At 38.2% G+C, this 140,786-nt stretch overlaps 16 protein-coding genes, 1 long non-coding RNA gene, 2 other non-coding genes and 1 pseudogene across 24 annotated transcripts in view; 12 read left to right on the top strand and 8 right to left on the bottom strand.

Moving 5' to 3' along the window:
* Positions 1–12,724: 12,724 nt before the first annotated feature.
* LOC103400968 (dimethylnonatriene synthase-like) lies at positions 12,725–14,606 on the top strand. The gene is made up of 2 exons (XM_008339665.4): positions 12,725–13,629; positions 13,775–14,606. The coding sequence occupies exons 1-2, from the start codon at positions 12,925–12,927 to the stop codon at positions 14,396–14,398; spliced, it is 1,329 nt and encodes a 442-aa protein (XP_008337887.2). The 5' UTR covers positions 12,725–12,924; the 3' UTR covers positions 14,399–14,606.
* An 11,805-nt stretch (positions 14,607–26,411) lies between these two features.
* On the bottom strand, positions 26,412–28,073 carry LOC103400939 (uncharacterized). Its single transcript, XR_011576384.1, has 3 exons — positions 27,943–28,073; positions 26,765–27,004; positions 26,412–26,676 (listed from the first exon to the last, which is right to left on the bottom strand). It is a non-coding gene; the product is annotated as an uncharacterized lncRNA (long non-coding RNA).
* Positions 28,074–28,129: 56 nt separating this feature from the next.
* TRNAS-AGA (transfer RNA serine (anticodon AGA)) lies at positions 28,130–28,211 on the top strand. Its single transcript has one exon. It is a non-coding gene; the product is annotated as a tRNA-Ser (tRNA).
* A 2,369-nt stretch (positions 28,212–30,580) lies between these two features.
* Positions 30,581–37,098, top strand: LOC103400971 (dimethylnonatriene synthase-like; annotated as a pseudogene).
* Positions 37,099–38,301: 1,203 nt separating this feature from the next.
* On the top strand, positions 38,302–38,383 carry TRNAS-AGA (transfer RNA serine (anticodon AGA)). The gene has a single exon. It is a non-coding gene; the product is annotated as a tRNA-Ser (tRNA).
* A 4,721-nt stretch (positions 38,384–43,104) lies between these two features.
* Positions 43,105–45,490, bottom strand: LOC103400938 (serine/threonine-protein kinase RIPK). Its single transcript, XM_008339633.4, has 5 exons — positions 44,750–45,490; positions 44,509–44,644; positions 44,162–44,298; positions 43,934–44,057; positions 43,105–43,843 (listed from the first exon to the last, which is right to left on the bottom strand). The coding sequence occupies exons 1-5, from the start codon at positions 45,134–45,136 to the stop codon at positions 43,188–43,190; spliced, it is 1,440 nt and encodes a 479-aa protein (XP_008337855.3). The 5' UTR covers positions 45,137–45,490; the 3' UTR covers positions 43,105–43,187.
* A 13,852-nt stretch (positions 45,491–59,342) lies between these two features.
* LOC103400937 (thiol protease aleurain-like) lies at positions 59,343–62,291 on the top strand. The gene is made up of 8 exons (XM_008339632.4): positions 59,343–59,900; positions 60,002–60,123; positions 60,667–60,782; positions 60,991–61,064; positions 61,177–61,441; positions 61,550–61,681; positions 61,769–61,904; positions 62,003–62,291. Exons 1-8 carry the CDS (start codon positions 59,707–59,709, stop codon positions 62,038–62,040), a joined length of 1,077 nt encoding a protein of 358 aa, XP_008337854.1. The 5' UTR covers positions 59,343–59,706; the 3' UTR covers positions 62,041–62,291.
* A 1,058-nt stretch (positions 62,292–63,349) lies between these two features.
* LOC103400936 (pentatricopeptide repeat-containing protein At2g06000) lies at positions 63,350–65,859 on the bottom strand. Its single transcript, XM_008339630.4, has 2 exons — positions 63,702–65,859; positions 63,350–63,605 (listed from the first exon to the last, which is right to left on the bottom strand). The coding sequence occupies exon 1, from the start codon at positions 65,624–65,626 to the stop codon at positions 63,833–63,835; it is 1,794 nt and encodes a 597-aa protein (XP_008337852.1). The 5' UTR covers positions 65,627–65,859; the 3' UTR covers positions 63,350–63,605; positions 63,702–63,832.
* Positions 65,860–66,556: 697 nt separating this feature from the next.
* On the top strand, positions 66,557–70,393 carry LOC103400935 (protein FIP1). 2 transcript variants are annotated; one of them, XM_008339628.4, is made up of 14 exons: positions 66,557–66,741; positions 66,855–67,051; positions 67,140–67,189; positions 67,516–67,582; positions 67,775–67,847; positions 68,090–68,145; positions 68,274–68,370; positions 68,554–68,638; positions 68,808–68,882; positions 69,048–69,107; positions 69,281–69,373; positions 69,523–69,585; positions 69,681–69,777; positions 69,862–70,393. In XM_008339628.4, exons 1-14 carry the CDS (start codon positions 66,680–66,682, stop codon positions 69,975–69,977), a joined length of 1,191 nt encoding a protein of 396 aa, XP_008337850.2. In that variant the 5' UTR covers positions 66,557–66,679; the 3' UTR covers positions 69,978–70,393. The 2 variants fall into 2 exon arrangements, with proteins under 2 accessions (XP_008337850.2, XP_008337851.2); XM_008339629.4 differs by having other exon boundaries at positions 66,558–66,741; positions 68,820–68,882.
* On the bottom strand, positions 69,993–74,886 carry LOC103400934 (uncharacterized). The gene is made up of 15 exons (XM_008339627.4): positions 74,522–74,886; positions 74,184–74,414; positions 73,969–74,093; positions 73,655–73,877; positions 73,350–73,475; positions 73,002–73,258; positions 72,637–72,744; positions 72,167–72,308; positions 71,898–72,063; positions 71,622–71,779; positions 71,085–71,408; positions 70,856–70,930; positions 70,676–70,745; positions 70,395–70,552; positions 69,993–70,264 (listed from the first exon to the last, which is right to left on the bottom strand). The coding sequence occupies exons 1-15, from the start codon at positions 74,786–74,788 to the stop codon at positions 70,115–70,117; spliced, it is 2,580 nt and encodes an 859-aa protein (XP_008337849.1). The 5' UTR covers positions 74,789–74,886; the 3' UTR covers positions 69,993–70,114.
* Positions 74,887–81,197: 6,311 nt separating this feature from the next.
* LOC103400932 (protein OXIDATIVE STRESS 3 LIKE 2-like) lies at positions 81,198–84,545 on the top strand. The gene is made up of 2 exons (XM_008339625.4): positions 81,198–82,024; positions 83,788–84,545. Exons 1-2 carry the CDS (start codon positions 81,732–81,734, stop codon positions 84,251–84,253), a joined length of 759 nt encoding a protein of 252 aa, XP_008337847.1. The 5' UTR covers positions 81,198–81,731; the 3' UTR covers positions 84,254–84,545.
* Positions 84,546–87,346: 2,801 nt separating this feature from the next.
* On the top strand, positions 87,347–88,249 carry LOC103400970 (uncharacterized). Its single transcript, XM_008339668.2, has one exon. The coding sequence runs from the start codon at positions 87,347–87,349 to the stop codon at positions 88,247–88,249; it is 903 nt and encodes a 300-aa protein (XP_008337890.2).
* Positions 88,250–92,861: 4,612 nt separating this feature from the next.
* On the top strand, positions 92,862–95,007 carry LOC103400940 (uncharacterized). Of its 2 annotated transcripts, none has more exons than XM_017322727.3 (5): positions 92,862–93,117; positions 93,698–93,850; positions 94,075–94,250; positions 94,387–94,510; positions 94,732–95,007. In XM_017322727.3, the coding sequence occupies exons 1-5, from the start codon at positions 92,986–92,988 to the stop codon at positions 94,870–94,872; spliced, it is 726 nt and encodes a 241-aa protein (XP_017178216.1). In that variant the 5' UTR covers positions 92,862–92,985; the 3' UTR covers positions 94,873–95,007. The 2 variants fall into 2 exon arrangements, with proteins under 2 accessions (XP_017178216.1, XP_008337857.1); XM_008339635.4 differs by having other exon boundaries at positions 92,870–93,117; positions 94,729–95,007.
* Positions 95,008–95,147: 140 nt separating this feature from the next.
* LOC103400941 (uncharacterized) lies at positions 95,148–96,422 on the top strand. Its single transcript, XM_008339637.4, has one exon. It carries the CDS (start codon positions 95,636–95,638, stop codon positions 96,269–96,271), a length of 636 nt encoding a protein of 211 aa, XP_008337859.1. The 5' UTR covers positions 95,148–95,635; the 3' UTR covers positions 96,272–96,422.
* Positions 96,423–96,757: 335 nt separating this feature from the next.
* LOC103400943 (GCN5-related N-acetyltransferase 6, chloroplastic) lies at positions 96,758–101,081 on the top strand. 3 transcript variants are annotated; one of them, XM_008339640.4, is made up of 10 exons: positions 96,758–97,188; positions 98,439–98,651; positions 98,944–99,154; positions 99,264–99,316; positions 99,764–99,800; positions 99,894–99,959; positions 100,113–100,217; positions 100,317–100,470; positions 100,599–100,678; positions 100,782–101,081. In XM_008339640.4, exons 2-10 carry the CDS (start codon positions 98,557–98,559, stop codon positions 100,845–100,847), a joined length of 867 nt encoding a protein of 288 aa, XP_008337862.1. In that variant the 5' UTR covers positions 96,758–97,188; positions 98,439–98,556; the 3' UTR covers positions 100,848–101,081. The 3 variants fall into 3 exon arrangements, with proteins under 3 accessions (XP_008337862.1, XP_008337863.1, XP_008337864.1); XM_008339641.4 differs by having other exon boundaries at positions 96,956–97,188; positions 98,422–98,651; XM_008339642.4 differs by having other exon boundaries at positions 96,976–97,188; positions 98,436–98,651.
* Positions 101,082–101,431: 350 nt separating this feature from the next.
* LOC103400944 (ankyrin repeat-containing protein NPR4-like) lies at positions 101,432–104,342 on the bottom strand. Its single transcript, XM_008339644.4, has 6 exons — positions 103,847–104,342; positions 103,602–103,751; positions 103,377–103,487; positions 102,938–102,985; positions 102,403–102,848; positions 101,432–102,321 (listed from the first exon to the last, which is right to left on the bottom strand). Exons 1-6 carry the CDS (start codon positions 104,043–104,045, stop codon positions 101,713–101,715), a joined length of 1,563 nt encoding a protein of 520 aa, XP_008337866.2. The 5' UTR covers positions 104,046–104,342; the 3' UTR covers positions 101,432–101,712.
* Positions 104,343–115,781: 11,439 nt separating this feature from the next.
* Positions 115,782–120,360, bottom strand: LOC103400946 (uncharacterized). Its single transcript, XM_008339645.4, has 6 exons — positions 118,420–120,360; positions 117,334–117,767; positions 117,085–117,246; positions 116,666–116,741; positions 116,203–116,358; positions 115,782–116,111 (listed from the first exon to the last, which is right to left on the bottom strand). The coding sequence occupies exons 1-6, from the start codon at positions 120,157–120,159 to the stop codon at positions 115,977–115,979; spliced, it is 2,703 nt and encodes a 900-aa protein (XP_008337867.2). The 5' UTR covers positions 120,160–120,360; the 3' UTR covers positions 115,782–115,976.
* A 6,761-nt stretch (positions 120,361–127,121) lies between these two features.
* Positions 127,122–131,335, top strand: LOC103400947 (O-fucosyltransferase 35). The gene is given in 10 exon segments (XM_017323284.3): positions 127,122–127,913; positions 128,346–128,492; positions 128,592–128,664; positions 128,789–128,859; positions 128,950–129,038; positions 129,171–129,303; positions 129,574–129,806; positions 130,047–130,142; positions 130,144–130,509; positions 130,614–131,335. Coding segments are annotated over 10 exon segments (1,893 nt in total). The 5' UTR covers positions 127,122–127,433; the 3' UTR covers positions 130,819–131,335.
* A 236-nt stretch (positions 131,336–131,571) lies between these two features.
* On the bottom strand, positions 131,572–134,956 carry LOC103400948 (MOB kinase activator-like 1A). Of its 2 annotated transcripts, none has more exons than XM_008339648.4 (7): positions 134,623–134,956; positions 134,152–134,200; positions 132,715–132,823; positions 132,488–132,581; positions 132,211–132,344; positions 131,961–132,124; positions 131,572–131,849 (listed from the first exon to the last, which is right to left on the bottom strand). In XM_008339648.4, the coding sequence occupies exons 1-7, from the start codon at positions 134,646–134,648 to the stop codon at positions 131,775–131,777; spliced, it is 651 nt and encodes a 216-aa protein (XP_008337870.1). In that variant the 5' UTR covers positions 134,649–134,956; the 3' UTR covers positions 131,572–131,774. The 2 variants fall into 2 exon arrangements, with proteins under 2 accessions (XP_008337870.1, XP_008337869.1); XM_008339647.4 differs by having other exon boundaries at positions 134,152–134,203; positions 134,623–134,827.
* Positions 134,957–140,719: 5,763 nt separating this feature from the next.
* Positions 140,720–140,786, bottom strand: part of LOC103400949 (auxin-binding protein ABP20) — a 1,137-nt gene continuing 1,070 nt past the window's right edge. Inside the window, exon 1 of the mRNA XM_008339649.4 lies at positions 140,720–140,786. This exon is cut by the window's right edge and continues 1,070 nt beyond it. The gene's annotated coding sequence lies outside the window, so the exon portion shown is untranslated.

Raw genomic sequence — 140,786 nt, 5'->3', positions numbered from 1 at the left:
TCAGGTTGGGTGAACACAAGGTATTGTAAGGCGCCAACCACACTCCGATAAAGAGCAGGGTTATTGAAAGGCTGACCATCATCTTTGGGGAGTCTATGATAAGGCAAACATGGTGTGACTGCAGGTTTGGCATCTGTCATGTCAGTCTTCTTCAATAAGTCAACAATACAATTTTCTTAAGACAAAAACAGTCCTTGAGCAGTTTTGGAAATTTGAATTCCTAAGAAGAAATGTAAAGGACCAAGATCCTTAAGCTCAAACTTGTTGGTTAACGTTGCAACAACCTGTTGAATAGCAAAGGATGCACTTCCAGTAATGATGATATCGTCTACATATGAGAGAAGAACCACAATAGCACCATTAACAAGTTTAACAAATAATGAAGAATCTGAAGTAGTGGTTTTGAACCCCAATTGTGGTAAGAACTGAGTAAACCTATCATTCCAAGCCTTTGGTGCTTGTTTAAGACCATATAGGGATTTATGTAACTTGCAAACCAGATAAGGAAATTGAGGATCCTCAAAACCTGGAGGTTGAGACATATAGACCTCCTCATTTAAAATGCCACGAAGAAAGGCATTCTTCACATCTAGTTGTCATAATGGCCAATTATAATGAGCAGCAAGAGCAAGGATGAGTCTCACAGTTGTTGGTTTAACAACCGGACTAAATGTCTCACCATAATCCAAACCTTTTTCCTGACTAAACCCTTTAGCGACCAAGCGAGCCTTGTGTCTTGCAATACTCCCATCAGCGTTTCTCTTCACTTTAAAAATCCATTTACACCCAACTAAATTCTTGTTGGGTGGAAGATCAACCAAGCTCCATGTTTTCTGGGAATAAAGAGCATTAAGTTCTTCCTTCATTGCATTGAGCCATACTGGAACCTTCAGTGCAGACTTATATGTTACAGGTTCAATGGTAGTCAAATCAACCACTGTGGAGGTGTGTGCAGTAGTAAAAAACACCTTTTTCTTCACAATTCCACTCTTGGAACGAGTTTGCATTGGATGTAAATTCACTGGTGGTATATCAAGGACCACTTGTAAACTTTCTGGATTATAATCAGGAACCACAGGAGTTGGAGAATCTTGTGCAGCAATGAACTGGGGTAAAGATGATGACTGAGAAGAGTGAGAAGGTTCATGGGTTAGAGAAGGAGTTGATGATGGAGAAACAAGGATATTTTGCAAGTTTGGCATCACAATAGGCAGGGTTGATGTATTACTATAAGCTTTTACACTTTGGGACCCTGAACAATGTGACTTAGGACTCAAAGCACTGTATGGAAAGTCAATTTCATTGAAAATGGCATGTCTTGAGATATATATCTTGCCAAGGGTAAGTTCAAAGCATATATAACCTTTATAGTTGGAGGCATATCCCAAAAAGAGACATTTTGCAGACTTAGGTTGTAATTTGTTGTTGTTATAAGGTTGTAAAAGTGGAAAGCAAGCACAACCAAAGACCCTTAGATGCTGGATTTCAGGAATTGCAGAATATAAGAGTTCAAAAGGTGATTGATTTTGAAGAATGGAAGATGGCATTCGATTAATCAAGTAGATGGCAGTTTGGCATGCAAAAGACCAAAACTTAGAAGGTAAATGTGCATTTTGTAACAAAGTAAGTGCTGTTTGGACTACATGTTTATGTTTTCTTTCAACCAAGCCATTATGTTCAGGTGTATAGGGACATGATTTATGATGAGAAATGCCATGTTGAGCAAGAAAGGACTGCATAGGTTTACTAATATATTCACCCCCCATCACTCTGTAATATCTTAACTCTTGCTGAGAATTGAGTAAAGATAAAATGGTAGAATTTAACAAACACTGAACAAAGATCAGATTTATTGATTAAGGGAAAAAACCAACAGAATCGGGTACACTCATCAACAAAGATGACATGATACTTGAAACCATCCACAGATACACTAGGTGCAGGTCCCCAAAGATCACTATGTACAATTTCAAATGGTGTTACAGATTTTGTAAAAGTATGAGAGAAAGGAAGTTTACTAAATTTTCCTTCTAAACAAGTAGGTGACACATCTGTTTTAACAGCAACGTTTGACTTTCGAAGGATAAGAGAAACTATGGGATTAGAAGGGTGACCTAGTCTGCAATGCCATAAGGTTGAATTCACAGTATGTCCAAGAAGAGCAACATGTGGATTAGCTTGTAGATGAGATGATGAACTTGATGGTAAATGAGGAAAGGAAGGAATTGGATACAGTCCATTGTTGCAGAGTCCTTTATACAAGATTCTCCCTGTGGGTTTTTCCTAAATCCAAAAACAATAAGCATCGAATATTAGCCAACAATTGTTGTCAAGACATAATCTATGAACTGACAACAAATTATGAGACAATTTAGGAATGTAAAGAACAGAATTCAATCTGAGAGACTGTGATGATGGCCGAATAAGAGAGTTCCCAATATGAGAAACTTGTAAACCTTCCACATTTGCTGTTTGAACAGTCTCATTAGTTGGATATGGAGATGCTAGAGACAAATTGCTGAAATCGTTTGTCATGTGATTAGTGGCACCAGAATATGTCAGCCAAACTTGTGGAGATGCAGAATTGGATAGGGCAGGAGCATTAGAAGTGGAGGCATGCATATAGGCAAGGGCATATGCACTAGAAGTGGCCATATGTGCAGAAGGTTGAAGATTTGATGTACAATTGGAAGACATCATATTCATCATAGAGGACATGTTAGGAGAGACCACAGACATCATAGGAGACATATATTGAGTCTGCATATAACCAGGAAACATAGCTTGGATAGCAGTCATTTATGAGGGTTGAGATCGATTCTTATTCCTATAAAAGCAGGTTTTGGCAGTATGATTACTTCGATCACAGATTTGGCAATTCTCAGAAGTCTCAGATGTGTCAATGTTTCTATACACACATGTAGCAGCACTGTGTCCTTGTTGAGAACATAACTGACATATGACACTGGACAAAGATGAACCATTATGAAGCTAAGAAGGATTACCAAGAATTATATGAGTAAAATCATGAACCACAGGTTTCAGATTGAAATACGTTTGTCCCTGATTGTTAAAATAATTCTGACCCTAAAAGTTCCCATCTTTGCCTTTACCCTTGTACTTAGACTTGTGACCACTATTAAAGAAATGAGATGAGCCATAGTTCCCATGAAAACCATTTGAAGCCTGTAATCCAGAATTAAAGACTCCTTGAGATTCAGAAAATGCGACCCCAGAATTAGAACCTTGATTCTTAGCGAACAATGCAGTAGAAAATTGTAAACTTTGACTGTTCTCAATAATTGCTTCTTCTGCATGCAATTGAGCCCTGAATTCTTTAAGAGAAATCACATTCTCTCTACCAAGAATTACACACTGAAATGTGTTATACTCCGCAGATAAACCATTCAAAGCCAAAATAACAATGTCCTCATCGTCAAAGTTAACCCCTGCAGTTGCAAGATAGTCTCTTGCCTCTTTAATTCTTTGAAGATACTGAGTCACAGAATCTGCCCCTTTCTTGATAGTCTGAAGATCAGACTTGAGTTGAAATATTGAAGTCTTGCTAATCGTGGAAAACTTTTCTTGGAGACGAACTCACAAATCTCTAGCACAGACACTTCCAATCGCACAAGAAATAGCAACAGACGATAGCGTTACAGTGATAAGCTGCATAAGAGCCCTATCATGCATCTTCCATACTTTGTAATCATCTGTCTCGATTCTTGGACCAACACCACCAGATAAAACTTCAAAATCACTCAAGTATTGAGGTGGACAGCAAGTAGAGCCATCAACAAAACCCATTATCCCATATCTTTCAAGCATCAACTGCATTTGAAAATGCCATTGAAGATAGTTGGAATCATCCAACTTAACCGACACAGATGATGATACAGAAGAAATCAACCCAGTAATTGGAGACTGCAAGATTTGTAGTTGAGAAACTGTAACCATTTTGAAGAATTGTCTTTGAGGAATAAAAACAAACACTTGGTAGGCAAGAAAAACCCAACTGAGTCAAAGACCTTAGGAGTGAAGAGAGATGCCCAGAAAATCACAAAGAATTCACACAGAGATAAGAGATGAAGCGGAAGCACAATAAATCAAAAACGAAGAAGCTGTCTAAGCAATTCGGGCGATTGATACCATGTTAACCATAGTACAATAATCTCTACTAATGCATCGAAAGATTAGAAACACTCAGAAGGAAGAGGAAGAAGAAGAAGAAGATCTTAGAAGAGAGAAGAGATAGAGAGAGAGAGAGATAGAAATCTTTCTGTATATTTTCTTGTTATGTTTCTCATCTTTACATTCACTATATATCTTGTACAAGATTTAGTTACATTTATCCTTACCCATACAACTTGGACTAACTAACTAACCAATTCTTGTAATCTATCCTTTTACACTTTGACAAATGTCACAATCCTGATTACTTGATTATATACTCTAACAGGAAGAGCGTGGGTTTTGACTAAACGCTTGAGGAAAAGTTCAATCTTTCTCCTTTTTGTCTATATTAAGTATACTTTGTTCTGCATTTTTCTTTATAACTTGCAGTATTTTGTTGTAACTGTTAGTTTGTGATTGAATCCAGAAGAAAGCTTCAATCTTTCTTCTTATTTTCTCTGCATTTCTGCTGTTTTTTTTTTTTGGATTAAAACTCCAGGATTTTGATTTGCTTTTGTGTTTGTATCAAAACCCAGAACCCAGATCCGAAATGGTTATCTGGGTTTGATTCGTTTGTGTTGTCCGATCCATATCCGGATCCTTTGTTTGGAAGCTTGATTGTATTTGGATCGGAATTCATTAGGATTGTACAACAATGGAGGGTGAGAAGAAGTACATTACTGTCGAGCATGGAAGAGGGAGGGATGGAATTTTGGGGGAAGGGAAGGGGTTGGGATTTTGGGGAATGAGAGACTAACAGATGTATGAGACTGTCCCAAATTAACACTTGAGGTATGACTCTGGGATGAAAAAAACTTCATGTACCAAATGTTGAAAACCACAAAACTTGAGGGTAGTAAACTGAGATTTACCCTAGTTTTTTATTTTATTTTAATTTTACAAATCTTAAAATAAAAGGATAAATGGGTACCCGTTTGTAACCGTTGGTAATACCCATAATCACCCATTTATATTTCACAGATAAACGATTATACCATAACCGTTTATTTGTTAAAACGATTACCCATAATCGTAATTATAAAGTTTAAATAAGCGGGTAACTGCGGACATTCATACCCATAAGTATTTTGCTCATCATATCCCTATCTCTACGTTTGATAAATTGGACCTATTTCAAATTTTCCCTTGATTTTCTATTGTTGGAAGGTAATAATGCAAATCCTATAAGAAAAAAATGATAGTTTGACTTTTGTTTTACCTATTCAAAGGGATAACCACTGGTTCTTGTTTTATCAGTACTATTGCTCATAGAATCGACTAGATTTCAGACTAGATTTTTCTCCCCTTCTCTTTCAATCTCCTTTCATCCCCTCATCTTACATTCTATATTTTGTCTTTCTCTTTCTATAAAAAATTAATATAAGATGCTGATGTGGTTTAACCGTGACCGTTCAAATAAGAAGGAAGGGAATGAGATAAAAAAAAAGATGGCAGAGAATCAAATTCCATAGATTTCAAAGGTATTCTGTTATGTGTCAGGGAATGGACAATTTTTTATTCTCAATCAGGAATGTTTTATATAAGTTTTTTTTTTTTTTAACAAACGATTTATTTAATTGAAAATTTGAAAAGTAGCTAAAAAATAATAGAAGAAGAGATACAGAGATTTGGAGAAGAGAGAAGAATAAAGGATGGAGTTGACGCTTCATTTCGCGTGAAATAATTGATTCATGGCTGCTTGATCTAATACGAACAGCCAAAATTAGTTGATCTCGAGGATCCAAAGAGTATCCAATTCCGTTGTCACACGCAGGGAAAGGTTGCTGGGCATTTTTCAATATTTTCTAAGAAAGGTTTTTGGATATTTTTCAAATTTTTTTTCAGTTTTCAGAGAGAGTTAGAGCCAGTGGGGTAGAGAAATGGGATTTGGATCATTTCTGAGGCAAAGTCTCAGGATCCTCCTGACCTACTAACACTGGTCGTTGGATTTTGATCCAACGGTTACAATTATTATAACTTTAGAGGAGCTCCTTGTTTGTAGCCGTTGAATCAAAATCCAATGGTCCATATTACTGAGTCAGGAGAATTCTGAAGATTTGCCTCAGGAGAGGATCCAATTCTAGAGAAATGGGGTGAGTGCAGGAGAAAGGTTGCAGGGCTTTTTTAATTGGACTCTATTACAAAAATTATGCCATTTCTTTTACCTTATTTATATTTACTAGTAATATTTTACTCATGAGTCGTTTGTAAATGCTTTTCAAAATAATTGAAAACATTTTTAGAAAAAATACATTATTTAAAGGGTAATGTTATGTAGATTAAATTTGTAATACAAAATTTTAGAAACTAAAGAACATAAAAATTGATGATTGGTTTCATACTTAACCGTTAATAAACGTATTCATTCTTATTAGTGACATATCATTTAGTTTACAAATTTTATCTATAAATTTAGCTGCCCTAACGTTACTTTTATTTTAGTTCAAAATTGATACTGAGATTTGAAGAAGATGGAAAAAGATGATAAAAGGATGGAGTTGACGTTTCGTTTCGCATGACAAAAAACAAAAAGGGAAATAAATTGATTCATGGATTCTCGATCTAATACGAACAGCCAAGATCGGTTGATCTCGAGTATCCCGTTCCCGTTGTTATAGGCAGGGAAAGTATTGAAGGAAGGACCTCCAGTTACTTATGACTACTCTTCATTAGGGTTTTATCTAGTTAATAGCCGTCTATTTTCTTCTTGATCTTATCATCTTGTGTAAGGGTCTTATCTCCTCATTTCAAGGAAGATTAGTGTGGCCCTATGCCGGCTGCTTTGCATGATTTAAGGAGATTAGTGTGGCTGATTAGTGTGGCTCTCTATGTCTCAATTAGCTGTCTTGCATGATTTAAGGAGATTAGTGTGGCATCCTATGCTGGCTGTCGTGAGTGTTGAGTGCAGTTTGCAACTCACTCAAACTCTTCTATATATTTTGTGTAACCTTTGGATGCTCATCAATATAATTAAAAACCACAAACTTCAACATGGTATCAGAGCGGGCATCATTCTGAGCATGTTCTGTATATCGAAACTGATGTGTTTATTTTTTCAAAAACAATGGCAGATGGAAGTCCAGATGATGTAAGCATCATTGCTTCTTCATCTATAAGCACGTCTGAAATGGATATCAATCCAAACCAACGTCTCAGTTCAGTGTTATTGAATGAGTTTAATTATTTTCCATGGGCAAGGGCTGTCAGTCTTGCCCTCGATGGAAGATCCAAACTTGGTTTCATCAATGGCAGTCAACCTGCACCAGATGCTTCTTCTCCAGAATTTGGAGGGTGGCTATGTAAAGATCAATTGGTCATGTCATGGTTGTTAAATTCTATGGAAATGAAGGTTGCTGAAATCTTCAGCTATTCTGAGTCGTCTCTCACTCTTTGGACCACCATGAAGAAGATGTATGGCAATCAAAACAATGCAGCTCGCATCTTTCAACTCAAGAAGGATATCTCCAATATACAGCAAGAAGGTAAAAGCTTTGTTCAACATCTTGGTTCCTTGAGAAGCATGTGGAATGAGTTAGATGTGTACAGACCTCACACAACTGATTCCTCAGTGCTCCTTAAAAGAACTGAAGAAGATAAAAAATTTCAATTATTGTCTAGCTTAAGCTCAGAATATGAGGATTTGAGAAGTCACATTCTCATGAACCCGGAGCTACCATCCTTCACTAGTGTTTGTGCAACTATCCAACGTGAGGAAGTAAGGAGAAAAGTCATGAACAATGGTATAAAAACCAACGTGACAGAAGCTAGGGCTTACCTGACAAATGAAAAAAGGTATAAAGGGAAAAACCCTCATTTGAAGTGTCTACATTGTGACAACATCGGGCATGTGAGAGACAAGTGTTGGATCCTACATCCAGAACTCAAACCTGACTTCATGAAGGATAAATCTGCACCAAAGACAAGTCGAGCATACCCTCATGCCAACACTGCAACATCTTCATCTATCAACAGTTTTGATATTTATCAACAGTTTACTGCAAATCCTGCCACCCTGTTAAATGAGTTCGCAGCATATCTCCAACAAAAGAAGGGAAGAGATGAGGGATCTGTTGATCATGAAGATGGAAGTACTACTGTATTGATGGGCAAATTTGCAAGTTTTTTAGCTGATGCTGATTGTGTACCTCAGACAGACTTGAAAGGTATTATAATTGCTTTCCAAACTGCTCTTAAAATAAATGAGTTACATGATTTTTGGGTTGTAGATTCTAGTGCCACAGACCATATGACAAATCAAATGTCAAAGTTACATAAATTTGAGAAACTACATAATCCTTCACATGTATCTGTTGCTAATGGTGAAGGTGCTAGGATTGTAGGAAAGGGAAAAATTCACCTGATATCAGATCAAATAGAGTCTATGGCCCTATATGTCCCATCTTTTCCATTTCAACTTCTCTTAGTGGGAAGAATCACAAATTCCTTAAATTGTTTGGCCATTTTTTCACAAAAAACTGTCATTTTTCAGGATTGTATAACCAAGAGGACGATTAGTGAGGGGTTTTACAGTGATGGTCTCTATTACATATCGAAAAACTCTTCTTGTGGGTTTCATGCCAAGTCAAAGTCCATCTATACCTCCATTCAAGAGGCCTCATTGTGGCACCAGCCACTAGCCCATCCATCTCAACCTATCTTGTCCACCTAATTTCTTGATTTAGGCAAAGAATCAACCCACTGTGAAACTTGCCATTTGTCAAAGGCAACAAGACTACCTCTAGGGTCTTCGATGTCTAGAGTTTTTCACCTTTTTGAGATTGTACACTCTGATATATGGGGACCAACAAGTGAATCTTTTGATGGTTATAAATATTTCATAACTTTTGTTGATGATTATTCAAGAACCACCTGGTTATATTTGTTAAAATCAAAAAGTGAGGTGATGGAAGTGTTTAAGGACTTCCACAACCTTGTTAAAAATCATTTTTCTTCTCAAATCAAAACCCTAAGGTCTGATAATGGCACCGAATACATGTCCCAAGTCATGACTCAATATTTGAGTAACAATGGCATCATACATCAAACTAGTTGTGTTGGCACACCCCAACAAAATGGTGTTGCCGAGAGGAAAAACCGTGATCTCCTTGAAAAAACTAGGGCATTGATGTTACAAATGAATGTACCAAAATGTTTTTGGTCTCAAAGCGTCATGACAGCAGCTTACCTGATCAACAGGTTACCTAGTAGGGTTTTGGGGTTCAAATCTCCAATAGAGATAGTCAAGAACAGAAAGGTGGACTTGTCTCACCTTAAAGTCTTTAGATGCATCTGTTTTGTTCATGTTCAGCCCTTACATCGAGACAAACTTGATCCTAAGGCAACTAAATGCATTTTCCTTGGCTACTCGTCCACACAAAAAGGGTATAAGTGTTACAATCCACAACTTAAGAGATTAATTGTTTCAAATGATGTTCAATTTCATGAAACTAATTCTTATTACAGTAAGTCTCTGGATAGTACAAGTCAGGGGGAGATTAGCTTGGACATGTTTCCACTGCCAAGGACTGAGATACCCAACAATGTGGGTGATCAACCTCACACGATGGATCTTGTGGCCCTAAATCCACCGGCTCCATATGACGACAACAACATGCCTGTGGAAGATGAAACTCTACGCAGTATTCATCCTGAAGAATCCTCAGATGAGTCTCTTCCTATCATACCTCGACGAAATCCAACTCGTGAGAGGCACCCACCAGCAAGACTGCAAGATTTTGTTACGTACAAGCCCAAGCACCCCTTATCCAACTACTGTTCTTACCAAAAGTTTTCACCTAATTATACTGCCTATTTGAGTAATATATCTGCACATGAAGAGCCTCAATCATTTCAAGAAGCTAACTAATCACAGGTGTGGCAGCAAGCCATGCAGGATGAATTGCATGCACTCGATCAACATAAAACCTGGAGCATTGTGCCACTACCCAAAGGAAAGAAAATAGTAGGCTGCAGGTGGATATACAAGATTAAATTCAACTCGGATGGGTCTATAGAAAGACACAAGGCACGATTAGTGGCCCGAGGCTTCACTCAAACATTTGATGTGGATTACAAGGAAACCTTTGCCCCGGTTGCAAAGATGAACACAGTGCGCGTACTCTTGTCCGTGGCTGTCAACAAAGGATGGCCTATGTATCAAATGGATGTAAAAAACGCCTTCTTACATGGTGAGCTTGAAGAAGACGTCTACATGAGATTACCACCAGGTCACTCTCAAAGTCATAAACAAGATGTTGTGTGTAAACTGCACAAATCAATTTATGGCCTTAAACAATCACCGAGAGCCTGGTATGCTAAGCTTAGTTCAGTCCTTATCAGTGTTGGTTTTGGAAGAAGCAATGCAGACTCTTCTTTATTTGTACGCTCAGGCACCGCTGGTACATTGGTTGTTCTTGTGTATGTTGATGACTTGATCATCATCGGAGATAACCCTGAAGAAATCAAAGAACTCAAGCATTCTCTTCAGCAACGCTTTGCAATAAAAGATCTTGGTGTACTGAGATACTTCCTTGGCATCGAAATGGCTACCTCTCACAAGGGCTTATTCCTTAACCAGCGCAAATATGTTCTTGATCTCCTTAAGGAAGCAAACATGAGTGATGCTAAACCGGTCCCTACACCTCTCGACATTAAACTTAAGCTCAGCTTAGAGGGTCAACCTCTTCCGAACATAAGCTATTATCAGCGGTTGGTTGGTAAGTTGATATATTTGACCATCACAAGGCCTGACATTACCTATGCTGTCAGTATTGTTAGCCAATTTATGCACTCTCCCACGATGGAACACTTTAACCTAGTCAAAAGGATACTTCGGTATCTAAAAGGTTCTGTGGGACTTGGTATAATCATGAAGAACAATGCAAGCACTCAGATTACAGGTTATTGTGATGCAGATTGGGCTGGCAATTCCATTGATCGTAAGTTTACAACGGGATATTGCATGTTTGTGGGAGGCAACCTTGTCTCATGGAAAAGCAAAAAACAGACTGTCGTTGCAAGATCCAGTGCTGAGGCAGAATATCAGGCCATGACATCTACTGCGTGTGAACTAATTTGGCTCAAAGGTTTACTGTGTGACTTAGGTGTTTTCAATCATCAATCTATGTCTCTTTTATGTGACAATCAGGCTGCAATGCACATTGCTTCCAACCCAGTTTTTCACGAGAGAACCAAGCACATTGAAGTCAATTGTCACTATGTTCGTACACAAGTTCAATCTCAGGTTATCCAAACGCATTTTGTAAGGAGCTCGGATCAACTTGCGAACCTATTCACCAAATCCTTGGCCTCTCATCAATTTCAGCTTCTCCTTGGCAAGCTTGGATCCATCAACCTTTTGGATCCAGCTTGAGGGGGAATATTGAAGGAAGGACCTCTGGTTACTTATGACTACTCTTCATTAGGGTTTTATCTAGTTAATAGCTGTCTATTTTCTTCTTGATCTTATCATCTTGTGTAAGGGTCTTATCTCCTCATTTCAAGGAAGATTAGTGTGGCCCTATGCCGGCTGCTTTGCATGATTTAAGGAGATTAGTGTGGCTGATTAGTGTGGCTCCTTATGTCTCAATTAGCTGTCTTGCATGATTTAAGGAGATTAGTGTGGCATCCTATGCTGGCTGTCGTGAGTGTTGAGTGCAGTTTGCAACTCACTCAAACTCTTCTATATATTTTGTGTAACCTTTGGATGCTCGTCAATATAATTAAAAACCACAAACTTCAACAGAAAGGTTGCTGGGCAGTTTTCAGTATTTTCTGTGAAAGGTTGTTGGGAAATTTTCAATTTTTTTTCAGTTTTCAGAGAGGCGATGGGGAGAGAGATATGGGGTGAGGCAAGGAGAAAGGTTGCTGGGCTTTTTCAGTTTTTATTTGTTTTTTATAGCTAAAAGAAATATCATAATGAATTATAAATAGAGGTGAAAAAGTCTTTTTCTTAAAAGGATAAATATGTTATTAACATTTTTATTAAAATGTGGATGGAGAATTAGGATAATGAGGTGGGTTTAGCAGGACTGTATTAGAAAAATTATGTCATTACTTGTCCCTCAATTATAGGAACCAATAATATTTTACTCATGGCTTGTTTGTAAGTATTTTAAAAATGACTAAAAGAGCATTTAGAAAAAAATGTTTTGAAGCTCCAAAAGCACTTGAATTGCTTCCTGTAATAAGTACACTTCAAATGCTTTTTCACAATTCACTTGTATTTAACAAAGCATTTATTCTAAAAACAATTTAATCAAACTCAAATATTTGAATAAAAAATCAAAGTGGAAGGTGAAGTACTCAGGCACATGATTAAGACTTCTTGTCGGATTGCAATCTAATTGGAATATTAAGATTAAAAAATCAAACTCAAATATTCATTATCTTCTAATGCAAGTCCTGTACACACTAACCAAAATTAGAATATTAAGATTAAAAATTGGTTAAGAAATATCATGGTGCCTTCATGTTTTAAGTACTCGTCAACTATATAAGTACCTCCAAGAGGAAAAACTCTCACCAATTTAGTTTCCCATATTCCCCACAATGGAAGCTCTTTCCTGTGCTATTTTAACCCTAGCATTGGTAGCTGCTCTATCCCTTCTCTCGAAAGGATTCTTTCCCCAACCCCAAAAGCTAAAACTTCCACCAGGTCCCAAACCATGGCCTGTAATTGGCAACCTCAACCTCATTGGCCCTCTGCCTCATCAATCCCTTCACAAATTGTCCCAAACATATGGACCTATAATGAAGCTTATGTTTGGTTCCTACCCTGTTGTAATTGCCTCATCTGCAGAAATGGCAAGACAATTCTTAAAGACGCATGATCACATCTTTGCCTCTAGACCCGAAACGGCAGCTGGTAAGTACACAACTTACAACTACAAAAATCTCACCTGGGCACCTCACGGTCCATATTGGCGCCAAGGCCGGAAAATTTACCTTTCCCATTTGTTTAGCTCGAAAGTACTAGACTCTGTTGAGTACATCCGCGTTGAGGAAAACCGCGCTTTTCTATCACGATTATGTGCAGTGTCAGGCAAGCCAACTATGCTCAAAGAGCATCTGTCACGCCTAACCCTTAGCATTATAAGTAGAATTGTGTTGGGTAAGAAGTATTTTAGCGTGTCCGAATCTGAGACTTCGATAGTGTCCCTAGAAGAGTTTCAAGAGATGTTAGATGAGTTGTTCTTACTTAATGGGGTACTAAATATAGGGGATTGGATACCGTGGGCTCAGTGTTTGGACTTGCAAGGGTACGTAAAGCGAATGAAAGCGTTGAAGAAAAAATTCGACCGGTTCCATGATCATGTGTTGGATGAACACAAGGCAAACATGAAAGAAGTGAAGGATTTTGTGTCGAAGGACATGGTGGACTTACTGATGCAGCTGGCTGAAGATCCTGATATTGAAGTTAAGCTCAACTATGACAGTGTCAAGGGATTCACCCAGGTACGGATGCGTTATTTGTTTACAAATTTTTGTTCACCAAATCCGCATGTACTTTGAACCTCTGTTATTTAATCTAACAAGTAAGATACTGATGGACATATATTACTGCATAAACTTGTCTAAAGTTTGTCTTATTGTAAATCAGGATTTAATAGCAGGAGGCACAGATACCTCAGCAACCACCGTGGAGTGGGCAATGTCTGAACTCATGAAACAACCACACCTCATCGAAAAGGCAACCGAAGAGCTTGACATAGTGATTGGGAGAGAGAGATGGGTAGAAGAGAAAGACATTGCACAGCTTCATTATATAGATGCAATCATGAAAGAGACAATGAGGATGCACCCAGTGGCAGTCATGCTAGCACCACATTTAGCCCTTGAAGATTGCAATGTGGCAGGTTATGATATTTGCAAAGGAACTAGGGTTTTCATAAACACATGGAGTATGGGGAGAGACCCTTCACAGTGGAATGCTGCAGAAGAGTTTAACCCAGATAGGTTCCTAGGGAAGGCAATTGATGTGAAGGGACAGAATTTTGAGCTGCTGCCTTTTGGGTCAGGAAGGAGGATGTGCCCTGGTTTTAGCCTTGGACTTAAAATGATTAGGTCTAGCTTGGCTAACTTGTTGCATGGATTCAACTGGAAGTTACCTGACAATGCGACAACAGAAGATTTGGTCATGGAGGAAGTTTTCGGATTGGCAACGCCTCGGAAGTTCCCGCTTGTTGCAGTTCTGGAACCTCGGCTCCCACTCCATCTTTATTAGTTAACGGCTACTCGCGACTGACCTTATCACTGCTCTTAAGCGACTGATGGTGCTCCACCACCGCCTCGGGGACCCATCATGATTTTTCTATTTTGTAACCAGATTCAAGTTTGAAATTTCATTTAGTTTACACCTCAAGGAAACCTTTGTACCGTTTTTTATTTCACCAGCATAAAAAAATTAAATAAGAAAATGATTGTCTTTGCAATTGGGGACTTTCCAAAAGAAGATGGATAAAAGGATCAATAATTATCTTTCACCTTAGTTCTTCCCGAACTGGCAGCATTTAGGGTATGATGGCACCTATTTTTAATTTTCATGGACTTCTGGCTTGGAGCTTCAGTGGGAGGGATGGAGGGTAGGGTACGGCAAAGGTTTGGAATGGAAGGATCAAAACAATTGCAACTTAAGAAGAAGGGAACAATTGCTGAAATAAACAGAAATTATACATAAGTTGCACACCTCAACTGACACTCAGTATTATGGTCTGGTGGTATTCCTCCACTTGGAAGTGAAAGGTCTTAGGTTCGAATCTCGTGAATGATGAATTCGATACCAAATTAGGTTGCTCATTGTTTAGTTTAACCAAATTCCTCATTCTTTTAATGCGAAAATATCGATGTATTTAAAATTAAAAAAAAATAAGAATAGCAGTACTCACGTAACAGTCTCCATTTGCTTTCTTTTATCAGAATTATGGTGCATCATCCCTGTTAAATTTTTGTAGTGCAAAAATAAAACTCAAAATAATTTTTCGACATTAAAATATTTTATATTATCCTATATTTTCACCTACCCCATGTCTTCCATTTAGAACGAGATAAGTGTGTGAATAAAATAATAGGAAACGTGATCTCTGCAAATATTCTGGCAATCTATGGAGAGCATCATTTTTCAATATTGAGGGCAGGCATGTACATCTCCACTACCTCAAGTAGTCGATTTTGCGGACAACTTGACTATAGTATAGATCTGTCAAACAAAAATAACGCACAACGGGTTGTCCTCTCCTAGTCACTAAATAGTGCTATTCTGTCCTCCGAAGGACTCTACCAAGAGTTTCTTTCTCTCATGTAATTTTGCCTGCCCATTCCACTTTCGTGCCGGATTCAAACCCATGATACAATGATCTTGAGTTTGTGTCATCCACGCCTAACCTTCACAATAGAAGGAAAAATCAGTACGTACATATTTTGGATCAAATGTCAATTCCCCCTGCTTCATCCCCGTTTTAAATTCTGCTTCGATCAAGGTTCATCTTTTCGATTGAATAAGTTGACTTCGGCTTCGCTTCCTATTAGGTCTTTTCCTTCCCGTGAACATTTCTTGAAACTTTTATCTATTTATCCGTAAATCTTCTACATTCATTTAACATAAAGTTTTTAAATTTAATATCAACTAACCACCTACAACTCCAAACCTTTCACCATTACAGCCACAATTCACACAATGTAGGTTTTTTCTTGGGATGTTTTAGCCTAGGCATGTCTAGCTATGCTAGCCCTTGTCTCAAAAAATTTCTTTCTACTAGGGGTGGCGGAATGGCCTCAAACATGTGGGTCAGGGCGGATTCAAATTTTCTAAATCCAAAATGAGGTGGGGTGGGTCCAAATAGCTGAGGAAATGAGCCCTGACCCGGATTGTATCTACCGTTAAAAATTTGAGATTAAATCTCTACATATAACAAGATTCACAGACCTCGATGTCTCTCTGAGACCTTAATTTCGAATTCACAGACTCTCATAACTTCTCTCCTCTCGACTCTCAAACTTAGTTTCTTGGTCGAGCTCCCAACTTCGTCTGTTCATACCTTTTTTTTTTTTGTTGAAAAGATCTCAAATGTATGACGGAAATTTTATTGATAATGAAAAAAAAATTAGACCTAGTCAATAAGGAGGCATCATGCGGTTGTAGTGCTGGCCACTGTTCTAAAAATCTCTGCCTAGCGCCACTGGTCACCGCCCCAATTAATGCCTAGGCGTTTGAAAATTAAGAAATTGTGCCTAGACCTGCTGAGGCGCCCACCTAGACCACCTAGGCTCTCGCCTAGCCCACCTAAGTTGCAACTTACTTAGACAGAAAATAGATAAATGGGATACCCCATCCTAAATTTGTCGTATTTTTATATTATCGAACGTATGAAATTACCAAATTGCCCTTGAGGCATGAACGTTGACTTTCGTTGACCATTTCAACGTAATGCATATGACTAATTTTCTTAATTTATTCTTTTTATATTCATTGCCATGAACGCGTGGGTGCAAACGGATTCGAATTTAAAGTTATAACAAAGATTTTACGTTACAAAACGTCGAACGTTTTTCGAATATTTCGTGTTTTGTCCTTAATGACCTTAATGTGTGAGCCACTACGGCCAATATGTCCCCTTGATCCCAAACCCCTACTCGTGTGACCGCTCTCCCTTCCCCATTTATGTGAACTCTCTCTCTCTCTCTCTAAACTCCTTATCTCTCTACACTCTCTCCCTTTCTACATCTCAGGTCTCTGTCAAACTAACCATCCCCAAGGGTTCCCTCAAATAAATCACACACTAGAGACAACAACAACTTCACCATCGTCCCTATGAACTCAGAAACGATGAAAAACCCACCAAAACCTTCATTTTCCACTGTATAGTGCATTCATTGTTCGTAGAAGCTCTCCATCGAGTTTCCACCTTCTCCGGCAAAGGTAAGCCTCAAACCTTATCCAAAAGTTGTAGCTTGTGCTTTGATGTATTTTTTGGAGTAGTTTTGAGAAGTTTTGGTGATGTTTGGATGTAGGAAACCCACGAGGAAAGCCTCCTCAGGTTTCCGATGAGGACCGCATCTTTGCAGCCATTTTCCAGCCAACTTCGGCCACCACTTGATCCTAACTTGGTATGAATCTTTTCTCCTCATGTCAAGCTTCATTTTGGCTTTTGAAACAAAAAAAATGGTTGAGAAACGAGCTCGAATGGAGCTCGGGGAGTTGAGCCCAGAAACCGGCTAGTTTCAAGCCTCGCGAGGAAGGCGAGTAGCCTTTACTCGCAGGCGAATGAGGCTGCGCATGGTGCAACCATGGCCGGCGTGCGGAGCATACGCGCCTCCGCCGGAGGTACTGTGATCTGCCGTTGTCCAAGGTGGCGCTGGCGAATTTTCTGGCAACCCATCTTGGCGCGTGCGGCGATGCTCGGGGGAACCCTAGGTCCCCTTAGGTTTTTCGACGTCTTGAATCCGTTTACGACGTCCGTTTTTCAAATTCAATCGTTTTAGTAGAGTTTTATTAATCGGTCCTTTTATGTGCTTAGGTATGTTTGTTAGTGGTGTTTATATCCTCCCTAGTTCGAACGGCCCTTCGGTGATAGAGTATCTGTGAGTAGAACCCTTCCAAAATGCAAGATTTAATTACTAGAAATGCATACATGAAAAACATGATTTTATGACTGATGAGTCAATATTATATTTTATATTTTACCCTATTCTTAGTATAATTTGGTAATTATTTTGGTAGAATTTAGATACTTTGATTTATATTCTTATTGTAGGATAATCGACTTCCTCTAGAGTAAAACACATAACCAAACCGACGATTTTTTGAATGATTCAAATTTGAGGACGTTTGTGTGTCTCTTGGCTTATTCATGTCAAAATTTGGGATTTATCTACCAAGCGGTTATTTTCTGACGATTAAATAAAGAAGCAGTGTGCGTTGCTGTAAAGTGATGTTTCTGGGCTTAAACTGCGTTTCTGGAACCCAAGATAACCTCAGATATGGTTCATGGCCTTCTGGAGAAGTGTTCATAATAGTCCAAGCTTTAAATCAAGCTATTTTGGGCCCATTTTGGAGCTGATTTGGGTCCAAAACACGGTTGTGCAGATTTTTGGACGAATTTACCAAGTTAATTTAGGATTATGTTTCCTATTTTATTTCAATTTATTAGGTTTCCTAATTTTTTTCTAAGAACTTTTACTAGGAGGATTTTAATTAGATTATTATAAATAAGCCTTTTTGGCTAGCCCTAAGAGAGGGGGAGAACGCACACATTTTGGCTTTAGAGAGCTTTTGACGATTCAAGTTTATTTTCAAGGTGTTTTCTATCTATGTTTTTAGTAATATTTTGTTTTATGGTTGTTAGTAACTAGTTTCGTTTGCTAGGGCGAGGCCACGAGCCTTAGTAAGAATATGTAGTTTCTTTTCAATTTGCTTATGATATTATGCATGCGGGTTTTGAATTATTAATGATCAGTTTAAATTATCTAATTGTCTTGATGATTGGCCACCATTATGATACTTATAAAGTAATTTGATGCAATTTTGGCGCTGGCTTCTTGTGGTTAATATGTGTAACTTCTTAAGATGGACGACATGTCTTAAGGATTATATGGTTTTTCAAAAGGTTTTTATAAAACTTAATGAGTCTTGCATGTTCACATTCGATCTAGACACCACAAACAGGTTGCATATTAGAAATACGTTCTATGTTGGAGGTTCCAAGTAGGATATACTTTAGGAAAACCTAACCTTCAAATATGCATGTGTAAGTCATAAGTAATTGGAAGAACTACGTAGGATTGTTAAGGTGACAGCGGAACCCTAGTGCTCAAATTTATTTTCAAAACTATTTTCTTTTGTTTTCTTTACTTTCTCATTAAATTCGTTTTTAATATTTTAGATCATAAAATCAACCTCTTCCAAACTTTGTTTTCAAATAATTAATTAAGATTTGGTTTTAACATAAATTATTCATTCAATCCCTGTGGAGAACGACCTTACTTGAGTTATTATACTACGACAACCTTGTACTCTTGCAAGTATTTTTAAGTGTTTTTATACCTACTTTTGCAGGTGGTAAAAATTCCTATCAATGACTACGTTTTATGAAACGTTTATGAGTAAATCGGATTTGCGCTTTATGAATTATCATACTTTATCGAATTTATGTTTACTGAGATATTTATGAACATGGATTTATGATATGATGTTTAAGTTATTGAGCTTTGATGAGATATATTTTGGAAAGATTATGTTCATGATTTTCTGTACTTACTTAGTGGATATTCATACATTGCCTTCAGGCGGGAGATATTTATATATGCCTTCGGGTGGAAGATATTTATATATGCCTTCGGGCGGGCGATGTAGTGTCTTCGGGTGGAAGATATCTATATATGCCTTCAGGCGGGCAATGTAGTGCCTTCGGGCGATTGTGATACCATTATTAAGCACACTATATATGATATATGTTTTATAAAGGTTTTATGGCATGCTAGGGTTTTTGGAAAGCGTATTACTTATATATAAACTTGGTCCACTCATATTTTGTTTTGTGCCCACTCAGGACCTAGGGACAAGGCATACGACCCAAGCTACGAGGCATTCCCATATCAATGAATTTGTGTCCTCCTCTCCGCGTAGGACATCTCTTGTAATCACACTTTCTAATATTCATTCCGCTTGTATTTCGAATTAGTAGTATGCTCTGAACATGTCATGCATCGTCACTTTTAAATTATTATTTTATTTTATTAAGGTTTGTACTTGAATACTATATTGCGTAGTTACGCGCGAAATTATTATGCATGTTTCACATGTTCTTGGCATATGCATTCATGAAATGGCTTGAAGTCACCCTTGGGTGGCGATCAACACGTGGTCATCCCATTGTCATTCGGACACCAGGATCAGGGCGTGTTAATAACTTTCATTTTGCATTTTATTTTTTTCAATAAATTACAAGCGACTTGTTGAATACTTAAATGAACACACATTATATGCTTGTTCCCCATGTTTTCATTATGTTCCAATACTACATAATATATATGTCATTCTATTTTGTAGTTTATGATGATATTGTATATATTTTTAAGTATAAACAGATATTTATTTACACGAAATATAATAGATTTACTTAAATCTGCCTAGTCCGCCTAAGTGTCCATCTAGCCGCCTAAGCATTATGCCCCAGCCTGCCGCCTGACTAGTGCCTATCGTCTTTCAGAACCTAGTGTTGGCACCACATCTAGCCGCTGAAAACTACAATGTGGTAGGTTACGATGTTTGTAAAGGAACCCTAGTTTTTGTGAACAAGTGGAGCATGGGGAGAGATCCTAAACTGTGGGAAGAACTAGAAAAGTTTAGGCCACAGAGGTTGTTAGGGAATACTGGCATTGATTCGAAAGGTCAGAGAGTTTTGAGATTCTGCTGTTTGGGTCGGGAAGGAGGATGTGCCCAGGTTATAACCTAGGGCTGAAGATGATGAAGACATGTTTGGCTAACATGTGAAAGTGGAAGACTTTTGGTATGGATGAGGCTTATGGATTTAGTCACACCTTGGAATTTCCCACTTGTTGTTGTTATGGAACCTCGGCTACCAATTCATCTTTGTTAGTTATATTTGCATATATTTGGCAAGGGTACTTGTATCTTTGTTGGTTAAGCGCATTTATTGTAGCATATTTGAGGACCGAACCTTGATTCGGGTTTGCGTAACTCTGTTGGTTAAGAGCGTTAACCCATGCATAAGGGTGGACATCAAACCGACTGAATTGACCAAATTGCTTATCTGAACCTGTTTGGACATAAATTTACACCATCGGCCCGCGCAATCAAGGCCGTTGAATGAGCATAGCTTTCAATTGTTGGATGGAAAAGTGGAGATAATTTTTGTCATTATTAAAGGATAATATTATGATTTTTATCATAATAATTATCTTTTAATATACATTATACTAGCATCTTTTTCGACCAGATAAATATAATGTGAATTATATCCCAAGCGAGCAGTACAGTTCGAGTTGATTTGGGATATCTAACGGTACATGGAAGCTAAAAATGAATTTGAAATGCATTCAGATAGGGTCAAGATGCATGCCACAATAAAGGTGATGGCTTCGGGTGATGATGAGACAAGCCTAGAAAAGCTAGGTTTGTAATGATGACATAGGAAACCTAGGTAGGCTATGGTGATACAAGTGATCAAATGGTTTTAAAAGGCTTTTGATGGAGGTTTTTTTTTTTTTTATGAGATCAGAAGCCTAGGTGGGCTAGGTTTCTGATGTGATGTGGAATCCTAGATAGGCTTTATTTCAGAAGTCACAAACTACAATATGAGGATATGCTTGGCTTTTGACGCAGATTAATTTCAGGAATTAGAGTTGCAATTAAACTCTGCAACATTATCTGACCATGCAAAGGAAGTACTTCAGTCCTATAAATACGAATGCAATGGCAATGGAAAACCCCCTTCAATTCAACACACAAACTGCCATGCCCAAATTCTCGCACTACGGGAAACCTCTCAACAACCTTGAGATTTTTATTTTCTTTTTCGCCGACACATCTTTAGTTTGGATAAACAGAACTGTGAAGGCAACCGGCGAACACCTTCAGTTTGGATAAACAACACTGTTGTCGTAGAATTAGCCGACCGCAAAGCACATTCAGTTTGGATAAACAACACTACGACGAAGCCGACTGGTTATCTATCCAAGTCTCAGTCGAGAAGGATTTTCAAATCCTTATTGGCAGAGGTCATCTCATCAACTTTTTCGGCGAAGTGAGGTGTTACCAGGTTAATACATTCGACACCCTAAGAGCCGAATTTGATATTGAACTTCACAAAACTAGCAACCTCGTCTTCAGGCTCTATAACCCAAAGGCCAAGACGTGTTCCTTCCTCGATCGCAATCGCAAGATCAAGAAGTCAACAGCGCACCCAACATAACATCAACACATTTTACTCCATGGCCGAGCTCGGCCGACGAGTTGGCACACCCCACATCAACCGAATGACGTAGTTAACTCACTAGTTACTCAGCCTGCGCGCCACGTAGGCTTGGTAGTTTTTAGGGTCAACATTTTGGCACGCCCAGTGAGACCCAGTGCTAAAACTACGAAGTTCACATGATAGATCAAGATTTCAATTAGGTTCCGTTGGAGATTTGGCGCCAAGTAAAGCATTCCTACAAGAAGAAAGCAAAACTTCTTGAAAAGTTGTCTAGAAGATAGGGGCAATTTTCCGCTCCAACAACAATCAAAATTCGGCCTAGGAAAATTGTCAAGACAGCCGAAGAAGAACCTAAACGAATGTGTTGACTCAGAAAATGATTCGTCAGAGAAGTGTTCCAATGACGAACAAGACCAATACACGGCTTCAAACCATAAAATCACATTGATTGATATGGTAATTGAAGACATAGACCTAGCCGCCAAAACCACGCCAATCGATATGATTATTAGTGATAAAGTCGATATGGAGAAATACCGTTCGGCCAAGTTGTTTGCATTAAAAGCTGAAATTGACGAAATTATTATGCCTGGGGGGCATAATAATTGTTCAACACATTCGGCGGTCGATGATAAAAATATTTCATCAACTCAGAAACATTTGGAAAAAATTCTTTATTCAGCCTACTGCAGACTCAAATTGAGAATTTTGATATAAAAAGATCTTGGCTAGGAATATAGCATTGTTGGCCTCCACCTTATTATGGTTCAGCCATTCTTCTTTTCTTTTGCTAAAATAAAAAATGAATGAATAAATTATTTTCTTAATCATTCGACCGTGCAGGCCGAGACTTAATAAAATAAGGGGGCAACGAGCGGTACGAACGGTTAAGCATATAAGCAGCATATATTTGTATTGCAAGTCAGCATGCAGCTGCATTCGTTGTTCATTGCTTGATGCAGAAAAGTAGGAAAATCGAAGACCAAGAATTGATGGTAGACCGAGTTGCCATTTTTCTCGGTCCCGTTTTCTTTAGTTGATTCGACCAAATGAATGGGAAGTCTAAAGGTGCTGCAGCAAGTTTTTGTCTCGGTCGAGGACCTTTTTTTCATCAGCAAGTGGTTCCACTCAGTGGAATTTGTCAGGAGAAGAAATCGGCCACTACATCAGGCTACTTATATATATAAATATATAAACCTGATGTGATGCTGCTGTACATGCAGTTGGCTTATATATTGTTTCAGGTTGCCACTACCGAGAAGAAAAGAATGCCGTATATATATATATAGGCTGGCCTAGCTTTAGGAACGATTTTTATTGACCTTGGCCCCGCTTTACGACATTGGCAGAACATAGGTGACTTTAATGCCGAGGAACAAAATTTGTTTCGGCAATACGACAAAATGTTGTTGGCTACAAATGGTTAACTTCCTTAAACATTTGGCTTACGATCCGAAGTTCAAGGAAACTAGGGATACTTGAGAAAATAAGGGGGCCAACAAGATGGTGTGCTTGGCAAAATTTTGTCTGAACTATGGCGTGCTTGGTTTAAACAGTTGTTCCTTAGCCGAGCTGAGACAATTTTGGTCAAATGACAAAAGAGGTATTAGGCTTCAGCTACTCTCCTTCATTTAAAAAAAAATTAAAAAAAAAAAGGGTGTGATGTTCAATTTGCTACTTGGCCACTAATTCAACACTGATTTGACTTGAATTAATGCGCATTTGATGATAAGGTTCATTCGGTGAACTCAGTGGAATTTATTCAAATTAGCCATTAAATTCAATGGCCGGAGTAAATGTCTGCCACCGAAGGAATAGCTAAGGAAGACTACAACGTTGGTAGAGCAGAGGTTATCCTCGAAGAAGAGTTTTCAGCGATACAACGGGATTTTGTGGTCTACGAACAATTAATTTCCTTAACCATTCGGCTTATGAGCCGAAGTTCAAGGAAATTGGGGGGCAATGTTTGGACCTAAATTTACACCATCGGCCCGTGCAATCAAGACCGTTGAGTGAGCATAGTTTTCAATCGTTGGATGGAAAAGTGGAGATAATTTTTGTCATTATTAAAGGATAATATTATGATTTTTATCATAATAATTATCTTTTAATATGCATTATCCTAGCATCTACTTCAACCAGATAAATATGATGTGAATTATATCCCAAGCGAGCAGCACAGTTCAAGTTGATTTAGGATATCTGACGGTACATGGAAGCTAAAAATGAATTTGAAATGCATTCAGATAGGGTCAGGATGCATGCCACAATAAAGGTGATGGCTTTGGGTGATGATGAGACAAGCCTAGAAAAGCTAGGTTTGTAATGATGACATAGGAAACCTAGGTAGGCTATGGTGATGGAAATGATCGAATGGTTTTAAAAGGCTTCTGATGAAGGTTTTTTTTTTATTAGATCAGAAGCCTAGGTGGGCTAGGTTTCTGATGTGATGTGGAATCCTAGATAGGCTTTATTTTAGAAGTCACAAACTACAATCTGAGGATATGCTTGGCTTTTGATGCGGATTAATTTCAGGAATTAGAGTTGCAATTAAACTCTGCAACATTATCTGACTGTGCAAAGCAAGTACTTCAGTCCTATAAATACAGATGCAATGGCAACGGAAAGCCCCTCCAATTCAACACACAAATTGCCCTACGCAAATTCTCGCTCTACGGGAAACCTTTCAACAACCTTGAGATTTTTATTTTCTTTTTGGCCGACACATCTTCAATTTGGATAAACAGCACTGTGAAGGCAACCGGCGAACACATTCAGTTTGGATAAATAGCACTGTTACCGTAGAATCAGCCGACCACGAAGCATCTTCAGTTTGGATAAACAGCACTGCGACGAGGCCGATTGGTTATCTATCGAATTCTCGGTCGAGATGGATTTTCAAATCCTTATTGGCAGAGGTCATCTCATCAGCCTTTTCAATGAAGTGAGGTGTTACCAGGTTACTACATTTGGCACCCTGAGAGCTGAATTTGATATTGAACTTCGCAGAATTAGCAACCTTGTCTTCAGGCTCTAGAACCCGAATGCCGAGATGTGTTCCTTCCTCGGCCGCAATCTCAAGATCGAGAAGTCAACAGCGCACCCAACACAACATCAACAGATTTTACTACTCAGCCGAGCTCGACCGACGAGTTGGCACACCCCGCATCAACCGAAAGACATAGTTAGCTCACTAGTTACTCGGCATGCGCGCCACGTACGCTTGGTAATTTTTACGGTCAACAGAACCATATTGGTCGGGTTGGTTTGGTGTTGACCAAGAAAAAATTCAAACAATTTAAAGACCAAACTGCATCGCTTACTTTTGGTTTGGTTCGGTTTTGATACTTTTGAAATTGACCAAATGAAACCAAACTGACCATGTACCTCTCTATTATTAATTAATTCAAACTTAATTTTATTTGACTTGATGACTTTTTATGCTCCGAAAAACTTAATCATTCAATCAAATTGGAATGCGTGAGATGTGCGATGTTTAGTAGATTAAAATTCTTGAAATGATTAATGTTTTTTTATTTATGTGTTAAATAGGTTTAAACTTTAAACCGACCGAACCAAACTAATTGACAATGGTTTGATCAAAGGGTTTTGTAGTAGTGTGAATTGATTTAATTTCAATGTTTGTATTGGTCAAAATCTAATCAAACCGAACTGTTGAATACTAGTTGGTTGAGTTATATTTTTTATGTCAAACCAAATCAAATAGATCCGTGCCCAATTACCCGTGCACTAGAGATCTCAAGTTTAATAATTATCCGCTCTCCTGTGCAGACAACACTTCTTATCCTCACACGTCCCATAAATCGTTTGTATCAACAAAATTTATATTTCATTCTCAAGACATCCCTCTTTACTTATTTACTTGTGTGGCGTTTTTTTTTTTCTTTTCATTCTTATGAGTATTTGTGTAGTGGGTTTATGATAAGATCTTACAATCCTTCTCAATGAAATTGTGTACCAATGTCTGTTAGAATGTTGTACTGAAACGAAAAGGTTTGTTATAACAAATATATATAGGCCTCGTTTGGCAGCTCGGATTGTATTGACTATTTCTGTCATATAGGATAAATAGCCACCGGATAGTACTGCTTAAATTAGTCGAGCGTTTGATGCAGTATCGGACTAATGACCGTAGTATTTATAATGTGTTTGGTACTGAACTGGATAAGAAAAGGGAAGAATAAAAATAGACAAATCTTTATTTTTTTGTTGAACTTTTATCATATTTGTACCTATTCAAAACCACACATATTTTCAAATAACAAAGAAAAATAGTAAATTCCATACATCAAATTCAAAATATTTTCCAATAACACAAAAGAAGGTTCACAAAATACAATTACAGCCATTACGTTATATAGATTAATCCAACCACATATCCAAGTTCACATAATATACAACTGCAAGTTGGTTTCAATAAGAAAAAGTTTGTCCAAATAGCCAACAAGGCAAGTTGCCTCTTCAAGTATGGACAATAATGCATCTTCATCATGTTGTTTCCAAACCCCTCTACTTCCTTTTGGTTGACTGCTTTGTTCACTTTCCATTCCTATAATTACATACACAATAATATGCATATAATCAATTGTGCATATAATTAATAGTACGTGATAAAAACCATAAGCAAGGGCCTTTACTTTTGGCATTTTTCAAAGGCAAAGGCAATTGGTTTTCTCGGGTATGGAACCATTCTTTGGGGAAAACAAAAGGAGTAGCGTGACTGTGTGTTTTTAGAGAGAAGAAAGGAGAGCACCATTTGTTTTGAGCAGCCCATTTTGAGAGATATCAGAGCAGAGAGCAGCAGAGAAAGAGTGCCGCAGCTCCTCTTTGAAGAGAAGAAGAAAGTGCTAAACAGACAATCAAACTAGAAACAATGCCTGCACTCCAGAATAGCCAAAAACCGTAAAGCTAAACAGACAATCAGTCAAGTACTAATTTAAATTATGAACAAAACTGATTGTTGTTTCCCTTTGTTTTTCCCCGATGTGTACAACAGTTTTATAATCTCAGCAACTGTAGAGGAATATGCTATTCTTATGGTAAAGATCTATATTCTAAGCCATTCTAATCTTCGGGAAGAGGATTCGAACTTCGATTTAAGAAAGAGATTGACATCTGCATTGCCCCTACAAATATCCCAGAAATAAAGAATCTTTATTGCAGGTCAGGTTGCTCAGTTGACAAAAAAGAAAAGGAAAAATCTGAGGTCCCTTGGAAAATCATGAATGTTATCAAAGCTAGAATCGTCTGTCTTAAGAGCCCCTTGAAATAGGATATGTTAACAGCAAACAGATAAGTCCTTTAATCTCTCCCCCCTCTCTCTAGCAACTGTGTTCAATAATCCTCCAAGCTTGAATGGAGGTACACTAGGGGCCGGCATGGTTCCAGATATGATCTGGCAAACCGCCTGTGTTTGAGGCCTCTCACTGGCAATCGGATGTGAACATGCCAACCCGAGAAGTAGAAGCAACATCCACACCCAACTGACCAGCGAATACTGCTGGTGTTCATGAAGAATCTTAATCCCAAGTACTAAACAATATACTGATATGGATGAAAGTTCAACACCAACAACAAATCCAAAATTCGACCCCAACAACAAATCCTAGAATTCGAAAATTCCAATTAAAACACAAAATTACATAATCAATTGCATAATTAAAGAGAAAACAATAACTAGATTCAATCAATTGAAAGAAAATTGCAAGAAAAATAGGAGGGGAAGGGGAGGGGCGGAACATGGGAAGACGAAGAAAAATAAGAAGATGAACTGGGATTCAAATGAAGAAGAAGAAGGGCATTTGAGAAGATGAACCTGGTTTTGGAGCGTTTGCAGAGAGACCGTTTGCAGAGGAATGAGAGCGACTAAATTATTCCATGGTTTTGGAGAGTATAAAGAAGCCGTATAAAATAGATGGGCCGGATTATTTAATTCAGTGACTATTTAATACAAACGGACATCAAATATTGTTATATACTAGTGTGTCATGTTCCACCATCAAGTGGTCGTGCCGGAGTGGTTATCGGGCATGACTAGAAATCATGTGGGCTCTGCCCGCGCAGGTTCGAATCCTGCCGACCACGTTTTTTTAAACTTATTTTACATACAATATCTCGTCTAATTTCATTCCAACGTAGATGATTATGAATAGGGTTATACATGAAAAAATAAAAAATTCCCATTTAAACTTTTATTTAAGCATTCATCAATTGCTAACATGTATGAATCATAGACATGTAATTTTGTATAAATTATAACTAGTTTGAAATTTTGGATGATTAAATTAGGAGAATGGTCAACCTGTATGAATTATAAACACTTAATTTTGTGTTTCTTGCCCATTCCTGGTTGGCTTAATGTTATAGTTCTTGTGTGGTTAATTACCTTTATGTTGAATTAATATTTCAGCTAAAATTATGGGGAGCACTGTCGACATATATGACGTTTGTTAGATAATTATCTTATAGTGTATAAAGGGTAATTCTCATTGACCAAAAAAAAAAGAGTAATTCTCAATTTACTATTCTGAAGAATTATGATTTTCAAACTGTCATACATCAATTTTTTTTCATCCCAATGTCATACCTAACAACGAATTTTAAAAATTTTCTCTTGAGTTTAAGATGAAACTCGCACATCACTTTCTATAATCTTTCGTAGTTTCCTTCTGTGTCTAAGACTCTTTGGTGCATATTTTCAAGGATCTTGCACCGTGACATCCATGCTCATTGAGAAAATCAAAGAAACACTGGAGAATTTTATATGTAGCTGTCGCGGGGGTGGGACAATTTTTAGAGAACAAAACGGAAACTCACTGTGAGTACGATCATAAAGCTACTCAAGCTAGCTAGCATTGCTCACTGGAAGTAGAAAATAAGTTATAAGATCATTTTCGAAGGAGTAGTCAAATAGGCCAACCAAGGCTAAAAAACATCAAGGTGTTTTTGAAGAAAGATGTTATACATGACGTGACAGCCAAGTCATTTGATTCCTTACTTTCTAGCTGTCTTTTTTACAACAAACAAAGGAGATGCCAAATGGCTTTAATTTAATTTTTAAAGCAAGCCCAGCAGTAACAGTGTGTTTTTTTTCCTTGCTGCCTGGAATTGCAGCCTATTGTGCTGTGCCGTGTGGATCTTGTACAATTGCTGTATTTTTTGCAATTGTGCCGTGAGTTCAAAATTCTTCATGGCTGTGAGGTTCTGTAATCAGTGCGCTGCTGCATGCTTTGCTGCTGTCTGCCGGAAGTGTGATTTCTACATCACAAGTTGGAACTAGTATTGCTAAATCAAAGGAGATCCTAGAATTGCAGCTGCTTGCAGTCTTGGTACATCGTGTGCTATAGTTGTACCGTGTTATAGTTCTTTTTATATACTTGGGCTACAGTTTACTGATCGCTAGTTGTCATCGTTGCCGTGTTGCTGTGTGAAACGGCACTTTTTTTGTTGTGTACAATTACAACTGCAGTTCCGTGTGCAATTGTTGTGCGTAAGCAATTGCAGTGTCGTATAAGGAGTATTTTGCTGCAAGTAGGTCTGCGTGCAGCCCTTATTGTGCAGTCGTGTGGTATTACAATAGTGAATAAAGGTTGAGTTTTGGATTCCCGTGCAACGGATCATATGTCATATGATAAAACTTTGTTTCAATCTATGAGACATCCTCATAGAAAGTGTGTGACAACTGTCAATGGTACTAATGCTCCTGTTGTTAGAGCCGAACAGTTTGTCTTACACCCCCTCTTCCCTTACATAATTGTTTATTGGTTCTGTCATTATCCCATCACCTTTTGTCTGAACCACAAGTCAATGAACAGTTAGATTGTGTTGTATTAATTTATCATTTACTTTGTTTGCTTCAGGATATTCAGACAAAAGAGATCATTGGACATGACACTAAGAGAGAAGGGCTATATTATGTGGATGACGTGGTTCCTAGAAAAGCTAATTTGGTTCCTACGTCACATAATAGTAATCTACATAAGGTATTGTTGTTTAATCGTTTGGGACATGCATCATTTGGTTATTTAAAACATATGTTACCTAATCTGTTCAATGGTATTGAAGACTTAGAATGAAGTGTAAAGTATGTATTTAGCCAAAAGTCATCATGCTTCTTTCCCTTCAAGTATGAATAGAAGGTCTTCTCCGTTTGCGCTAATACACTCTGATGTGTGGGGGGCCTTCCCCTGTCAGTACTATTTCGAGAATTAAGTGTTCTGTTACTTTCGCAAATGATTGCACCCATATGACATGGTTGTATGTGTGGAAAAATAAAAGTGAGGTTTGTAATGTGTTTCGTCTGTTTCATCAGATGGTTAAAACTCAGCTTTCCTCTGATATTAAAATTTTGCGTTTTGACAATGGTGGAGAGTATATAAATTTTGAGTTATCCCAGTTTCTACACGATCGTGGGTTTGTTTGTGAAACTACATGTCCGCCTACCTCACAACAAAATGAGGTGGCGAAAAAAGAAGAATCATCATATCCCAGAGACAGCTCACGCTTTGCTTATTTGTGCATATGCTCCTAAACGCTTATGGGGTCTCCAACCCCAAAATATAAAACTTCCACCAGCTCCCAAACCATGGGCTATAATTGGCAACCTCAACCTCATTGGCCCTCTGCCTCAACAATCCCTTCACAAATTGTCCCAAACACATAGACCTATAATGAAACTTAAGTTCGGCTCGTACCCAGTTGTAATTGCCTCATCTCCAGAAATGGCAAGACAATTCTTAAGGACACATGATCACATCTTTGCTCTAGACCTGAAATGGTAGCTGGTAAGTATACAACTTACGACTACAAAAATCTCACCTGGGCACCTCACAGTCTATATTGGCGCCAAGGCCTGAAAATTTACCTTTCCCATTTGTTTAGCTTAAAAGTACTAGACTCTATTGAGTATATTCGTTTTCAAGAAAACCGCGCTTTTCTATCATGATTATGTGCAGTGCCAGGCAAGCCAACTATGCTCAAAGAGCACCTGTCGCGACTAACTCTTAGCATTGTAAATAGAATTGTGTTGGGTAAGAAGTATTTTAGCATGTCCAAATCTGAGACTTCGATAGCGTCACTAGAAGTGTTTCAAGAGATGTTAGAAGAGTTGTTCTTCATTAATGGGGTACTTAATATAGGGGATTGGATACCAAGGGCTCAGTGTTTGGACTTGCAAGGGTACATAGAGCATATGAAAGCATTGAAGAAGAAATTCAACCGGTTCCATGATCATGTGTTGGATGAACAAAAGGCAAACATGAAATGAGTGAAGGATTTTGTGTCGAAGGACATGGTGGCCTTACTGATGCAGCTGGCTGAAGATCCTGATATTGAAGTTAAGCTCAACTTTGACAGTGTCAAGGGATTCACCCAGGTACGTATGCTTTATTTGTTTACAAATTTTTGTTATTTAAATCCTCGTTTACTCTAAACCCCTATTATTTATTCTAATAAGTAAGATACTGACGTGTTCTCGATGGACCTATATAACTGCATAAACATGTCTAAAGTTTATCATCTCCTAAATTAGGATTTAATAGCATGAGGCACAGATAGCTCAGCAACCACCGTGGAGTAGGCAATGTCTGAACTCATGAAACAACCACACCTCATCGAAAAGGCAACCGAAGAGCTAGACATAATGATTGGGAGAGAGGGATGGGTAGAAGAGAAGGACATTGCACAGCTTCCTTATATAGATGCAATCATGAAAGAGACAACGAGGATTCTGTTGGAATATAAGTGTTTGTGCTAGAGAAATATTAGCTTAAGTCTTAGTTTTCAGTTTTAAATGTGAGCCATTGGAACACAGTCCAATTGGACAACTGAGATGTAATCTTAGAGTTAGTGATTTGTGTTGACACATGTAATTATCTTATAGGGTAGATTACATGAATTGTTGGATTTGATTTTGTAATATAGAGAGAGAATCTCTCTCTCTCTCTCTAACGGTAATATACTCGCACACAGGTGTGAGGTGTGATTGAATGAATGCAAGCATTTTCTGTGAGAACATTCTCTCTGCAATTTCTGAGATTTTTCCAGAAACCTTCATCACCATTTTCGTTTCATTCCTTAAAATTGAGACCATAGTCTCTGAGATTCTAACATGGCCTCAGAGCCAGGTTTGATCGCTTAACACTGGGCGTTTGAATCTATGAAGAAAACGGTCTGAAATTTGAAGAAATTGCTTGTGGGATCTATGTCTAACATGGCAGGATCTGGAGATGGTGAGCTGAGAGCGCTGATCTTCAATGGTGAAAATTATGAATTCTAGAGCATAAGGATGAAGACTATCTTCAAGTCTCATAGATTATGGGAGTTTGTTGAAAAAGGGTTAGAGTGCTCAAATTCGAAGGGAGCTGATGAATCTGATGCAAAGAAGAAGGAGAAAGAAGAATCGAGTGATGTTGTGACTCTCACGGAGAAGCTTATGAAAATGCCAAGGCATTGGGGCTGATTCAGGAAGCAGTTTCCAATGAGATATTTCCTTGAATCTCTCACAAAGAAACTTCAAAGGGAGCATGGGACGTTTTGATGCAAGAATTCCATAGCGACAAACAATTTAGAAGTGTTAAATTACAAGGCTTTCGTAGAGAATTCGAATATACCAGAATGAGAGATGATGAGTCTTTGTCTGTCTATCTTACAAAATTGTTTAATGAGATTAATCAAATGAGAAGTTATGGAGAGAATTGTCTAGAGAGAGAATTAGTTTGCCCTCTGCATATGATTCTATATGCTCTGTGATTGAACACTCAAAGGATATAGATGTGATTGAGGTTCAAGAAGTAGTTGCTTCATTGAAGAGCTTTGCACAGAGACCAGAGAGACATAATGAGAACAAAACTAAAAGAGCATTTGCGAGTCTCAGTGTGAACCCCAAACCTGCCAATTCTTTTGGAAATCAAGGCAATCAATATCAGAAGAATTGGAAACCAAAATTTAAAAAGTGGAATCAAACGCCTACTTACCAATCTGGGAAGTAAATTGTAGCTACATAAGGTGGTAGAAATCCTTGCAGGCATTGTGATAAGTATCACTATGGTGAATGCTTTCTTAAAGGTAAACCCAAATGTTATGGGAAAATTGGTCACATTGCAAGAGACTGCAATAACAAGAAAAATGTTCAGCGGCTGAATTATGCAACTCAGGTTCTTCCTACACCAACCATGTTTTATGCCAATAATGCAGTTGATAAGAAACTCATTGAAGATGTATGGTAGGTGGACAGTTCTTGTAGTAACCACATGATTGGCACAGAAGATGTGTTGGTTGATATTGACAAAAGTATAACTGCAAAAGTAAAAATGGCATAAAGGAGAATTTGCTAAGTGTAAGGCAGATGATGGAGCATGGTTATTTTCTAATTTTTTGAGATAATAAGGCTGAGATTTATAATGAATGTTCTCTCTAATCTGGTTGCTAAGGTACCAATGAAAGGAAACATAAGTTTTCCCTTGAAACTTTAAACAGGCTTACACATTGCATTGAGGGCAAATGTGAGTAAGTCAACCTTGATCTGGCATAAGAGAATGTGTCACCTGAATGTAAATAGTTTGAAGTCACTTCAGGAACAAGAAATAGTGCTTGGATTGCCAGAAATTAAGAACACCAATGAAGTGTGTGAGCGATGCATACTTGGGAAGCATTGCTGAGATTCTTTTCCAAGAGAGATAACAAGTAGAGCCACCATTCCACTAGAGTTGGTACACACTGATGTGTATGAACCTATGCAAACAATTACAAAAGTTGGAAATATGTATTTTCTCACCTTTATAGATGATTGTACTCGGATGTGTTGGGTTTATTTTCTGAGATACAAATCTGAAGTGTTCAATGTGTTTAAGAAGTTTAAAGCTACTGTTGAATTGCAAAGTGGCTATAAATTGAAGAAATTAAGAAGTGATAAAGGGGGAGAGTACATATCGATTGAGTTTAACAGGTTTTATGAAGAAATTGGAATAGAAAGACAACTCATAGTGGCATACTCACTACAACATAATGGTGTGGTTGAAAGAAAGAATAGAACCATTGTGGAGATGGCTAAGTGTATGATGTTTGAGAAGAAGATACCACTGGAATTTTGGGCTGAGCCAATTAACACTGCAGTATATGTTTTAAACAGATGCCCAACTAAGGCTTTGGACAAGAAAACCCCTTTTGAAGCCTATAGTGGAAGAAAGCCAGGGATTAAGCATTTGAGGGTGTTTGATTCTCTGTGCTATGCACATGTTCCAAAACAACATAGATAGATGCTTGATTTGTCTAACACAAGATGCATATTTTTTAGGTATGGAAGATGTGAGAAATGGTACAAATTGTATAACATTGAATCTGGAAAAGTTATCATTTCCAAAGATGTAGTGTTCAATGAAGAAGCAAGTTGGGATTGAAGTGCACAAAAGGAATGTAGTATTTCAGTTTACTGAGAAAGAAAATGAGACTGGTGAATCAAGCTTAACTCGAGCTGAGATATCAGAAGTAAATGGTGAGACACCAAGGAGTATTGAAGAAACACAAGTTAGGATTGGAACTACAGAACAAAGTGGAAGTTCAGGTCCACAGGATTTTGATCACACTCTACTCAAATACAATAGTATTGCAGACGCATATGAAAAATGCAACCTGTGCATCATTGAGCCTAAAACTTTTGAAGAAGCTGCCAAGGATGAAACATGGCAAAAAGCAATGAAGAATGAAATTGCAATGAAATAGAAGAACAATACTTGGGAGTTAGTTAGTAGACCATCTGATAAACCAGTAGTTGGTGTCAAATGGGTTTGCAAAACCAAGTTGAACCTTGATGGCTCAGTGCAGAAAAACAAAGCAAGATTGGTTGCAAAGGGCTACTCCCAAAAGCATGGAATAAATTTCAATGAAACCTTTGCACTAGTTGTTAGACTTGATACAATTAGAACATTAGTTGCACTAGCTGCACAGAAAATGTGGAAACTGTTTCGATTAGATGTGAAGTCAGCATTTTTGAATAGAGTATTGCATGAAGAGGTGTGTGGATCAACCCCCTAGATTTATGGTTAAGAACAAGGAAGATGGAGTTTACAGACTCAAAAATGCATTATATGGTCTTAAGCAAGCTCCCAGAGCTTGGTACGAAGAGATCAATTCTAATTTCACTAAAACTGGTTTTCGCATAAGTTCTAGCGAAGCTACATTATGTGTGAGGACTGCCGAAAGTGGAATACTCATTGTCTTATTGTATGTGGATGATATCATCTACACAGGGAGTTCACAAGAGTTGATGATGAAGTTCAAAACTGAGATGATGAGACAGTATGAAATGACTGATCTCGGGCTGTTACATCACTTTCTGGGATTAGGTGTGATACAAACTGATTCTTGCATTTTCTTGCACCAGAAGAAATATGCAAAGACACTACTGGATAAGTTTGGTTTCAAAGACTATAAATATGTTGTTACTCTTATTACAGTGAATGAAAAGCTATCTAAGATAGATGGAAGTGAACAAGCTGAAGAAAACTTATATAGACAGATAGTTAGAAGTCTGTTATATTTGATTGCTACAAGGCCGGACATCATGTTTGCAGCAAGTTTGTTACCTAGATTTATGCATAATCCTACTAGAAAACATATGGGAACTGCTAAAAGAGTACTTAGGTACATTCAAGGCACACTTGATTATGGGATAACATATGAGAAAGGAAAAGAAGCAATGCTCACTGGCTACTGTGATAGTGATTAGTTCAGGAGTAAGGATGATATGAAAAAGCACATCTGGATAGGCATTTAATCTTGGCTCGATGTATTTTCGTGGGCATCAATCAAGCAAAGTAGTGTTGCATTGTCAACGGTTGAAGCTGAATATGTTAGTATAGCAGAAGCCACTGCACAAGCAATCTGGTTGATATTTGTTCTCTCAGATTTTGGTGAAGAACAGGTTAAGCCTACACCAATTCTATGTGATAATACCTCAGTTATAGCCATAGCCAATAATCTTGTGCATCATCATAAGACAAGGCATATAAACAGAAAATTTCACTTCATTCGAGATGCATAGCAAGATGGGGAGATCGATTTGTTATATTGCAAGACTGAGGAGCAAGTTGCAGACATTTTTACCAAGGCATTGGCCAGAGATCGATTTGAATATCGGAGAAAAGAGCTTGGACACAACACTTAGAAGGGAGTGTTGGAATATAAGTGTTTGTGTTAGAGAAATATTAGCTTAAGTCTTAGTTTTCAGTTTTAATTGTGAGCCATTGGATCACAGTCCAATTGGACAGCTGAGATGTAATCTTAGAGTTAGTTATTTGTGTTGACACATGTAACTATCTTATAGGGTAGATTACAAGAATGGTTGGATTTGATTGTGTAATATAGAGAGAGAATCGCTCTCTCTAACGGTAATTTATTCGCACGCATGTTTGGTGTGATTGAATGAATGCAAGCATTTTCTGTGAGAACATTCTCTCTACAATTTCTGAGATTTTTCCAGAAACCTTCATCACCATTTTCGTTTTATTCCTTACAATTGAGATCATAGTCTCTAAAATTTTAATAGATGGACCCAGTGGCAGTCATGTTAGTACCACATCTAGCCCTTGAAGATTGCAATGTCACAGGTTATGATATTTGCAAAGGAACTACGGTTTTAATAAACACATGGAGTATGGGGAGAGACCCTGCACAGTGGAATGCACCAGAAGAGTTTAAACCAGATAGGTTCCTAGGGAAGGCAATTGATGTGAAGGGACATAATTTTGAGCTGCTGCCTTTTGGTTCGGGAAGGAGGAGGTGCCCTGGTTATAGCCTTGGACTTAAAATGATTAGGTCTAGCTTGGCTAACTTGTTGCATGGATTCAACTGGAAGTTACCTGACAATATTACAACAAAAGATTTGAGCATGGAGGAAGTTTTTGGATTGGCTACGCCTCGGAAGTTCCCGCTTGTTGCAATTTTGGAACCTCAGCTCCCACTCCATCTTTATTAGTTAACGGCTACTCACGACTGATCTTATCACTACTCTTAAGCGACTGGTGGTGCTCCACCACCGCCTCGGTGACCCATGATGATTTTCTAGTAATTTATGCCTCAAGGAAAACTTTGTATCGTTTTTTATTTCACCATCATAAAAAATAAGGATAATATTAGGGAAATTAAATTTGTACACAAAATTTTATAAATTAAAAGACATTGAAGTTGATGATTGGATTATTACTTAAGCATTGATTAACGTGCTCATTCATATTTGTGGCACATCATTTAGTTCGCAAATTTTATCTACAAATTTAGTCTCCCTAACATTACCCAAAAAATAAATAAGAAATAGTTGTCTTTACAATTGGGGATTTTCCAAAAAAAAAAAAAAAGATAAAAGTATCGATAATTTTCTTTCACCTTAGTTCTTTCCAAACTGGCAGCTTTTAGAATGTGACATCTTTTTTAATTTTCATGGACTTTTGGCTTGGAGCTTTCACTGAATTTTCACCTATTTTGAATTACAATGCCAGATCAACGGGTGGGATGGAACGTAGGGTACGGCAAAGGTTTGGAATGGAAGGATAAAAATTAAATGCAATTTCAGAAGAATAAAATTACTAAATAAACAGAAATTACACCAAAGTCACACAACTCAATCGCCACATAAAATGATATTAAATTATTGTATGTATAGATAGTAAGAATAGCATTCTTTGATTTATTTTATTTTATTAGAATTATGATGCCTCAATCATGTTAATTTTTTGTAGCGAAAAAATAAAATGCAAAATACTTATTTTGACATTAAAATTTAATATATTCACAAACTCAAAATACATGTAAATGGTCATTTACCACAATAGTGAAAAGTGTTGAGCCCTTACATGACGGCATAAGTTCAAATTCCGCTGGTAGCTAATCTGATCATATCTATTCTTTTTTTTTTTAATTTAAAAAAATCAAAATACAATGATTTACTGTTCAACAAAACAGTGTACTTCCAGTTTTGTCCCCAATTAGTTTCTCTTTTTTCATGTTTTCCACTGACCAAAATACCCCCCTTTTTGACATCTGGGATCGCAATCAGACTCACAGTCGCTGCCAGTTCTCTTCGTTTCTTCCCCTTTTCCCTGAACCAGAAAAGGTCTGTTAGAATGTTGTGCTGAAATTAAAAGGTTGTTAGAATTACCATTGTCACATCTCGTGTCATCAAGTGGTCGTGCCGGAGTGGTTATCGGGCATGACTAGAAATCATGTGGGCTCTGCCCGCGCAGGTTCGAATCCTGCCGACCACGTTTTTTTTCAAGCTTATTTTATATATAATATCTCGTCTAATTTCAAGAAAAACTTTAGTTTTAATTAAAAAATGACAAATAAAGGTGTGGTAAATAGTATCTCGTTAAAGCTTAGATTATGAATATTACAGAGAGTGTTTTGTTGAAATTCCCCTAATTTCCAACGTTTGGAGAAGAAGATTAGATTATGAATAGTTTAAGCTTTTCTTTAAGCATTAATCAATTGTTGTATGAATCATAAATACATATTTTTTTACGGATCACAACTAGTTTGAAAATTTGGGTGATTAAATTGAGAGAATTGTTGACATGTATGAATCATAAATACTTAATCTTGTGTTGCTTGCCCATTGCTTGTTGGCTCAATGTCGTAGTTTTCGTGGGGTTAATTACCTTTCTGACGAATTACAATTTCAGCTAAAAACATGGGTAGCAATGTTGACATGTATGATGTTTGTTAGTGTTAGGTCGTACGACATTATTTTCCTTATAATCTAAATGATGGACAATGCAATGTTTTTTGTCCACTTAATTTAACATAATTATTCAAGTTGTGTAAATCATGCAGGTTATTTCATGAGTTAGGTTTGCCCCCTTCAATTATTTCTCTGGTAAAATTGTGTTTCATGTTGCAAATTAGGCCATGATGTCAACTATATATGCACATTTTTGGATCGTTCATGATTAAAGCCACACATATCGCCGGAGGCACGGAGACTTGACAGTGACTATTCACTGAACAAGCGAAACAAACACTGCTCATCAATGACTAAGAGCACCCTACAAAGGTTGGGGGAGAAGTGTGGAAACAAAAAGACTTGCAAGCTAGGGTTCAGAAGCAAAGCATGAATAACGAACTAGGTTCAGAAGAAATTACAAGCAAGCTAGGGTTTAGGCAGCTTTTACAAATTACAAAGTTTCTGGTAAACAGGTGTTAGCTAGGCATCGATGATTAGGTTTAAATTTCATCACCTAGTTCTGCATCTTCTTGAAAACCATTATCTTATCCTTCAATAACAATCCAATGGCTACTATTTGTATCATACTTCACTAATCCCGAAACTATTGAGTAATGGTCAACTTTATACCTTCAGGAACCTACTAAAACATTCATGTTGAGGCACATGAGTTTCTTTCCAACTAGAATACCAATCACAACGCGATCCGTGTCTAACATAGAACAAAGCTCCTAAAACCCACATCGACCGCAAACGAAAATATGAGACTCTTCAACTATAAAAGAAGATCATTCTCCCACAAATAAACTTCTTTTGATCTAGGATTCACTAGTCCATTCCATTAATAGAACTCACTAATAATGATTATGCTTAAATTTTTGTATCATGTAAACTCTACATTATTAATGAGAACTCCTCTATCTTCGTAGATGTAGCCCAACTTAGAGTGAATAGCGTATATTTTGTGTTTGTTTCCCTATCTCTTATCTTTTTATATATTATCTTCACTTGGTGGCCGAAGCAACCTGGCGAAGGTTACACCTTGATACTTTACGTTGTTCCAAAATCAATCCAATTTTGCACATCAACAACTACAATTTTATGATGCATTTAGATTAGATGATGGGTTCTGCTCCCACCTGAATGTCTGCAGCTTCCAACAACAAAGGACTCAAAGTTGACATTCCAGATTCCCTGCTTTTTATTTCATGATATTTTAAATTTCTAGCAAAAGGCTTGCCCTTGTCTACATTCATGAAGCAAATCATGAAGATTCGAATATGTTGGGTTGGCGAGGAAGTTGCAGAGCTGTTATTTGGTGACTCATATTATTTATATATAATTGTTGTTTTCTTTCACATAACCACGTATTTGTGTTTGCTATTGTGTTTTGTTTGTTAAACACACAAATAAAACAATGTTCATAGGCATTAACTAACAATTAGTAGACCTGTTATGGAAAAAGAACGTTAAACGCGTGTTCCAGTCTCCCTTTTCCGTTCATCCAAAAGAGAATCTATTATATTGCTTAATTTCTTATTAATTAGTGTTATCCGTGTCGATCATTTGGTACAGGAATAATATATAATCAATTTTGAAAATGTGGATGACATGGTGGTAGTTAACTGCAAGATTAAAGAAATGAACAACAACAACAACAACACAATAGGTCAGTGCGATTTCCTGCTTTAATTTATTTATTTGGGTTTTTTTCACAACAACAACAACAAAAGGTCAATGCGAGTTCCTATTTGGGTTTTTATCACAAATAGTTTTTGAAATTGACCCGAACTATTAAGATAATCTCTGAAATTGAAAATCGATTAATATAATCTTTGAAAATAAGTGTCGCAAATCAATGTGGTCATTCCGTCACAATTCTGTGAAAATTTATGTTACATGCTAATGTGCCGCATAAATGGATCCCACAAGATTTACGAGTTTTTATCACAAATAGTCCTTAAAATTGACCTACATCATCAAGATGGTCCATGAAATTGAAAATCAATCAATGTAAGTCTTGAAAATAGGTGATGCTAATCAATATGGTACATTCATCACAATTCTGCAAAAATAAAAGAAAAAATGTTATGTGCTTATTTGCGTTTAATAATTTAACAATTAATTAAGAAAGTTGTCAAAATACCTTCTACACAATGAGATTATCTCAAGGCAGAGCTCGCTGTTTCACCAAGATCATCGGGGGAGCACTCAACAAGCTCTCTAAGATTAAGTTTGTGAGGATGTCGATCATCCAAATATTAACGGTGATGTCACAGAAGTCGTCACCAACCCAAGCCGTCACCAAAGATGGTCTTGCTCCTGGTCCAATTCGGTGAAAGGTGTTGAAGGGTGTAAAGATGGTTGTTTTGAGAATTTTTTTTTTTTAAGAGAATAGACAGCAAAAGCTACCATAGATGGAGGCAAACGAGTGTGGGTTGGGATCTGAGGTGATTGCGGGGACTGAGTTTTTGGGTTGACAACTTTTTTAATTAATTATTAAATCTATTTCTTATTTATTTTTAATTTAATTAGACTTGTTGAATCCATTTATATGCCACATCAGCACATAAGAGAATTTTTGACACAATTATGACAGAAGGACCACATGGATTTGCGACACCTATTTTCAGAGATTACATAAATCAATTTTTAATTTCATAAACCATTTGTGATAAAAACCTAGTTATTTGGACTATGTGGGAGAGATAGACATGCCTTGTTTCTTAATTAATTAACTGACATTAGAAGATGTGACAACTCTAGAGTTAATATATAGGTACAATTTTTCACAACTATTCACTTTGGAGAAAGATCGTAGTTGATGACCATTTGATCACAAGGGTTGCTATTTTTTTTTTTTTTTTTTTTTTTTTGGTTTGAAAGAACGGTTCATAAAGCCAGCAAGGCACAAGGCCAAACAACAAGCAGAAGGTTACTATTTATACACCTCTTTTTATTTTTCACACTCTTGTTTCATTTATATCATTTGATCTTCTTCAATTCATTCGATATAATAGCTGAAAATTAAGAAAAATTTGTGGGAAGTAAAAAAATGTGTATGAATAGTAAATCCTTTTATCAAATAGCATTGAATCTATATTCTATCAAAGGAGAATCCGAGTTGAAGCCATCCTTGCCATCGCCGGAGATTGCCGAAAAATGGTGGAAGAAGGGAACTTCTCGGCGTCATTCCACAGACAGTTATTCAACCTGGTCACTAATAATGGAGATTGAGTTTAGCTTGGCATACACTATTATTAGTCTAGCTGAGGGCAGGCCGGTGGTTGTGAATGAGGGCACGCCTGCCCATTTGATTTCTATATTTTGACCAAATAAAATTCCAGTCCCAATCACCTATATAATCATCATCTTTTATTTTATTATTTATATAATTGTACACGGGGGTTTGGTGTTGCATACATGATGCAAGCAAATGAGGATTTGAAGATCTGTGAATTATGTCCGTTCATCGTATATTGTGCAATCAGAAATTATTTTAAATAATTTTATTTAAAAATAAACATAAATAGTACTTTGCAAAAACTGACCGCACAATATACGATAAACGGACACTATTCACCAATTATCAGAATCATCACCAAAAAGATACAGAGCGGATCCTGTTGGCAAGCAAATGATGCCATATAAGTTGAAATGCCAGTAGACAAGGAAAACCAGTTGCCGTGTTTCTACATCAAATAATTGGATTCCGATCTTGATTCACATATAGCCACCTTCTTTTGTTGTTTTTAGCTAAACAACCTGTAGTGCTTGGAATGATCACATATTTTTAGAAAATGAATGTGACAAATGCTAATGACAAATGCTAATCAATGTCGCCAACAAATCTGACTCAAACTGCGCATTTGTATTTAATCGTTTTGAAATTAGTATATTGTACATGTAGGTGTGCTAAATCAATCGGGCGCACGTGCGAGTAAGTTGATTGTGGCCGTTCCTAGTTTATGGGTTCCACAATCATGAATGATTAGAATTGGTCCTTAATTGTGTCATTTCCCTTCCCTCTGCATATATATGATGGTGATTTCCCACTTATTTATATGAGTTTTTATAATTAATCGAAAGCATATGAAAAGCTAGGATCAGAATCTAACTGTACCATTTTCCTTCCCTCAACATGTATATGATAGTCCATTGCCCTCTTTTTGATGGGTTTTTTGGTTCATTAAAAAAAGAAACTCTACTTTTTGAATTTGAAAAAATTAACTCAAGAACAACTAAAATGATTGGACCAAAAAATTAAGAAAGAGTTGTCAAAGGCAACTTTGTCAAATCTGTATTTACATTTTAAAGTGTGATTGTACAGGTATTTTAGTACGACTCTATGCTCCCTTGAATCTTTGGTGGACAGGAGATTTGAAGCCATTATTTCTATGGTTTTGTTGCAGCAGATTCTCTGAGAAGTAACGTGGAGACCTTGGTGATCTTATTTGATGATGCTTGTGGTGATTGTGGTTCTTCTTCTTCCTCCTCAATTCTTTCTGTGCATCACCTTCTTTTACGTCTTTAATTGAATTATCGGATTCAGTTGGTGATCTTAGCTGATGATGCTTGTAGTTATGGTGGTTGTTCTTTTTCTTCAATTCCTTCTGTGCATCACCGTCTTTTACGTCTTTAATCGAATTATCAGATTCAGATGGAACTGTGTACACGAATGCAAAGGGGATGTCATCAAAATCCTTGAGTGGCTCCAAGGTCTTGACCACTTCACTTATTTTTGGTCTTTGCTTTGGCCGGTGGCTGAGGCATTGGAAAGCCAATGCCGCGGCCTTTCTGGCCCCAAGTTCGGAGTACTGGCCCTCGAGTCTTGGGTCCATGATCCGGCTGAGTTTCCGGGGTTCGTTTAACATAGGCCTTGCCCACTCAACTAGGTTTTGCTCTCTTTGAGGTCTGTTTTTGTCCACAGATCTCCTCCCTGTTAGAAGCTCCAATAGTACAACTCCAAAGCTATACACATCACTCATTGCTGTCAAGTGACCTGAAATTTAACACAAGTATTAGAAACTAATCCACAATTATCTTCACTAAGCCTTTAAGTTGAATTGGGTTGGATTGGATTAATTAGTACCTGTCATGATGTATTCAGGAGCAGCATAGCCTTGTGTTCCCATAACTCTAGTGGAAACATGTGTCTCATCTCCTTCTGGACCATCTTTTGCCAATCCAAAATCTGAGAGCTTGGGAGTATAGTCCTGTAAACAAAAACGAATAAGAATATAAGCATTTTATGAATTAGTTTTAAAAAAAATGGACAGGAGTATTTAGTCCTAGAAGAAAAATACAGAGCAATACTTACAGAGTCCAACAAGATGTTTGAAGCTTTAAAGTCACGATATATGACTGGTTTCTCTGCTTCATGGAGGAAGGCAAGGCCTTTTGCAGCTCCAAGCGCAATTTTCATTCTTGTGGACCATGGAAGCGACACCGAATACCCTGCACGACAAGAAAAAGGACATTAGAAATTGAAGGATGAATTTGTTTATGGCTGAGGCAATATTTTAAACTATTTTAATCTAGGGGGTGGGGGATTGGTATGCAAGCGGCACACAGACTGTCATGGTCAACTAGCCTAATGCACATATGGTGAAGAACAAAATTTAAAGCTTTAAAAAATGCAAATTTTGTTGGGAAAATTAGACATACTTCTGAATAGCTGGTTCTCTAAGCTGCCTCTTGGCATGTACTCGTAAACCAGAAGCCTGTGTTCATCTTCACAGCAATAGCCTATGAGCTTCACAAGGTGTGGATGTCTCAGTTGCCCAAGAAAAACCACCTCAGTCTGCAGAAAACCAATAAAATATCATTAAAAACAAAGTCAATGAAAACCTCAATTGATTAAAATGAGAAAATTGTGGAATATTTCAAAATAAAAAAAGTTGCTCACCAGCCACTCCCTATGGCCCTGTGTGCCATCCAAGTCCAAGAGCTTCACCGCCACTGGCTGAGCCGCCAAACCAGGCCTCAGCTTGTCATCAATGAACCCCTTGTGCACGGGCCCGAACCCGCCTTCCCCGAGAAAGTTGCTGGATGAGAAGCTCTGCGTGATCACCTTCAGCTCCCCAAGTGTGAAGATGTGAAGATTAGAGCCAGCAAGAGATATCGAGAGATCTTCCGAAAATGTTGTGCTTGGATTGCTCAGATCAGTTAGGGAAAGTCTTTGGAATGAGGTTTGTTTCGACGCCACTTTCTTGCTGCTCTTTTTTGGTGGAACCCCAGATTTGTAGCAGTCTGGGAGAATAGACCTCCATGTGAAGACCTTCTTGACCGCCATTTTTTTACAAAAATGTTTCCAAAAACTAGAGTTCGAAACACCTTCGCTTCCAAATGGTTCCCGATCAATCCCAGATTTCTTGTTGTTTTGGTGAAGTTTTTTTAGGATTTTGGGAACAGTGAAAGAATTGAGTAGGAAAATATGAGAGGGGAGAGATGTGATGAAATGAGCAAATGATATGGGAGACTTTAAAGGAGAAGACAAGGCCTAATATTGAAAAAAAAAAAATCACCAACTGCCCTCCAAACCAAACAAAAGATTAAGAGAAAGAGGTCTGCAACTTCTTTCTATCGACCTCTTTTGAATTTTTCTATATTTTCTGTTACGTTCTTTGCATCACTCTATGGAATTTCCCCACCTTACATATATATATATATATATTTATAGATTTGAAGATTTAGGGTATTACTTTAGAATTATTTTTATCAAATGGGGTGATGAGTCCTTAGTCAACATGGTGGGTTCTTAGATGCAAAATTGACAAGGGTTACCCTCTTGACCTTGACATTTTAGCATGAGGGTGAAAAGAACAGAAAAAAAATGTGAAACTGGTTCTATGTGCTTTGGAAATTTGGATCGAAAAGCACAATTAAGAATTTTTCTCAATGCTTTTACTTAACAAGTATGTCAGGTATGTTTTCTGCCATTTGGCTGGATCATCAAGTTTGAAGTATCAGCACCAAATTACCTTTTATTTCTTTATAAATATATAATAAAGCGGCTGATCAAAGAAAGGTCCAAACAGAACAACAGCAATCCAGCTAACATATTGAAAAAATCGCCAAGAGAAACAAAGAAAATCCAGCTATTTCACACTAAGTTATGGAAAAATGACATGGAATTTCCAACTGGTTCAGAGGTTTAGGGAAAAAAAAAGGTTGGTCTACTTGCAATAGGTTTTAGCTTCTAGAACAATGGCCCTAAGACAATGCCTTATCCCCAAAATACCAGATTCACCAACTCTCACCAACGCGTTATCATGGAGAGCATGCTCGAATTGGGTTGGTTAGCGGACAGTGTGTCCGGCCTTCATGCACTCAAGTTCGAATATCTTTTAAGTGTGAAATTTTTCAATGTAATTATAACATCATCAAGTCAAGTGGTGTTATAATCAACATGTATTATAACAAGTGTTTTGTTTACAAATAATATTGGTGAACATAAATGCTTTTTCTGCTCATGTTATAACAAGTTAATTAATACGTAATAGTATTGTGATCACATTAGATAGATCAGAGTTTTTTTTCAGTATATCAGATGGTTAAGATTGTTTATTTTCTTTAGTTGACTTTATCGAAATCAAAGTAGGTCCCCATGTAGGGTAGTTGAGGTGTCATGGTAACCTGATGCTAAATTGCTAATGACAATGTTTAATCTTTGTTTTAAAATGAGTATTTCAAACAGTTTAGCTTCGGCAGATGAATGTGGTATTAGAATATATCCATCAGAGAGATGTCAGAAATGGGTGTGGGGACTTCGTTTCTTTCGTCACTTCATGAATGTCAGTGGGCATTCTTGTCATTTGGGACCAGAAAGAAACTTGCAAAGCAAGAATGTTAGATGTTCAAATGACGACTTGATTACTTCAAGGGAGTTAGTAAATAAAAAAAGATCAATTTCTTAGACTTTATATCAGTAAAGTGGAAAAAGAATCGCGTAGACAGATGTTTTAAATTGAAGTTAATATATATTAAAAAAATAAAACAAAACGTTACTTCATGAAAAACACGAAGAACACAATTTTCGTACAAATTTTAATTTCCAATAAGTCATTAATTTCATATATTTTTCCTCTTTTGAAAACGTTTTGAATTGATGTCAACATATAAAAGGCTATTCAACTAAAATGATTTTTAAAATTGACATAACTCTTCAGTTTAGTCTTTGACAATGAAAATCGATAAAATTAGTCCCTCAGTTTGTCATTGTAAATCATTTTGGTTATTTCGTAAAATTTGTGAAATATCCTAGTTAAATTGTGAAGTAAACGACCATGTGATCACATTTTTAAGGATATTTTTGTCAAACCAACATCTCCACTTAACGAGTATATTGACATATTTTTCACGGAATTACCAAAATAATTTACAACAGACAAACTCAATGACCATTTCTATCAATTTTCATTTTAAATACCAAAGTAAAACGCTATGTCAATCTCAGACTAGTTTGATTAAAAGCCTACATAAAAGTATGTTTTTATTTTTTTACTTTGTTTAATATTGCATGATAAACACGATGGTTAGGGGTTAGAATCTTCAGAGAAGCTCTATATAAGACGTCAGGGGCTGCTAGCTAATGAGGAGATTAACCTAATTTAATTATTTTCCTTAACCCTCCTAGTCCTAGCTAGGCAATGATCAAACCCTGTCCCACTCAGTAAGCTCATCTTAAATTAATATCCACTTGATCCCTTATTGCCCTACTTTAAACCCTTGTTATCCTTGGCTGATTAATACCTTGAATTTTTACTAAGCCTTCATCTTGCATCTAGTCTCCATCTGTTTTTATTTTGTTTTTAAGGGGAGTGATTTTGACGCGTCTGTTTTCATAGTCTTTACGCTTTTGTTTGTTCAATTCGATAGTTATACAAGAGGGCGTGCAACAGGTGAAAACGATGTGCATTAATAATTTTCCTTTGTAATCTCATACTCAGACGAAATTTGTTAAAATTTGCTTTGATAAATTGATCAAACCAACGAAAACGATAGTAAGAAGTGCTCATTCATATTATTTTGGTAAGAGTATATTGTTTTAGTAATCGACATACGCATGACATAAAACAATGTACTAAGATCACGTGAGTAAATGAAAAACTATTGTTCTATAGTGATCTTTCAAATAGGTCAAGAATTAGAAGGGATCAGTATTCAATCAAACTACAACTGCCCCTACCTTCCTCTGTGGAAATGGAATTTTACCAAACAACCAAACACAAATCAAACTTCTTGAAATCCTACGCAGTTATGTATTACATCTTGACTTTAGATCAACTTTCTTCTAACATATTACATCATCTAGATAAATAAACGGGCCGTGTATGATCTTAGAAAAATTAGAAAAGAAAATACTCAATTTGGTTTATAAATAATATATATGAGTTGCATATATGTTAATGAATCCATTTCATGGAATAATATGGACTCCGTGTCGGTACATATATAATAAATCTTTAGTGAACGTCATGAAAGTACTCATCATTGTTATTCACTTTTAAGCTCATTTTATGTATGTTTCAGTGTTATAACATATGATATTGTCATTCAACGTCAAAAAAATGTAAGATCGCACTATATTTGTCAAAGTTTACAGTCCAAAGTTACAAATATGATCTATCTATAATATAGTTAACCGCAACAAATTTTTGCACAACCGGTCGCCCAACATGCACTAGATGATCGGCAATGCACAAAATCGATTAACCGGAAATTCTCTATTTATACATATATACATATATATTTGATATCATCACAACGGCTCTGCGGAGTTAATGATAATCGTAAGCATGATGCAGTTTAAATTGTGCTCGATCAGTTCAACCACCAGAGACTTTGGCTAATATTTAAAACTAAGACTGTTTCAACCAAACCGAGTATACTATAGGGCTAGCTTATATGCATACGTGTGGTGCAAACCTTGATTTTGTTAGGCCACACGATCTTAGAGTACGTATTTAAGTACGTAACAATAACAGATATAGTATGACTGCAAACATAACAGGAACTATATTATTAAACACGGAGTGAAACGGTTCCTCTTTCTTGTTTTGAATGGTTTGTAATTAGGTAAGTCAACTATCAAGTGGCCTATATTTTTCGAAGAAATATACAAAGCTTTGATTTGGTCTGTGTAAATGTATGATCTGTTCTTCTGAATCGTGTGAGGGCTGAGCTGAGGAGTCAGCATATAAATATTGGGGGAGCAATGTAATGTGTACGTAGGTTTTGGTATATAACTAACTTTGTGTGCAAGAACGGTCCACTGGATGCCTTTTTGTCCAAGCATATTACTGTATGAAAAGGAAGAGATATTATGTTAAATTAGAGTGCTGCGAGAGTGATGTGACCTTGACCCTAATTATGGCTTGTTTATGCACAACATCATCAATTGTTTAATAGGAAAATTAATGAAAATGATTTGAAATTTTTGAGTTTTAACGATAAGGACAAAATAAAGAGTAAGGTGAATAGTACCAGGATTATTTTTTAGTGTAAAAATGTGGTTTTTCGTTAAAATGAACAGTACCGGAAGCTTTTCGTTAAAGTTCCCTTATTTTATTTCCATGAATTTGTTAGGTTAGGAGATGAAGAGGGAGCGGAGGATAGCAGAGAGGAAGGGAGGGGAGGGGATGTGTTTTATGTGACCGTCCTCCTACAACAATGAATTAATAAGTTTGAGGGTTGTAAAATGGATGCAAGGGTCAGTCGTCCACACAAGTGCAGGTGATTTTGAGTAAATCTATAATTGATTGTGGAATTAACATTTTTTAACACCTCACAATTACTAACGTATGTATGCACGGTTGGAGAAATTTTTCATTGTGACGGGAATATGGGTGGTACACCATGTGTTTTTATGTAAGTGGTAGTAAATTTTATTTTTTAAGTTATTAACTTTTTAACACACAAATCCTACAATTTGTATAATAACACGTGATGTACCATTTCGTGTACCGATCACACTGAAAAATATCTCGCACGGTTGAGCATAAGTAATTCACTGATTACCACAGAAATATCTGAACAAGGATTGTCTGCCCTCCACTTCCGGTGCCCTCCTATTTTGTGTGGTCACGGTTAAGCCACGTCAACATTTTATATATTTTTTTTTATAAATATAATAAGACAAAAATAAATAGTAATATAAAATATTAACGTGGCTTAACTGTGACCACACAAACAGGAGGATACGGGAAAGGCACCCGAAGTGGAGGGAAGACAATCCTTATCCGAAATATCCCCATGCAAGGCGAGCCAGAGGGGCAACAACTACCTCGGGGCTCGAGATATAAACCCTACTAAGAAAGTCACACGTATGCTATGAACATATAAAACTATATATTATCAGTTGTATGTAAGATTCTCTCTGTATTTGTAATTGACATGGACAAGTGCTTGGATTCGTGGAAGGTAGAATTATGAGGGCCCGAAGCATGGTTGGGCTTCTTGGAAAGTTCGTAATGAAAGTAAAGGATGGGCTTCGTTTTCCTTGGATAAAAATTTGGGTGGAGTATAAGCACTCTGAATCGTCACATGGGCTAAGGCCTGATATTATAATCCCACGTAACAACGTTACGACAGTATCAAACACTAAAAATACGGTTTATTGATATTCTCTCATTCCTCTAGGTGGTTCAGGAAAAAAAATAAAAAACCTTTATCATCCCATGCCATCTCTTCTCCTTTTTAAAAATAAATAATATCATTAACAAGAGAAATGGGAAGAATTTGAAACTATATATAATTTAGGGAAAGAGAGTTTCGAATTTAAGAATTCATGACATCTCTTCTCTTGATAAAGATAAAGATTTTGTATTTGATCCCTCCTCCTATGAAGTACATAACAGGGTGACTTTTGAATGATATTTTTAAAGAAAAATCATCGATAATTAGAAAGAGAAAAACAAAATCTCCTCCACTCTACAAGGATAATCAATATTAAAAAGGATTAGGAGGATTTTGAATATTCTTGTGGTGCCAAAATTTCAACTTGTACTGCACCCATAAATTGATTAATGAAGATTCTCCTGTCACTATACCATATGTTAATTTCAAACCAACATTAGACAAAAGCTTGGCGAACCAAACGAATCTTAGACTGAAGAACTACATAAATTAATTCATGTACCAAAAGAAAAAGAAACGGATCAATATTTCAAGTGATTCCCAATTTTTTGGCTACTTGAAAATTATTTGTTTACAAGATTTGTATATATATATAAACACCCCGACCCGGAATGTCCACTAGGACTCAGAATCAAGCTGTGCTGGTTGACACCTGGAAGGTGACGAAGCCGTAAAGTGTAATAATGTGGAAAAATGTGAATAAATTTAAACCTAAGAGTGTCTAGATACCAGAGTGCACCGGTGAGCAGGAATGAACCCACTTCACACGTGACGTCAGAGCATAAGCAAGTACAGAAAAGTGAATTAAGAATCGTACCCTCGAAATAATCTCCCATACTAAGAATCGCCTCGAATCTTCGACGATAAAAAAGCTCAGCTAATAAGACCTGGAGGATGAAGACAAGATAAATGTGAGTGACCCTGTAAATAAAATTTTAATATAACCCCTATAAAACATTATAACCCCTCGCTACAACACCTGTATAATTTCCATAAAAATATCATAAATATACCACAATACAGCATCTCGTCAGCAATATCAAATAATCGTGTGATTAATAACTCATACTAGTACGCAATTCGGAGTCACCTATGGTGACATGTACGACTTACCCATATCTCATCACATATATTAGTTCATCACATATTTCATCACGTATACTAGCTCATCACATATTCATCTCATATGCTAGCTCATCACATATTCATCACATATGCTAACATATCGCATATTCATCACAAATGCTAGTTTATCGCATATTCATCACATATGTTAGTTTATCGCATATTCATCACATATGCTAGCTTATAAGTCGGAGTCACCTCTAGTGACCTATACGACTTATCCATAGCTCCTCATAAATATATGCTAGCATTTCATCACATATCTCATCATAAATATATGCTAGCATCTCATCATATATCATCACATATATGCTAGCATCTCATCACATATCTCATCATAAATATATGCTAGCATTTCATCATATATCATCACATATATGCTAGCATTTCATCATATATCATCACATATATGCTAGCATCTCATTACATATCTCATCATAAATATATGCTAGCATCTCATCACATATCTCATCATAAATATATGCTAGCATTTCATCATATATCATCACGTATATGCTAGCATCTCATCACATATCTAATCATAAATATATGCTAGCATTTCATCACATCTCTTGTCATAAGTATATGCTAGCATCTCATCACATATATACTAGCATCTCATTACATATCTCATCATAAATATATGCAAGCATCTTATCACATATATACTAGCATCTCATTACATATCTCATCATAAATATATGCTAGCATCTCATCATATATCATCACATATATGCTAACTCATAAGTCGGAGTCACCTATGGTGACCTGTACGACTTATTCGTATCTCATCAATCATGGTTAACATATAAGTCGGAGTCACCTATAGTGACCTGTATGACTTATCCATATCTCATCACATATCTCATCAATATATTAGCCGGAGTCACTTCACGTGACCTGTACGGCTGAATCAATATCTCATCAACATACTCACTACCATCACTATCATCAACATGTACTCACCTGAAGCTTACCTGGGCGTCCGCAACATCATTTGGCACTTCGAAGCATTCACAATAATTAGGTACAGGTAATACACATATGAATATATCATGATGCAATCTAAAACTCAACTATAACATAGTATTTTCAATATATATATATATATATATATATATATATATAACATGGCGTGAAATGCATAATCTGTAACGTTCCATTTCCAAACTATTTATTTTCGGAAATAATTATCGGTGATAAGCCCAATTAGACACTAGTTTAATTAACTAACATTACTTACGTTTCCTTACTTCAATTCCTTGATTCTTCACACATTGATTTATGAACAACAATTAACTACCAAATCATAAGGTTAATTCTCACATTTTCCACCAATGTCCTTCACATTGTTCAATTCCCCAAACAAGGCTATTGTCCCAATTATTTAGTCTCATTTATTATATGGTTGCATCTAATGTCTTGTTAGACTACCTACGTACCCTAAACAGGGATCAAGTCATTCGTAGTTCGCATTAGTTCAAAGCATTGACAGTAATTATATGAAATATTCAATTTATAAATGTTTGAGGAGATATCAATCTTATATATATACGATAGCAGAGAAAAGACCTACTCACCCTAGGTCCGCGCTACGACTCCCTCGCACGAATGTCGAGACATCACGAACTATCGTCGCCTGTGGCCAAGTATCAAATCACGTCTCAAAGTTCTTACCGATAGAATACCTAATTTACATAAAACATATCCTCATGGACCTTCAAGAATAATTTGAGACCCATTGATCAAGAGTCAACTATCGATCAAAGATCGACGGTTGGGTCTACAACCCTGTAAACTCACTCCGGAAGATCCGCATATCAGATATCCAATCTGAAACTTCCAAAGATTCATATTATGCTTCTAGAATAACATACTAAAATTTCATTACGATCCAACGGTCGGATTTCTGTCAATTGCCCAAAACTAAGTGACGGTTAACATTTATTTTATAAACTTACAAATCCAATTCAGGAAGATCCGTATGTAGGATTTCTGATCCAAAGGTTCCTATGATCCTTAAATATTATGCACTATAAATAAATGTCTTAATAATTTTTTATCTGTCTCATTATATTAGACAAACTTAAATCTACAATAATCTTGACTTATTACTCTACCCTCTTCTGTATCTCACTTCCCCACAATTCATTTGAGTTCGAAAGAATTAAATTTGTGCAAATAGTTCTCTTCCAAATTATATTTAAAATTTTTCTTGTCTGGCCGAAATATTGCTATTGCTAGGGAGACTACAAGCGTAGACTAAATTTTGTAAATTAAATAACATAAAAGTTGATGATTAAATTATTAATTAAGTGTTGATTAACTTGTTTATTTCTTATTGATGACACATCATTTAGTTTATAAATTTTGTAGCATTACCCTACTTGTGTTGTCTTGAGAATAGTGTTGTATTGACAATAGTGAGAGGATCGAATACGTCTTGTTAAAGGTAGTGTATAGTCATAATCCATTCACTGGTCCTTTCCCAACCAATATTGGAATTTTCCCAGTTAATTGCTTAAAATATCATATAAGATTGATATTGATGTTTAATTGAGATACATCATGCATGACCAAGATGTTATTTCATTTTATAAATGACTTAAGTACCTAAAACTCTTTAATTTTTTAGTGTCATTTTAAATTAGTTTCACTATTTTTAAACATTCTAAACAAGTACTCAATCTATTGAAAATGTCGCATCCATTAAACTTCAGTTAATTTTTCAAAAATAGATTATATTTAAAATCCACCAAATGTGACACACCCCGATCGGAGTCGAGACATATTGGCCGTTACGTGAGAGTGACGTAGCCATGAGCACAACGCGGAAACGATAAAGAGTAAGAGAAATACTAACAATTTAAAACCTATTAACTAACAATCCCAATTAAGAAAGGATGTCAGTGAGAGTTTAAGTGTATAAATACACTTTCAAAGCAATAAGAGCGTCTAGTTGCAGTCGAGTAGGATGATTACTAAAATACAACATCCAAAGATGAATCCTACTTTTTCTGATTCTGTCAGAACACCGTTGGAGTCCTCGTGGCCACCAAACTCTGCTATCTAAGACTTGGAGGGGTGAAAAACAAAGTTGCGTGGGTCAGTAAAACATATTTATACGAAAACATTATTTTCCTTTGAATATACTAACATCTCGCTGTAAAACAAGTATATGGTTACTTTCCCAGAAAATATATATAAGCATATACATAAATATATATGAACACGTATCAAATCATTTCATGCTTCACATAATCATAAACTTATGCATGCCATGCCAAGATATAACAAAGTAAACAATTCAGGTAATAATGATTTCATAGAAATATAATACGTTAGCCAGAACCCTTGTGGTAGTCTATATGGCTGAATTCATAGCTCAAACTCAATCTAGCCGGAGTCACTACTATGATCTATACGGCAATATACTGCACATAAGTCGGAACCACTGAAAAGGGTCTGTACGACAAGGTTGGGTGAGATACGGTTATGCTCAATTCTACTTTCTCAATACTAGCTGTGTGATAATACGTTAGTCACCTACGAGTCGGAACCACTTATAGTGGTCTGTACGACAAGACTGTGCATCTAATTGGATCCAATGTGAGCATATGGTGCGGGAGGTAACATAATATACAGGCATGTGCCAGCTCTCTCTGGCTAAATCGCAATCACCCTGGGTGTAAGTTTATGAGCTATCGCTTCTCAATCACATATCGCATCATCGATGATTTACATAACCAAACACAACTTACCTGAACTTACATGTGCCTCCACAGCACCATATTTATATATATAAGGTATCACATCTCAAATTCATGCACGAAACATAATTGTATATGCATGGCATTTATGGCATGGCATTTAAATTGCATTTCCTTTAAATACGTTTTCTGGGAAAAACGTCAAGTATATATATATACTAAAAATAACTGCTCACTCACCTGGGGTCCGCGCTACGACTCCGTAACATCAGAACCAAGGCGTCCCGAACACTCGGTGCCTAAAACAGTTATCAAACCACATCTCAGAACTCTTATCCATAGAATATGTAATTCACATAACACATATCTTCAAGGGCATTCAAGAATAATGTGAGACCCGTTAATCAAAGGTCAACCGTTGACTAAGTTCGACGGTAGGGTCATAACCCCAAATAACTCAATCTGGAAGATCCACAACTCATATTTCTAATCCGTCACATCCCAAGATACACATTAAGCTTCTAGAACAACATACTAAAATTTTATTACGATCCGACGGTTGGACTCCGCCAATTTCCAAAACTAAGTGGCGGTTAACATTTTATTTTATGAACTTACAAATCCAATTCGGGAAGATCCGTCCATCAAATTCCTGATCCGTAAGTTCCTACATTCTTCAAATATTACGTACTACTATGTATCAAAGTTTGGTGACGATCCGATGGTTGGATCATCGATTCATATAATGGCCTATTAACGTATCTTATAGAAGTTTGGCTCTAACAATCAATCTACGACATTCACTTCTCAAAACTGAATTCAAGACATCACATATAGTCTAAAAATAGCATTGGCGGCCCTCAAGCCACGCACCGCCGCACCAGCCGTCGCGGGTGGTGGTCGGCCGCCCCTGCTCGCCGGAAAATTCAACTATTTCTAAAAATTACCAAAATTTGTATATTTGAAGATCTCAATGAGTAGAACAACTTTCATACCTGTGACTAAGGCCAATTTGGCTTGGAAACACTTCAATTTCACCAAAATCCGTGCGGATCCTAGAATTTGGTGTGCTTCGATTCGACCTCCAAACTTGTTCCAACGCCTCCACCACTGCTTGGGCTTTGTTCTAGACCTTAAGAGGATGTTATGGGTGGTGACAATTGGAAGGAATTGCTTCGGGATTGGATGATTAGAAGCCAAAGCCGCCGCACCCCTTTCTTGTGGTTTTCTGCATTTTCAAAGCCAAAACTCTCCAAATTTGAGATGGAATGGATAGAGGAAGGGTCCTAGAGTGTTTCCCATGAGGTTTCTTGAAGAAATTTGCAGGAAAAATGGGTGAAAATCATCGAAAATAGGTATGGGTGCCGACCAGGTCAAGAACGGGCCAAGGGGATCCAGCCGATCGCCCGCGCCACTCTCTCCCTCCTTACCCTCCTTCCCCTTTTCTGGTTGGCCATCCTCTACTTCTCTCTTCTCCTGATTTGCCAGCTCTCTCTCCTTTCTCTCCCGGAGCTCCTGCTCTCTTCTTCTGGTTGGGCAGCTTTGCCCAACCTCTTCTTAAGCTGCCCAACCTCTTCTTCTTCTTTTTCTTCTACCAGCCACGCACACACACACACACACACATGTGACCTCCCTTCTTCTTTTTATTTTCTTTCCTTTCCATCCATTTCAACACTTACCTAAATAACACACCACAACGCTCATAACTGGGGGTAAAATAGTAAATTCATGTCATTGATAATAAAATAATACATATCTTCGAGACAGGCTGTCCCAAAATGGGTATATCACAGTCAACATTAATATTAGTTGCCTTAAAATATAAATTTCAAACATAGATTATATAATATGGAATTCAATAACGGGTATTGAATTGAATCGAAAATGGATCCAAATTGAAATTACATAGAAAAGGCAACCTCCTAACAAAAGAACAATAATTGGCTACTTAAAGATAAGTAGGAACTCCCCTACTCAAGATTTCTCAAAATTGTTCGTTGTCTATTTATAGAACTTCGTGTTTATAATCAGAACCATTCATATTATAAATCACCCTATAAAGATTGCCTCTGCAAGAAATCTATTAATACTAAGGTCGTTTAGTTATCAAACTGTTTAAAAACAAATTAATGGTAATGGTAAAAGCATTACAAATCGTCTATGTATTTGCTACAATAGATTAACTAAAGGACCTTAGTTTTAATTTTTTTTTTCAGAGATGATATTTACAGTGTGATTCATAGTATGAACGGTTATAATCATAAGCATAAAGCTCAGTGATGAAAACACTAAGAGTTTTGAATAGGAATTCCTACTCATCTTTGAGTAGCCAAGTATTGTCCCTAACAAAAAAAGAGGAATTTAGATAGGGTTTCAAGAAGCTTATTTCTGCTCATGTGATTTCCTCATTCGTCAAAGCTTCCAATTTTTCTTGTGGGCGGTGAAGATAGTGGTGACTGCATCTTGGCAGTCTATACTATTTTAGCAACCTCCATGACCTTCTTTTCGATGTTTGCGGGTTGAGTTGTAGGGTGGAGTTGTTGGTTTTGCGTTGGATTTGTAGGTGATAGCTTAATAGGGGTGGTGACAATTGTTAGTTGGTGAAGGCTATGGTTTCATGACCTTCTATTGAGTTAACTTAACAAATTTTGAATAGGGGTTTAACAGATGGTGTTCAAGGGAGGCTGAAATGCTTATGTAAGTCTTCCCGACTCAGGGAATGGTAGACTACTGTGGCGAAGCCACCAACTAAAACAAATATTACATTTTCAATAGGAATTGTTTGAAATGTTTAGAAATTTGAGACCAAGCCTCACAATGGACAGTGAACTAAGTCTCATAATGGGCTTGCCATAATAATGTGGTTCAAATTCGTTTTTGGCAAAAATCGAACATAAGACCTCTCACTTACAAGTGAAAATGAATATCATTATACCGTAGTACTCAGTTGCTCCCCTCCCTCAATAATATCTGTATAAGAAAAACATTTAAATTAAATCGCTTGGGCCTAGCCACTTTCCATTGTTCGAATTACTCCATTTTACCAAAGAGCAACTTTTAAGCCTAATTAACATTTTCCTTATCATTCATCACCAACCATACAATTAGATTTTTTTTTTCTTGGAATCTTATCTTAGATATCGGTTTCCTTATGGGACCAATTCTATTGATGTCATCCATTTAAGCTCATTTCATGATATTTATGCCGATTTTTAGTACCCATCTTTTCTTAGTTTATTTTGTTGAACATCATTTTCATAGTGTTGTTCCATGTCTCTTTCTATCTTCTGTTTTTTTTTTTTCCAATTTATATGCAACATTTTCCGTCGTTGAATAAATAAATAAATAGTGCATTCTACTATTCGAGGGATTTTTCTTTGAAGGTGACAAATGGTGATTGTGGTTGAGTCCAGCAATGACAAAAAATAAACAAAACAAAATAACTGGTTCAATTATTGAGACCAGTGTTGCTTGGCAAAGCCATCACCACAAACTGAAACATCTTCAAATGAGTACATTCAGTTCATATAGTGTTATAACAAGGTATGACATAGTTTTCCCATGGTCATTGACAGTTTTCCCATGGTCATTGAGTCTCTACTATAGGGGTGTTCATGATTCGAAACCAATAAAATTTAATCAATTCAAATCCGATCTTACGTACATTGAATTGTATCTAATTCAATCTTAGAACTATACTAGCGTATAATTTGAACCGATCCAACCGAATGATTGAGTTGGATAAAATAGTCGATTCTAACAACGAAAAAAAATGAAATATCAAACAATTAAAATCAAATATAATATTGATCACACATTTTAAAATTAACACGTGTTTTGGTTGTATAATATATAGGACATATTGTCGAACTAGAGTTCATTTGATCCAATTGTGTTGGTTTTAAAAGTTAGGAACTCAATCCAATCCGCTAATCACTCAATCAATTGGTTTAGATGGACTTAACGGGATATTGAACACGTTTAGTATTTACTTTGTTAGAAGACATCAGGAGTTCATATATCATGAATCACGATTATTGATCAGGAAAAAAAAAAAATAAGTTGCAAATTATGGACGGAAAATGTTTTACATTACACCACAAACTTACAAAATGTTAAACGGCCCAAAAAGCTTTTGAGGTCACGCCGTACGTCATCGATAACGGAATCCTAGACCCTATGAAAAGTAAAACCCAAGGTAAATTACAGCAAAAAAATACGTATAAAATTGGACGAGGTACGTAAGCGTGACCGCAACGTGGCAACTGCTGGTTGGTTATGGTTGTTTAATAAGAAGCCCAATCAGTGGATTCCAGAGCACCAGAGTGGCCTCCCCCTCACCAAATATTCAATCAGCAGAATCTCCGTCGATCTTCTCCTCCGACATAACATGGCTCGGCTGACGCTATTCTTGTCGGCCGCCTTGGCCCTGGCGGCGATCAGCTGCGTCGCGGCAGCATCGAGCTTCGATGAGTCCAACCCAATCCGATTGGTGTCCGACTCCCTAAGTGACATGGAGGAGCAAGTCGTCCAAGTCCTCGGCAACTGCCGCCACGTCCTCTCCTTCGCCCGCTTCGCTCACAGGTGGGTTGGCCGGCTCCACGCGGAGTAGTTCGTTCCTGATCAGAGATCACCACCGTCCGATTAACTGACTTTGTTTTTCTTTGGTTTTTGGGAATGATCAGGTACGGGAAGAAGTACGAGAGCGCGGAGGAGATGAAGCTGCGGTATGCGATTTTCTCGGAGAATAAGAAGCTGATTCGATCTACCAATAAGAAGGGCTTGCCGTACACTCTTGCTCTCAATCGTACGTCAACCTTTTTCATTTCCTTCTCTGTCTTCTCTCTGTTTTTATTTTTTTTAAATAAAAAAGATATTAATTTTGTTTCTGCGTTGGATTATAACTGAGTTATTGTTGTATCTGGTTGAAAAAAAAAAGAAAAAAAAACAGTATCTGGTTGAAATTTAGAGAAAAAAGACGGGAAATTGGCCGAAATGATCAATTTACTAATTCCAATTGTAGATGTGATATGTAATTGACATATCGTTAATTTCTATTTGATTTTGATTAGTTTAGCAATCGAGATATGTAAATATCATTCCATCGACAACTCACTTTTCTTTTTGTGGTAGTTAAGTACTCTTGCAGAAAATGTTTTTGGGTTCCAATGTTCTTCCAAAAAAATACTTTGCTTTTTCAGTATTCACTTGCGTTTTTGCTAAAAGTTTAGTTCCGAAAACATTTTCACCAAAAGCGCTTTGAGTTATTTTAAAAGCACTTCCAAAAAAATCTCTTACACATTAGTAGGTGAATTTACTAACTAGGGTTAAATTGATTGATATATCAAAGGGTTTGCTGATTGGAGCTGGGAAGAGTTCACAAGGCACAGGTTGGGAGCTGCTCAGAACTGCTCCGCCACCACAAAGGGCAACCACAAGCTCACTGATGCCGTTCTCCCTGACTCGGTAAATAGTCATTTGCTGCTGCAATATTTTTTGCAACTTTATATTAAGACAAAGGAAAATGTAAGAGAAACCCCTATTGTGCAGTAAATCGGCACATTAATTACATCAATTATAATCAATTGTTATGATCAGTTACTAATAAACGCGTAGCTAGCTAGATCTACCGCTTTGAAGTTAATATCGACTGTTCCTTTGTGTATATGTACAGAAAAACTGGAAAGAAGAAGGCATAGTGACTCCAGTTAAAGATCAAGGTCACTGTGGATCTTGCTGGACATTCAGGTTTATTTCCTAGCTTGAGTATTTTCGATGATTACCGGATGCAAATTGTAAGTTAAGGCATACTAATTATCGTGTATTTCGAATGTCTAACACTAATATATGGCTGATGCAGCACCACTGGAGCTCTCGAGGCAGCGTATGTGCAGGCCTTCGGAAAGCAGATCTCCCTATCTGAGCAGCAGCTTGTGGATTGCGCTGGCGCTTTCAACAATAACGGCTGCAGTGGTGGGTTGCCATCTCAAGCATTTGAGTACATCAAGTACAATGGCGGTCTTGACACCGAGGCTGCTTATCCGTATGTTGGAGTCGACGGTGTTTGCAAATATTCGGCAGAAAATGTTGGTGTCCAAGTCGTCGACTCTGTCAATATCACCCTGGTAAGCTTAACGGGACTGAAAAGCTGAGCTTATAAGCACTTTCTGACAATTGAAATGCTTTAAATTTCAAGGGGCAGCTTGTAATTGTTATGTTTCAAAATTATGCAGGGTGCTGAAGAAGAATTGAAGCATGCCGTTGCATTTGTGCGGCCTGTCAGTGTGGCGTTTCAGGTCATCAATGGTTTCCGCTTTTACAAGTCGGGAGTTTACACCAGTGACACATGCGGCACCGGCCCCATGGTGAGTTTTAACTTTTGATTTAGTCTTAATCTATTTGTATTTCCAAAATTAAGCAAAATGTTATCCTAATCTCGTGTATGTTTGTAGGATGTGAACCATGCAGTTCTTGCAGTTGGGTACGGAGTGGAAGGCGGCGTCCCGTACTGGCTCATCAAGAACTCTTGGGGAGAAAGCTGGGGCGACAATGGCTACTTCAAGATGGAGTATGGGAAGAACATGTGTGGTAAGTTTTTCGGATTGCTAAACTAATAAATGTGAGATATGTTTTTGGCTGGAAAGTGAGTTGTAGCTTCTTATTGATTTCAATGATCTGGATTGCAGGTGTTGCAACATGTGCATCGTACCCGGTTGTCGCGTAAGTCTGTCGAAAGAAACGGTGGGCTTGGTTGTGGATATGTAATACGAAATTCATCGTTGTTTCGGACTGGGATATGTTGTGTTGTACTAGGGTTTCCAGCTTGAAGGTGAAGGAACGGGCCGTCGTTTAGTGGTGACTCTGTTGTTTCTGCCTTGATGCACAAATAAGATACGAAGACTATTATTTATGGCCTATGTAATATAAGCAACGAAAGGTCCTTTTGTTCAAATTAAAGTTGCACGTTTACTTGGAGTAGAGGAAGTCATAAATCGAGATGCGAAAAGAAAAAAATGGATATGAGATCGACGAGCCTTTATTTGTTGATCATGTCCTTTGACTTTTCAGGTATTAGATTACATAATCTAACGTTAAAAAACTCACAATAACTATTTCATTTCATGCGCTACAAGGGAAGTTAGATATTGGGATAATTCCAACACTCATTTCATGAGAATAAACATGGCAACAAGGTCAAATTTTGAAGGGGCGAAAAACTTGATTATATTTATTGAGTGCTGCTAAACCCACCTAATTGTTCTTATACTCACTTTTTTCTGAAATGTTAATGACATGTGTATGCTTTCATAAAAAGACTTTGAGCCGAACTTTTATTTAAGTACTGAAACATTGAAAAAACTAAAAATATTTAAAAATATTAAATGGAAAAAAACCCTTCCCTCTTCCCAAGCAATCTCTCGCTTCTCAAGCAATCTCTCTCGCCATGATCGTCGGCTTTCTCGTACTCTAAGCCTTCCTCAACACCTTCCTCACTTTTGCCGCAACCTTCAAGCTCGCAACAACTTCCAATTCGTTCTCTTCTGATGTGTGTTTGGTACGAGCATTATTGTTGGCTCGCTGCGGCCGGCCGACCGGACAACGACGTTTCGAAGCTAAGTAGGCCGACCGGACAACGGCGTTTCGAAGCTAAGTAGGGTTAGAAATTTCTGCAAAGGCTCTTCGGTTTTAGCTTTTAGATTTCGTCGGAAACTAATTGGGTTTTCAAGAATTTGAGAGTTGCATTGAGTTGGGGTTCTTTGAAACCATCACCGGAATTTCGAAAGTCGTTGCGCACAAGACATGCGCGTGCCGAGATGTCAAAATCTCCATCTTCAATTTGAACGAGGCAAGCGATTGGGACTAAAATTGAAGTAAACAAACTAAATGACTAAAGTGGAAAATTGTTCCAACTACGGGGACCAAAAGTGTAATTTGGCCAACTAACTGTATATGTTTCAGTAAAAGTATTATCATCAACGAAATGGAATGGAATTCATACACAGCGATTTCTCTGTAACGCAGTAAACCAAAGATTGTGGCAATGATTTTTATAACTTTGACGAATCATGGTAAGCCAGCAACGTATAAAGATTACGAGCAAATCGCTTATGAAGTGACTAACATGAACAAGTATGCACAAAATCTATTTGATTCGAAGCGATTTGCTGAGTTTATGAAGTTCTGCAATTGCTCCCTCCCAACTCCCTTTCCCTTGCCATGTTACTAGATGCATAGTGGCTGAAACGCCGGAACATGAACAAGCATAACCATGTCGAGTGCAGGGGCAACCTATTGAGGAATTATATCATTGATCAAAATTTTTATGGCAAGGTAAATATACAGTCTCGGCTCTCAACTCAAAATGAACACGTGCAATGTACTTACTGGTTTTCGACCCATTTGTGTCACAAACTGAGCATGCTCCATTTGGTGCCTGATCCACTATTGCGTGTGGAAGGACCTCCTCCAACCACTGGAAGCAGTACCCCAACTCCCGTTTTGTGGTAGAGCTTCAATCAAACAGCCACTGGAATTTGTGCGTTTGCTTTCATATGATCAGTTCTTCCTGAAGGTGACATGCCCGAATTGAGGTCCTTGTATGCAATTTGCTTAATGTGATGGGCTTCATTAGGCATCCCAGCCTTCATGAGGCAAGATGTCAAAGCATTTACGGTGATGTTGTCTGGGGCACAACCAATTGCCAACATCTTTTTAAAGTTGCTAATTGCCTCAGACATTCTACCTTTCATACAATTCCCGAGTATGAGAATGGTAAACGTCACTTTATCTGGGCTGCATCTCTTCTCTTCCATCTCGGCCACAATGGCGTTTGCCTCATCAACATTGCCAGCCTTACAGAATCCATCTATCACAGGGTTGTAGATAAAAGGTTTCAGAACCACATTACTCCACTTTAATTGCCTCAGAAAATCACGTGCTTCATGTAGTCTACTCTCCTTGCACAAAGCGTTAATAAGGACAGAGAAAGTATATGCACTTGGAGACACATCTTTCCCATTCATCTCCTGCCAAAGCTTTAATCCCTGACTCAGTTGCCCAGCTCGACAATGGCCATCAATTAGGGAAGTGAAGGTAAAAACATCCGAACGATAACCATGAAAGAGCATTTTCTGATGCATGGCAAGTGCAGAACCCATGTTGCCAGTCTTACCAAATCCATCAATCATTGCATTGAAAGTAACAGAAGTTGGTCTAACTCCAGCATTAATCATCTCATCAAAAAGAACGGAGGCCTCCTCCATCTTACCCAACTTGCAATATCCTGATATGACTGACGTGAAAGTTATAACATCAGGTGAAAGTTCGATTCTTGATTGAACCTCTTTGAGTAATTGACATCCCCTATCTACCTCGTTAGTCCTACAAAGTCCAGTAATTAGTGTATTATACGTAACTATATCGGGGTAGCAACCAAAACTCCCCATATCACTGAACAACTCAAAAGCCTTACCAATTTCCCCAACTCTGCATAGACCTCGAATTAGAATATTGAAAGTCCAGCTATCCGGGCAACAATGCGACCCCATATGCTTTCTAAACAAGCAAACAGCCTCATCCACTTTATTCTGTTTAACCAACACATTGAACAAGTTATTGTATACGAAAGGCGTCAATCTAATCTCATCACAATGAACCTCACCAAGAAACTTCTCAGCATTATCCAACTTGCCCATCTGAGCATACGACGACACCAAGAGTTCCACAGCCGAATCATCGGGCGTATGCCCATCACTCCTCATGTAATCAAACACCAATTTAGCAGAATCTTGAAGCCCCATTTGACACAGAGACCTCAAAAGAAAATTGTAAGTCCATACACTATGATTAACACTCAAACTAACCCTACTGAGCTCAAAGAATTTCAACCCCAATATCGGATTGTTCAACCTTTTAATAACCTCGAAAGCAGTCGAAGGCGAAAGGTTCTTACTAAGATAAACCAAATCCAATGAATGCGAGCGAAGAAACAGAGTGCAAACAACTTTCACAAACCAAGCCTCTGGGTTTGACGTTACCTCAAAGTCGTGAAGCGGGCGCGGCCGAGCTCCACCGTGGGCGAGGTTGTGAAAATGGGAAACGGCGATCTTGGAGGCTCGAACCCAGAAGGTCGGACGGGCTTTGAAGAACAGGACGGTCATCTGCACTGCCGCGCCATCCCTAGGCTCAGCACTGCTCTCATAGATGTTTTCAATGAAAATCCTGTTCTGGGTTCGGGTTGATTGACCGGATTTTCTCGCGGGTCGCCCGGAAGTCGTATGGGGTTTGGGATTCGGATCCTGGGTTCTCATGGATATGGAGAAAGACCCAGAAATGTCAGCTCACCAAACCGGAGCTTCATCGGGGTTTTAGGGCGTTTCGCGGTGGGATTAATCGGAGAGATACGAAAACGAAGAAATGGAGGAAAACCCAGCAACCAGAAATGGAGGAAGAAGATGAAAGCCTGGAAATTGGTTCATTTCTTTCGGAAGTTGTGAGGTCACTGCCTTAGGGTTGATCAGCGACGCAGTGTTGGCTTTGAGTTGGAGATTATGTCACCCGCCCGTCAACATAAGATTGCCCCATCTGAATACTTGGGCTTTTGTGGGCCCATTACAAAGCCCATTTTTTTATGTTTAAAGAAATAATATTAATTAGCAGGAAAATTGCACAAATCACTCATAAACTTTTTCATTATTGTTCCTTCACAACCAAGGTAGTTGACCAAACAAATATCCACCTGGTTTAAAATCCATTAGCTGTATATGACAAATTTGCCCAATTTCGATCCACAGTTCAATCAAATCTAAACACATGACTGCCTTGAAAATTAGAGTTATTTTTTTTACTTGCACGAGAATCCATTTTCGAGGATGTTCACATCTATTTGCAAGTACCTCTCGCTAAAATGTTTAAGATGTTATTTTTTTTTCTGAATTATTTTTCTTAACTTTCTACAGAAATGGGCGGAACGACCTCTTGATCTATTCATTGCAGTTCAAGAATAAAAACATCGTCTAGGCGTTCCCTGTTGCTCCAATCTCCCATACGCCTAGGACGTTTCAAATTCAATATACATTAAAATGTATACATTTAGAAAAGAGTCATCGTGCATATCACATGCTTACATTTAACGAAATTGTGGATGAAAAACTAGACGGAATTTCATATGGTAAAAAAGAAATCGAATTTTGGGTGGTTAAAGTGTAAATTTTGTCTGTAAGGATAAATACAAAAAAGGAGAAAACTTCCAGAAAAAATATTGAGGAGCAAGCCCTGAGGGAGTCTGAGAGTGAACTCCTCTGAAACTTGAAAGCAGAGATCCCAATTCGCAAATACGCAGAACCCAAAATCCGTGTCTAAAAATGTCAACAGAGAGAGAAAGGCACGCTTCGCTGCCGTCAACATCGCCGGAGGACAACGCACTGTAAGTCTTCCTCCTCAATCTCCCTCTAATTCCCACACACTATTTGCCAATGCCATCGTTTTCCGCCGCCCGATTCCAAAAACCCCGCCGTTGATTGCGTCTCCACCTTTCAGGTTTCTGGATATCATGCACGAGGCTCCGCTGTTCGGCCACCGCAAGTCGAGAAGCCTCTTCGGAAGCGTTTTCTACTTGTTCATACTCGCCGGCTACGCTTCCGTGGCCGTTGCGGCTCCGTGGATATTCCAGGCCATAGAAGATTTGATTCCCCAATTGCTCTGCAGCTGCAACGTGCTTCTTCTGATAGTCACAGGTATTTGTGATTCTTTGATCTGGGCATTCTTCAAATTCAGAAAATTTTCCTGTTTTCGGATCAAAATTTAATCTTTAACTTTTTTCAGGCATTTTTCAGCAGTATCTGGTGTACCAGGTTCAGAAAATTCGATTGCAGGTAACCTTTTAGTTTACTTGGATCTCGTTTATCTAAGATGGGTGGAACCCACATTATGCACAGATGCAAATTTTCCAGTAGCTAATAAATCCTTTGAACTATAATTTTTGTTATGTTGGTGCAAAATTGCCACCAACACCACAACATTTCAGAATTGCATAGGTAGAGAGGGAGTGATTGAATGCTGAACTTAATAAAACGATACGGCTATGAAATCCAGATCTTGTATACTCTTGTCTTTTCGTTCTTGATTCGGTGAAATCATGTTGTTTCATAAGTGGCAACTTACGTGATTTTTGAACAATGAGATGCAAATTGTTTTGTAGGGTTATTATAGTTTCAGCCAGAAGTTGAAGCATATTGTTCGCCTACCTTTTGCAGCTACTTCATATGGTATGTGGATTTGTATTTGAGTTGTCTGTTTTTCTTCTTTTCGTTTGAAATATGGTGGCTTCCATTTTTTATCGTTGCAAAGACCACGCTTCTTTCCTATGAGTCTGCCGTTACAATTTCCCTCGAAAGTACTGTTATCATCATCATTATTATTATTATAATTCAGTTTCTGGTATCTTGATTAAATGTTAGGAACTGCTGCATTGTTACTTGTCATGGTCTGGAAACCTCACATCAGTTTCCTTACTCTCCCAGCAATATTGAGGTATAAGAATTACCACATTATGATGCCGATCATAATCAATTCCTCATTCAGGATCTGTAGCTGTTATCTCTTTTATAGTTTCTTTTCCCTTTTCCGCATACATAATCTGGACAACATTATTAAGTGACCAAAATATGGGCTAGCTCAACATGTTGTGTATAATTTTGGTTGGATAAGATTAATACGAAAACTAGTTTATGAATTGGCTTGTGACAGATCTTTTTTACTCATAAAATCTGCAGGAGTATTATGGTAATTGAAGCAATATGTGCCGCATCCTTTATGAGTGTCTATATTGGTGAGCTTAATCCTAAATCTTTTTCATATCTAGCACAAAATAGAGCTCTAACAGGCACACCTGCGTAAACATGAAATCTTAAAATTGTAGTAGTCTCGCATCTTTATTGATAATCTTGGTGTTTTCAGGTTATGTTCACCAGTATAACTCATTAAACTCCCAGCCTGATGTCTTAAAGTCATTATATTCTCCTCTTCAACCCTCGAGTTCTTTAGAAGGTTTGAGGTAATCATACAATTTTTTTTTTATGGTGATCTTGCTTCGTATTTTTATATACAGAAATGGAAGAGAGATCAATCACCAGAATATGTGTCAAGAACTTTAACAGTTTCTAACCTAAGATATGTCTCTTAAACGGCTATATTTCATCCATCCAAATGGAAGAACACTCATTATGTGTTGTGACAGGTATCATGATGCTGGTCGACTTTCTGATCAGCAAATGGCTCTGTTGCAATATCAGCGTGAAAACCTTCATTTTTTGAGTGAAGAGGTATTTCACCTTGACATTTGTGTGTACTATTGTACTTAATATATTACATGCCGCTCCTTGGGGTTTTCGACTAATGATTTTGGTACTGAAGTGCAGCATGGATAGTTAGGTGGTCCATGCTGCATATTAAATTTCTTCAAATCAACAATCTTATTTTATTCTATACAAGTGTTTATCACAGATCCTTCGGTTACAAGAATGCTTAAGTAAATACGAAGGGACTAATGATGGGAGCACACCTCAGGTAATTAGTTACTATTAGTTTCGTATTCTATAGAATATACAAAACTCTTTAAGTGATTCAAACGTGGGCATAAACTGCCAAAGTAATTTGAGCACTGAACTTGTTTCATTCTTTGTGGAATATGGAAATGGTCAGAACAATGCTTACCGATGTCTGTCTTTGCAGGTTGACCTTGCCCATCTGTTGGCAGCTCGTGATCAGGAATTACGGACGCTTTCCGCTGAGGTAATGCCTGGTTTGCTCTTGATTCTTTATGAAAACATGTTAGTGTTATGCAATTACCTCATTAATGTTGCTGATATCTTCTGAACGGACCCTTTCAATGTTTCATTTGCTGCCCTCTTCTACATCGCATAATTGACATTGGGAGGTGACTGAGAGATGTATTTACATTGCAGATGAATCAGTTGCAGTCTGAGCTCAGGCTGGCTCGGTCTTTGATAGCTGAGAGGGATTCCGAAATCCAGCAAGTCCGGACCACCAACAATCAGGTTTCCTACTGTATTGTTGTCACTATGATTTTTTTTTTTTTTTTTTTTTTTTTTTACTTTTTCTCGCCGACCCCACTTAGTAGGAAAAGGCTTTGTTGTTGTTTACTTTTTCTCGTTTCCTAACCACCGTAATTGTAATACTCGAACAGTACGTAGAGGAAAACGAAAGATTGAGAGCCATTTTAGGAGAATGGAGTACCCGAGCAGCAAAGGTATTATCGTCCTACCTTGACAATGTAGTTGGGGCATCCGTATTCTTCCCTGTGAGAATTTCTGCTGACAGATTTTGTAATTTATGAAATTAAAGCTTGAACGAGCACTGGAGGCGGAGCGGATCTCCAATCTTGAACTACAAAAGAAGATTCCGACGCTCAGAAGTCAATCACAATCGTCAGCTGAACCAAGCAAGTAGCTTTTGAGCCTCTGCTTCTTCACTGTTTATAGACAATGTCCATAGTTGTAATTCTCTTTGCTTTCGTTAACCCTAGTTTGGAAGAGGAAATCTAAGAGGAGAAATAAACATGAAGCATCGCACATGTACAGAACATTTGTGGAGAAAGAAGTCTATCGACACCGATTTCACGCAAAATTGAACGATATCTGAGACGGGCACGCAGAATTACTTTCGAGTATCACCACCACGCAACCATCATCTATAGCAAACCAGCAGGAAATGAGGAAGAAATTGATCATCCGTAATACAACACAGTAGGGAATAACTTATGGCTTGATGACCTAAAACTACAAGGGGCTAACATGAGTGGTTTCGTTCAAAAAGAGACAACCGAAAACATAGTTGTAAAAGTTGCGAGCTCTAACTAATTCCTGGTCTCCCACGATAGAGTTCATATCGTATTTGCATGCCCTTCCGCAGTCCGGACAATAGGTCACCTACAAAACAGTTCAAATTACATTATGTTCGCATAAGTGATATTTTTGTTAGCAGGAAAGTGTGGATTTCGGAAACTTTTGTACACTTGATACTAAAATCCAAGAATGTGTGTTTGCTTCCAATACAAACCTCCAGTAACTTTGGCTGGAAACAACTATCAAGCATGACATCCACCCCGTACATGGCCCTCGATGTTGGACTATGCATCTCTGGATGTACTTGCGCAGCTGCCTCAAAAACTGATCGTATCATCTTCGTCACCCGCGAATGAATATCCAACCAGTTAACTACATCAAACACAATAAAACACGTAAAAATTTAGTCGAGCATGCTTGGCGTGCTAAAAAGTTGAAAACCCTTTCTCTTGAGGGTGAAATCAAGAAAATGAAAACAAACTGGACGCTTCACACCTTTGTGCTCCTGTTCAAATTCGATCACAAATTCCGATGTGTTCTTGTGATTCAATGTCCCGCGGTAGTTCTGGAAGCCATATGAATGTGATTACGGAGTGTAGAAACATATATGTCTATCGAATAATTAAAAGAACCAAAGTAGGATCCTGATGCTATTGCATGGTGTTCGGAACATACCATCACAGTAAAGTGAGTCTCATATTCAAATAAACTGTGCTTGTCTAAAGAATATTGGTTGTTTGCCAATCTAACCTGAAATGGAGATTAAAATATTAGTTGAAAAAGAAATCTGGAAGACAAAGACCTGAAGAGATGTTCTTCACATCAACACCAGAGAAGGTATAAATATCACATTCATATAATTGGCAATGAGATAGAATCTACTCAACACAGACAGTGTGCATACCCAGAAAGTGTCCGCAAGAAAGATTTCCAGAGGGTTCATACTCCGAACTAAAACTAGGTAGCGGATATCAAACTTTCTCCCTTGGAACAAAGCAGGGTGCTCAATATACTTCTGACATATCTTTGGTCCAGTTTCCATGAGCCGGATAATAGCAGATATATTACTAGTGACAGTTGTATCTATAGTTCGTGCCATATTCCAAGGTTTTAAGATCCATAGATTGTTAAGTCCATCTCGCTTACGTACACAATAATCACCAATAAGTTGAGATAGATGTGTTTCAAGATTATAGGTAGGCTGCAGCCAGTCAGGAAATCCATGTGCCTGTTCATAGGAGAAAAAGATGGGAGGTAATTAACCTCATATAGGGGGGCAAAGAAAAAATCATAGTGCTTGACTTTTGGTAAACAATTTAATAAGCAAGCGGATGAAGTTGAAGGGAGAGGACTAAGATATGTTAACTGCTTGTGACAGACAGGCGGATTACGAAATTAGAACTAATATGAGAATTTGATTGCAATGTGAATTTGTTTTTACCTTTTGAATAGTCTCTGCCAAATGATGTTTCATCACAATACAAGCCTCAAAAGGGAATTGATTTACGTACTGATTTTCTGTTATTCCAGTAGCCTTCTTCATATCCTCATCTACCTGTGTACCCGTCCATATGATATCGGCATCCTTCAGATCAGTGGCTGTAAGCACCAACCAGAACACACACAGAGGGAGAAGGAGAGATCAGATCATGGCAACATAAATAAAATATTCAAAAAGGAAACTTAATCTCAAAGTTATGCAAATGGCAGTACATACTGATTACAAACTCAGGACGAGTCAAAAGTTCTTCTACTTGAGGTATATCAGTGTACACACGTAAAGCTGATGTTTCACTACGAAGCAGGCTTCTTGCCGGACAGGGCTCTGATGACTGTGAGGGTAAATTTTTTGATTTCAAGCTCATCCGGTGCTTTTCATACTCCTGCAAAGATTAGTGGGAATTCATATAATGATTTCAACAAACAATTTGAGAAAAATGGAGTATAGCAACAACCAAATCTTAATGTTTTAACAGGTAACCATACTCGAATGAAATAATTCTCTGGTGTATGAAACCAAGCTGTCAGTCTAGCAGAACGTTGTTTGTCTTCTCCAATACCAAAAAGATAATCACGTGTGCACTCATAACCTTTTTGAACATTTTGGATTGGCCATAATATAGTGAAGCTGAAATCAATACAAGCAACATTAATGTTAGTTACTGTGGTAGTTTCTCAAAACAAATTACATCAAAGGCAAAAATGTATCAGTACAAACTATCCGTATAACATTTCCATGGGCCTTTGTGAAGGACAAAAAGGATTACAGTCAACTAATTCATACTTCAAAGAACCCAGGTTTCTGCATCTACCTTTCAAATTTCCAATTTCGCCACTTAATCAACAAGAAAAAAATTTCCACAGTACATTATAAAGTGCATTCCGAGTTCATGTACAGAAGACAAGGAGAATTGGTAACAAAAGCAGAAAAGCAAATGAAAGGATAAAATTACAACCTCACAGCGGATGCTAGTGTCCCCTCTTGCATGAACAGAAAAGGAGCCACTCTGAAATTTGGCTCATCACTATGCCGCAAAGCTGAACCAAGCTCATCCATCACATACCTGCAAAGAACTCCAAAGCAAAGCATCATCAGTTAAATGTGACAATTGGTTATTATATGCAATTTATTTATTTTGTACGAAGATAGCGATCCCAATTACCGAGAAGATACAACAAACTACTGACGAACAGAACCAAAGTGCAGCAATATGCAGTGGTCCACTATAACTATGCTTTTCTACTTTAATAATCTACCGCTTTGTTCATTGATATATTCAAATGTATGAATCACAGTTTTCGTTGGGATTGAGAAGCATACCATACAGAGGTCTCATCTATCTTCTCCTCATCTGCAAGTCGATATGTCATTAAGTACAGCCACATTGCACTTATAACACGATCAGTAAGAGGCTCATCCGCAGACCACTCAGGAAGACGAGGTTGAAGTGCTGAGTCAACTACATCCTTTTCAGTTTCCAGTACTTTTGATGCATTAACACCATTCAGCACCGAAACATTAGGAAGAGATTCAAGAATTTGTACAGCGCTTTCTCCAAGAGGACCAGGAATATCCACCTATAAAATAAGTTTACATTCTAATTATCCTAAATTTTATAGTCAAAGAAGGAACCCCTGTGCTAGAAAAAATGATCCCTAAAAGTATTACCTCCAGAGACTGTAAGGAAGGAAAATTCCTGAGTAAGTGTAACAAGTCACCCGCTGAGGTCTCATCTAGTGGATTTCCATGAAGATTCAAGTATGAAAGACATGGAAGTTGAGCAGGTGAAAATGCCTGAAAAAAAAAGTACCCACATCGGTGAATGCAGCTAGATTGACTGATCCTCTAAGTATGTTTTTTGAATCTAAAAATTCTGCATTGTCCATTACTATTTACATGGCAAAAATAAAGTATCGATTTATTCACCAAAAACAGTAATGGGTAATGAAAAAAATGGGAGATATAGAAAATACCTGAAACTTATTGAATATGTTGTGAATACTTCTATTCGAAAGATCAAGATCAGTGACGTGATGCACCGCGTTGTCAGGCTGATCAATGCTGCCTGGATTTTCCTTGTCGTATACTCCTCCACAAAACCCCACTGCCCACTCACCAAAATTGGAGGTAAATCTTGAGTTATATATTTCAAGACTTGGCATTTCCCGCAGAAATTTATCCGCCAATTCATCGCCACTAAATTAAAAACAAAAACATCTCTCAGCAACGAATTGTTTAGTTAAATCAACAAAGTAACAACATTCTACATATTGAAAAATGTACATACCGATTTTGTACAACTGGATTATTGTCCAGCCACAAAGCTTTCAGATTTTTGAATTTCGTAACTTCCTGAACAACTACTTCCACACTCTCAAGCTTATTTCCACACAAAGACAATGCAAGCAAATCCTAAACATAAAAAATAAAACTTTAATATATAAAAAATATATTTTCCAAATAACACTAATTGGGTTTTGTAGGGTTTTAGAAATGAAATACTGGGAACTTGGCAGCTAAGTCCAAAGACGACAGCGTTTCATCGTCCATGTCAAGGTCTTCAAGCTCCAGCCACCTCACATTCCCTCTGGCTTCAGTGATTTCACTTTCCATCACCTCCAAAACGCTGCGTTTTCCATTGCTCTCCCGATTCTCCTCCGAATCGGAATTCAAATCGGTATCCACGCACATTATCGCCGCCATCCTCTCAGCCAATCCCGGAACTTCCATCAACTGCGAAACCAAACAAACCCCGAGAAAATTAACTCTTCCTTATTTGTCAAAATTTTCTTGGCAGCCAAACAGAGTGTAAAAAGTAAGTGCAGTTACAGTTACAGAACCTGTTTGTAAGCGTCGGAAAGGCGGAAAGTCCAGGCGTGGTCGACGAGAAAGACGTCGGAGTGTGCGGGCATGGAGTCGGAGGTCAAAACGAGGCGCCGCTGGTGGCCGTCTTCCGTCGGCTCGATTTGGAAGTGGGACCCGCCGTCGAAGCTCTCCGATAGAAGCTTCTGGAAGAGCTGGCGGTGGAGGGACTGCGGTAGTCCCGAGGCAGCCAGGAGCAGGCCGTGAACTTTGACGAAGTCCTCGTAGGTTTCGATTTTCGACATTGCGACTGTGGGATTGGATTGAGAGGGAAGAGGTTTCAGTGTCACTGCTGTGAAGTCTGTGACTGTTTCTCGCTGTTTATGGCGGCTGAGAGCGAGAAAGAAGAGGAACATTCTAGTTTCAGAAGATTTTAGATTGGCCTGGGCTTTCTGACTGGGCCACTGTTGGAGTTTTTGATTGGGCCATCTATTGGGCTATGTTGGTTGAGTCCAATATTGGGCCCACTTTTCTACACAAGAAAGGCTTGTTCTTGAAAAATTTACAAGGTGTATTTTTGTTCACCACTTTTAATGCTCGTTGCTCATCATCTTATTTATTACTGTTGAATAAGTTTAAATTTTGAGATTTGTGTCTATCAATTTAACGGTGATAAATAAAATGCTAAGCATCACCATCAGTTAAGGGTAGTGAGCAAAAATATTTCCAAATCTATGTAGGTTGTTCAAAACTTGGAAGTCAAGTCGGTGTGCCATCATCTCTTACGTCCTCTATATTCTCCACATTCAATGGAGACATGCATTGCACCTTTCCCCCTCCTATGCAAACATTCTTGTTCCAAAGGTTGAAGATTTCTCCCTTTGGTGGTGGATGGATCGATTACTTTAATGTTTTTAGTTTAACTTCATTTTTATTTTTTAGTGCATGTTGCTTTGCCAAAAGAATAAATAGTTGCACAGAATTTGGATCATTAACTTCAATTTTAGTCCAATGACCTACTTTTCTCATCCATGCAAAATCTAAATGTATACGAATTACTCGTGAACTATATTTATTCAGTAATTTTAGATATTTAACTTTTGTAATGGTTTTATTTAAGTGCGTTTGAATTGACTTATACTATTGAGAAATAATCTTTTCATTAACTTGTAATAATAATACAACCTGTATATATACAAGTATATGGAAAACCATCTAACAAACTTAACTTTCTATCCAATATCTAAGTAGGATCTTTATTACCTACATTTACATTTATACCCTCAATATCCCCCTTCAAACTGAACTGAGGTTGCCGAAGTGCAAGTTTGGACCGGAGAAACAGAAATCGGGATTTGGACAGAACCTTGGTACAAATATCAGCTACCTGATCCTGGGAACAAACAAAATGCAGAGAAAGTTCATTTGCCAAAACCTTTTCCCGGATGTAATGATAGTCCAATTCAACATGCTTAGTGCGAGCATGGAAAATAGGATTCTTGGCAAGAGAGATAGCCGATATATTGTCACACCACAGCCTTGGTACACAGGGTAGTGGAAGACCAATATCACTAAGAAGTTTGCATATCCAAGATAATTCGGCAGCAGTGTTAGCCAACGACCGATATTCAGCCTCTGTAGAGGACCGAGCCACGGTGGATTGCTTCTTAGCACTCCAACTAATGATAGAATTCCCCAGAAAAATGCAGAAACCACCAGTTGAACGGCGATCTATGGAGCAGCCTGCCCAATCAGCATCGGAATAAGCAATGATATAGGGTGGTGAAGAACTTTTAGAAAACCAAAGTCCACACTCAATGGAGCCCTTGAGATAACGCAGAATGCGTTTCACAGCTTGAAGATGAGACATACGAGGACAATGCATAAACTGGCAAACAAGATTCATTGCAAAAGAGAGATCGGGCCGAGTCCATGTGAGATACTGAAGAGCACCAACAAGAGATCGATATTCAGTAGGATCATCCAAGAGAGGAGAAGAGTGATCAAGATTGGATGTACTCAGGGGAGTGACACAGGGTTTGGCACCATCCATTTTGGCCTTGTGCAACAGGTCCAGGATGTATTTCGACTGAGAGATGAAAATACCCTGGGAAGAACGCTTGACTTCAATGCCAAGAAAATAATGTAAAGAACCAAGATCTTTGATTGGAAAGAGAACACTGAGTTGATCAATAACATGCTTGCAGGCTAAAGAAGAAGGGCCTGTGACAAGAATGTCATCAACGTAGACAAGGAGAAACACCAAGTGAGGATCCTTCTTAACAAACAATGAATGATCCGATTGTGAGCCAACGAATCCCAAGGAGAGTAAGGCACCATGGAGTTTATCATACCAAGCTCGAGGAGCTTGTTTGAGGCCATACAACGATTTATGAAGTCGGCAAACAGAGTCAGGTTGTGTAGAATCCTGAAATCCTGGAGGTTGTTGCATGAATACAGTTTCTGTAAGAGTACCATGCAGAAAAGCATTGCTGACATCAAGTTGGTTGAGAAACCAATCATATTGAGCAGCCAAAGTGAGTAAAAGCCGAATGGTGACAGGTTTGGCAACAGGACTGAAAGTCTCTGTGTAGTCTAGCCCTTCCTGTTGATGAAAGCCCTTTGCAACCAATCGGGCCTTATACCGATCTATAGAGCCATCAGGCTTGCGTTTGATACGAAATACCCACTTGCAACCTACTAAATTTTGAGAAGGAGAATAGGGAACCAAGGACCAGGTACCATTATTGAGAAGAGCATTGAACTCTTCTTGCATTGCCTGTCTCCAGTGGGAATATTTTGATGCCTGATGATAGGTGGTAGGAACAAAGTCAACACTAAGATGAGATGGCAGAGTATGTTTAGTGGCAAGCAAGGCTTTAGGTTTGAAGATGCCAGATTTGGAACGAGTTTGCATAGGATGAAGGTTGAGAGAAGAAGAGGGCAGTGGTAAAGAAGGGATATGTGGGTGTTGGGACGAAATATGTGCAGAAGAGGAATGTGGTAAGGAAGATGAATTTGGAGATATATGAAGATGTTGGGATGGAGATGTAGATGGGGAATGAGATGAATGTGGGAAAGGAGAGGTATGGGGTGATGATGACTGGGAAGTTGGAAAAGAATTGAATGTGAGATGAGATGGTATTGTATGTACTGGTGAGGAAGATATAGGCTGAGAGGATGCAGCGGGTAAAGGATTATGGAAAGGGAAATTGTGCTCATCAAAAATGACATGCCGGGATATATAGATTCGGTGAGATAAAGGATCCAGGCATTTATACCCTCTGTGATTTAAACTGTACCCCAAGAAAACACAATGTTTGCTCTTTGGTTCTAGCTTAGAGGTAGTGTAAGGCTTCAGCCAAGGAAAGCAACTACAACAAAAAACTTTGAGAGAAACATACTCTGGAGCTTTCTTGAATAAAGATTCCCATGGAGATACAGTATGAGCAGTAGGCATCCGGTTGATGAGATAAACTGCTGTAGAAAATGCATGATCCCAATATCGATGTGGAACTTTAGATACTGTCAATAGAGTACGGGCAGTTTCAACAAGATGCCGGTGCTTGCGCTCAGCACACCCATTCTGCTCAGGGGTGTGAGGACAGCTGAGTTGGTATGTAATACCATGGGCAAGTAAGAACTGTGAGAACTTGGAGCTTAAGAATTCTCCACCAGAATCCGAACGAATAGAGATAACTTTGACACCCAACTTATTTTCAATAAGAGACTTGAAGTGAATAAATGTAGAAAGAACATCAGATTTGAACTGCAAAGGATAAAGCCAAGAATACTTTGTATAGTCATCAACAATGATCACATAGTATCGAAAACCATGTACAGAGGAAATAGGAGCTGGTCCCCAGACATCCATGTGAAGAAGCTCTAAAGGCTTGCTTGTAGTACAAGAACTAGAAACAAAAGGAAGCTTAGAGCTTTTGCTTACAGCACAATCTGAACAGAAAATGTTATTCATAGTATGAGACATAGAAATACACGAAGTAGAGGCCAATTTATTTAAAATTTTGGTAGATGGATGGCCAAGTCTCTTGTGCCAAAGATCCTGAGAAGCCATTGTTGTAGCAGCAAACAAGTGTGGAGAACCAAGAGCAGGAGACGAAGGATGAAAAGGGTATAATCCATCACGAACTGGTCCACTAAAAAGCATCTTCCCCGAAGAAATATCCTTCACAGTAAAGTGAAAAGGATAAAGATGCATGGAACACCAGTTGTCAAGAAGAAATTGATTCGCAGATAATAAATTTTGCTTTAAATCAGGCACATGAAGAACATTTTTCAACTGAAAACAATGGTGATCAGTATTTAAAGAAGAAGAACCAGAGTGATGAATGGGCAAACCTTTGCCATCACCAATGTAGACCTGCTCAGGACCACGATAAGGCTCAGGATTTTGCAGATTTGTGTAGTTATTTGTCATGTGAGAACTGGCGCCAGAATCAACGAGCCAAGTATGAGCAGATGAAGTAGAATTAGTATGAGCAACCATAGCAGAGTGAGAAGAAGATCCAGTGTAGCTAGGATTCATGCGTTGGGGACAGTCAAAAGCTTCATGATCATATTGACGGCAGATTTGGCAAGGAGAACGTTTGCCAGAGAAAGACCGACCACCACGAGAAGAACGCTGATTATTCGACCGGTAATAGGTGCGTTGAGAGTTGCCTCTGAAATTGCCCCTGCCTTGGAAATTTCTAGGGTTTGAAGAACTGCCACGATTTTAAGAGTAATTAGAAGAACGACCTTGAGAGAAAGGCTGTGAAGAATAAACCGGAGCAGTGAAAGCCTGAGGAGCCATAGGTGGTGTGGGAAGAATACCCGTAGAAGAATTAAACGCCTGGAAATGAGCAGTGAGAGGCGATTTCTTGCGATTATTCAACTGAATTTCTTTACTCAGAAGAAGACCATGCAGTTCATCAATGGTAGTCGATCCGATACGAAATTGAACAGCATCAACAAAGGAATCATACTCCGATGGTAGGCCATGAAGTGTGACATAAATGAGCTCGGAATCGGCCACCGGAGCACCAGCACTGGCAAGAGCATCTGCGATTTCCTCAATTTGTTGGAGAAATTGAGCAGCAGTAGATTCACCTTTTGTAATTGTGCGTAGACGCGATCGAAGATCATGAATGTGAGATTGAGAAGCAGCACCCAACCGTGACTCCAATTTTGCCCAAAGTTCGCGAGAAGAATTAACTCCAACAGTGTAAGGAATTAGGGTTTCAGACAATGTGGAATTGAGCCAGATGAGAATGTTTTGATCATTTTCATACCAAGAAACATAATCAGGATTGATGAGAGACGTGCGATTGCCAGAGTCATCCAATAGCATTTGAGACGACGGAGGCGTTGAGCCATCAACGATGCCGGTGAGATTGTAGCGGCGAAAAATTGGAGCAAACAAAGCACTCCAGGTAAGGTAATTGGTAGTGGTAAGCTTAATTGGTACCATAGATCCAATATTTTGAATTGTGATGGAGGAGGTCACCAGAGGAGAGACCGTGACAGAGGACGGAGGTTGATGACCATGAGTAGTAGAGTCAGACAAAGAAGCAGGAACCGCCATTGATGCACAGAGTTAGGGTTTGGGAGATCAAGACGGCGATCGCAAGTAGAAGAAAGGAAGAAGAAAGGTCACAAGGCGGTGAAGCGTGTTTGGATCAGGTCGTAAGACAGAAGGCGGTTGATACCATATTGAGAAATAATCTTTTCATTAACTTGTAGTAATAATACAACCTGTATATATACAAGTATATGGAAAACCATCTAACAAACTTAACTTTCTATCCAATATCTAAGTAGGATCTTTATTACCTACATTTACATTTATACCCTCAATATATACGTGTCTGTTTCGCTCTGAATATTGTCCTCTTATGTATGATAATTAGTATTCATGAATTACAATTTACTTACAATTTTGTACGTGATAACTAATGGATTTTTGCATGTCACTAAAGTACATATAGGTTCTAGATTCACACATGATTGTCATCAAAGTTTCCTTCGATAAATAAAGCAACTTATGGAGCATGTGTGCACAACTACTCTGATATTTACATATGATTATGTTATTAACATGAAACTTCACAATGACAATATATGTAAATTTTTTATGTTAGAGAGAGATATTTGTTGTCACTTAAAAATGATATTGCGGTGGGTCCACCGATAAGAGAAAATTTGAAAAGAAATGTAGATATTAAGGGAAACCATGTTCTAGTGAAACCAGCAAACAAGCATACAAATCAACCAATGTGCTAAAATGTTGGGGTTTTCTAAAGATTAATCGTGATCATAAAAAAATCACTGTGGAAGCCACCATTCCACGCATCCGATTCACACACAAAATGTCAACCAAATTTCCTTGTACATCCTCGGAACCCTACAAAGCATACCATGAGTTCACCACACCCAAAATCACAAAGAGATTTTTCAGTGTAACCGTCACACGGAATACTACATCATATGTTGTTATATAAATGATGTAATATGTGTGTTAAAAAGTTAACAACTTAAAAATAAAACTTTCCACAATTTACATAAAAACACGTACTGTACCACTTATGTTCCCGTCACAATAAAAAATTCTTCAAAATCACCCCAACCACCCAAATATATATATATATATATATTTTTTTTTTTTTTAAATGTATTAAAAAAGTGGATAATTAAGTATGAAACCAGATAACTTAGTTTTCTGTTCCACACGCCATATTTCCATATTCCCATATTTTGTTTCATGTCAGGATAAGGTTCGCCCTCACTCATTTATTCTCTTTTTTACTTCTTGGTTATCTATTTACTCAAACAATAGCATATTGGCATAAATACTTTTTCAATATAAACATTCATGAATTCAGCTGATTTTGTCACGTCAGTACACATTCAAGGTCAGAAAATTCACATTCATTTTAATTTTTTTTTAATCATCATCATATAATCAATCAACATTAGAATCAATTTATAACATGTCATGTTAAGTACGAATCTGAATTTTATCTTCGACCATTAGATCACCTCTTGTATAATTACTATGACTCATTTTAGTGTTAATATTTTAATCCCTCTTGGTATGTAAGAAAATATCGCCATCCCATGTGCTGATCGCCGGCTATTAATATCCCATCTCAGACGTTTGCCCTCTCTCTGTTTTCCTTCTATCCAAAATTAGCACTCTTTTCTTCTATCCAAAATCTCTCAACCTTGAACCAGGAACCAGCCCACATCATGTCAATCGCTCTACAGAGAAACGGCGGTGGCGGCAATAATATGAACCAACGGCCGAGGTTCATCCATGGGACGCCTTGCATCCCCATCTACAACTCGTCCGAAGGGTTTGCTCAAGATCGTCGTCTTGACCAGGAGGACTCTTGTAGCAGCTCGTCGTCTTCAGTTGGAATGAACAGCGACTCGTCTGATGGGTCGTCGGAGGGGGAGGAATCCGGTGAGACTGAGGTGCAGAGCTCGTTTAAAGGACCGTTGGACACCATGGACCAGCTCGAGGAGGTTTTGCCGGTCAAGTATGTTACTTGGTAGTTAGTACCTTTTACTTTATTGGTTTTGAACTTCTGATTTGAATGATCTGGATTTTGATTGGTTGGTGTTGTAGTTTTAGTGAATTAGAAAGTTGGGTTTTGATTTAATTTGGATTTTGATTTTGATTGGTTGGTTTTGTGGTTTTACTGAATTAGCAAGTTGGGTTTTTGATATAATCTGGATTAAGACTGGTTGGTGTTATAGTTTAATTGAATTAGCAAGTTGGGTTTTGGTAATTTTAGATAAAGTTTGATGCTTTGATTGTTTTTTGGCATATTATTGCTTTTTGATGAAAAAAAAATTAGAGCTTGAAAGTTATTAGCATGTGGGTTTGTTAATGATTCAGTAATTTTCAGAATCCTCAAAAGATGCAAACTAAACAAGAAAGAACGGAAAGAAGCAATTATGACTGAACGGCGATAAAATGAACGATTCTGATTATGACATGATTAGGATTTGTTAATCACAACTGGGTGGATTCCCAAATATTGTTCTAAGAAATTAAGGTTAAAGGCTCACTCATTTCTCAAAAATTTGGATTTGTTTGTATGCTTGTTTGGTTTCGTGAAACTAGAGGAAACGAGAAGAATATTAAATGTTTGAGCGTTGTGGATGCTTTTCTTGTTTGAGTATTGAAAAGGGAAGTCAGTCAAGATATGTTGTTGGCTATGTTTAATTTTCATACGGATTTTTGTTTGTTCTTGTTTGTTGTCACTTCATTGTTTTCTTCCTTTTGGTCTTTACGATCCTCTGGTGATGAAACATGTTTGAAATTTATTTTTCTACCTTATCTGGTCTTCTGAGCAACCAGCAGAGCATTTAGAAAAACTTTGAGGGTGTCGTGGTATGGCGGCAATGCAATCACTGTATAGTTATACCCTTTTGGCCATGTAAGCTGATAAGCTTGTAGTTATCTTTTTTACTTTTGTTGAAGTTTATTGACACACAAGCCTGAATTGATGTTCAATCTTTAATAAAAAGGAAAACTAATGAAAATGGCTTTATTCCCACATTACGGATCGCGACTTTCGGCGGTCCCTCGGTCTATGATCTTCTTTTTTCATTTTTTTCTTATGAGGTCGTGTACAAAAACCTTAACCGCACAAGCCTGGGGCTGGGCCTACCTCCATCCCTAGAGGAGCCGTGAGGTGGAAGCTCCACGTACGGTTTTGAAGCCGAGCCTTTCCAGCAATGATAAGGACAAAATAAAGGGTAAAGTGAATGGTACCAGGATTGACTTTCTAGTGTAAAAATGTGGTTTTTCGTTAAAGTGAACTTTACCGGGAGCTTTTCGTTAAAGTTCCCTTAATAAAAGAGGAAAATTGAGTTCTTGACTCTTAGGAACTTGATAAGTTCAAGTTTCAAACTTCTCTAATGGTTTAAAATGTCTTAACGGTTGAACGAATTAGGCTGAAACAAACAGGAGAGTGGGATCAATTGACATAAATATGTCTTAGTGGTTAAAAGTATTGCTCATAAGTCAAAACGCCTTGAAAGGGAGGCACTTCACACTCCTTCCAAGGCTTCCATGCCTTGTGCAAGTTTTTGTGGCTTCGTTGTTTTGCTTCACACGAGAATAAAATTTTGTTTGTGTGGCAATATTTTACCATTATGGTAGGATTAGATGAATCTTGAAGATCATTAAGTACAATCAACAAGCTCAAGGACTTTAATTACATATATTATCTTATTTTTTTCATGCATTTTGATTTGCGATATATTTATAATGTCTTCTTTCTTATTTCAGGAGAGGTATATCCAAGTTTTATAGTGGTAAATCAAAGTCCTTCACAAGCCTAGCAGATGTCTCGTCTGTTTCTTCTGTCAAGGAACTTGCAAAGCCAAAAAATCGTTATACCAAGAAGCGCAAGAATTTATTAGCCCAGAATTATTTTCAGGATAAAAACTGCAATGACTCTATGACGAATAATGGTGTTGTGATATCAAAGAGGCCAGCTGCTAACCCTAGTCGAGGATCGTTTATTATTGGGGAGACTTGGAGCAGCTCTCCTAGCTATAGCAACGGGGAGGGATCCAACTCCATTTCACCATCACCTTCTTCCTGTCTTCCACCTCTGCCTCCACACGGTAGACAATCACCTGATAATGATCCATCACCACCTCTTCCACGACGGAGTTCTCCTTGGCGATCATTCTCTCTTTCTGATCTGCAGTGCATTGCTGCAGCAACACCGGACATAACTGGCGTGTGAGTTTGAAGCGGGGACGACAACAATCTACATTGACATTTTAGCTTTCCATCCCTTTTGCACGATTCTGGAAGAATGTTGGTTGTGTTTAAGTTTGGTCTCATGGGGTTTTCCACTGTGGTTGGGCATCTTGAAGATCGAATCAGATTTAAAGTATTCGCTACGTATAGGATTTAGTTGTTAAGTGATGGCAATAATGTGTCATTTTGTATCATACAAGCATCAATTTTATGTTTCTGTTTCCGAATTTGGGAATGTTTTCCATCTTTTATAGACAAACAAATTTATTGACAAAGTTGGGTTTTCTTTTCCTTACATCCAATTTAGTTGTTCAATTCAATGCTCGTCCTGGGAAAGGCTTACGGTTGATACTTAGGCACCCAGAGACTGAGAAAGGTTGCCAAAAGTGGTGAAAGCTCGAAATGCTTGAAGAACGAAATAATTTTCAGAGATGGTATTGGTTCTTGGAAATAATCATCCTAGTGATGAAATGCTCGAGAAACGACGTAGATTTTGAGAGATGTTATTGACATTCCAAAATATCGTGGGGTAACAATTCACTAATGTTCTTGAAAGGAAAGGTCGTTTTTGTAGATGCACTGAGCGGTTCTATTCATAATACAGTGAGACTTTGGAAAGGTGATGGCGCTTTGAATGTGTATTTCTCTCTCTAAACTGATATAGTGATATAGTGATATAGTGATATAGTGATATAGTCAAATAGTGTGCTTTTAAACTGTTTATAGATCAAAGGTTAGGAAAATGAAGGGGAAAAAATGATCGCAGCTTCCGAGTTCTGTTGACATAAGATAAACAAGAGTAATAAAATTGATCTCATCCCTTGCGAATAACTTCACCGTATATATTTCATCATCGCGTACCATTTATTTCAAAAAATTTATTTTGATGATCATTTCTACAAAGAAAATATCATTCAACTCCGGAATCATTTTATCATCCAAACATATATATACAATCATAAACTGAACGGTTCCAATCATAAAATTTATACGGTCAGAGTATGATATTTGCAAGGAGTGCATTTCTCAAGGATAATAAACACGAACCCCCCTCATTACCGTACATGCGACTCGCACCGTATACGGCTCCCACAAAAACTCCTAAATCCATCTCGAACCTTAGATACGGATGGAAGTATTATTCATAAAAATTTGTCAAAATGGCTACATAACAATATAACATAATGAAAACAGTACATTTTAATTTCTCTTATTGAGTTACAGGACATCAAAATGGAAAGTAATAAAAGGAAAGCAAACTTGAACCAATTTAAAAATAGAAAAGAATCCTAATCTCTATCCTATTAGTAAACAACACTTGTAGACGACTACATTACGAAAAGGCCATATCTCGCCAAGACTTAATTTCTCCAACTGAGTAACAAAAGCCTAATCCTAAAACAAAACACTGAACCCCCTTGTCCTACTAGGACACAATGCCCCAATATAAAAACAAATCAAACTACTTTTCCAACACACTTCAAAAATTTCTAGTACTGACACCGGATAATGGAGATCAAAGAGAAATCACAAATAAACGCTTAAAGATAAACAACTCGTCACTCTAAAGAATTCACCAAAGAAATAAGAGTTAGGAAGAAAACACTCTTCACTAAAGCAAATGTAAAAGTAATTATCAAATTCTGAATAATCAATTTCCGCACATGAGTAAGATTTTTAAATAGTCTAGGCATGGGACAACCTTCCATGAATGGTTTACCCTTATTAATGGTGATACATAACCATGACTTAAAACTATGCGTGAACTTATTTAATACAAATCATGAATTTAAATGAAAACATTGAACAAACTTTTAATTAAAGATAATAAATGCACCATCTAATAATTAGACGAGTCCAGATTCGGTATCATATGCCGAATAGAGATCAAGCACTTTTTGGTTCGTTGTTCTTTATGGAATACTGGGTTTGTTTCGACTTTCAACTTCCACATAGAGAAAGAACGTTGTATCGTGGAGGACATTTGCGAATACAAACCTTGAGGCTCTTCGACGGAAAAATTCTTGTCTTAAGAACATGGTATCAAATACTACCCTTGAATTGAAAATTTTAACAATTTGACCCTAATTTTCCAGCAATGTTGTGTCGTTTGTGGAGGACATTTGCGAATACAAACCTTGAGGCGCCTTCGACGGGCAAATTCTTGTCTTAAGAACACAGCATCAAATATTACCCTCGAATTGAAAATTTTAACAATTTGACCCTAGTTTTCTAACAAATTACTCATTTCAAACACTACAAATTCCTGCAATTTCAACTAACATCCCTCAATTAATTTTGGTGCAGCTTCTTCTGCAGCAGAGGAAAACGCAGAAGATGCATGAAACAGACTGGTCGCTAAGTGTTGAGATTCATGCACAGCCGTTTTACGGAAAACAGAGAAAAACCTGCAGTAATCAAGCCAATCAGCCAACTCAGACACCCACGACAAAAACCATACTAACTGACCACCCATTGACTGGCCAAACATCTGTAAAACTTTCAGACGAACAAATATATATATACATGCAAAAAAAATATATATATACAAAAAAGAATACAAGTTTTTTCTCAGGAGGAGGGGAAAAGCCGAGAGGTTTAATGACACCAGGCGACAATGCCATAATAAAAGTTGGAAGCAAACAATTTTTTTTGTTTTTCCATAAATGATTCATTGCTTCAAAGTAATATCTAAAACAAACAAAATCCTCTCAAAAATTGATAGGAACACCCACATTGTGACAGCACCTGGGCATCGGTTTCGAATTTCTGGACTCCCAGTCTCACTCCTGCCTTTAAATCTTCTGGGTGCCTTCAGTTGTGAGAGAAGACAAACACAAAGAACCCATCCCAGGCTCCCAGCAGAAGAACAGCTTCAAAAGGTTCGATTTTTATCTCCAAAATCTCATATTTTTCAATTTTTGTTTTATGGGTTTCTTTTTTTTCATCTGATTCTTTGACTTTTATGACAAAAAGTTCTTTTTTTTAATTTTTTATTTTCTGGGTATTTTGTAACCTCTGTGTTTTCCCGACAAAAAAGGTAACAGCTTTCTACGTTTTGGAGCTGCGGAAAAACATGGCTTCGAGGTCTGCTCTTTTCACAGAGGAGAAGTTCAAACAGTTTCACAACATGGACCGAAATCTGTACTCAATTCTGGTGCTAAAGCTCTTCCGGGACCCACTGGAGTCCATGCAGGTACTGGCCCTGTGGCTCTGGCTGGAGAGAGTTGGGTTCAAGAACGTGGTGAAAAAGATGCTCTCTCTGCCATACATTTTGATCAACGAGCTCGCTGACGAGTCCATCACTTGTCTCGAACTCATCAGAGGGACCCATTTCTCTCTTCCGTCTGAGCAGACTGACATCCCACTCATACAGAGTTTTATAGAGAAGGAAATCTCAGTCCAGTTTTTTCACCAGAACCGGGACGCAGCGGCTCGAGACGTCACTAACGCCGTCAACGAGGTCTGCCTCCCGGCTTTCGACGACATTATGCAGAAGGCAATGCAACGGGATTCTGCTCAGAACTTTGCGGATCACAGTTACGTAGTGTTACCTTCACAACGATCGTCTTCGTCTTTATTCCCATTTTCTCTTTCAATTAATCAGCAGCCGTGTCTGCAGCAGCAACCTCTGCAGAGGAACGAGGCGACGCCACCACACGACAGGACGATGTTTGTGACGTTCTCAAAAGGGTACCCGGTGCAGGAGTCCGAGGTGAGGCAGTTTTTCAAAATAACTTTCGGGGCTCGAATCGAGTCGGTGCAGATGCAGGAGGTGCAGCCATACGAGCAATCACTGTTTGCGATAATTGTCTTCCACTCTTCGGCGACGATCGAGGCCATACTCAACGGGATGGGCAAGGCCAAGTTCACAATCAATGGAAAACACGTTTGGGTGAGGAAATATATGCCGAGAAGGACACGATCTTTGCTTCCACCAATGCTTTGGCAACCAGCAATTGCTCCTTTTGGGGGATGAATTGGTTTAGACGGTGGTGGACTTTGGTAATTATATGGTGAATGTTTGATGAAATAAATGAAAGTTTGGAACTTAATTTGTATCAACCTTTATATCCTTTCAAATTTTGCAATCTTCATAGCTTTTTATATACATTTATACCACCTTTTTAATAGAGGTGAGACCCACATAAATTGTTAAATCTTACCTATATTAAAAATAAGGTAAATTACATTTTACCACCTCAGGTTTGAGGTCTATTGCAACCTTATACAACATCTTCAAAACATTTCATTTTCATACCTCGATTACTATTTTATTTCAATATAATACATCTGTTACATTTTTCATCCATTGGTCCATTAAGTGCTGACGTGGCTGCCACATTTGTGCCATGTGGCAATTTTTTATTTTATTTTTATGCATTTAAAATATTATAATAATTTACCTATTGAAAAAAACAAACCCACACACACACACACACAACAACAACAACCCATAAATCCTTCCCTGCAACCCAAACCCCCCATCCCCCGCAACCCCCCACCCCTTCCCCCAAATCCTTTCTTCTCCTTCCCCTCATCCGATGCCCATCAGTGGATTTCCTCTCCTCTTCTCCTCCTTCGCCTCCAATCCCGCTCCCGCCCCTGCCAATCTCACTGATGATCTCTCCTCCCTCTTCGGTGGCGCACCCTCACGCTCCTCACCCTTTCAGGACCTCGACGCCTTCAACCCTTTCAATTTGAGTTTTTACGAGCTTGAATCACAGAGAGAGAAGATTAGAGTTTGAATTGCACAAAGAGAGAGGGGGGAAGCTTCGGGTTTGGGGGTGAAGGTGGGGGGACGGAGGGAAGGGGAAGGAATTAGGATGCAAATGTGGTTTTGGTGGTGAAGAAGAAAGCGGAGGAGAGGGAGAAAATGGGATGGAGGGGTTGCTGGGGAGGTGGGGGTGGGGCATCAAATTTCAATGCCCATAACATGGCCCAACATGCCAACCATAATTTCTCACACTGCCAAAGCTACAAATCTTCCGTAAGTGTTTGCTAATAAGGGCATAAAATTGGTATGAAAAGGAACCCAATTTCCATTCTATCTTGTTTCCAAAAACCCATAATTTTTCCATGCAATTCGAGACATACTTGCATACAAAATTGAAAGGATTGCTACTGGTACTAAGCCAAAATGTATCGAGAGGGAGATAGAGATAACTTACGGAAAGAGAGGTGGTCTTGGGAGTTGGTGAGGCGGTGGAAGTTTGAAAGCCGGGAGCTTAAAGCACTGGTCAACGCCATTGACGGAGGGAGAGAGAGAGAGAGAGAGAGAGGAAGGAGATAGAAGAAGTGAAAAGGTACAAGTTGGGGTGGGTCGGGGGAAATGGTTTCTAGGCTCGGGTGGGATTTTTGGGCGTGGAGGCGGTCACCTGGAAGGTGGGGGGTTGCGGGGGAGGTGGGATGGGGTGTTTATGTTGCAGGGAAGGGGGGAGGTCACGGGGAAGAAGATGGTTCTTCTTTTCTTTTTCTTTTTTTTTTAAATTGGGTAAATTTTTATAATATTTTAAATACATAAAAATTTAAAAAAAAAATTGCCATATGGCACAAATTTGGCCGCCACATCAGCACAAATTTGGATCCCATATTTGCCATGTCATCACTTAACGGTTTACTTAACGGATTTTCTAACGGATATATGAAATTGAAATAGAATAATAAGTAAATGTATGAAATTGAAATGTTAAGATGTTGTAAGGAATTAAAATTGACCTCAAACCTAAGAGGGTAAAATGTAATTTACCCTTAAAAATATGGTACAAATGATGACATAAATATTTGTATCATCTCTTTAACAAAAATACTAGTCTTACCACATATTTATATCATCTCTTCAATAGAGACGAGACCAACATGCGTTTGCGAGTCCTACCTTATTAGAGAGATGATACAAATAGATGGTAAAAATAATATTATTCTCTCTTTAATATAGATAGCTAAATAGAGCTCAAGAACATATGTGAGTCTCATATCCATTAAAGAAATGATACAAATATATGATAAGATTTAAGAGTAGCATTTTTTATTTTATAACTAAAATATAAGGTGAATAAGAAAAGAATTTTAGCCTTTTCTAAGAACACAACTATTGTTACCAAATTGCCCTTAAACACCAACACACCACACCCGCCATTATGAGAATTTTCCAGTTTGGGTCTAATTCGATTCATTATTGGATTATCAATAAGATTATGATATCTCATTGATAATCCAACATTGTATTTGAAAATACATTGTGGAAGATATGTCAAATTCATTATTTTGTTGCGCAATTCCAATAGATATCATAATTGCATAGAAATGCCATATTTGAGTCATAAGTTGCGACCCAACTCTTGTCAGTTGTCAAGGGTTAAGAAATAAATGTCTTTAAATTTACTTAATCACGAGAATGTGATACGTGATCAATGTATAAACCAAATAAAAGGAACAGATTTAGACAACTCGTTTGTGTAATTAGCATAACTACCAATAAAACACTTGTTTTCTTTGAGGGAAATAGAGCTATAAAAATACTTGTTTTCTTGGTTCAAAAGGAACAGATTCGATATATTTACCATGAAAATAATTTTGTTGTTCATGATTTGGCTCGTTTGGGTCCAGTATTTTTTAGCAAGCTCATCATTCTTGTCGTCAGTTGTTTGTTGCATATATGGCTAAAGTTTCATGCTCTCGTGACGTTCTTATGTAATCTTTCTTTTTCTTTTAGGCTTATGCCTCGTTATCAACCGAAAAAAGAGGAGTTGTTTACTATTAAGTAAGATGAAGAGAAATTAAGAGTAAGATTTAAGAAACTAAAACACAATCATGGTTGATTTAACCAAATTTAGTTTCTAATTAAGAAAACAAAGCTTCTTTGACACAAAATCTCTAAATGGGTGATTTAACTTTTGTAACTTGGAAGGTCATAGTCTAACCAAAGATTGGAACTTTAAATTTGGAATGAAACAATGACAATCCTTCGTCACTGCTCACTAGTAATGGCTTCATAATACCTTTGACATTTTGAGTAGGATCTTAATGAAGAGATAGCACACCCAAGCCACTACTTGGAACACGTGCCTTCTTCATCATGCCATTAAATAAACTTGGAAGTCCCCAATTTTTTTTTGTAAATGGAGAATTTATGATATCATAAATTTGATGTATTCGAGTTCGACTCTTCTTGTAATTTTGACTAATATGAACTAGAATATTACAGCAGAATTGCGCTTGGCTAAATGGGCTAAAGTAGTGTTCTTTCTCGTCAATATCCAAATTTGGATAACTATCTTTATAGTTTAGATAAATTTTTTATTTACAACATCATTTGTTAAAAAAAAAAGGTAAAGTACAAAAAACTACCTCAACTATTGGTGTCGTGACATTTTCATACCTCATCTTTTAAAATTGACAATGTCATACCTCATCTTACGAATTTGTGCCAATGTCAGACCTCTGTCAATTTTTCTGTTAATTTCTCTGTTAAATGCTGACGTGGCCCGACACGTGTCCCACTCACTAATCCAACTGGATTAAAAAATAATTAAATATATATATTTTAATAATTAAATATTCAAAATTCAAAAAATATATATTAAATCTCTCTCTCTTCTTTCTCTCCCCCCCCCTTTCTTGCCTCTCTCTTTTCTCTGCATCCCAGAAGACCCAAAACCCCTTCCCACCCGTCCTCCACCATCTTATCTCTCCCCTCTCTCTCGCCTCTCCCTCTCCTTTCCACCGTAGTCTCCTTCCTCCCCACTTATTTCTCTCGCCGTGCCCAAAACCACCTAAACCCACCTGGGTTTTTTCATCCGCCAAACTCTTGCCCATTGACCCGTCCCCCCAAACTCTTGCCCATTGACCCGTGTCCCCCCCCCACTACCCCACAGACTCGGACTTCGTCGCAAATCAGACCGGTTCCCAATCCAAGTTCAGGTCGACGCCGTCATTTTGGGCGTCCAGTTGCAGATCGAGGGTGGCAGAGTGAAGGAGGCGAAGTAGTCGAGCAATATTGGGTTCTTCATTTTGGGGTTTTCGAATTGCGGCAACAATTGCTGCAATGGGAAGGTGGGTTTTGTTCCTCCGGGTTCTGGGTCTTTTGGGATGCAGAGAAGAGAGTGAGCAGAGAAAGAGAGGGGAGAGAGAGGGTGGTGAAGGAAGGGTGGGAAGGGGTTTTGGGTTGCAGGGAAGAGAGAGATGAGAAAGGGGAGAGAGAGGAGAGAGTGAGAGAGATTTAATATATATATTTTTTAATTTTTGAATATTTTATTATTAAAAATATATTTTATTATTTTTTAATCCAATTGGATTAGTGAGTGGGACACATGTCGGGCCACGTCAGAATTAAACAGAGAAATTAACAGAAAAACTGACGGAGGTCTAACATTGGCACAAATTTGTAAAATGAGGTATGACATTGTCAATTTTAAAAAATGAGGTATGAAAGTGTCGCGACATCAATAGTTGAGATAGTTTTTTGAACTTTATCCAAAAAAAAAAACTTGAAGGCTTGGTGGGCCACACATTGTAGAAGCCTTTGGTGGGCCACTTTCAACCAAAATGAACCCATCTTTCATTTAACAATTTGTGGACAATGGCCCAATGGACCTTCATCCTGATGCATAGGCTCTCTCCCTCTCGTCTACCCTCACAGTGCAGTAGCAGAGAGCGAGTGCTCCAAAGCCTCGTCCGTACAGTTCACAGTTCTGAATTTATAAAAGAAAAAAAATGGATTGGGGTTCGAATGGAGAAGAGCCCACTTCGTGGGAAGAAAATTACAGTGTAAATTTGATTCCATCGGAGTTATTTTTCAAGTTCCGGAAAGAAGTGCAGGGTTTAAGGGTCGGCCTCAATCTGGAGGTATGAAATTTCAATTTCCTCAAGATTTTTACTGTTTTTTTACCTGTCCAGTTCAAAGGTTTGAAATTTTTTATATAATCCAATGCTTAATTCTCTGTTTTTTGTGTTAATATGAAGAATTACTTGATGGGTTCCTCCATGCTAGTCACAAGTCAAAGTGTCCTGTTTGTAAATATTTTTTTATTTATTGAAGTTTTGTTTGCAAACACTGAGTGCCGTTTGATAACTATTTCGGTTTTAGCTTTTGGTTTTGATTTATTGGGTAGAGTTAGAGCGAAAGTATATGGGGGAGAGAGGGACGAAAAGGGTGGAGAGGGGGCGGTGGTAGGGAGGATGGAGAAATGGTTATCAAACGGTTCCTAAACAATCCATGAGAATACAGGATTTCTATGTGTTTATATTGAACAACAGAAAGTACTTGATAAATCTTCAAATTTTCATAAAAATTGCTTGCAGTTGTTTGTGTATACAGTATACATTGTGGAATATTAGCCGATATGCATAGGGTCTTAGCTTCGACTATTAACCCGCATTGATTGCTAATGAATTCTGATTTGTTGGGATCATCGACTTGGTTCAGTTCTATAATGCTCCAATCAATGAGTTTCAAGGAAAGATTGTTTTGAAGCCGTTAGCTCCTGAACGGACTTGGAAGTTCATCTACGAGCCTATCCATCAGGATGTTCGTGTTCTTTCGAAAAAGATTCCTCTAACTGGATTTCTAAATCTCCAGGTTTGATGCTGCCCGACCCTACTTTCCTAGACTACCAACGTATATAATTTTGGATCCTTTGCACCATCTCAAGCACACTTCGATTACCATATGCCAATCTTACTAGGAAATTAGGAATTGATAATATTGTAGCTTCAACATCATATAGTCTGCTTGTGTGCCCCCTTGCCTGGACTGAGCCAATATTTGTCATCATTCACACTACAAACTGTTGGAAAAAGCAGGTTGGCATCGGCCATAATTTTCAAACGAATGCAATTGGATGGAAATGGAAACTTACTACTTGTTTTGGTGGAGATGGTATATCTCGTACTAGGAGTAAGACATCGGTTCGCTTGGTTCCTGGTGTGGATTTGCGCTTTGGGTGGAGGGCTGATTATGTACTTCCAGAAATCACAGGGCAAGTTTCTTAGTCTTGTATGGTTGATTAACTTCATATTGAAGAAATATTACATGCATGTTGTGTCAACTATTTCTTTGACTGTGATTAATTGTGGATTAATTGTGGCTCATGGTTAAAACCTTGAATTGATTAGGGCTCTGGGTACTGGTGAACCATGGTTCAACATGAACTCGGGAAAGCTGCAAGCATCGCTAGATAGAGTTGAGACCATTGTAACCTATACTGATATCTACAGTTTATACAAGCCTAAAGGCCAGGTAGGACAGTTATTGAGGTTAAGCACTTATTAGATGGTAGCTGAAAATGTACTCGTTTTCCTAGCTCTTATTGTTGTTCTGTTTGTTCTTATTTTCTTCGTTGAACCCATGAACACCATGCGCAGGGTTTGAAATGTACACCTTATGGGGGACATAGAATTTGGATTTAGGACTAATCTGCTACAAAATAGTAAAGTGCATCTTTCTTTTTCATTCAGCAGGATCAGCAGCAGAGAACTGAAACGGATGTAATTTCTTATTCAAGTCCTTCAGATCCCTTGAAATCAAGCGACTTTTCGTCACACAATGACCGTTCTACATGGATCAATGGACCAGAGGATGCAGCAGATTTACACAAGTAAATTGTACATGCTGTTATTTCCAAGAGCCGAGCATACTTGCAAATCAGATCACGGTTTTATCTACTTTGTTGTTTAGCATCGTGTAAATGATATTTAAATTTCTACCTAGTACAACTTTCACCTGGTTCTCCATCATCTTATTGGGTGCTACTACCAATCCCTTTGAATTCGAGTATTAAAGCAAAGTTTTCAGCCATAATTTATTATATATGTCCTCGATGCGAAATGAAATTTTGTATCCTCTGAGATGCCCGCGTGTCATGAAAGAGAGAACTTTCGATATAGTTAATACTTTGCTCCATAAAATAAGGAGTCTCTCTTTCGTATAGACAAATTACAGCTTGACATGTGAGCATAAATTTTGTACTTTTATGAATTCTCTACAAGTCACTTGCATAAGAGCGTCGACTGTGATTTGGAGGTAACTAGAGGAACAGTGATCTCTTTTAATTTTGATTTGTTTGGGTTGAGAAAAGCTGGTGGGTGGGATTAGTACTTTGGTGGGTTCTAATTTGTCTTGTTGATCATTACTTTCCTTTTGGAATTTAAATCTCTGAGGAGGGAAAATTTGTAACGCCACTCGAGGACGCACATGAGTCACCCCCACCCCATCCCATCCAAAACCTAGCCGTTGCAAACTCAACGGCAAAATTCCGCTCCCACCTCCTCTATAAATTCAAAAAGCTTCTTCCCCCACTCCACGCTTGTGAAGCAAAAAACCCATTCGATTCCCTGAAGCAATTCAAATCTTCAAACCCCGAAAATGGCAGCCTCGAAATCGAACCTCCGAAGCTCTTGTTCCTTCCCAAATCTTCTCCTCTCATGTCTGAACTTCACTCTCTTCATCCTCTCCGTCACCTCTCTGGTTCCCACCGTCCTCCTCCGAACGCCCCCAACTTCAATGGGCATGGCGTTCCTAATGATTTCCGGCATCTCGATTCTCTCCTCCTTTGTAGGTTTCTACTCTCAGCTCACCCATCTCTGCTTCATAACCCACGTTTCTCTCCTCCTCGCCTCGCTGGTCGCACAGCTGCTCGGCACACTGGCATTGTTCACCAAAGAGCGCAGCACCATGTCGTTGATCAAGTCACCACGGGACCCGAGAGAGGCCAAGCTGTTGGTGAGGTTGGAATGCGGGGTTCTGATGGCGATGCTGATGATGCAGGTGTTGGTGTTGGTGATGAGCTGCGTGGTGCAGAGCTGCTGGGTGAGGGAGTATGAAGGGTTGGAAGCCGAGAGGGAGGCGATGACGAAGAAGAGGAGCCGGCGGATCGCAAAAGTTCAGGAGGAGTCCATGGAAAATGCTGCAAAAATAGCTGAGGTGAAGGCCAGGGAGCTGGATGAGAAGATGAAGAACAAGTATGGGCAGTGGGTCAAGACTTCTGAGTTTGAAGGCTAAGGGGGTAATTTCAAAGTTGGGTATAGCAAAGCAAGCATTTGAATGGTCGGTGTATTTTTGGTCATTTAGTTTTGGGGTCACTAGGGTTTATGTAATGTAAAGCTTATGACTTGTGAGTGTTATTAATTTATGATTCGTGGCCGTTTGTTTACGTACTTTGCATTTTTTTCTTTAATACGAAAAAAATAGAAAGTAAGAGATAATTGAACTTGAGACCTTGAAAATGCTTTAAAGGAGAAGGAAGAACAAGGATGCTCAGAAACGTAAAATATAATCTCACCTAAGTTGTTTTTCTACTATGGGTCATAAAAGATTTTAAGTGACGACTTTTTTACAACATGTTATGAATTGTTTTGAAAGAGTTAAAAGTGATTTTTGAGCTGTAAAAATATTTTTTGGATTAAAATAAAATGCTTATTTTATTAAAAATAAATGAATTTAGGGAAAGGGAAAAATATTATTAATTAACGTTTAAGTAATAATGTACTACTAATAAAAAAATAAACATATTATTAATTAACGTTTAAGTAATAATTAAATACAAAGAAAGAGGAAAATGTTAGCTAAAAAGAAACGAAAAAGCCAACTACCCTCAAAATGATCCAACGGCTCAAGTTGATCTAAATCATCAAGGGGCCCAAAATAAATAATACGACATCCGATACCTTCTCTTATAAATATTTTTTTATTTTCCTAAGATAAACGTCGTAAAGCGCCTTGTTGTAAATTCAGTCGTCGCTGAGCGCGCCTTAAAAAACAATGCCTTCCACCGCCAACGAGCCGTAACTGTTACCCCGCAGCGCCACCTCAAACCACTGTGCCTTCCGCCCCAAAGTATCAATCCATAAACCGCTGACGAGCCAAAAGTCTGCGCTTGTGCAACGAGACGCTCCGATTCTTTGGCACCAAGAAATTGAGTAAGCTTTCTTTTTCTCCTTCTTCTTTAATCTGAAATTGCATGCGAATTTTTGTGTTTTAATGGCGGAAATTCCTTAGCTTTCTTGATCGGTCGCCGAAACTATGGCGTTTAACTGTAAGGAAGTAGGTGCGAATATCTCGGCCGAGTCGACTCAGTCGAAATGGCGACTGTTGCCTTTTTCTCTTCTCTTTCCCCAACGAAAATATAAAATTAAGCCACAAGAAAAAGAAGTATTTGTAATGTCTCTTACATTGTGGATAATCGATTGATTGGTGACGTGGGGAGAATTATTGACTTAATTAATATTTTAATAATATTCCCAATATTTATATCATTATCCAAGTCCGGCTTACATGTGCCCACGTTTCTGCTAAAAGTTTCTAAATTTTCTTATTAGTGCACCGCAAATTGCGAAAATATGATTAGGGTAAAGATTTATCCATTAATTATTGGGTAAATCTTGAATTTTTATGGTATAAAAGAGGTCATTTGGGGAGGGGATTTGATCATTTGGTAGTTTTTTTTGGTACAAAGAAGGGAAAGAAGAAATGCAGGTAAATTATTTTTTTGGATAATATTGTCCGAATTGTCCTCAATAATTATTATTCAAGTCCCACCATTAAGTGCATGTTATGCTAATTAATCCTAAAAAAATCTTTGGCCAATATTTTGATTACCATTTTTGTTTTTGTGTATTTTAGGAAATAATTGGTATTAATGGAAAAAATTGACATAAAAAAGAATAGAAGAATGAGGTTGCAAAGGAGGAGAGCCGGCTGCCAGGGATTTCACATGTTCTCTCTCCTGGCATTGATATCAACTTCTTTAAAACATTTAGAGAGCTGCCCCTGGTTTTGTCCACAAACCTGTGTGTTTGCTGCATACCCACTTGTTGCTTCTTTCACCAGATAGTTAGTGACACTCCTTCCAAGCAAAGCTACCGAGATAAACAGGTTATGACCGTCTCTGTTAGGACCACTTTCGAGTTTAGTTTTCCCAAAAGTGCTGGCGGTCTAGAATCCAAATTTCGGGTCCCGTATGATGTGGTAATCACTACATACCAGGAAATCACATTCTTTTCCATGAATAAATAAATAGACTCAAGCCTACGTGTTGTCATCTTTGTCTTATCCACACTATTTACAGCCCCACACTTGACATATAGGTAGTTATATCGGGCATTTTATCCGCAGCCATGTTTCTTGAAATTATTTTGCTTTTGTTTTAATAGACAGCTACATCCAGCAGGGATCAAACAAGCGTTTCACATGCTGGGAATTATTGTCACCATCTTTGTGACATAAGACATTTTTTAAGAAGCATCTCCCCCTCTGTGAAAGTCAATTCCAGAGGAAGGACTGTTCTGATGTTGACGATTTCAATTGACAAGGCTGTGCTGTTGAGATTTTCTCATGTCGATTATAGAAGTCATCAAAAGTTTCACAGGATCAATGCCACTTGGTACGTGTGAGTTACAGTTGTATATTTCATTCATATTGGATTAGTTCATTTACTTTCAGTTGCATTCTTAAATTCTTATTGTACTGTATGCTGCAAGGTTTTTCTTCCTTGTATGCGGTTGTATGCTGATGTCCTATATGGAAATTTTTTAGTGCTATTTGATCTAGCCACTTATTTTTGTTCCTTATGCAATACTCTTATTAAAGTAAAGGCCTCTCCTTATAGTTAGTTGTTTAGTATATTAGCAGCGCTACATATCTTTCATTATCTTATTTCATTACCAAATGGACAGGAAAAGGGATTTGAAGTCCTCCCATCCGAGGAAGATGGAAGAGCTGTCAGTAGAGATTCCAACACAAACTATTCCTCACTGTGAACCATCAAAACATCCTGATCTGCAATTTGACCGGCTGCAACCATCAGATGAAGATTTAGATCAACAGAAAAAGTTGGAATTTGGACAATTTGTTGCACGAGAGGCCGCACTGGATGAAGAATACTGGGTAAGTAATCACTATCTAGATGATCACATCTTGGCAAAATTTTCCAAGTGTAGGTTATTTGTGCCCACGAATAATATTTGGTTTTTTGATGCTTTTGGGTTTGTGGCAGACAGCAGCATGGTTACGTGCAGAAAGTCACTGGGAGGAGCGAAAAAATGACCGGTGTGTACTGTAGTTCTTTATTACTTTCAGATTTCCCTCTCTGTCTTTCTGTCTGTCTCTGTCTCTTTGCCTTTGGTCTTTGGTAATCGAACTACTCTAACTAACTGAGGAACATGAAGTTCCTATCATAGGTAGGCTGACTAGATGGTCTATACCATCTGAAGTCATCATATAAAGCTTTACATGCAGAGGAATAATCCTACCATTTTAAACAAATGCTGGCAATCAAGGTGAAAGATAAAACAAGGGAATAAGGAAAGGTTCAGAACTTCTAGTTCTGAATCAATCAAGATTTCTAGAGAACTACCCCCATGGCTGGATCCTGCCAATGGTGGGTTTCCCTCTGTATGTGCAGTCTTTAGTGGGCTCCAAGCCTCTAGTATTTGTTTTTATCAATCAAATGGACGGTTGGGCACTGCTGATTCTAGCTATGCTTGATTGACACAGATTTGCTGAGAGTAACAAAAGGAAATTTGCAGACCAGGTAGGAAAGATTCATTTGCTTTGCATTCTCTACGTGTACACTTGGAATATATGTCTCAAATAAAATTCTGAATTATACATATAATTTTTTTAGGAATTTAACGCTATAAAAAAACGAACGAAGGGGCAGCAGAGGCAGACATGCACATGCATTATCACGGTATGACTGACATATTTGAATGAGCGTGTTTCTGGTTTATTAGTTTGAACTCAGAAAACCCTTCTTTGCATTAAGGCATGTTATATTTAGCTAAGGTACCCAGTCAATAAAAATATACCATTGACGGTGACTGTTTGCTTTCGAATTTGTCAGGTGAAGAAGGACACAAAGAATGCGAAACGTACTGTCGTGAAAAGTGTAGTTGGAACACTTGATTTGAGCATTCGGTACTTGTTGGATGGAGAGACCTTTCCAGGGGTACAATTAAAACTAAAAACCTACACTGCATGTGTGTCTACCAGTTTGTCCAGTTTATTGGCTTTGCTGAACTGACAATTAAATTAATTTCTGTTGCAGGAACGGGTAAACGCTCCTCTCTTTTGCAGTATCAACAGGACACTGTCAAGTAAATATGGTTATATTTCAAACTTATGTGTGGCCAAAGCAGCACGACGCCAGGGTATTGCGAGCAATATGTTACAGTTTGCTATTAGATCCGCAATGTTAAATGGTAAGATGAAATACCGCATGAAATATTGCATGAACCCTTCTCTGGGATTATAGAAATGTCTGACTAGGGCGCACTTGAATTCCTCTTCTGAGTCTACTCATTCCCTTTCTTTTTCTGTTTAAATGTAGCTGATGTCGAACTGATATATGTGCATGTGCATAAAAAGAACAAACCCGCGCAGGAACTGTACCGTAAGCTGGGCTTTGAGGTATTATCGTAGTTGTGCATTTGTAGTTTGCAGTTATAGCATATCTTTGATCTATAATCTTTAATTTAGACGAGCGCTAATGCCACTTTATCATTATTCTCAGATCATCGAAAGGGCGAGCTCTCAATTGTCAGAGGAGCAAACCTATTTGCTTTGTTTCAAGGCCTAAAAGCTGATACAACAGAAATTCATGAATTGTAGATTCAGAAGAAAATTATAGTAGAAGAATACTCATGTGTGCATGTAACATGAAGTTGGGTCAAAATCCGAAAATTTCACTTCCCGTACAAAGTCATCGGTGTCAAGAGTCCCTGCAAAGGTTCTTGGTATAGAATGTACTTCCTTGTTCAACAAATGTTGTGAATGAAAAATGATATTCAGTAGAGTTTACTTCTTTGTCCAACTCTCTCTCTCTCTCTCTCTCTCTCTCTCTCTCATTCATTATTTTCGCTCACCATTTCTTCCCTCCTGAACAAAAGGTGAAAAAAGATGCGCAGAAATCGCTTTCATAAAGTTAACAAGTCGTTATAAAACACATTCTTGCGTAGAAACTAGGACTCATTTTGAGTTTTAGGATTTGAGTCAGATACAAGATTTGAGCCCTTGCATTGGAGATGCTCTTACAAAACTTATGAGAAGCCACTCTGATTCTCTGAAGCTCCAAATCGAGCGGCAGTGTTGCAGTGCTCGCTGCCGCCGCAGACGGCCTCCTCCAAGAAGATCAGAATTGGTTTGTGATTGGGAGGGTGCCAATGGCTCACAAACAATGTACAATGGCCAAGGAAAATCGTTTATACAACATTTTAGCCTTTCCAAAATAAATTCCGAACAATGCCCTAAGGAGGTTTAAGTCCTGAAGCACAAATAATATGTCCCACACATAATTACACAAAGTCCTAAAGTTTTATATAGAACATCTGCAGCATGCTATAGGTTTATCTAATGCAGAATCTGCCTTTCATCACTGATCAGTACGCATAAAAACACAGCCAAAACACAAGTTCACACATCTTTTCTTCCATCTGTCCTTCGGATTACCCAAGTTTTTTAGGGCGAAAGATACTCTGTCCAAATGTGGATCGGACCATTTGGATAAACAAGGGAAGCTGCAGCAGAGCAAAAAGAGTCACCGGAAAACTTGCCAGCAAGGTGATAGGGACGGAAACCCCGTTGAATCTCTTGCTGAGCACAATCGAAAGTGTTGGACCAAATGCCACCATCGTCGCGGCTATAGCAAAGAAGAGAGTGCCCAAACCTATTATCAACCTCTTTGGTAGTGACTCTAGGAAATCTTCTTCAGCATAACGCGCAGTTAGGATTGATAGAAACATCAAAAGGGAAGTTAAAGAAGAAAATAGAGCTACTGTATCCGAAACAACAAACACCAAGAATATGGCTGACTTCTTCTGTAAGAAAATTGGAGCTCCTTCGTTGTCGTTACATCCAGGTACTGTAAAAGCAGCAGCAAACACAACTGTGGCAACGAGAGTTGATACGAGCATGCAAGAATTTGACGTATCCTTTAGCCATTTCTCTCCGCTCTCAGCCAATAATTTGTGTTCCTTGGTGAATAATTCTCTAGCAGATTCTCCGTTTTGGTTCCGGCTCTCCTTATAATAGGGGTGAACTAGTTTCTCCACCTCCTAAATATACAGAATAAAAGAATTATTAAGAATGTGAAAATGTGTGTATACTAACAATTGAGAAATTTTCTGAGCAAACACCTTGAACCACTGCAGTTCTCTCTGCATTTGTAGAGCTGCACCGGAAATAGATGAGAGTTGCGGAAGAGGAGCCAACTTTGCTGCCAGATGCAAGATGGAACCCCCCGATTCAAGTAGTGTAGCAGCCATTAATTTACTTCGTGCAGTCTTATCATACACAGTACGAAAAAGATGTTCATGTCGAAGTTCAATAGCGAAGTTGAGTAACAAATATTGGTTGTTGAGGAGGCGAACCCATATTAGATCTGGAAAAGATTCTACGAGCATACTTATAATTTCAACTATGCCATTTACAGTGGCTATCTGCATGATATCTGAATTCAAAAGATAATTGAACCGCCAAGAAGTATGCCTCTGTGAAAGTTGTGAGCAAATACGTTTTACTAGTTCAACTGCACAGTGATGTCTAAGTTTTGCATCATGGAGTTGCGTGAAACTAGCTGGTGCTGCAAGTTAAAAATGTGAAAGATGCTGAGTGAAAAGCATACAGCATGAAGAACTGCATCAGAGAAGAAAATTACACAAGAGATCATACCTATTCGTTTAATAGCTCCAAAAAGTACTCTTCTTAACCCATGAAGAACTGCAACAGAGAACAAAATTAAACAAGAAGTGTCAAATGTTGCAGATTGATACCAGACAATTCCTTTCGGAGTTACGTAGCCGGTTTCACCTCTAATTGATCATTAAAAGTTTATAACCATGAAGTTGATTGACAAAACCCTTTTCTTAAGAAATACACTAAGTTTGATACTTTTACTTCAATCAACAGTACAACTAATTATATCTATTTCACTGCAACCCCCTATTTTTCCTTTCTTTTATCCTTCTAAAAGATGATACTCAAGATAGAAACTTGCTTGATATCATCACAGGTTGCGCAACTACAGAGATAAATCTCATAATCGACATTTTCTTTTTTCGCATATGATAAAAAGCTGAGAATAATTAATACAGAATTTGCAAATCCTGACCTCCATACTGTTCTGGTGTTGCCATTGTCTGAAGGTTTTGGACACTTCCATGGCGAGCCACATAGGTTCTCACTGAGTGTGGTGGTATAGAGTCCACTTCAACAGGGAGAACTGAAACCAAAATGGAAAATAATAAGCAGCCACTTAAAAATCAGTACAAAAAAAACAAATTGAACAAGTGAATGGGAAGATGTTAAAGTCGAAAAATGAGATGAGGCTCTTAACATGAGTAAATGCAGCTTTCCCAAAATCCAAGCCTGCTGCCACTAAGGAAGTTTGATTGATTCCTTGCCAAAACATACAAAGCAGTACAATCTTCTTTATCTTTAGCAATGGCCAACTCAGGATATTTATTAAGCACATACAGTGAAATTTCTGTTGCAGAAAATTATAAATCAATCAAATTATAATGATAGGGATAGCGAAAAGGAATGACGTTGTTCCACATTGTGCACAAGAGTGGTTTTTACCATGGAAACCTGAGGCAATAAGCATATTGACTAGGTTAGCAGCCCAGTGGCCAGTAAAAGGATGACCAGGCTCCTCATTTGTAGTTACCAACAAAAAGTACCACACCAACTCCTTATTCTCAGAAGCCAAGGTGGCAGCTAGGAGCAGCGGAGTTCTTCCTTCGGCATCTACACATTGTGCCAACTTTAGATTTTCCATCAACAAAGCCTTGGCAGACCTCAGGCTTCCACCTATGCAGCATAGTGAAGTGGTGTGAATCCCATTTCATCCTGCATTTCGAGGACATCCCTAGGAACGCGTTTCACTAATTTCTCCACGAATTCGGAGTGCCCTTCGCTTGCAGCAACATGGAGTGCAGTCATTGATAAATTCGAGATCCTAGCTTTTGCAGCATGAGGATCATTTTCCAGAAACTTGCTAGCCTCTTCCCAATTGCCACTGGACGCAGCACAGTAGAGTGGCAGGTAGTAATCCAAATTCACTTTTTTCCACCATATTTGCATGAATCATGTACTGGGTTCAGTTAAAAACCCTCACCCCACAAAAAAGATGATATCTTTAAGTGCGATTAATGCAATAGAGGTAAAATCACAACATGGGTAATTAACAGCTGCACAATACAGTGATAGGTAGCACTCCAAGGAGTTTTTTTTTTTCCACCATATTTACATAGACCACTTACTGGGTTCAGTAAAAAAAAACCCCACCTCACAAAAGAGATTTTTGTGTGATTTGCTTATTATACATGCAACAACAACAACAACAACAAAGCATTTTCCCACTAAGTGAGGTCGGCTATATGAATCCTAGAACGCCATTGCGCTCGGTTTTGTGTCATGTCCTCCATTAGATCCAAGTACTCAAGTCTTTTCTTAGGGTCTCTTCCAAAGTTTTCCTAGGTCTTCCTCTACCCCTTCGGCCCTGAACCTCTGTCCCGTAGTCACATTTTCGAACCGGAGCGTCAGTAGGCCTTCTTTGCACATGTCCAAACCACCGGAACCGATTTTCTCTCATATTTCCTTCAATTTTGGCTACTCCTACTTTACCTCGGATATCCTCATTCCCAATCTTATCCTTTCTCGTGTGCCCATACATCCCACGAAGCATCCTCATCTCCGCTACACCCATTTTGTGTACGTGTTGATGCTTCACCACCCAACATTCTGTGCCATACAACATCGCTGGCCTTATTGCCGTCCTATAAAATTTTCCCTTGAGCTTCAGTGGCCTACGACGGTCACACAACACGCCGGATGCACTCTTACACTTCATCCATCCAGCTTGTATTCTATGGTTGAGATCTCTATCTAATTCTCCGTTCTCTTGCAAGATAGATCCTAGGTAGCGAAAACGGTCACTTTTTGTGATCTTCGCTAGATTGCTCCGGTCATTAGTGTGGATAAGTATATAAATGGATAGAGATAGGAAAGCAAACACAAGATGTACGTGGTTCACCCAGATTGGCTACGTCCACGGAATAGAGGAGTTCTCATTAATTGTGAAGGGTTTACACAAGTACATAGGTTCAAGCTCTCCTTTAGTTAGTACAAGTGAATGATTTAGTACAAATGACATTAGGAAATATTGTGGGAGAATGATCTCGTAACCACGAAACTTCTAAGTACCGGAGTGTGGTATCGTCTTGACTTGCCTTATCTGTCTCATAGGTAGATGTGGCATCTTCTCTGGAAGTACTCTTCCTCCATCCAGGGGTGGTATCTGTAACTGGTGGAGATGCACAAGGTAATGTATCAATTTCACTTGAAGCTTACTTGTAGTTTCAGGCTTGGTCAAGCGCGATACAAACCATGTAATAGGAGTCCCCCAAGTCGCCGGGCTAGGGGATCTGCTGAAAGAGGTGACAGACAAGGTAAGCAATCAGAGCTCCGGCTGATTGTTCACATTCTCCCTATCTTGCAGGCAGCATGAAGGATAAAGAGAAGAAAAATGAGAAGAGATGATATGGGATACTTTTGCTTTTGAAGAAGTAACTTTCCACAAACTTATTCTTGAACCGGGCTGGAGGGTTTTCTGGTTTCCTCCAGAGTATAAGGCCGACTGAAGAATTTGAGGGTCAAAACAAGTCCATCAAATCTAGAGTACGTTCGACCCTGCTGATATGGGATACTTTTGCTTTTGACAGAGTAGTGGATGTATCGGCACGCGTGCTGTTACGCTTGTCTCCACATGCTTCCTTGTATCCTTCTCACTTGCTCTATCTGTTCCTCAGGCAGATGCGGTATCTTCCCTAGAAGCATAAGATGTTGAAGATGAGTACTCGAGAGCAATGCCAGGTAAGTAATCAGGTAAGGGGTTCCAGGCAGTCAGTTCCTGGCTGGAAGCTTGATTCCAAGTGCTGACTGATTGCTCTCTTTCTCCTTGTCTTGTAGGTAAGAACAAGGCCAAAGGAAAAGACAGGGAAAAAGCATGATATGGGATACTCTTGCTTTTAACCCTGATGATATGAGATATTCTTGCTCTAGTATAGCTTGTTTCCAGAGGTATTATCGGGGGGAAAGAAAGCTGAATATTTCGAAAGGCTTCGTTGGGAGTGCCCTCTCAGATAAGAGAAAGGGTTGAGCATTTTTGCAGGTCTGCCTGTCCGTTAGGGATGGAGGTCGACATATATAGGAGTCTCCCTAACATCAAGTAATAATGCTATTCCTTTACCCTGCTTGGTCATAGCACGGTAGTGGGAGCTGCCAGCTTCACATGTTTTAACTCTGTCAGAGCACTTTGAAAAAGTGGTCTGTGGTATCTGGAAAGCTGATGTTGCGTGTGAAGATTACAGACAAGCTTTATCCAAGGAGGTCCAGCTCTTGAAGTTGGGAAAGTGGTGCCTCTTCGGTTTTCGAACAAGCAATCCTGTCGGGGATCTAGCTCTCGAGATTCGGAGAACGATGCCTCTTCGATTTTTGAGAAAGCAAACCTGCTGGGGGTCTGGCTCTCGAGATTCGGAGAGCGGTGTCTCTTCGATTTTTGAGAAAGTAATCATGTTGGGAGTCTGGCTCTCGAGATTCGGAGGGCGGTGCCTCTTCGATTTTGGAGCAAGCAATCTTGTTGGGAGTGTTTTCTCGAATGTGAGTAAAGGTTGGGCATGTTTGCTAGTCTACCTTGCCACGAAGCACAGAGGTTGACACACAGAGACTTTCCAATTATCTAGCAGTGGTACTGTTCCTTTACCCTCTCTTCGATTTTTGAGAAAGTAATCATGTTGGGAGTCTGGCTCTCGAGATTCGGAGGGCGTTGCCTCTTCGATTTTGGAGCAAGCAATCTTGTTGGGAGTGTTTTCTCGAATGTGAGTAAAGGTTGGACAGGTTTGCTAGTCTACCTTGCCACGAAGCACAAAGGTTGACACACAGGGACTTTCCAATTATCCAACAGTGGTACTGTTCCTTTACCCTCTCTTCGATTTTTGAGAAAGTAATCATGTTGGGAGTCTGGCTCTTGAGATTCGGAGGGCGGTGCCTCTTCGATTTTGGAGCAAGCAATCCTGTTGGGAGTGTTTTCTCGAATGTGAGTAAAGGTTGGGCATGTTTGCTAGTCTACCTTGCCACGAAGCACAGAGGTTGACACACCGGGACTTTCCAATTATCCAGCAGTGGTACTGTTCCTTTACCCTTATAGGTAATAATATGGTAGCTAGACCTTCAAAATTTATGTGTCTAAACTTTGTTAGTGTTGTTTCTTTGCAATTCTTTTACCCTTCTTGGTCAGAGCGATGTAGCGGGAGCTGCAAGCTTCACGTGTCTCAACTTTGTCAGAGAACTTTGGCAAAGTTATCTGTGGTACCCATGAGTTACTGTTGCGTGTGGGAAGTGGGTGATTGAACAGTACGATTCATGTGCTTTCTACTTCGCCAGAAATCTTCGACAGAATGCCCATAATTTCCGCAAAGCTGAGTGTGCGTGTGACAGGTGCTGACAAGGCTGGAAAAGTAGGTGCCTCTTCGATTTCTGAGATCGGCCCTCGTGGTCTCTGAGCAGCCCAGCTTTTAAGAAAGCAAGCCTCTTCGATTTCTGAGATCGGCCTTCGTGGTCTTTGAGCAGCCCAGCTTTTGAGAAAGCAAACGCCTCTTCGATTTCTGAGATCAACCCTCGTGGTCTCTGAGCAGCCCAGCTTTTGAGAAAGCAAACGCCTCTTCGATTTCTGAAGCTTCGTCGAGTGCAGATTTTTTTATAGAGGCTAACATTAAGTTCCAAAGCACACTTGAATATCCACCAGTAGAAGCTCCATTCTTGCACTTCTAGGTCTTGATTTGTCCGACCTCCTCTCTTCAACACCTTTGAAAATGTCTGGCCCCTCCGACCGTCGTTTTGACTTGAACCTTGTTGAAGAGGCAGCCTCGCCTTCTCCAGACAACATATGGCGCCCATCCTTCGTCTCCCCTACTGGTCCTCTTACCGTTGGGGATTCCGTGATGAAGAATGATATGACCGCTGCGGTAGTGGCCAGGAACCTTCTCACTCCCAAAGATAACAGACTACTTTCCAAACGGTCTGATGAGTTGGCTGTTAAGGATTCTCTGGCTCTCAGTGTTCAGTGTGCAGGTTCTGTGTCTAATATGGCCCAACGCCTATTTGCTCGAACCCGCCAAGTTGAATCATTGGCGGCTGAAGTGATGAGTCTCAAACAGGAGATTAGAGGGCTCAAGCATGAGAATAAACAGTTGCACCGGCTCGCACATGACTATGCTACAAACATGAAGATGAAGCTTGACCAGATGAAGGAATCTGATGGTCAGGTTTTACTTGATCATCAGAGATTTGTGGGTTTGTTCCAAAGGCATTTATTGCCTTCGTCTTCTGGGGCTGTACCGCGTAATGAAGCTCCAAATGATCAACCTCTGATGCCTCCTCCTTCTAGGGTTTTGTCCAGTACTGAGGCTCCGAATGATCCCCCTCCGGTGCCTTCTCTTTCTGGGGCTCTACCGACTGCTGAGACTTCTCCTAAGCCACCTTTGTGAAGGCTCCCTCTTGTTTGTTTATTTTGACTCAAGTATATGTACATATTTGTAACTTATCGGGGATATCAATAAATAAGCTTTCCTTCATTTCAACGTATTGTGTTAAATACACCAAAGCCTTCTTCGCTAAGTTCTTTGAATTTTCTTTTGTTGAAGCTTGTATGTTGAAGCTTTGTGAGTGGAGCATGTAGGTTGAGGTAGTGTTCCCTTAATTTCCCGAGTGAGGAAAACTTCTCGGTTGGAGACTTGGAAAATCCAAGTCACTGAGTGGGATCGGCTATATGAATCTTAGAACGCCATTGTGTTCTGTCATGTGTCATGTCCTCCGTTAGATCCAAGTACTCTAAGTCTTTTCTTAGGGTCTCTTCCAAAGTTTTCCTAGGTCTTCCTCTACCCCTTCGGCCCTGAACCTCTATCCCATAGTCGCATCTTCTAATCGGAGCGTCAGTAGGCCTTCTTTGCACATGTCCAAACCACCGTAACCGATTTTCTCTCATCTTTCCTTCAATTCCGGCTACTCCTACTTTACCTCGGATATCCTCATTCCTAATCTTATCCTTTCTCGTGTGCCCACACATCCAATGAAGCATCCTCATCTCCGCTACACCCATTTTGTGTACGTGTTGATGCTTCACCGCCTAACATTCTGTGCCATACAGCTAGACCTGGCATTTTGGACCCGACCCGTTAACCCGACCCGACCCGTTAATATTAGTATTTGGGTGGATGCTTAACGGGTCGGGTCGTTAACGGGTGAACCCGTTAACAACCCGTTAAATAACGGGTCACTTTGGGTCAACCCGTTAGACCCGTTAAAACCCGTTAGCACCCGTTATAAATTATATTGGAAATGCTCCCACGAGCCGCTTTGGGTCACTCTGGATTCTCCGCTCCCTCCACAGGTCAACCTCATCTGTGACAAAACACCATGTAACGGAACCTCAAGCCGCCTGCAATTGGCATCGCCTAGCTGCAGCTTTCTCAAGTGCCTTCAATCTATTAGCTTCCATTCGCGCTTTCTGTTCATCTGTCATCTAATTTTCAGTGGATTCCCTAGCTTCATTGTTTTCGACTTGATTGGTTATTTCTTTCTGGAAACTATCTGCTGCAGATATACAAGCACTAGCAGCAACCATCTCACCATGGAACGTCTCATACGGTTCCTACAATTAGCAAAGCAAAGGACATCAAGCTCTAGTAATTAACAAATGGAGCTTTAATCCAAACACGAATAAAACTTCAAATAAACTAGATTGAACAAAATTGCACATACTTGAGTAGCTTTCTCATAGATTTCATGAATCATCTCTTCCTGCATATCATCCACATCATGGACCAGTTCCTCCTGTGCCGCACAGGTCAACCTTCATCTCCATCCTCTTCGAAGACATCATCTGCAGCTCCACCGCCGTCTTCTCCCACTTCTCCACCCTCTGCTTCCAGGAGCTCTGCATCATGCTCCAGAGGATCCAGACCCTTCTCGAAGACTCCTCCAACGGCAGCCGGATGTGGCTCCTCCTCCAGACCGAGTCTCTAGCGAACAGCTTCCACGCAATTAGGGATTCGCGACGCTTCAAATTGCAGAGAGGAGCTCGAGAGCCTCCGGGAATAGTTCCAGAAGAAATCCAAGTCGCAGCTCCTTGTATTGGAATGTAAAAAAGAATAAAAGAAAAAAAAGAAAGAAAAAAGGGTTAACGGGTGAAACGGGTTGAAACGGGTGACCCGTTAGCTTAACGGGTTGGGTTCGGGTGATCCGTTAACTTAACGGGTTGGGTTCGGGTGACCCGTTAAATTAACGGGTCGGGTGAAACCCGACCCAAACCCAATAAATCCGACCCGTTTACAGGTCTACATACAGCATCGCCGGCCTTATTGCCGTCCTATAAAATTTTCCCTTGAGCTTCAGTGGCATACGGCGGTCACACAACACGCCGGATACACTCTTCCACTTTATCCATCCAGCTTGTATTCTATGGTTGAGATCTCCATCTAATTCTCCGTTCTTTTGCAAGATAGATCCTAGGTAACGAAAACGGTCGCTCTTTGGTATTTCTTGATCTCCGATCCTCACCCCTAACTCGTTTTGGCCTCCATTTGCACTGAACTTGCACTCCATATATTCTGTCTTTGATCGGCTTAGGCGAAGACCTTTAGATTCCAACACTTCTCTCCAAAGGTTAAACTTTGCATTTACCCCTTCCTGAGTTTCATCTATCAACACTATATCGTCTGCGAAAAGCATACACCAAGGAATATCATCTTGAATATGTCATGTTAACTCATCCATTACCAACGCAAAAAGGTAAGGACTTAAGGATGAGCCTTGATGTAATCCTACAGTTATGGGAAAGCTTTCGGTTTGTCCTTCATGAGTTCTTACGGCAGTCTTTGCTCCTTCATACATATCCTGTATAGCTTGGATATATGCTACTCGTACTCCTTTCTTCTCTAAAATCCTCCAAAGAATGTCTCTTGGGACCCTATCATACGATTTTTCCAAATCTATAAAGACCATGTGTAAATCCTTTTTCTCATCTCTATATCTTTCCATCAATCTTCGTAATAAATAAATTGCCTCCATGGTTGAGCGCCCTGGCATGAACCCGAATTGGTTGTCCGAAACCCGTGTCTCTTGCCTCAATCTATGCTCAATGACTCTCTCCCAGAGCTTCATTGTATGACTCATTAGCTTAATACCCCTATAGTTCATGCAATTTTGTACATCGCCCTTATTCTTGTAGATACGCACCAAAGTGCTCATTCGCCACTCATTTGGCATCTTCTTCGTTTTCAAAATCCTATTGAAAAGGTCAGTGAGCCATGTTATACCTGTCTCTCCCAAAACTTTCCACACTTCGATTGGTATATCGTCTGGGCCTACTGCTTTTCTATGCTTCATCTTCTTCAAAGCTACAACCACTTCTTCCTTCCGGATTCTACGATAAAAAGAGTAGTTTCTACACTCTTCTGAGTTACTCAACTCCCCTAAAGAAGCACTCATTTCATGTCCTTCATTGAAAAGATTATGAAAATAACCTTTCCATCTGTCTTTAACCGCGTTCTCTGTAGCAAGAACCTTTCCATCCTCATCCTTGATGCACCTCACTTGGTTTAGGTCTCTTGTCTTCTTTTCCCTTGCTCTAGCTAGTTTATAGATATCCAACTCTCCTTCTTTGGTATCTAGTCGCTTATACATATCATCATAAGCCGCTAACTTAGCTTCTCTCACAGCTTTCTTCGCCTCTTGCTTCGCTTTTCTATACCTTTCACCATTTTCATCGGTCATATCCTTGTATAAGGCTTTACAACATTCCTTCTTAGCCTTCACCTTTGTTTGTACCTCCTCATTCCACCACCAAGATTCCTTTTGGTGTGGGGCAAAGCCCTTGGACTCTCCTAATACCTCTTTTGCTACTTTTCGGATACAACTAGCCATGGAATCCCATATTTGGTTAGCTTCCCCCTCTCTATCCCACACACACTGGGTTCAGTTAAAAATCCTCAACCCCCAAAAAAGATGACATCTTTAAGTATTATTGAGTGTTACACATGCAGTAAAAGTATAATCCAAAACCAAAACATAGGTAATTAGCAGCTTACCTTCTTCACCATCATTGCCATGCTGGGTAGGAACAGAGCCAGTTTGGTTTCCACCAGTTGTGAGATAATGACTGGTGGTAGTGTGATTCCCCTCGGCATCGAGTGCCAATTCTGGAGTTCTACTGTTTGGGACTGCCATTGATTCAGTGTTGTTTGTGTGTTATTTTTTCTGCTGCAAATTCTCATCTGGTTCTGCGAGGACCCTAAATATTAGAGGAAGGATGAGTTGCTTGACTTGGTCTTCCCGTAAAGAACATGAAATGTATGTTCTTTCCCCTCTTTCTTTCTTTTCTGTTTTACTGTTTTTTTTTTTTTTAGGAAAACTAGCAAAAAAAATTCAAAAAAAACTTCTCTTTTAACGAAAAACCATTTTTAAAGGTATAGTGAATAGAGCAAATTAAATATAAAAATATGATTTTTCGTTAAAAGTAAACAGTACCGGAGTATTTTGTTAAAACTTCCTTCTTTTTTTTTTTTTCTCTTTCCGGACTCTCTCTTTTGGGGTTTTAATTATTCCAGAAAAAACAGAATGACCAAGCGATTAAGCAAGCCTTGATTCCCATTAGAATTGTTAAAAATGGAAACCAGGTGAGTCAGAGTATCTGAGACTCTGACAGTCATTAGATTATGAGATGAGACTGCAAAATCCAACATGCATGCAAGGTTTGCTTCCTACTTGTTTCCTCATTATTGCCGCGAAATTTCCGCACTCACTTTTTATTCGGTTGCAAAACCTATGACTATCTTCAACCCTTGGATTAAAAAAAAATTTAGATTTTAACTCAAAAATATATTTTTTCCTTATTAAAGAATGAATTTAGGATTCTTAAAGTAAATTTTTTTTTTAAAAAAAAACTATGTAAACTATCTTAATTTAATTTTATGAACATTTTAACCAAAAAATATTTAGATTCCGATAAATATTGAAAAATGTCACATCTCAGTCTAGACTCTGCCGTAGCACGATATTGTCCGCTTTGGGCTTATCATTCCCTCACGGTTTTGTTTCTGGGAACTCACAAGCAACTTCCCAATGGGTCACCCATCATAGGATTGCTCTCGCCTAAACTCGCTTAACTTCGGAGTTCCGATGGAATCCTAAGCCAGTGAATTTCCAAAATGCCTCGTGTTATAGGGAGAGGAGCATGCACATTTAAGGCATATCACCCCCTCTCCGTTGGTTTATGTGGGATCTTACAATCCACCCCACTTAAGGGGAACTCAGTGTTCTCGCCAGCACATCTGCACCAAACGGCAGAGTGGCTTTTGGACTTCGTGGCAGGTATGAAAATTGTTCCTCTCATTGAGATCTACATTTCTGTGAAATTTAAGAATTTTTAGAAATAGTGAAATTTTCCGGCGAACCGTGGCGGCGCGTGGGCCGAGACCCCACCTGATCTTCCTAGGCTAATTTGGATGCCTCGATTTCATATTTGACATCCGTTTAGTGAAATTATGATATTTTAATGTAGTTTCGTAGTTGACCACCTAGTTGGCCGTCATGAGGTCCTTGCATGAATTGACGTTCCGACTGTTGGATCATTCCAAAACTTTAAGATGTTGTTCTAAAAGCTTAATGTGGATTTTTGGAAGTTACGGATTGGAAATCCGAGGTACAGATCTTCCGAATCGAGTTATGTAGGGTTGTGGACCCTACCGTCGACCTTTGACCGACGGTTGACTTTTGGTCAATGGGTTTCAAACCATTCTAAAACGTCCTTGGGGATGTGTTTATGTAAGTTACATGTTCTATCAATAAGAATTCTGAGACGTGATTTGATAATTATTCTAGACACCGATCGTTCATGACGTCTTGATATTCGTGCTAGGGAGTTGTAGCGCAGACTCCAGGTGAGTGGGCAGTTTATTTTATACCTATACATATTTATAGTTTCCTTAAATGCGTAGCTACTTCACCTTAACGCTTATATTGCCAAGTATTCGTTATTGTGATATTAAATGTGATAAATGCTGCTATATGGTTCTGTACATGCTCATCTTGCTGCACCGGTGTTAGTACTCGCCCCAATGCCAGGGCCAATCCTTCATGTGTATGTTCACATCGCATCGTTCGCTCGCCTTGGATCCAATTTAGGTGTCAGTCCTGTTGGGTAGATTGCATTAGGCAATCCGACTTGTATGTGAGGTGTTTCTGCACCAATCTTCACATGATCATAGTACTAAAGCGTATTGATTACACCCAGTCATATTCGTGTCAGAGATTATCTGTTCGAACTCGTGTGTCAGCTTAGATGAATGAACACTTAGCTATACTTGATTATCACATTATTATATTACTGCGACATTTGATATATCATGACTTGGCATATTTCTGGTTAGATTGTTGTTGTACTGTTGTTTACATACTTACGTAGTATGTTTTAAGGAAACTATACTTGTTTTACAGCGAGGGGTTTGTATGTTCGAAAATAAAGGTTTTCCTTACAAACGTTGTTTTGCTGACCCACTTAACTTTGTTTTTCGCCCCTTTAGGTTTAAAAGCTGGGCTTACGTGTAAACGAGGGTTCTAGAAAATCTCAGGAGATGGTTATCTTCAGTGGTATAACCCTCACCCTAATTACTGTAATGTTCTTATGCTCTACCATCATGTGTGAAAATGGATGCAATCCCGCTCACCCCCACACTCTTTTGTTTAGGCACCTTTAGGTTTAAATTTATTCACATTCTTTTTCCATTACACTACACTTTATGGCTTCGTCACCCTCCAAATGTTGGCCAGCACAACTCGATTCGGAGTCCAATTGGACTTTCCGGGTCGGGATGTGTCAAAAAATCACTAAACTAACACAATGAAACTTGTGGAACACTATGAAAGAATATGAAACACATGAAAGAATATTGAAAAGTCACTAAAATGACACCATGAAACTCCTTAGATCTCATTTGATCATATTAAATCTTAACCATTGGATTCAGTGAATATGTAAATATAAAACTAAAATAAAGTTACATATATATGGTGGACCAACTCACTAACCCGGGGGAATTTTGGGCTAAATTTGTCTAAAAAAATAAGTTTTTGGTTAAAACTCATATTAAGCCCAAAGGTTGGAGCAAATTGAGATATGTTTAAAACCTAAAATTTGAGTTTTATTCTAAGGGTTGAAGTATGTCCAAGAGAGAAATGTGTGAAAATAAAAAGAACTCAAAAATCAATTTTGCTTTTTAAGAAGAATATAATCACTTTTTTCAACGTTCTTTTTAACATTTTATTCACATTTTTTTTTACATTTTATTCACATTTTACTAATTTTTCGACACGGCTAACGTTTACCATGCTCCTATAATACTTTTATGAAATGACACTTTGGGTTGTTGAAAATTGAAAATACCAGATATCTCCGAAAGAGCAGGGAAGAAGGCATTCGACTTGACTGATATGAAATGCCCACCAAAATATCCATATTTCCACTTCCTCGTCTATCAAAGTCAAGTTTGATTACAAATGACTCATAAATATGTCGAACATCTAATGGCCAATTTCACTTAGCTCCGGTTGCTCAGAAAGTCGTTGTGACAATGACCCGAACAGGGGACTAAATTCAATAGACGGCGGAATAACGCAATGGACCTTCGTGAGGATTGGGGACCTTGAGATGTTCCAGTATCGGAGAAAATTTCAAGCCAATGATTCTCACCTCTGGATTTGAGTGTCCATCCAGAAAAGTATCTGTGATCTGCAACCAGCACCATTCAACATTATTTATCATGCTACAGATTGTCAAGACACGATACAAAATTAGAACACCGATCACAGTTTGTACGTACCTGGGTGCATCCAACAAGTTTTAGTATTCTCAGTGATAGGCAGCTGTCCACGATTAAACCCAGGGCCTCATCTGTAATATTCCGGCACCATGATAGATCTAGGGTATGCAACATCCTTGACCGTTTGGCAAGTGATACGGCTGTGTTGTGGCCGACCTGAAATGAACCCAATCCATATTATAATGTAGGAGCAACTAGTTATGGCTATGTAGACCAGGGTCTCACTCAACATCAAGCCTACTGCTCAATCAAGTGGCGAGCAGATTATCACAGTCAAACCCCAACTTTGGTTCATGCAATTTAGCATGCATATACATTATCGAAAGTGTGAGTGCGAGTGAGTTTGGGTGCACACACAAATTCATTGGGAATGTTTCTATTCCTGTTCTTATACAAGATGTGAGTGTGTGTGTGTGAGAGAGAGAGAGAGAGAGAGAGAGAGAGAGAGAGAGCAAAGTTTTACCATCTGGATATGATTTACTGAAAGTTCCTGTAAGCATTCTCCAGAAGTTTCCAGGAATGCAGCAATGGCTTCATCACTGTTACACAGGGAATAGATTGTTCTGTAAGTTTATCACTCAGAGGAATGCCTATCGTGTGAGCACCAAAATGAAACTAAAATCACATCAGCAAATAATAATATAAATATAGCAAGTTCTATTATCGACTCAATAGGGATCAACAATCCAACCCAGAAAATTCATCAAAGGTCAGCGCACATAGAACTACTCCATTTATTCTCATACCATATTAATTAGTCATATGCATTCTGTCTAAACAGGAGTAAGTACTAGCATTGCAATAATCTAGCAAAAACAAGCTAATAATCATATCTACTTTGATGGAAAAGAGCAAAACTAAACCTATTCATTAGGAAATCACCTGAATGGATTCCGACGAAAATTTAATGTTTGAATTGCTCGGCAACCATTTGCAAGATATCCTAAAGTAGAATCAGTCAATTTGTTCAAGTTAGCAAGGTCAAGTACACATAATCCCGAACAGGTTTCAGCTATCACTTTCACAGAAGAATCTGTTAATTTTCTGCACGAAATTAAAGCAACCCCGCATAAGTAGAAAAACAACATAGAATTCAATGCAAAAGTTGCACACTGTGTTAGAAAGACTTACACACAATCAGTCAGAACAAGCTCCTTCAAACTGTGACCACAAGCTGTAATAAATTCTCTAATAAAACTGTCATAAACATTTTCAAAGCCTGCTAGCGAAAAAACCTCCAAACGCTCAAGCTTCTTGAGTGCTGGTAGCATAAGCATAGCATCAATGCCCTGGCAATCATTTAGATAAAGTTCCTTCAGAACTGATCCCAATGAATCAGCTAAAGTGCTAATACTCGAGTAAGTGAGAAGAGAGCACTGGCTGAGGTTTAGAGATCTTAGTGCCGGGGCAGAAGATATAAGTTCACCAAGCCCAATATCCGAAAGACGGCACGCACCACTTAGGGATAAAGTGACTAGGTTAGGCAAGCAATTTGATGACCGAGCTAAAGTAGAATGCAATATATAATCTGGCATACAGCGCCCACACTGATCAAGTTGTAGCACCTGATTTCACCAGAGAGAAAAAATTTCAGATTACAAGACAAGAAGCTGGAAGTCTACACTCAATGAACAATGAACTTTCATATTACTGATAAAACAACAGAAATGGCTTCCAGTGAGCCATTAATCCTTTTTTAAATGCAGGTTGCAAAGCTACGTTTATCAGGATAGAGCAGGAAACATGAAAAAATATGTTTGCTCAGAAGCATCAATACCATACAAAGTAGACTTTCAGCACCAATAATTTCCCACCACATCCTTGTTGCAACAAAATCGACACTGAAAGCTCTAACACAGGAATTATGATCAGTCCATCCTTCTTTACATTCAGATATGAATGTGATCATAACAAATTGATATGCTCTCTCTCTCTCTCTCTCTCTCACCGCTCCCAGTTAACAGGAGTGTCAGTACTATAAGAAGCAGAATCTAACCATTCAGGATAAAAGCTCAGTTCAGTTAAATGAGTATCACAATACAATAAGAGCATACTCATCTACTACCTATGAACCATAATTGCATTCATACATAGCAAGCTTGTCCGTTGACTCAGAAACTAAGTATTTCAAGTTCACCTGACACATTACACGTGCACCGGATACAAATAAACATTATACATGCAAAACAGAAGCTCAACCAAAATAAGAGAACATACTGTTAAATTGGTGGTGTCGCACTGCTGAAAAGAGTCTTTAAACTGCTCCTCTGTCATCCATGAGCAATCCCGTAACCGAACCTCTGTTGGAGATCCCTGAACAAAAAGCTCGAATAAATGACTGTTCATTTTTCGAGAATCACAAAGCATCTGACTTAGCCGGTGCCTCAAAGCATCTGCCACGTGGTCAAGTGAAACAATTGCATCAGCATTCTTAGCGAGAACCAACAAACACAGATCTTGCAGTGAGGGGACCAAAATCTTTGGGAGGGGACGATCTGGAAACTTCTTAGGAACCCAATTCACTGATGATTGTTTGGTCTTGTTAGAGGGCACTGGCACATCTTTTTCTGCTCGATCCTTAATAATTTTCATGGCCGTAGAGAAGGGACCAGGCCAATCTTCGATATCCTGTGCCACTTCAGCATCAGGAGGCAAATGATTCACCTGTTCCTCTTCAGCAGAAAAGTATGCAAATCGAGCTGCATTTCGCCTAGCTATTTCGCGAAACCGCTCCATGTATACGTTTCCATCTGATACATTCTCTCTTGTATTAGTGTTACTGTTATTTACCTGCCCTTGATCGTGCAATGCAACATTTTCTTCCATATGAATCTGAGACGAAAATACATTGTCCACTGCTACATTATCTCCTATATGAATAGGAACCGTAAACACATTGTCAACTGAACTAAAACCTTCTGATTTCACACCCAATTCAACTTCATCGTTACCACTCAATAAAACCGCTTCTCCAACCAATTTCCCTTTTCCTTTTTCTTTGCTGCTGTATCTCCTTCTGCCCTTTTCTGTACCATTCTCACTGGGAGTCGGGTCGCCTTCGAAGTCTTCGATCACATCACTCAACTTCATCTTCCCTTTTGGATTACTACTCTTCAACACGTTCTCACTTGCCCTCTCCGCGTCCGAGTCCGAATCCGAATCCAACTCCACCACATCGACACCATTGACTACAGAACCACTCTCCCCCAACTTTCTCTTCGCTCTCTCTCCTCTTCCAACTTCATCTTCCCTAGTCACGGTACCATGCTCATCAGCATCTAAATCAATCACCATAGCTCCATTACTACCACCATCCACACCCCGTTTCGTCACTTTCTTCCCTGACCGCAGACTCAAAAACGGCGTACTCGCTCCATCCTCCCCTTCACATTCGGAAGCCGGAAAATTAATATCGATCTCCAACTTCCTTTTCTTCTCACCGCAATCCCTCAAAATCCCTAAATCATAACTCAGCCCTAATTCTACCAAACCCCTCTTACCCTCTCGAATTTCTACCTTCTCCTGTCCTCCAGAAACCAATTTCAACTCCTCAGTCCCTTCCTCAACTCCCGAAACCATAATCCTCTTCCCAAACAGATTAAAACCCACCTCTCCATTCGAATCACGATCGTCACCTTCTTCCCCGCCGCCCCCTCTGGCCACCATCTCGGCAGAACCCGGAGACTTGGAAGCGAGACGTATACTCCGCCGCCGCATCACTCCTCCCGAGACAGGGACCGAACCGGAGCCCAACCCGAGAGATCCTTTTTGGGGATTGGGGCCAAAATTAGGGTTAGGGTTTCGGGGTTGGTAGGAGAAGGAGGTCGAAGTGGTAGGTGGAGGAGTGGGGGACTCGTGGGTCTGGGCTGGCGTGGGGGGCTCTAATTTGAGCCGAGTCTTGGACTTAGGCGGCGTCGTTTTGGGGGAGGCAATGTCGCAGGACCTAAGAACCGTCATTTGATCGGATTTGATTGATGGAGAGAAATGCCGCGAAATGACGGGATACGGAAGCGGAAGGTGGGCGGAGAGAATCGGAGAAATTGGAAGTGACACTCCTCTTAATTAGGGTTTTCGTAAAGAGAGAAGCTTTCTCCGTACGCTTAATTTGGGGCCGGTTCGATTTTCCCGCCAGACAAAAACATGAATGGCGTGCGCAGCCGCAACTCTTTTCGCACGTTTTCATTGCTACTACAAATCTTAAAATCCAAAATTTGCCCCTAAATCCATCACAATTTCACAAACATATCCCTAAAGTTTACATCAATTGCCATTTAGTCCTCCATAGGTTTTTCCCTCTTTTAATTTTCAATTGTCCAAACTTCAATTTCAATTTTACTAACTTGTCATTGGTTGAGGAATAGTTTTCTCTACTAGCTTTATGTAAGTGTGTGGTACAACTTGCTTTGATATGAGCTCGAAACCTGATTGTGATTGACTCATGTATTGTTGCAAGACTTTATTATTAGTTAGTTTTTTCGTTTCAAATCGTATATCTTTTATCAAATAAAAGAACATTTGGTATATTTTCATATTTATTGTTTTACCCTTAATACAATGTCGAGTGTACCATTGTTTTGTGAAAATATCAAAGAATTTTGGTCGAAATTTGATGTTATCGTTAAATTAAATAACCATAGTAAGTTGACGATTTAATGTCACAATATCGAGTCACCATAAAAACAAAAATATCGGCGATATTTTGCTGATAGTTTTGAAACCCACATCACTTAATCGCTGTGAATTTCAAACACGACACCTCATGCTTCTTGAAACTCACATAAATAGAGGACCCAATGTGAACATTATTAACACTATTCGACTAAAATTATATTAATAAGGTGATAAATTTCCTCAATAATATGATTTTCTAATGTTAGTATACTAATTCATCTTATACTATTGTGTGTGGTGATTAGTTTATGGATTGACACAAACACAATAATGATATAAGGTCATTTCCAGCCAAGACATATACACCACTTTTAACTCGAAACTATCTCTAAAGTTTTGCTTGTAGATGTAAAAGTCAATGACCAATTTTCACTTTTTAGATTAGAACCAGGACCTCTCCCTCTGAAAGAAAACCCTACCCTAGCAGCACCTTGCCGCTGACCCTTGCGAGGGCTTGGGCTAGCAGCATCCTCACATTTCCTTCTCCTACCTTTTTCCCATTTCCTCCTACGCCTTCCACAACCAGCGCTCATCCCTCTCTCCTTCTTTCTTCCTTTTTTTTCCCTTTCTTCACTCTTCCCAGCTTTCCTCTGAGTTTTTTTTTAGATTTCCTTGGGCTTAGTCCCAATTTTCCTAGAGCTTGTCTCATATCTAAGTTCCATGCCCGTTTCTTAGCTTCCCCAATGATTTTCGATGTTTTCCTGTTTCTCTTTCACCCAAATTTCTTCCCCATGCTTTCCCAAATCTCATTTCTCATTCAGCCATAAGCTTGCTTTTGAAGTGTTTGACCTGATTGGTTCCCTTGATCCATACCTCACAGCCCCTTGCCTTCCCCGGCTTGCCGGAAAATTTGAGCGAAGTGTGGAACATTTTGCGTCGTAACAAGGGTGTTTTACACACCTCATTCGACCTTCCCCTTTTTCTTTCTTTGTTTGGTTCTTTGGTTCTCTTTGCAGGTGTTGTTGTCGACGGTTTGGATCTCGAGGGTTCGATTTGGTTCGGTGTTTCAAGTTAATCTTATGGTTTGTATGTGATTTGGAATTTGGTGCAATCTTCGTGGGTGCGGCAGGTTACTTTCCAACATTGGAGATTAGGGTTTCCTTTTGTTGCTTTGTTTCTTTTGATGGGCATAAGCTTGGTTGGGCCTCCTAGATGTTTTGGGTTATTGCTTACTTTTTGTTTTGGCCCTTTGTTGTTTGTACTTATTTTCTTAATTAATGAATGTTCTTTTTCCGACCAAAAAAATATATATATGTAAAAGTTAGTATTGGCAGGTAGTTTGATTCCACTTCACTTAGAACAATTCCATCGCTACTCTTTAGCTGGCACCCAGGCCAAAAAATGGACTAGCTTCTTTTCAATTTGCTCCATTCTAGCCTTTTAGGCTGGCACCCGGCCCAAGCCAAGCCACAGGCCGACCCATAATCGACAGAGAAAGGAGACGGCCCATCTGACGCCAGCGTGGCGTGGGAGGGCGTTTGACCGTTCGCGTCTTCCTTCTTACGTCCTCGTCCAGTCGTCCTCCTCATGGCCTCGTCCTAATGCTGCTTGACCGACTTCGCCGAACCACCCACATACAACGATAGTGATGATCGTCAACGAGTATACGAGTTCTTGGCTCCGTGCATCCTCCTTGTTTCCTCGTCCAGTTGTCCTTCTCGCCTTCGACTCATACTTGCTCATCCTCCTCTTACACCTCTAAGGTCTGCTTGAATTGATTTCACATTTTAAGAATTAGCCCAATTAATTGAGGGGTTGCGATGGAGGAGTTTTTGTTGATTGTGGCTGCGATGACGGAGTTAGGGCTGTGATGGAAGAGTTGTTAGTTCTGATATTTCTAATGGAGTTTGGGCTACAATGTTGGTTGTGATGGAGGATTTGTGGGTTGTGAAGGAGGAGTCAACAGGAAGATAACATATTTCGTTTTTTTTTTTTTTTTTGGATTTTATTTATTTATTCTTTTATAAAAAAAATTAAAAAATTGGGCTGGGTGCCAGCACATTTTGTAAGGGTGGATATAGTTTATGCCAGAGCATTTTTTAGGGGTGAAGATGCATAGGGGTGGAAAAAAGTTCCCAAAAATCCCGAACCAAACCAAAAAAATACCGATCCCAAACCGAAAATGTCCAAAACTGATTTTCCCAAAATTTTTGGTATGTTATCCCGGAAAAATACCGAAATTTCGGTATGGGAATCGGGATTGTCTTCCCAATATTTTGGTATTCCCATACCAAACCGAAATATATATTTTTAATTATTATATATATATATATACACACACGCACGCACACAGATAATAATATATATAAATCATGTTGGCACAATAATGAAAAAATCATGTTACTTTATTTTTCATCCCTGCAACAAAGATATGAAGGATTATGACATGTGTTATGTGTCATTCTATTTCATTGATAGGAGTCACCTTTACTGGAAGTAACACAAACACCAGTGTCAAAGTTGTTGAAGAAAGTAGAGAACATAAACATCGGAAGTGTAATAAGTATTCCACAGAATCACAAAAAGGTATATAACTTTTGTAATAGGTTTGCCTTCTAGTGTATTCTTAAATGATAAAACAACTCTCTGTTCTATAGGTTATAAACTTATAAATGCATCTCAGTATTAAAAAAGAAGATATCATATAAAACTTATCCGCGGTTGCACTGGTGGTTGTTTAAGAGTTTAATGTTGCCTACCGATATCGTTTGATCAATTCATGCATTATTCCTTCTACCTCCTCAACTTCATGCCAGGTAACTCATCGGGAATATGAAGTTGAAATTAGTAATGGAAGAACAATCACGAAACGAAGGAAAACAAGAAGCATAGTAATGTTTGAAGTATGTACCTGATGATTTCAATGAAAATATAACAGCTATGGGAATCGGGAATACAGAATCACCAAAAGACCAAAAATATTTTGGGATTCCCGATTGTCCCGAAATACCAAAACTATTTCGGAATTCCCGAAAATTAGGATTTCCGAAATTTTGGTTTGGGATCGATCTTGAAATTGGGAATATCGAAAATTTCGGTTTGGGAATCGGGACTAAGGTTTTGGTTCGGTATCCCATACCGAACTACCTCTAGAGATGCATTTGGCCTGTTACTGTTCATTGGGGTATATCACTGTTCACTGAGTGGATTACATGGGCTGAGTGCTGGTGCATTTTTTTAGGGGTGAAACTGCTCTTATGACATTAATTTATACACGGATTCACACCTACCAGAATTTGTTTAGAGTATTACTATTCACACACTCATTTTTACTTCTCGCACACTCCTTTTAATTTTCGGCCGTATGATTGAATGAATTTAAGAAGATTAATGGACAAAAGTTAAGAAAGTATGTAGGATGTAAAAATAGATGTGTAAATAGCACTATACTTGTTTAATAGATGGAGATAGAGAAATTCGAACAGAGAAACTCTTTTTAGATTGGAAAGATGGGTAGAACTAAATATTTCATACACTTTTGAGTTAGTGATAATAGTTTAACACAATAGACTAGAGTGTTTCAAAGTTATAAAAGCACTGGAATTAGAATTCTTATTTACCCATAAAAAAAATATTTTCAGTAAAAACGCTCATAAAAGAAGCGTATGTTACAAATTTGTATCATTAGAGAACAAGAGTAAAGTCTAATAGGAAATTGACAATTGACCCCCCCGGATGTATAACATAATACTAATATCCCTTTCAATTCTCTTTACTTTACAATTGGTCACATATCCACACTAGTGAACATAAGTGAATATACAAAATATGTTCAAAATAACAACACTAAATAATAAATATATAAAAGAAGACGCGTTCTAAAAGATCTAGACTTTTCTTGTCATCTCATTTGGACCATTGTGATTACAGACGATACAGTACAACTGACCCCCCCCGGGGCGAAAAAAGAATATAACAACATGAATCCATCTCAGCATAATTATTGACACGTTTTTACAGTGCTCATTTCATAATAACACGTTATGTAAAAAAGTGGTGTTACGGATTTATTCCATATATATATAAGTGTTGTGAAATGTTTAGTGTTCACCGTACTTGAAAAGACTTGATTTGGTCCAGTACCTTCGTTCCTCTAAGAGCGGAAAATTGGAGCATTTTCATCATCGGTGGATGAAGAGTTGTGAACATAATAATGTCTGGTTGACCATGTTCCAAAAAATAAGATACTTTCGAGAAACGACGAGCACAATTGAAGTGGCTATACATACAAATCCATTTACGGATCTATATGCCTCGATTGGCAATGATAGGAGATTGACTCATATACGTGTGAGATTTGGAACCCAACAACGAGAAACTTTACTTAGTTTAGGAACTCATCCATCAACGGGGCACCCTTCGTAGTGAGGGAACTCCTCTGTTTTTAGTTTGACGAGCGACTGCTTTAGGTTCCGAAAAACACATAAACCCCGGAATTTTCGTAAAAAGGGGATTTGAGAGACTTGCGCTAATCAAAAAGCGGAAGAGGGACGAAGAAACTCGATCAATTACTAGAGACGAGCAAGAGCCAAGGACGCACTCGACAAGCAAATGTTCACACACTCATTTATACTTCTCACGCACTCTTGTTAATTTTTTACCATTGATCATTTTCAATTCATTCGATATGACACGTAAAAATAAAAAAATGGAGAAATTAGGTTCACATCCTTCTTTTTACTACTCCATTGATTAAAATCCTATTCATTTTCAATTTTTGATCAAAGTCCTTGGATATTAATAACATCATTAATTATTTGAATAATAAAATATTTTTATTTTTAAATATATCCCTTTAGTGTTAAAAATGTTACAATTAGTATATTTATATTTATGGCTAAATTTTTTATCATATATTTTTATTTTTAGTTTGTACCAATTTTTTTTTTCATTTTTAATTTGTACCCATATATTAGTTTCTTTTTGTGCCCATATTTTTTAAAGTTTTATTTGTGTTTGTACCCATGTGTATATCGTCACGTGACATTGTATATTTAATCAATGATAGAAAAATTAAATATGGTATATTTATGTTTTATGCCTAAACTTTGTATCATATATTTATATTTTTAGTTTGTACCCACTTTTTATTTGCAACATTTTTTTAAAATTTGTAGTATTTTCTTTTTAGTTTTATTTTGTACCCATGTATTAATTTCTTTTAGCACCTATATTTTTTTAAAATTCATTTGTACTCATAATTTTTTAATCTTTTATCTGTATCCTACTTTATTTATAATGTACCCATTCTTCTTTATTAATGTACCACTTTGTTATATGTGAAATGTACCAATTTGTTTTTGTAAAATGTACCAAATTTTTTTAACACTATGGATACATTCTTTTGCCATTTATTATTTCTTATTTTTACGTAGTTTTTATCTATTTATTCAATCAAAATGTTTGAATTTTTTTTATTGTAACAGTTTCTAATAGTATTATAATGAGGGATTTTAAATTTATAGGATTATAAATCTCATAAAAAGTAAATTGTAGCTACGGTTCCTTAACTTAACTTAATTGGAGCAATGGTCCCTCAACTAAAAATTCATTATCATTGGTCCTTCAACTCATCAAAACGTGCAACTATGGTCCTTCAACTAAAAATTCATTACCATTGGTCCCTCAACTTTAATTCAACTAGAGAAATAGTCCATTAACTTTAACCTAATTATAGCAATGGTCATTCCAACATAACTCGTTTTGACAAAGTTTTTGACGTAGTTGACGAAAATGACCATAATTACACACTTTGATGAGTTGAGAGACCCTAATTATATAAATGGTTATTCCAACATAACTTATTTTGACAAAATTTTGACGAAATTGATGAAAAAGATTATAGCTAGACATTTTGATAAGTTGAGGGGCCAATAGTAATAGATTTTTAGTTAAAAGACCATTGCTCAAATTTGATTAAAATTGAGGGGTTATTGTTACAATTTACTCATCTCATAAAATATCAAACAATTAATGTCAAAATTATAAAAATATAAATATTAATTGTAATATAATGAGAGGTACAAAGTCAAGGAACTTTGATCAAACTTTAAATATCATTCAGATTTTAGTCAAAGAATATTAAAGATCAGGACCTCATCCAAAATCTTTCAATAAAAAACGGCTACAAGTATCCCTTGAAAAATTGACAGATAAATTGACATGATTATATTTCCATGGAATCATTTTTATCCTTTTTCCCTCTAGAAAAAGGAAAAAAAAAAGGAATCGTGGTGAATGTTGGATCCAAATATTCCAATCGCAATTAGTGTCACCATCGTCATTGGCTACTGCCTTACTAAACAAATCCAAATTCCACCCCGAACCCGTTTTCGATTCTCTCATCACTCATCCCACCAGGCCCGGATTTCAGGACTTTCATTGAAAGGCTGGCTGCTGCTGCTCGCTGCTCTCTGGACAGCATTTAATGGCGATCGCAACCCAATCCAATCACCAACTGTAGCAATAAACACCACACTGATCACTTCAAACGCGGCGTTCTATAGTTTTTACAGAGTTTCAGGACATGGGTCACCACCGCCATATCCACAACGCCAGCGATGGCGTCTCGCAACAGCCCGAGATTCTCCGGTGCAATGACACGGCGAGCTCACTCGTTCAAGCGCAACCCCAACGCCAGCGCCGCCGTCGCCAACACCGGCAGCTCACACAGCAACAACGGAAGTGGCAGCGGCACCAACGGCGGCAATGGCGTGTTCGGCGGCGCCGGCGAGTACGAGATTGATCTCCAGCTGAACTCGCCCAGATCTGAAATCGGCGGGAACTCGGTTCCGGGTGATGGGTTTGACTCGGTTTTGGAAAGGAAGCAGACCCACAACCATGTGAGCCAGAGAGTAGCGTGGGGGTTTCTGAGAAGGCCAATTGGATCTGCAGTGGTGGACTCGCGGTTGAGGGAGAAGAGGAAACTTGGCCATTGGATGTTCTTTGCTTTTTGTGGGGTTTGTTTGTTTCTTGGGATTCTGAAGATTTGTGCAACTGGTTGGTTTGGATCTGTTATTGAAACTGCTACGTCCAATAAGGTTGGCAAAATATAATGTTGTATAATATATGCTTGTATGTCGTTCGTAGCTATGTTGGCTAGAGCAGTTCGAATCCGCTCCCCTTAGCTTAGATTAGTTAGAATATGCTCGAATTAAAGAAGAATGGTTTTCTGTTAGTATGTTTTTTTTTATCCAGTCTGTTACTATGTTTATATGTATGTTTTTATGTGTGTGTGTGTTTGAATGAATGAGTGAGTGAATGCTTTCGAGATTATATATGTTATGTTTGATGAGATTGTTTTTGTCAGTAAATGTTACTTGTAGTTTTCTGCTTAATACCGATACGCGAAATTTTTTTCATTGTATGTGCATTTGTACTTTGTTGGATTCTTTGTTTATCTGATTGCTCTTGGATTTCATGTTCGGCTGTACCTTTTCAAATTGTCCTAATATGGGTTCTTCTAAACTTAGGATGGTTCTGACTCCATGAATATTTTAAAACGGATGGATCAAAGCTCTCATGAATATGGATATCAGGATGGAGGAGGTCATGTTGAACAAACTATAATGATGGCGTCTGGTGTGAACCGTGTGGTTGTTGAAGAGATAAGCGCTGAAGTAAGTCTTAAAATCTCATGCATGGACTCTTAGATGTTCTCTTTCTTTTCTCTGTAGGCCTTTTCGATTATTCATTTGTGAAACTGACTCCTGGTTCAGTACACAGGTATCTGGTTCCGACCAAACAGTGAGAATTACAGTCAGTGCATTGAGTTGTCAAAAATTCACAAAAGTATGCAACACATTCAACTATATGACTTTACTCTTCTCTCTCGCTGTCTTCCTGCCTATGTTTGTTTAGATTTTGTGAACTTGAGGTTCTCATTATCTCATGTCCTACTTCCATCTTTTGGCAGAGCTGGACGTGAAGACCAATGGTTACATTCTTATAAATGCCAATGGCGGCTTGAATCAGATGAGATTTGGGGTCTGGCTATTGTCTACTTTGATTGTTTCTACAATTTAATAATCTATTATATATTACTCTAGTCTGATGCATGGAAATTTTAGAGTGCAGATTTGTGATATGGTTGCTGTTGCTAAGATTATGAAGGCAATGCTTGTCCTACCTTCACTTGATCACACTTCCTACTGGGCTGATGAGAGGTTTGTTTGTTTCCATATAATTGTGAATGTCCCGTATAGTTATTCAGCCCTCTTCATGCTCCAGATGATACACATTCAATTTTCCCAGTGATATTCTCCAAACTAATACTTCATTTTCATATCTACTTGCAGTGGTTTTAAAGATCTGTTTGATTGGCAACACTTCATTGAGACTCTAACGGATGATATCCACATAGTTGAAACATTACCCTCAGCCTATGCTGGAATTGAGCCATTCAACAAGGCACTAATATCTTGGTCAAAGGTCAGTATCAACTTATATATCTTATGAGTAATGTTTATTACTTCATCTTTGGTGGAGGAACATAGGATAAGCCTTCATCTTTGGTAGAGGAACATAGGATAAGCAATCATTAGGGATGCAGTGTTATATTCTAAAAAGATCTAGATTTTTGGTTATTAAATTGCCATTCAATGCACAAGAGTGGCTACTCTTTAAGTGCAACGCCAACATATCTCATGTTTACCATTTTTAGACTAATTACTGTCAAATGATTAGCATTCATTTTTACAGGCTAGTTATTATAAGTCAGAGGTTCTCCCACTGTTGAAGCAGCACAAAGTAATCTATTTCACTCATACGGATTCTCGGATTGCCAATAATGACCTCCCAAGTTCCATCCAAAGGCTGAGGTGCCGTGTGAATTACAGGGCATTGAAGAATTCAGCTCCAATAGAAGAACTTGGAAAAACCTTGGTTTCTAGAATGCGGCAAAATGGAGGCCCTTATCTTGCTCTTCATTTGAGGCAAGTGTTAATAAGTTTAAACTTTAATATCAGATGGACCGTTTCACTCTCTTGGTGCTCAGGAAGTTAGTGATCTTTCAGAGATGAAATGGAGATTTATGTTAAATATTTGTATTCCTATATATAATGAATTTGCATTAGTAAAAATAGGTTTCGTTTGCTTTCTTTGATAAGTAGGGTGATTTCAGCAACTTATTGTAAACTTTTCTCCCTCTTATTAAACTGTAATTTCTTCATCAGGTATGAGAAGGATATGCTTGCGTTTACAGGCTGCAGTCATAGTTTGACTGCAGAAGAGGACGAAGAACTATGTAGAATGCGATATGAAGTCAGCCACAGAAATTAATGGGACAGAGAGAAGGTTGCTTGGGGGCTGCCCACTGACGCCAAGGGAGACTTCACTTTTGCTCAGAGGGCTTGGTTTTCAATCCAGTACCAGGATTTACTTGTTAGCTGGTGAAGCTTATGGGAACGGAAGTATGCAACATCTTGAGGATGAATTCCCCAACATATTTTCCCATTCCACTCTCGCTGAAGAGGAAAAGCTGAGTCCATTCAAGAATCATCAGAACATGTTGGCTGGTATAGACTATGCTGTTGCCTTACAGAGTGATGTTTTTCTTTATACATATGACGGAAACATGGCAAAAGCAGTGCAAGGTCATAGGCGCTTTGAGAACTTTAAGAAGACCATCAATCCAGAGGTAAATACATAACCTATTTTCTTACAACTACTTTTAGCATGATTATTTTTCTTTTCTTTCGTTACATCTTCAGCGTACAATAAGTGCCATTCCATTGTGGATGCAGGATGAATTTTGTAAAACTTTTCGATAAGTTTGACACTGGAAAAATCTCTTGGAACAAATTCTGTTCCAAGGTGAAAAAGCTTCACATAGACAGAGTTGGAGCTCCATATCCGAGAGAGCCTGGTGAGTTTTCGAAACCGGAGGAAAGCTTTTACGCGAATCCATATCCAGGCTGTATACGTGAAACAAGATGGAAAAAGTAGAGGCCGCTAAAAGGTTTTGCATTAAATCACCGCATGAGATCAGCTTCGTGCAAGACATCAAGGTATGTGCTGCCATTATTCAAACGAATCGGCATGAGATTGGCAATCTTAAATTTCCAACTGCAAAATAAATCAGTAGGTCATTTGACATCATTGGGGTGGAAAAACAAACCTTCAAGCAGTGTAAACTGGGACACAATGTTCTTTGCAGCCTAATTTGAGGTTCAACACAGAAGTCACGTGTGCGTTCTCCCAACGACTACTGGAAAGTAAAGATTGATACCATGAACAGAGAACCTCCTTGCCGGTGTACCACAGCAATTAGATTTACACTGATGTTTTATTCTGCACGTACTTTTTCGTTCTTTTTTCGTCCATAGCATTTTTACTGAGGAGGTAGGGGGTTCCAAAATTGATAGGGATACAAAGGGTTGATACTGAATTGAATGTACTACTTCAAGATTTCAATAGTACAAAAATGTAATTCAAAGAATATCAATTTAATTACAAGCTGCAATTTGAGGAATTATGTTCTTTTGTTAATCGTAGTATACAAATATATGATGTATTAATACAGAACGTCGGCTAAAGAATTCCAAGAAATTTAAGGGGTGAATCTGAGTCACTTATAAGTAAACTTGAATGATATTGCCAATTACGTCCAATCATCCAAATTGATGCATGACTGGCAATTTTGAATAAACAGTTTATACGGTTGTGATTTGACGTAAGATAATTGCTTGGAACATAAAATTACAACCAGAAACAGCTTTCTTAAAATTCCCAAAAGTTAAGGAAATGGTCCTCAACAAGGAGAGGAGACGGATGGAGAAACAGAGGGTGCTAAAATAAGGCATCTCATTGCACAGATATTGCTTGGGCAAGTAGAAGCTGACAAAACTGTGCGCCCAAAAACAGAACCAAAATCCAAAAACATCAGACCAAAATTCTAGAAATCACTTAGGCTGTAGAATCGACTCAACCAGGTCCTGAAGAGGCGCAAGCTCCCCTTTTTCGATCAAGCGGAATTCCTGCGTCAAAATGTGAAAAAATGAACATCAAACAAAGAGAAGCGGAGCGAAGAACTTAAACTTACGAAAGAAAGGAGGTAGAGCTGCGTTATGTGTAGGCAAAAAGCTTACCGATGTGAAGAGAACAAAGTGCTTGAAGCAAGTGTTGAGGTGAGCTTCTTCCTTCAAGCTCACAATTTTCTGGAAATGAGAATGGTAGATATGCGCGTAAACACGAAACAATCGCTTAAAAATGGTCTTGACGACATCTTGGAAATTGGATGGAAAGGGTGCTCCTGTAGCACATAACAGCAGATAAGTTGATGGAGGGAGCTTCATCAAAATTCAGGTCTAATTAGCTTCAGAAAAGTTTTCTGCTTACCCAGTCTTTGAGGAAAGATGGATTCCTCGTCGAGCTGAACTTCGATCCAGTCCATTAGATACTCGACATATTTTGGAGCAGAGACCTCAATTGGTTTCTTGATTGTAACTCCATCAGCCCATCTGTACTCATACCTGTGGAGAGCTTAACCAAACTTAGCACTTAGGAAATAAGTTCCCAAAAAAATGCTTATCGAAGGAACTGTTGTCGAATGGGGAGAAACGATCAGAGTTAACAAAATTGTAAAAAGAAATTACTGGATGATCAAGAACTATACTTTGGCCCTGCAGACATTGTCGGACAAGTGACCGGCGTGCAGAACTCCGTGAGAGTTCCATATAGAAGGTTCACTTGGTTGAAAAAATCAACAGCTGTAAAAATTGAAAGAAGTTAAAATATATTGCAATAACAATTTTCCCAGTGAATTTTGTATTGATATGTAAATATGTAAACACGCACACATTAACACCATAAGAATTACGATGATCATTTTGAAGTTCTTACTGTTTACTGCCAGCCATTCGTTTATATCTTCGCCGGGAGGCAGACGAACCGCCTCCCTCAGGTTACCACTGCCCAAGGTAGCATCAATGTGTTTCTGAAGCTGGGCACCCTGCATTTATCAAAGTGTGTGTGTGTGTGTATATATATATATATATTTCTTCCATCAGGAAAAAAAAAATTCATGAAAAACCATTGAGAAATAAAAAACAAACCAACCACAGGACTAAGTAAACACGATCAGGGTTGGCTGAGGGATGTAATAACTAATAATAAGGGGTTTTTGAACATTAGTCCTTGCAAAAGATTAAAATTTAACAAAAAATCTGATGATAGATTACATATTCAATTTAATCCAGAAAAACTAATGAAAATAACTTGAAAACTTTGAGTTTTAACGATAAAGACAAAATAAAGGATAAAATAAATAGTACCAGGTTGACTTTTTAATGTAAAAATGTGGTTTTTCGTTATAATGAACAGTACCGGAAGCTTTTCGTTAAAGTTTCCATTTAATCCCTTGAAGTGTACTTTTGTCAAAATTTATATTAAATTTTTGTTATTTACTATGTATTTTTATTTAATCTCTCCACAGTAAATTTTAATTTTATTAATATGCACATATTTAGTTCTTTAATTATAAATGAGAAAATATTAAAAGAATTTTGTGATACAAAAATATATAAATACATAAGTGTACAAAAATGACTGCGCCGAAATATACAAAATTGACTTTTTTGTATCGAAATATTTATACACATATGATTGTACTGAAATATATTATAATGAACCTAAATGTATGTATCGAAATGTATTATATTGAATTAATGTACTCAAATGTCAATACCGAAATGTATGTACCGAATATAGTATATTGAATTAATGTACATAAAAGTCAATATTCAAATGAGAGGTATTATGTTTGAATATCGTAGATAGCAAATTCGATACTAAATTAAGTTATTGTGTGGCTTAACCGAATCCACCTCGCCTTAGTGTAAAATATATCGTTGTACTAAAAAAAAAACTCAAATGTGTGTACCAAAATGTACATACCGAAATGCATGTATATATTTCTATTTATGAATTAATGTACTTATATGTTTGTATCAATGGATATATCGAAATATTCAAATGTATTAATTTACCTAAATGAAGAACATAAAAAATTGTTATCGGACTATATATTATAAAAAAAATTAGTTGCCTAAATGTAGACATTAAAATATATTATGATAAATGAAATAAAAATTAAATTTAAATGTAATTAAAACATTAAAATAGGAATAAAAAGATAAATAAAACATCAAAATATAACTAATAAATGAGATGATTAAATGTACTAGAGACCAAAATTAGATTGTTATCTCACACAAGGTTATAGTCTAAAACTCATCTTTTTAAGGATTAAAATGAAATTCTCTAAACTAATAAACCAACCTTGCTACCGGATGGAGCGCTCTTTTTCGGCCGGAATGTCTTCTGGTTTCTGCTGAATTATCAAAGATGTAATTCAGGGTAGGACGAAAACATAAAAACATGTTCCGGATTCGAACAAAGAACAAAGTAACAGCTTTTATTATTGTCTCAAAGGCAATAAAACACCATGAATAAAAAAACCCTTTTGTTTTTCTGAACCAAATTTCAATGAGTAAACAGATAAATTTAAAATTTTGATTGGTGCCCAGATAGCAGAAACCTCTATCAAAACAAAATATAACAGGAGCAAAAGCATGCATCAAATATGACAGAGATATCAAAATCATCACAAAACCCAAGAAAAATCTTGAGACAAAAAAAAAAGTTTTGTTCTATAGAATTCATGATCCTGAATGTAAAATAAATAAATAAATAAAACAGATTAGTTTTGAATATATTGGATTTAAAAAGTTGGGATCATTAGGAACAAACCTGCTTCCCAGGCCAAAGAGACTCATGGTTCTTCTCTCTCTGTCTCGTCCCTCTCTCTTTCTCTCTCTAACTCTGCAGAATCCAAGGCGATAATAGAGGGACAATTCTAGAAGAAAGAAAGAAGGAATATATATACAGAAACACACTATATATGAACAGCATATTTATCTGTCTATATATACACTCTCTCTCTCTCTCTCTCTCTCTCTCTCTCTCTCTCTCTCTCTCTTCCTGCTTGACCTTGGTATGCCAGTCTGTCATTTACAACTCAGACTTAGAGAAAGGGGTTGTCTTCCTTTCTTTTCCATTTGATTGCCACCCTGCTAACCTGGCTCAGTCTCCTTATTTCTCTCATTTACTCTAAAATTTTATATTTATGTGGAAATGTTTAATACAACACGGGAAATAATGTCCGTACATTTTTTTTCTTTTTCTCCAAATCATGTTTATTTTTTACTTCTGCATTGAATAATAAAAAAAGAATTAAAAAATGTAAATGTCATAGCCCGTTCCGAAATACTTTTATCGAAGGTGTGAAAAGACTAGAATGCCCTTGGGCATTGAGATGAGTCGTATGTGACATGGTTTTAGAAGTGGACCAATAAAATTATTTTCCTAAGTTTTTGGGGCCAATGAGAACTAAACCTTGGTTAGTTGTGATTGGTGTGTAGATTGGACCACACGCACATCCACATTACTTTATCTCTCTCTTCCCTCCCGTGTTCTCTCTCTATCTCTCGGACTCTCCCTCTCCCCTTCTTCTTGTACGGACAAACACCAAGGACCTCTCAAACTCATTGATCGAGGCAGAAAATAGTACCATTGTGTTCGTGAAGCCCAGAGGAGTCGATTGGTACCCATTTCAGGTAAGGATACCTTCGAAAACCCTAGTTTTTCATAACCCCCGATTTGTGCATTGTTCATGTACACGTAATTATGGATGTTTTTGGGAATTTGAAGCTTGTAGGAAGCTTAGTGAGGTCCCAAGGAAGCTCGGAGTGCTTCGTTTGAAGGTTTTGGACGTCGGGATCGTGTGGATGAAGTTTGGCCGGTTTTCTTAGAATTCTCCGGTGAGATTCCGTGACTTTTAGAACTTTAAATTAGTATGATTGTGTTCTATAGTTAAGAGCTTCATTTTGGTATAAAATACGTGAAAAATGGTGCAAAAACGAGTGAGAAATGGGCAGTTGCAGGTCTGCCCAGAATCTGGCGCCAGTGACACAGTTCCGGTGTCTGGAGGTTGAAGACGATGCGAGTGGGCCGCGCGTGAGGCCGTGCCCTCCCCGGCGCGTGAGGGCGCGTGAGTCATAGAAATTTTTTTCTAAAAATATCACAATGTTCGTGAGGTTGTGTAGATCACTGTGGTATATTCATATACCCAAATTGAGCAATGTATGAGAAGTTATTAGCTAGTTTTGTATATGTGCTTTAAAATAATGTTTTTATAGTTAATTCGCATATAGGTGAGACTTATTCCGAGGACGAGCGTATCCACAGGCGACTCGGGGGCTACGACCCTTCGACATACCAGTAAGTGGACATTTGTTTTCAGTATATATATTTATATACTTGATATATTTCCCATAAATGCATTTTTAGTAAAGTATGCTTTGGAATAACATGCCAATTGCTTTTATATTCTGAATATGCATTTCATGGTTGCATATATATATAAATTTTTGTGGTGCTGTGGAGGCACATGTAAGTTCAAGTAAATTATGTTTGGTTATATGAATCATCGATGATATGATATGTGATTGAATAATGTTGAGCTCATAAAACTGCACCTAGGGTGATTGTGATTTAGCTAGAGATGTGAAGTATAGGCTTGTTTATTTACGTCACCTCCCACATTATATGCTCATATTGGATCCAACTTAAGTACACAGTCTTGTCGTATAAACCTTATTTATGGTTCCGACTCGTAGGTAACTAGCGATTTATCGCCCAGCTATTATGAGAGAATAAAATTGAGCATAATTATATTTCACCCAATCTTGTCGTACAGACCCTTTTTAGTGGTTCCGACTTATGTGCAGTATATTGTCGTATAGGTCATTGTAGTGACTTCGGCTAGATTGACTTTTGAGCTATGAATTCAGTCCGTACAAACCACCTCAGGGGTTCCGGCTAACATATCTTATTTCTATGAAATCATTCTTACCTAGATTGTTTACTTTGTTATATTTTGGCATGTCATACATATGAATATGATTATGTGAAGCATGAACTGAATTGATATGATTTCAGATATATATATATATATATATATGTATATTTATATGCTTATATCTTGATTCTGGGAAAATTATACATGTTTTACAACGAGGGGTTAGTATATTTATAAATGAAATGATTTTGTAAAACATTTGTTTTTGCCCACTCACGTTTTCTGTTTTCCGTCCCTCTAGGTTCTAAGTAAGCTTGATGTTGGTGGCTCGAGATCGTCGGCAGTTCTGACCTATTTGATTAATAGTAGGACATTCATGGTACTGTGTAACTAGTATTTGTCCTACTGGATTGCACCTAGACTTTTTATGCTCTGATTAGGAGTGTTTACGGTTGTAACTAACTCCTATCACTTTCTGCTAGTAGTGCACTCTAGAAATGTGGTTTTTAATTATTCGTATAATTGCTATCTTTATCGCTTCCGCACTGTGCACATGGCTACGTCATTCTCACGTGACGGTCAACATGTCTTGACCTCGGTCGGGGTGTGTCAGTAAATATATACACAGGTGTGCAGAAAGCAAAAAAAATTATAAGAAAATCATTTTCATGTTTACTATATAGCACAAGCCAAAAAGAGTAATAATCTGTCTACTGGCCAAAATAAGAAAGATGAAAAAGTTATGAGTCCGCTGAGGTGGCAATTTGATAACTAAAGATAGACACCTGAAAATTTATGTGTATGCGTGTAACCGTACGATTATATCAATTGATGATTCGAGTTAATACTAAAGGTAAAGCTAAAAAGACTAAATTTATAGATAAAATTTTAGAAATTGAATGATGTGGAAGTTGAATGTTAGTTTATTATTTAAACGTTGATGAACGTGTTCCTTCATATTGGTAACACATCATTATTTAATATATAAATTTTGTCTCCAAATTTAGTTTTATTAACGTTACCCTCCAAAGTAAGGGACATAATCGTTTTCGATATCTTACTCATAGGTGCTTTGATTTCAATGATTGGGAATTTAGCATAATTAAAGAGGATCATCCTTGGTGATTGGTGTTTAGATAGGATTCATTAGAAAAAGAAACAAAGATATAAAGATAAAGAACCAGATTCAGCATCAGCATCTACTTTGAGAGATTTTTTATTTTTTATTTTTTGAAGACAGAAATTCGAACTTGTATGCAACACAGCTTAACTAATTACACTAATTCATGTATGCGGAGTTAGGGATTACGTTGTATAGAATTTTAATGGGAGGAGTGGGACCAAAAAAGTGATAATATGATATGCATCTTAGCTGTAAGCCTACTGGGAAATATAATATGATACATATTCTGCGAATTTAATTTGTCCAATCAAGTTGAGTTGGAGATGGACCATGTCTTATAAATCAATATTGTTTATATGCATAAACTACTTAGTCTTAAATATAAATAGGATTATATTATAACTTGGGGTTGAAGCTTTGATTTCGATGTTGATCTATCATTCACCAACTCCTTCGGGTCTGTTTCGATTAGACAACTTATGTCGATTAATAACCTTAATTTTGGGATTACATTAGTGACTAATCTACCATCCAAATTGTAAGACTGTCTAGTGGTAACTCGAGAGGTCAATCAGGTTAGGAAATACAACCAATCAAGTGAGGGCGGAAATACTTGAAACCTATGGAATTTATAGCTTTAGTTATAAATATACTGAGAAATGATAAATATACATTTTTTTATTAACTTCTCACACACTAATGTTTATTTATATTTGTTGCTTTCGTTTGATTTATTTAATCTGATAGGTAGAAATAGAGAGGGGTGTGTGAAGCTAAAGATTGTGTGTGAAAATCACATCTCATTATAATTACAATATTTGGACACAGAGAAAACTAATACACATTTTAATATATATGGACTTTAATATTGTATGTGGATTCCACCTATCTTAGAGAGTGCTAGCAAAGCAAAATCACTCATGTGTGTCCAAATAAAATCACCTAAATATCCATCTTCCTTGATAATTAACTTCATTTTCAATTTCTTTTTACTCATATTTTAAATATCCACTCGTATTATAACACGTATAATGATATTTTAGTATCACACAAAATTAGAAGTGTTTATGCTATAACTTTGTAGATGAGGTAAATATCGACTACTACTAGAGTTGAAAGTCTACTAAAAACAAGTATCATTCCATTTCAAAAGCAAAAGAACATGAGCTTCACGAAGAAAAAGTAAAGGAGAAAGAAATTGAGGAATAGTATAACGGATTTTATGCAGTCACACTTCCCGCCATCCGGAAGCTCACTTTACCGTTATATAACAGATTTTCAAACTCTCTCAAGCTCAAAGAAGGAAACCCACACCCACCCACCTCCATTGTTAAAGGTCTAATGCAGCGAGGCCAAACCAAACCCACCCACCACTTTGGGCCTTCCTGCAGTAGGCTCTGCTCACCCTTCGTCACCGTCGCCATCACATTACGTCATTTTTTTCTCGCATGTGTTTAAACCTCTAGTTCCGTCTGGGTTTCTCTGTTTATTTTTGTTCATTGACTCTCTTTTCTATTATTCAATTCGAGAGAAAATGAGGAGTGCACACAGGGACGAAGCCAAAACTTTGTGTGAATGGGGGCATCCTCAAACAACAAAGCCAGAACTTCTGCAGAAAAGGTCGGAGAGCAGAACCAAATCAGTTCAGTGGGGGCTCTGCTGCTGCAAACCCAGCTCAATTTGAGCAGCATCCCAGCGTCAGAAAAATCTCAGTGGGGGCATCCGCCCCCCTGGGCCCATGGTGGCTCCGTCCTTGAGTGCACAATGAGAAAATAAGAGTATGGATAAAAGGGTGTTGTTTGAATGCAAATAATCTTGATCTGCCACTTGATACTACCGTCTAATGGTATTCTTCTTCACTTGTAAGTGAGAGGTTTTAGGTTCGATTCTCGTCAAAGATGGATTTGAACCACATTATTGCTAGCTCATCATGGGGCTAAGCCCACCTCTCTCCTTAGTGTAGATAATATCGTGAAAAATATATATTTATTAACCCTTGATCCAACATCCTAAGAAACATCCTAAGAAAGTGATTTGCTTTATTGATGGGTAATTAAGCAAAATAAATAAAGTTGTTAACTTGATGTTTTCATGGAAAGTGCCTAAGGAAAGTGATTGGAAAGTGCCAAGATATTTTTGTTTCTTTAACAACTATAGCCACTTAGTAATACGGTCTAGTGGTATTTTTCTTCACTTGTAAGTGAGAGGTCTTATATTCGATTCTCGCCAAATGTGTATTTGAACCATATTATTGCTAGCCCATTGTAAGGCTTTAGCCCACTCCTCCACCACTCCCTTAGTGTAGATAATATTGTTTGTAAACTATAGTGCCTTATGATGTAGAAAATAAGGGAGAAGGAAAACGCGATTTTGATCGATAACCGTCCTGCAAAAATGGATTTGGCATGAAAGTTTGGCTAATCTGCAGAAAGTAAGCCCACATTGATGCTTAATTATGCTACTGGTCGTGCAAAAATGGATTTGGCATGAAATTTTGGTTCATCTGCAGAAAGTAAGCCCACATTGATGCTTAATTATGCTACTGATTGAAGTCTTCTTGAGGAAGTAACTACGTGGTGATATTAATCAAGTTATAATTTGTGGATTGTACATTTTTTTATAAGGAAATTGGGTATAGTACTGTATATAGATATATACCTGCCTTATAACACGAGTGGATAAGTAACGCCATGTGACAGTGAAGCTACACCAAAACTTCAACCAAACAATCCACAAAAATTTAAACCAAACGAAAATTAGTTGATAGGGCCATTGGTAGTGTATGATTGTGTTCAGCACTTTCTTCATTTGGGTTTGATTGTACCTTAGCTCCATGATTCTTGCTTGAAAGTTTACAAGATATATAAAGAAACATGCATTTATTCAATCTTAAGATATGCAAATAAGAACTAGGGTTTCAAATAAATAGGG

This window comes from Malus domestica, chromosome 15 (assembly GCF_042453785.1).
Source record: "Malus domestica chromosome 15, GDT2T_hap1".
In the NCBI taxonomy this organism is placed as follows: domain Eukaryota; kingdom Viridiplantae; phylum Streptophyta; class Magnoliopsida; order Rosales; family Rosaceae; genus Malus; species Malus domestica.
Note: the sequence above shows the minus strand (reverse complement) of the source record. Positions and strands in the feature narration are given on the sequence as shown.

Excerpts from the sequence above, each read along its gene's own strand:
- LOC103400970 (XM_008339668.2), top strand. The coding sequence starts at position 87,347 with ATGGCTTCGAGGTCTGCTCTTTTCACAGAGGAGAAGTTCAAACAGTTT.
- LOC103400944 (XM_008339644.4), bottom strand. The coding sequence starts at position 104,045 with ATGGAAAATCTAAAGTTGGCACAATGTGTAGATGCCGAAGGAAGAACT. Across the intron at positions 103,488-103,601 it reads GGAAAGCTGCATTTACTCAT|TTCTCCCTGTTGAAGTGGAC; the intron begins GTTAAGAGCCTC and ends TTTTGGTTTCAG. Across the intron at positions 102,322-102,402 it reads GAGAACTGCAGTGGTTCAAG|GAGGTGGAGAAACTAGTTCA; the intron begins GTGTTTGCTCAG and ends CTGTATATTTAG.
- LOC103400932 (XM_008339625.4), top strand. The coding sequence starts at position 81,732 with ATGTCAATCGCTCTACAGAGAAACGGCGGTGGCGGCAATAATATGAAC. Across the intron at positions 82,025-83,787 it reads GAGGAGGTTTTGCCGGTCAA|GAGAGGTATATCCAAGTTTT; the intron begins GTATGTTACTTG and ends TTCTTATTTCAG.
- LOC103400941 (XM_008339637.4), top strand. The coding sequence starts at position 95,636 with ATGGCAGCCTCGAAATCGAACCTCCGAAGCTCTTGTTCCTTCCCAAAT.
- LOC103400943 (XM_008339640.4), top strand. The coding sequence starts at position 98,557 with ATGTTGACGATTTCAATTGACAAGGCTGTGCTGTTGAGATTTTCTCAT. Across the intron at positions 99,155-99,263 it reads CACTGGATGAAGAATACTGG|ACAGCAGCATGGTTACGTGC; the intron begins GTAAGTAATCAC and ends GGTTTGTGGCAG. Across the intron at positions 99,960-100,112 it reads CATGCACATGCATTATCACG|GTGAAGAAGGACACAAAGAA; the intron begins GTATGACTGACA and ends CGAATTTGTCAG.
- LOC103400946 (XM_008339645.4), bottom strand. The coding sequence starts at position 120,159 with ATGACGGTTCTTAGGTCCTGCGACATTGCCTCCCCCAAAACGACGCCG. Across the intron at positions 117,768-118,419 it reads GCGACACCACCAATTTAACA|GTGCTACAACTTGATCAGTG; the intron begins GTATGTTCTCTT and ends TGGTGAAATCAG. Across the intron at positions 116,742-117,084 it reads TTTCGTCGGAATCCATTCAG|TGATGAAGCCATTGCTGCAT; the intron begins GTGATTTCCTAA and ends CCTGTGTAACAG.
- LOC103400934 (XM_008339627.4), bottom strand. The coding sequence starts at position 74,788 with ATGTCGAAAATCGAAACCTACGAGGACTTCGTCAAAGTTCACGGCCTG. Across the intron at positions 72,309-72,636 it reads ACACTAGCATCCGCTGTGAG|CTTCACTATATTATGGCCAA; the intron begins GTTGTAATTTTA and ends TATTGATTTCAG. Across the intron at positions 70,265-70,394 it reads TCCAGCCAAAGTTACTGGAG|GTGACCTATTGTCCGGACTG; the intron begins GTTTGTATTGGA and ends ACTGTTTTGTAG.
- LOC103400936 (XM_008339630.4), bottom strand. The coding sequence starts at position 65,626 with ATGAGAACCCAGGATCCGAATCCCAAACCCCATACGACTTCCGGGCGA.
- LOC103400937 (XM_008339632.4), top strand. The coding sequence starts at position 59,707 with ATGGCTCGGCTGACGCTATTCTTGTCGGCCGCCTTGGCCCTGGCGGCG. Across the intron at positions 60,124-60,666 it reads GTACACTCTTGCTCTCAATC|GGTTTGCTGATTGGAGCTGG; the intron begins GTACGTCAACCT and ends GATATATCAAAG. Across the intron at positions 61,905-62,002 it reads GTATGGGAAGAACATGTGTG|GTGTTGCAACATGTGCATCG; the intron begins GTAAGTTTTTCG and ends TCTGGATTGCAG.
- LOC103400940 (XM_008339635.4), top strand. The coding sequence starts at position 92,986 with ATGGATTGGGGTTCGAATGGAGAAGAGCCCACTTCGTGGGAAGAAAAT. Across the intron at positions 93,851-94,074 it reads CTGGATTTCTAAATCTCCAG|GTTGGCATCGGCCATAATTT; the intron begins GTTTGATGCTGC and ends TGGAAAAAGCAG. Across the intron at positions 94,511-94,728 it reads TATACAAGCCTAAAGGCCAG|CAGGATCAGCAGCAGAGAAC; the intron begins GTAGGACAGTTA and ends TTTTTCATTCAG.
- LOC103400968 (XM_008339665.4), top strand. The coding sequence starts at position 12,925 with ATGAAGCTTATGTTTGGTTCCTACCCTGTTGTAATTGCCTCATCTGCA. Across the intron at positions 13,630-13,774 it reads GTGTCAAGGGATTCACCCAG|GATTTAATAGCAGGAGGCAC; the intron begins GTACGGATGCGT and ends ATTGTAAATCAG.
- LOC103400935 (XM_008339628.4), top strand. The coding sequence starts at position 66,680 with ATGTCAACAGAGAGAGAAAGGCACGCTTCGCTGCCGTCAACATCGCCG. Across the intron at positions 67,190-67,515 it reads TTCAGAAAATTCGATTGCAG|GGTTATTATAGTTTCAGCCA; the intron begins GTAACCTTTTAG and ends ATTGTTTTGTAG. Across the intron at positions 67,583-67,774 it reads TTTTGCAGCTACTTCATATG|GAACTGCTGCATTGTTACTT; the intron begins GTATGTGGATTT and ends ATTAAATGTTAG.
- LOC103400948 (XM_008339647.4), bottom strand. The coding sequence starts at position 134,648 with ATGAGTCTCTTTGGCCTGGGAAGCAG. Across the intron at positions 132,824-134,151 it reads GCGCTCCATCCGGTAGCAAG|GGTGCCCAGCTTCAGAAACA; the intron begins GTTGGTTTATTA and ends TGATAAATGCAG. Across the intron at positions 132,582-132,714 it reads CGAATGGCTGGCAGTAAACA|CTGTTGATTTTTTCAACCAA; the intron begins GTAAGAACTTCA and ends CAATTTTTACAG.
- LOC103400938 (XM_008339633.4), bottom strand. The coding sequence starts at position 45,136 with ATGGCGGTCAAGAAGGTCTTCACATGGAGGTCTATTCTCCCAGACTGC. Across the intron at positions 44,645-44,749 it reads AGGGCCATAGGGAGTGGCTG|ACTGAGGTGGTTTTTCTTGG; the intron begins GTGAGCAACTTT and ends GGTTTTCTGCAG. Across the intron at positions 44,299-44,508 it reads AGAGAACCAGCTATTCAGAA|GGTATTCGGTGTCGCTTCCA; the intron begins GTATGTCTAATT and ends CTTGTCGTGCAG.